The following is a 144,179-nucleotide window of genomic DNA, read 5'->3' on the forward strand; positions in this document are numbered from 1 at the left end:
AATCACATCTTTTACAGATGGGACCAAATCATGGATTTTATGTACTGTGTTGAATAGGACATGGATCTTGTGTTCATTCAGGATTTTGGAGATCTCTTTTGTGATCCCCGCAATGTAGGGTAAGATGATGGTTTTGAATGGCTCAAGAGGATCCTTCTTCATGGTTGGAGTGATGGCTTTGCGGATTGTGTAGTCGGAGTAACCATTAGCCTTGAGAGCTTGGTGTACGTGCTTGAGTTCACTGGCAATGTGTTACTGGTCGGAGATGCATTGGGCTCTATGGTGCAGAGTCTTGATGAGGGAATTCTTCTGGGATGGATGGTGGTGGGAATCCGGTTTTAAGTAAGCATCCGTATGGGTAGCTTTCCTGTAGACAGAGTGGCTCATTGAACCATCAGGTCTCTTTTTATTAGGACATCCAAAAAGGGTAGCTTGCCATCTTTTTCGACTTCCATGGTGAATCTGATGGCTGGGTGTATGGAATTGATGTGGTCAAGGAATTGGTCTAGAGCAGGCCGGCCATGTGGCCAGATGACAAAAGTGTCATCCACGTACCTCTTCCATAAGGTTGGGCGCAGAGTGGAAGTCTGGATGGCGTCAGTCTCAAATTTCTCCATGAAAATGTTGGCTATAACCGGAGATAGGGGGGAGCCTATTGGGGTGCCCTCAGTTTGTTTTTAGAAAGTTCCATTCCAAGTGAAGTATGTATTGGTTAAGCAGTGTCTAATAAAAAAGAGATCTGATGGTTCAATGAGTCACTGTCTACAGGAAAGCTACCCATACAGATGCTTATCTGAAACCGGATTCCCACCCCATCCATCACAGAAGAATTCTCTCATCAAGACTCTGCACCATAGAGCCCAATGCATATCCGACCAGGAACACATAGATAGTGAACTCAAGCACGTACACCAAGCTCTTAAGGCTAATGGATACCCCGACTATACAATCCGCAAAGCTATCACTCAAACCATGAAGAAGGACCCTCTTGAGGAGCCTTTTAAAACCATCACTTTACCCTACATTGCGGGGATCACAAAAAATATCTCCAAAATCTTGAATAAACACAAGATCCAGGTCCGTTTCAACACATTACATAAAATCCGTGATCTGGGAAATAGGAATAGGTTTTACCCTTTTAACTGGCACAAAAACTGACACCTTTATTCAAGGCATCATGTTTACAATAACCACAACACAAGCAGTCAAAATGCAAACAAAAAAGACAACTCTGATAATAATATGCACTGTCCTTAAATTTGATTGGTCCCCACCCGAGACAGCTTTTCTTAGAGCCTAGTCTCCATTGGTGTTGGACCAGAAGACGCCAAAAGGCGTACAACTCAAAAACAGCGCACTATCAGAGTATTGAGGGCTCGGGGTGAGCATTCACACCATGAGACCTCCTTTGCCAGAAACAAGATATAGGAATAGGTTTTACCCTTTTAACTGGCACAAAAACTGACACCTTTATTCAAGGCATCATGTTTGCAATAACCACAACACAAGCAGTCAAAATGCGAACAAAAAAGACAACTCTGATAATAATATGCACTGTCCTTGAATTTGATTGGTCCCCACCCGAGACAGCTTTTCTTAGAGCCTAGTCTCCATTGGTGTTGGACCAGAAGACGCCAAAAGGCGTACAACTCAAAAACAGCGCACTATCAGAGTATTGAGGGCTCGGGGTGAGCATTCACACCATGAGACCTCCTTTGCCAGAAACAAGATATAGGAATAGGTTTTACCCTTTTAACTGGCACAAAAAACTGACACCTTTATTCAAGGCATCATGTTTGCAATAACCACAACACAAGCAGTCAAAATGCAAACAAAAAAGACAACTCTGATAATAATATGCACTGTCCTTGAATTTGATTGGTCCACACCCGAGACAGCTTTTCTTAGAGCCTAGTCTCCATTGGTGTTGGACCAGAAGACGCCAAAAGGCGTACAACTCAAAAACAGCGCACTATCAGAGTATTGAGGGCTCGGGGTGAGCATTCACACCATGAGACCTCCTTTGCCAGAAACAAGATATAGGAATAGGTTTTACCCTTTTAACTTGGCGTCTTCTGGTCCAACACCAATGGAGACTAGGCTCTAAGAAAAGCTGTCTCGGGTGTAGACCAATCAAATTCAAGGACAGTGCATATTATTATCAGTGTTGTCTTTTTTGTTTGCATTTTGACTGCTTGTGTTGTGGTTATTGCAAACATGATGCCTTGAATAAAGGTGTCAGTTTTTGTGCCAGTTAAAAGGGTAAAACCTATTCCTATATCTTGTTTCTGGCAAAGGAGGTCTCATGGTGTGAATGCTCACCCCGAGCCCTCAATACTCTGATAGTGCGCTGTTTTTGAGTTGTACGCCTTTTGGCGTCTTCTGGTCCAACACCAATGGAGACTAGGCTCTAAGAAAAGCTGTCTCGGGTGTGGACCAATCAAATTCAAGGACAGTGCATATTATTATCAGAGTTGTCTTTTTTGTTTGCATTTTGACTGCTTGTGTTGTGGTTATTGCAAACATGATGCCTTGAATAAAGGTGTCAGTTTTTGTCCCAGTTAAAAGGGTAAAACCTATTCCTATATCTTGTTTCTGGCAAAGGAGGTCTCATGGTGTGAATCCGTGATCTGGTTCCGTCTGTAAAAGATGTGATTCCGGACATACAGTATCCTGGTGTCTACAAACTAAGTTGCCTCTGTGGTAGTAGTTGCATTGGATTAACCAAACGAGATGTCTCGGACCGCATTCGTGAACACAAAGCAGACCTTAAACACGGTAGGACCAACACCTCGGCCGTGGCAGATCACTGTTATAATTCAGTAGGCTCACGTGACATTGACTTCTCCAAGACAGAGGTTCTTTGCAAGCCATCTGGCTACCATGATTCGTTCATGAGGCTATCCACATATACAAACACAAAGACAATTTCAACCGAGAAGATGGATTCTGGCTTAGCAATCATTGTAAGGATTTGATAAACCATTTCGGGTCTGAATTGATTGTTCACGCTTACGGTGGCTTTCAGACAGCCTACATTAATTTTTCGTCTCCCCCCTCCTCTTTTCCGAACACAGATGGACTCGTCCATCTAAACAAACTGTCAAATCGCTATCCGTGTTACTAACGTTTAAAAATAAGTAAATAAATACAAACCGCCACTTCTTTCAAATGTTCTTGCCGTTGGTTTTCACACCTGATGATGACTGCTTGTGTTGCAGTCGAAACGTCGTGAGAATTGTATTGTTATATATTTATTATTTTATTGTTTCCCTTCAAAGTCACTTTACCGAAAGAACCAAGAATAAGAATTATTCTTAATAACAATTTTTGGAAAAAAGGCCTATATATACAACAGTGAACAATCATGTTGTATGAATCTGTCAATATAAAATAACTGTAATAAAACGTAAATACATATCGTAACCTAGAACGATATAAAAGACCTTTCTATACTCACCGATCGTAAGCAGTGGTTACGAAGAGTAGCCGGCGAGCACGAACAAATGCGTGACGCGTGTAGAACATCCGTTGATTTTTGTATTCGCTTGCAGTTACTTCACAATAAGTAATATGAAAAAAATAAACACGCTTTAATGAAACGTACCGTACGAGTAATGGCACAACTCCACGACTCCAGGAAGTGGCCGCGAGGCTTGCTATAACGTAAGGGACCGTGGTGATTTACAGCCAACGTTAGTTGAGCGTGGACAATTAAACCCAAGCCGAAACATAACATATATAAAAAAATGTTTAAAAATATTTTTTTATATATTTAATGATAGAATATAGTATTGTCATCAGTATGACATAAGTATTCCAAGTTTGCAGTCGATATCACATTGGGAAGTGGGTTAAAATTGAGTTACAAGATTTGAGGATCCAACAGAGTGAGTTAATAGAAAGCGTGTAAAAAGGGCAACCGTTTAAAGTATTGATGTTTATTATTCGTACATTTATTTCTCAGAACCATGTTGGGTTGGGCAAGGGGGTAACACGGTTGAAACTAAATTCAACAAGGTGGGGGGATACAGCTGTAACCAAACAAGGTTTAGAAGCACTGCTTTCCAGGACTGTTTTATAAAAAAGTATTTGCTGGCATGCTCATGATGCTCCGCCTCCCTCTCCCCCCATACGTTATATCTAAATTAAACTACGGTATTTGATTATGCTGTTGCATTGGCAGTAGCGCACTAACAACACAGAATTAAACACATTCACCACATGCATCAACAATGCTTCATATCACATGTGCTAGCTTCATAGCACAAGCGTGAAGAAGGGCCATTGCCCGAAACGTCACCTATTGTGGTACACGTTTCCTTGTAAGGCCCCTCGGATGCTGCTGGTCAGTCACCGTGGGTGGAGCTGGACGCATCACTGCCACTTTCACTTGGCTATTTTCATTTTAATGTGCAATTTTATTGCGGGACAATGTGTTGTCTTGCTGTGGTCTGGGACTTGTTGTTTTGCTCCCTTACCCAAGCTTGCATTGTTGAAAAATTGGCAGGAATGTATATACTTTTACAATTTGTACTTATATCCTGTATTTAATTTATAGTGAATTATATCCTGTATTTATGAACACGTTTTTATTAATGTATAGTGAATTTCTTACCTTTCCTATACTCTGCACTCCTATCTGTCAATTTTTGCATGGTTGTAAATTTCTGACCTGGACATGTGAAAAAGAGGTTCATTGCTCATCGGATTCCTCCTGCAGTCAAAACAGAGATACTGATATTGTCCGTAGATATGCTCTTTATTTTACCTGTTGTTATTACCATAGGACAATCCTAAAAATCTGCGACGCACGTTTGATTGTCTCTTTATAGTTCCCAGAATTCGCACACAAATTGCATCAAATGCATTCAACCACCCGTGTCTCTTCACATCTCCGCTCTGCCATCTTTGTCCACATAAAAAAAAATGACTTATTAAAATCACTAAAGTATGATTTGTGATTTTAAAACATAATTTATATTTCTTAATTTGTAATTGTGTAATGCTTTGATGTTGTCTACGGGCGCATTAAGTTCCTGCAATTGAGCTCAATTGGCCCAACTGGGGAATTATAGTTATACTAGCTTTTTGCCCCTCCAAGGACGGGTGTATTGCTGTAAATCTGAGGCTTACAAGCGAAAAGCAGACCGCGACGTGATATTCATTGCATCCATGATTATTAATGAGGGGCGAGTCCATGTGGAGGATATAACCTATTCTTTGGGTCTTTCGGTAAAGCCACATAGATAAATTAATAAAATAACAATATCACGACGTTTCGATCGCAACATAATATCTATTCTCAGCAGCGCTCCCGCGATATTTCTCACCTGATGACGATTGCTTGTGTTGCGATTGAAACGTCGTGATATATTTTTTTATTATTATTTTTTGTTATTTGATCTATCTACGTGGCTTTACCGAAAGACCTAAAGAATATACATTCCTGCAGTCACGAAAGCTTTAAGTCAACATAACCTATTCTTGGGTCTTTCGGTAAAGTCACGTAGATAGATTGAAACTAGGTTGAACCTATCTAGTGACTTTACCGAAAGACCGAATAAATGAATTCCTGCAGTCACGAAAGCTTTAGGTCAGGACATATAACCTGTTCATGATTATTGATGGGAGCTGGCCGACGTGGAGTGACGTCACGCGCGGTACACACTGACATTATTGGGTAAATATAGTCTATCTGTTTTAGTGATTTGCTTACTTTTAATAATAATGCCATGTATACAGTATAGTGCTTTTCATCTAATAAGCGCTGTACAGGACACAGCAACAGCAGACACTCACCATACAAATATACCATTTTAAAAATAATTGACGAAATTAACTAAGTGTAGTAAACGGAAACGTACAGATTTTAAGGCGAATTTTCAAAATGTCCACAGACTGAGATCCCTGATATATCGTGGAAGAGCGTTCCGTAGTCTGGGGGCTACACGGGAAAAATCTCGGTCACCCAAAGTCTGCATCCACACATCTTAGGGACCTTGAGGGGTCATATGGGTGCGGCATGTTTTGTATCGTTTGTTGTTGTAAACGTTGTGACACATCCCTTACTGGAAGTCTGTGCACAAGAGCTTTACAGCTTATCGGATACCCTCCCCAGCTCCAGTCATCCCAACAGCCTCATTCAGGGCCTCGGAATGTCGCGATGGACCAAGAGGCGAGGCACGCGACGTCAATCAGCCCCGCACGGGCCAATCAGCGTTCGTGAGCGTCACGCCTTTGCTGGCGCGAGCTCCGATTGGACGAGAGGCGTCAAACGGGGCTCCGTGGCCATTTTGCGGCAAGGCGGAGATCGCCATCTTCTCGGTCCTTGGTAGTGTCGCAGCAATCCGCGTCCATCCTCGCTCCAGTACCGCTCCCTCGCCTCGAACGCAGTTCAGTCATCATCTTGAGCACCACAGCTATCGTCATGTACCCCAACAGGTTCAGGGGCGGCGGTACCCCTTATAATAACAACAATAACAACAGGCGCGGCGGCGCTAATCTCAACGTGCGCCAGAGTTTCTACGGAAATCGCGACAATAGGCCGCCATTCCAGCAGCATCAACAACAGCAGATACATCAACAACTACTCCAGCAGCAGCAGCAAGTGCAACAGCAAGTGCAACAGCAAGTGCAGCAGCAGCAGCAGAAGCCGCCTCAGGTAACGCAGCAGAAGCCGCTTCAGGTCCCGCCGCAGAAACCGCCGACTCCCGTCATGTCGGCTCCTCTGGGCATCAAGACGGCGCCGAGGGTGGAGAAGCCTGGGCCCAACATCGTCATCAACAACAGCAACAACAAGCCGCCCCAGCAGCAGAAGCCTCCAGTAGCTGTACAGCAGCAGAAGCCACCGGTAACTGTACCGCAACAGCAGAAGCCGCCGGTGGTTTTACCGCAGCAGCAGCAGAAGCCGCCGGTGGCTTTACCGCAGCAGCAGCAGAAGCCGCCGGTGGCTGCACCTCAGCAGCAGAAGCCGCCGGTCGCTTCACCGCAGCAGCAGCAGCAGAAGCCGCCGGTCGCTTCACCGCAGCAGCAGCAGAAGCCGCCGGTCGCTTCACCGCAGCAGCAGCAGAAGCCGCCGGTCGCTTCACCGCAGCAGCAGCAGAAGCCGCCGGTCGCTTCACCGCAGCAGCAGCAGAAGCCGCCGGCCCAGCAGCAACAGCAGAAGCCGCAGCCTCAGTTGCCCCAACAGCAACAGAAGCCGCCTTTGACCCCGCAGATACAGCAGCAGCAGAAGCCGCAGATACAACAGCAGCAGCAGAAGCCGCAGATACAACAGCAGCAGCCGAAGCCGCAGATACAACAGCAGCAGAAGCCGCAGGTACAACAGCAGCAGCAGAAGCCGCAGATACAACAGCAGCAGAAGCCGCAGATACAACAGCAGCAGCAGAAGCCGCAGATACAACAGCAGCAGCAGCAGAAGCCGCAGATACAACAGCAGCAGCAAGGACAACAGAGTTTGCAGCAGCAGCTTCAGCAGAAGCAACAGGCGAAGGCCGCAGAGGAGGCGGCGACCAAGGAGGAGCAGCAGAGGCAGCTGGCGCTCGACCTTAAGACGTTCAGGAAGCCGGGCGAGAAAACCTACACACAGCGATGCCGCCTCTTCGTGGGCAACGTCCCCAGCGACCTGAGCGAGGAGGGGTTCCGCAAGATGTTCGCCAAGTACGGCGAGCCGTCCGAAATATTCCTCAACTCCGACAAAGGCTTCGGCTTCATCCGCCTGGTGAGCGCCTCGCTCTGCTGTAGCTCGCCTTGTTTCTGTCTCTTTTGCATCTCCCTGGCTCTGCCATCTATGGCACCCGGCTATCTCCTGGGTGGCCGCTTTCTGCCCCCTATTGAGGAGGAGGGGGAGTTCCCCTCGCTCCCCTTTGTGTGCTGTGGGCGCTGCGGAGGCGCCATGACAGACGACGACGGGAAGAATCGCCGACCTGATAGGGTTAGAAGAAAGGTAGATGACATCGATGGGAGGTGCGATTGAGATGGGAAAATCGATTGAGAAGATGGGATTGAGATGGGAAATTCGATTAAGAGGGGGATGCGATTTAGATGGGACAATCGATGAGGGAGATGCGATTGAGGAGACGGGATTAAGATGGGAATCTCGATGGAGAAGGAGATTCATTTGAGGGAGATGCGATTAGGAAGGAGATACGATTGAGATGGGAAAATCGATTGAGAAGGAGATGGGATGAAGACATGCGATTGAGATGGAAACATCGATTGAAAGGCAGATGCCATTGAGAGGGAGATGCCATTGGGAACGAGATTCGATTGAGTGGGGAGATTCGATTTGAGTGGGGAGATTCGATTTGAGTGGGGAGATTCGATTTGAGTGGGGAGATTTGATTGAAAGGGGGATGCGATTGAGATTGGAGATTCGATTGAGATTTGAGATGCGATTGAGATATGCTATTGAGAGAGCTGTGATGGATGTGAGATTGAGAGTGTGAGCTGGGTTTTGATTTTTTTTGTCTTTTTAAGTTCAGTATCTTCCCCGTATATGCTCCAACCCTAAGTGACTAGCGTGGTTTGATATAAGGGAAATAACCCCCCATAACCAGCAGGGGCGTGTGGGGATACCCTCCAAAGAGTTTCGTTTTGTGCCGTTTAACATACAAGCAACACTACGCGCTTGTCTCAACAACACGCATCAGATACATCTCGTCAAGCACCCACGCTCCCCTTACGAGACGCGCATCGTTTGCCCTAAAGCACACTGATGACAAACGGGCATGGGGAGTATACAAGCAGCCCTCAACAATCCCCGATTTTTTTGGTTCTATTGCTGTGCGTTGGCAGTGGTGCAAACGTACAAAAAATACTGGACACATTCGTCAATAACACGGCCCCAAATGGAAAAGTGTATAATAGACGACGTTTTGGTCAATGACCGTTAATAGCACAGATGCCAGTGAGTTTGAGTGGATAAGAGTTTTGAAGGCTTTACACCGATGGTTCCTTATGCTATTACATTAAAAAAAAACGTCTGCTGGTAAACTATTTAAAGTGGCTTTTGTACAGTTACATATTAGTAACTATTTGAGTAACATAAACCCATCGGTCGTAAAAATACATCTTCTGATTGAAGTAAAATTGTCGAATGTTGCTTGTGGAACATTCCAGTAATGGGGCAGAAGGTTTAGTGAGGTCAAGGAATGATGCTCTGCTGCATCCACACAGACCAGTGAACGGGTCGAGCGTGTGGCGAGGAAATTCGAATTCGGCCAATCAAGGGGGGAGAGGTTGCCGCCAGAAACCACTGGAGGCGCATTGTCATTGTGTGCATTGATGGGCAGTATACTCTTTGGTTCTATTGGGTAAAGTCACGTAGGTGAAAATAAAATAACAAAAAATCACGACGTTTCGGCCACAACACAAGCGGCCTTCATCAGGTGAAGGGACGAGCCTGTCTGGAGGACAGCGCTTTTGAGGAAGGTCAGCGTCTCGATGAGTTGCGACTTCTTGTCCCGTTGTCTGTTAAAAGCTCTAACAGATAGGTGAAAGCCCTCCCCATAGAGGTTATCAATTCTAGATTTAAAGTCACGTAGGTGAAAATAACCTACGTGACTTTACCCAATAGAACCAAAGAGTATGGATCCTAGCAGTCACGAAAGCTTTAAATCTAACATTGATGGGCAGGCCACATACATTTATTAAATTGTGTTTGAAAAACTCTCCCCCACTAAAGAGGGCATCGCAATACTTTATAGTATAAATGAAACGAAGGTAGTCTTACATATACAATCAAGACACGTATCAAAATGAGGGGACATACTCAAGGAAAAAAATACACTACCTCTGTGTTGAGCGGAATTGTTGCGGTTAGCGCGTTGCGCTACGACCCTCGCAACCCGGGTTCGATTTCCCCTCAGCCAACAGCAGTGACGATTATCTGAACCAGTCCCGGGCCTCCCCTAGGTCGACTCCGCCTCAAATGAGTACCTGGTGCGGTGTGTAAACATCGCCACTAGGGATACAAAGGCGGCCGGGCGTTGTGTTTGCCACCCACCCCCTCGTGTGCCGTGCCGGCCTTCATAGGTGCTTGCTAACAGCACTTGCCCCAACAGTGTTAAGGTTATAGGGGGGCGGTCTTTGTCTCTGTATGTAAAATGGCAACGCCACGGAGCAAACAAATAGACCGGGGGTGGGGTGGAGGACTCGATACCCATCCCTGTTTGCACACCCCTGCGGCAACTTGGATGCTATTGTAAATGTTTAAAGAGGTTTGAGTTGCCTTACTCTCTGCTAAATCAATAGAAATGTTGTGATTTGACGCCTGTGCCATGCGGTACAATGGTGTAATTTTGTTGCATAGATTTTCAAAGAACGGCACAACTCCTTAAAATTCGATTGTAGAAAATATGGGCACGTTTCAATATTGCTTTTTAAGCTAATTTGAAACATTCCTCCCAATGTACTACGATTGTGCTATTGGCGACATGTCATGAGACGAATCCATTCGAAAAAACCCGCTTATTCAGTGGGCCCAAAAATAGCTTTTACGATATATTGTTCCGTCATAAACCAATATTTGCTTTGGTTGTGACTCTGAAACCACAATATATTATGAGATAATTAATATAAAACAGTAACATACTTTTAAACATAGAATTTATGCGTGTGGGGAGCGGTAGTCATGTGTTTAGCACAGCGCTGTAGACCCTGCGACCCGAGTTCGGTTCCCTCTCGTAAGGAGCCGGTCATAAATGACGTCACGCACCTGGGGGGGGGGTCAGACATGTGTGACGGGGGAGAGTTTGGGAAATGTGACGTCATCAAAATGCGCAACTTTAAATAAATATAGACAACACGTTCTACTTAATAAAATAGACTTTTAATAAATGTTTTCTCAAACAGAGTGCAGCGCTACATTCAATACGCACTACAATGGCAATAGTTTAAATCGCATGTTTTATTTTTTTTGGGGGGGGGGGGGCAGAGCTTTGTGACTTCATATTTGAAGGGGGGGTCTGACTTTTTGTGACGCCGTGTGATGAGGGGGGGGGGGTCAAAAATCGTCCAAAATCGCGTGACGTCATTTATGGACGGCCCCAACCATTAACTGACGAATATTTGAATGGGTCTTTCTTTAGCCGTTAAAATATTCAGCCTCAAACGAGTACCTGGTGCGATATATCATTATTACTGGGGAGACAAAGGCGGCCGGGCATAGTGCTGGTCACCCACCCTCTCGTGTACCGTACCGGCCTTCATAGGTTCTCACTAACAACGCTTTCCTCAAGAGTCTGTTAAAACTATACGGGGTGGGGAGCATCTTAGTCTAATAGGCCATGTGCTTTCTGGGTCACGTAGTAAGTGTGGCTCCCGAGGTCCACACGCTAAAGAACCACCGTGAGGTGTTGGAGTTGCTTCGATTTATTTTATTTCTCAGCTGAAATGTAGCACAATCATTTGCAAAACCACATTTTTGTAAAAAAAAGTGTGCGCGCAGACAGACCAACTCCCTACACTTGATAAACTGTGGGTTTAACCCTGATGTATGTGGTACACGATGATATCCACTCACGTTATTTAAGCACAATTTTATGGAATCTATTACGTTTATCTTATCTCTGCTTAAAACTTAGCATTTCATAAATGCTGTTTACAATTTACGGGATGGGAAAAAATGGCTTGCCGGTTGACTTGCGTAATACTTTTTTGGAAGGAAAATTTAGCAACCATTTTTACCCCAAATTGACCTTCATCTGGAAAAAAAATCCAGTAGACAGCCATCAGCCCCCACCTCCGGCTCTCAACTCCCTCGGTCGCGCATGCGCAGTTCGGCACAATATGAAGATCGAGCAAGTTTGAAAATTGCTGCGAAATGTCATGTTGAGAAGCACAGCTGTATTCGGCATTTGGTCTACTCTTCAACGCTGCCTGGACGTCTGGGGATATGTTGGCTTACCCACACTTTACCACATCACACCTGACGGTCGACTTGAGTACGAATTTATACTGCTGAGTGTACAGAGAGGTGCAGGGGGCGAATATAAGTCACTCGCACATTTGTTACAATTGCCACACTCAGGAAGGGGATTGAAACTGGACCTCTTCATTGCAATATGATCACGGTTACACAACGGTAATGCCCTCGGTACTTTGTTATCCCACCGTATGTGTGGGTTTTCTCTGGTGGTTCGTTTGCCAATGGTATTTTGGATAACCTAAGAGTCAAGTTAGATTGCCACGGCTCGTCTATAAGGCCTTTACAGAACCGTTTCCAATTCACAATTTCTCAAGCTGTCGATCTGCACGATAACTTCACGAGCAATTGTACAATATTTTACATTCCTTTTACATATGAGTACAGTGATCACCCTGGTATGTATGTTGAACTTCCTTCGCATCGTGCGTAGCCAACCGTGCTAATCAGTTTTGAAACGTAAAATCCTAGCCAATTATCATGACAGAAATTGTGTGTACTTTATTCTTGATTTAGGTTTGGTCTGATTTCTGTTAAATGCATTGTTGTACAGGTACCTGCTTTTGTTTCTGTTTTTGTAGAGAAATGTGAATTACCTCGCCTGGTATACAGGAGGTTGTGGGTTCAATCCAGACCCTGATGCGGACTATATATTTGGAGTTTGCATGTTCTCCCTGTGGTTGCATTGATCTTTCTCTGGGTTTTTCTCTCCAAATTTATAAATGTGTTGAGAGTATTTGGTTGCAATAAATGTCCACATGATAAGCCACTTTGTTGAGCCATCATATGTAGCCAGGTCGCTTCTGTAAAAGAGCTGTCCAGCTCAATGGGCCTTAACTGGTAAAATACAATAGGAGAAATGGGTGGATGTGGGTTGTGTATTTATACTTGGCTACATGAACCCGTAATAACAATTTTCAAGAATAGTTTTAAGTAAATATTTTTAAGCAAAATAAACTTGAAACTTGTGACTCCCGTCCACAGGAGACGCGCACCATTGCCGAGTTGGCCAAAGCAGAGCTGGACGGCATCATGATGCGTAATCGGCCTCTGCGTGTGCGTTTCGCCACGCATGGGGCCGCCCTGTCAGTACGGAACCTCTCGCCCATGGTTTCCAATGAGCTGCTGGAGGAGGCCTTCAGCCTGTTCGGCATGGTGGAGCGCGCCGTCGTGGTGGCGGACGAGCGCGGCCGCTCCACAGGCCGTGGTATCGTCGAGTTCGCTACCAAGCCTGCGGCACGAAAAGCAATGGACCGCTGCACGGACGGCGCCTTCCTGCTGACTGCGTGAGTGCCTTGGGCTTCAAATTCAATGTGTGCAGCCAAATTGTAGTTGAATCCAAAAGTTTCAGGGATAAATGCATTTCATTATTTCCCATTGGATTTTGCTATTGCTGCTATGCGACTCGTTCATAGCTATACGATTGACTACATGGTCTGTTGACCACGTGTTTTTGTGTTAAGCCGCATTGGTGTGTGCAAAATTATGATTGTGCTTGGTCTGTGTAATAAAGGGTAAGGGTTTGGTCACCGAAAATTTACACTTTGGTCTGTTAGCTGGCTATGTTCCTTCTGAACCATTGCATTTGTCAAGGTATCTCAACCCATGGGCCAGTTTCTACTCTTAGCAGCATGTGGCCAGCTGTCACAAAGCTGCATGTATGCCCGTCGTTGACTTTAATTTCTCAGTTTTTGAGGTTTATGAAGAATGGCAATACTTTATCTCATAGCTTGGTGGTTTCTTAATCATCATAAGCTGTGAACTATACTTTGCTAAATGAAGGACTCTCTGAGTTCTATATGTCATGGGTGCATGATGTGACAAGCCATCATCCATCTAGCCCTTAATCGTGAGTTGGTTTTTCGCTCCTGTTTCCATGGTAGACATCCACTCAGGAGTGTTCTCTTTTGTTGCCATTTTTACGATCATCGTAAATTCACCTAACGTTCTTCTAAAGTCCACTTAAGTTTCTTAAGTCAATTTGATGTCAATGACTTGCGCATGTTTTCTAATCCTTCCTTGCTTTACTGTACGTTTTATTCCAAACATGCCCCCCCATGCTTCTTTGCGCACTTTTAGGATTTTGTTCAAAATTCTTTGTCCCCGTTTCTGATGTCACCTTTATTATGCACACTCATTTAGGTTGCTTTTCATTATTAATATTAGTTTATTCCAAAAGCACTCCAGCGTGCTCATGTCTGAATGTTCCGTTTATCATTTTGATTCTCAGTATTATATATGTACGCTGTTGTGTTTTTCATTCGTGTCCCTCTGAAGATATCTTCAGTTTAGTGAACTTGTACATGACTTGTTTTTCTATATGCAGCCATTACTGTACTCAGTTCTGTAATTTTCTGTAGTTAATTCCCATTGGCTGCTTTCAGAAAAAATCTGAGATGCTTAATATAAATTGGGAAATGCACTTCAAGACACCGACGGATACTAACTGTGCCATGTAATTTGCTTGAGGACCCGTTGTGCGATCGACGTAGTAATGGAGGTCTGTGTTCGGTTTGACAGCTCGCCCCGGCCCGTGATCGTGGAACCACTGGAGCAGTATGACGAGGAGGACGGGTTGCCAGAGAAGTCCATTCAGAAGCACCCACTCTACCAGAAGTGAGCATTGCTACTATCAGTTCTCTCACGATGCCTAACTTTTAGTGTTTCAATTTTACTTGCCGACACTTGTGGCTTTCACACTCCGCCTTTGCCGCGTGCTCTGCAATATTAGTGTGGGTTTTATTGACTTGGAACACATTTTTAAAAATTAGGGTTACATGTAAAATTATATTTGCTTTAACCACTCTTATCACGGGGAATGTGTAGACAATGGGTGATCAGGAATCCATTCGAGTGAATAATAGAATGTGTGTTTTCTCTACAATATTTGTATTTGCTTGTTACACATTAAGTGCAACATTTGGAAGCTTTTGGCTTCATAGGATTGTTCTGATGTTGTGCGGTGTTTGCAGGGAACGGGAGCAGCCACCTCGCTTTGCGCAGCCTGGCTCGTTTGAGTGCGAGTTTTCAACACGGTGGAAGTCTCTCGATGAGATGGAGCGTCAACAGAGGGACCAGGTGGAAAAGAACATGAGGGAGGCTCGTGAGAAACTGGATGCTGAGATGGAGGCAGCTTCTCACGAGCACCAGGCCATGCTCATGCGCCAAGGTGACCTTTGCACCTCACGTTCATGTCGTTTTACAGTTCTAACAGATATATATAAATTACCAGACATCCAGTTTACATTTCTTTGCTGTAAATTTTATGTCCAACGTCTATGTTTACACTGCCCTGCCATGAAATTCCTAATACTCAGCCTTATCCTATGTTGAATGTCTGCACCCACATTATCCGTGATGCTAGCTTCTGATGCTGATAGCTGGTGTGTAGGGTTCCTGAGCTTAATATGATTCACTCGTTTTCAGTTTGTACGCTACACGCATCATGCTCGTTTAAATGACAAGCTGAATGTAATAGACATTTTATCTTCCCAATGTGCAGATAAGTCACTCAATCACCACTGACTTGAACACATTTCTTGATTTGGGTAACAAAAATTTGGTCCTGTTCAACTAAAGAATAAGGACGCACAAGCTATGTGCCTATCATTTAAGTTCTTAAGGTGTTGGGTTGCCTTTATGGAAAGCTGTAGGAGGTCTTTAACAAGGGTGATGTCCTGAAATCCGTTATTTCTTTCAGAGTTGTTGCGGCGTCAGGAGGAGTTGAGGCGCTTGGAGGAACTGAGAAACCAGGAGCTCCAGAAGCGCAAGGAAATTGAGATGAGGTCAGTTTACAAACCTGTTTCAGTCAACATAATTGTTTAATTTAACACGTTACTTCTTTTCTTGGTTCTTTCGGTAAATTCACGTAGAAGGGAAACAAAATAATAAAAATATATTTATATAATCTTATTATAAATATATTTATTATTTTATTGTTCCCTTCTACGTGACTTTACCGAAAGAACCAAGAATAAGAATCCCTGCAGTCACGAAAGCTTTAAATCAAAACGTTACTTCTTACCCATGTCTCTTGCAAAAGGAACGTCGGAAGGTATTCATACATTTAATAGTTCTCCCTTGCATTGTATTTGTATTGCATTGACGCACTGATCAGCTTGTGCTTGCTGGGCTCCTGTGAAACATTACATTTTCTTTAAGATCAGGTAGGAGCCCATTGAGACAATCCATCTTTTCCAAGCAAGCCCTTAAAAAAGTTTTTTGCGCAACATAAACACCGATTTAAACAAAACAGCAATAGCTTATGGGTTCTAGTGCAAAACAATTACGTAAAATGCCTTTTACAGCAAAACGTAGGTTTTGCCGTGATATTACAAAACTACGATATACAAAATAAAATCCACGATGATTGTATCATCTGTTTTGTAAATATAGTCCATATTTTACAAATGAAGGCCTTAACATTTTATACCTAAATACTTGGAGGGAACCACCATTGTCCAGTGTATTTCTTATGGGCCAGGTTTCTTGGGTTCACTGGATATAAATGTATTTATATACAGTTGAGTCACTTTTTCACTGAAGCAGAGCATAAAGGGTGAGGTTCACTAAATGTGGAAGTCTGAATGAATTTTCTCATGAGCCTTAAGTCTTAGTTTTGTTTGTAAAATAAATGTAAAAAAAGAACATTAATGGAGCATGTGACGTCTAAGGTAACAGATTCTTAAGACAGATTATTGTATCAAGTTTTTATTATTTTAAAATTGCAAGTCTGCATTTTAGTTATTATCATGCAAACAGTTTTCCAATTGGCTCCTTTATTTTACTTTTTCCGAATCCCTCCGGATTACCCCCAATTTCAGCTTTTTCAAATCTGCCTTCGAGATGTTTTACTGTGCTTGACTTAAAATACAATTCAAATTTTGTTGATGGAAAAATAGAATGAAGTTGCATATTAGGATGAAATTAAATGTCTTAAATGTTTATATCTTACCTATAAACGTCCTTTTTTGTCTGTCCGTCTGTCTGCGTACGCGTTCTTGCGAGGGGTTAGGCTCTCAGACAGTGGGTTTTACGTCGAAAAAATTTTGCCAGGCAGCAACGCCCTAAGCCCCGCGGTGGGAATAGGCTATTCTGTTCTGCTGTAGTGAAAGCAAGTACCACAGCAGTATGCATAGCTGTAAACATAGGGCCCACCACAGTGAGTATGCACTGCTGTAGTGATAGTAGAAACTGCTATCGGGTTGGTAGATAGTGCTATATAGAGTTAGTAGATACTTAGACAGTATATACCACTACGGTCAGTAAATACTGCTAGTCAGTAAATACTATACAGTCAGTAGCTACTACTGGCTCCGTTGATGCTACTGTACAGTCAGTAGATACAACTACAGAGTCAATAGATACTACTTACAGTGAAAACTTGGATTGCGAGTAACTTGGTCTGCGAGTGTTTTGCAAGATGAGCAAAATTTATAAATAAATAATAATTTGATAAACGAGCAACGTCTTGCAATACGAGCAGTACGTACAGTATACGCTTTGTCTGCCGAGCGTCACATGATCACAAATGAGCCAATAGTTCTCTCTCGCTGCGGGATTGTGGGTAATCATCTCCGATGCTCCATCTCAGTCGGCGTGCCTCACTCGTATAGTCAACATCCGTGCGAGCATATACTGTTTACTCCAGTATAATGTTGTGACCACGTGTGTGTGTGCGTAAAGCATTTTTTTAATTTTGTGTCCAAGTGTAGTGACTTCTTTAGTAACTGTACTGCAAGTGAAAGTCGTCCTACACAATAACCTTACTCCTCTCTCTCGTCTCCCTCAAACCAGCCACGATTAAATGTAATTAATAAATTTGATTACTTTATTTTAAATAATAAAAATATAAAAAGGTATTTTGTATTAATCATTTTTATATGAATGCAGTATTTTTTTTTTAGGGTGGGGGGGTCGACAATTTTCAGAAACCTTTTAGATTAACTATTTACCCCCCTACTTTCTATACCTTTTTGGACTTGTGGAAGCCTCTTATAATTTTGTTGGTTGAGAAATGGACAAACGGCCCACCGGTGCTTTCACAATACCTTAGTGTCTGTGTATGTATATGTAAGGTTTTTAAGAGAAGTTTTGAAATATATTTTTTACCCGGGCAACGCGGGGTACTTCCCGTTAGTCTTACCTATATAAGTATTTTTGTCTGTCTGTGTGGACGCACCTTGCGACGCTTTTAACTCACAAACTGTGGGGTTTACGTTTCAAAAAAGTACCCAGATACCACGCGATAAGCCCGGGGGTGAGCCAGCGCTATTCGTATTTCACATCCGTCAGCTTTGAAGTAGTTAAATTAACAATGTATTACTATTATTAAATTATATTACTACGCTGGGCGTGCGCCAAAGCACGCATCTGCGCATGCGCGGGAACGCTGACCCGTGGTTGCCCTAGCAACGCACACACGCGATCGGTGGGGGCGTGGAAAAATCATTCGTGTTAAAAATGCAAAAAAAATACACAACGCTGAGGTAAATTCTTCATTGTGATGTTCCCCCCACCCCAGTCTGTGCAGTTACTACGATAGAATTGGTAGATGCTACTACTATAGTCCGTAGATACTACTGTAGAGCGGGCGGGGGGATGGTGGGGGGGTTGCAGCCCAGACCCAGCCTGCCAAGGTTCCATTTCGGTCGGCTGGGCAATCTAGGCGAGGCCAGGGGCTCTGCACGGGACTCTGCCTCACCACGGTACTCTGTTAAGTTAGTAGTTAACTGCTATAGAGTCGATAGATACTATTATAGAGTCGGTAGATGCTCCTGTAGAGTAGGTAGATACTCCTGTAGAGTCGGTAGATACTCCTGTAGAGTCGGTAGATACTCCTGTAGAGTCGGTAGATACTCCTGTAGAGTCAGTAGATACTCCTGTAGAGTCGGTAGATACGACTAGAGTCGGGAGATACTACTGTAGAGTCGGGAGATACTACTATAGAGTAAATAGATACTACTATAGATTCAGTAGATACTACTGCAGTCAGTAGATGCCACTATGGTCAGTAAATACTGCTACAGTCAGATACTACTGTAGCGTTAGTAGTTACTACTATAGAGTCGGTAGATACTACTGTAGAGCCATATACTACTGTAGTCAGATATTACTATAGTCACGATATACTACTCTATTGTATGTAGGGTGTGTAGGTGTTTGATCCATGCAATCTGGTTTGTCTCAATGTTATTCCCCCTTGGATCTCTCAATTTTTTTGTCTGGACACTTAAACTTTTTAACTTTTAATGCCTATTTGTAATTGTCAAAATGAAAGAAAATGTTCCACTGGGCACATTGGTATGTTGTTAATGTAGATGTTTGAGAGGGTGGAATATAAGCTGTAAATATGCCATGTGCATTCGCAGACACGAGGAGGAACGTAGGCGGCGCGAGGAGGAGATGATCCGGCGCCAGCGCGAACAGGAGGAAATGCTCCGTCGCCAGCAGGATAGCTACCGCATGAACTACATGGAGGGCGCCGTGAGTACCCAGGTCGCGTGCCGACCCGTGCAGAGCCAAAGCTGGGCTCTCGGTGACTTCGTCTTGGCATTCTTTTAATTTTGCCAGTGCCAATAACAATTGATGTTGCAATGCATGTTCTGTTTATAATCACATAAATACTTCTTCTCACCAGGAATAGGGTCTTAAGGGACCAGCATTCTTGATTTTGGTACAGATTTGCTTTGCACACGTGCATCAAATGGTTGTTTTTCCCTTTAATCACGTCTAATGAAAATTATTTGCTTTCATAATATAACAATGTTCATGAACTAAATTTAAGAATTACTGATTTGCTACAAGGGTTTTTACAATTTAATATTCTGCGTGTGGAGTTTGTAAACTTTTCATAATTTTCTGATTTCTGTTTGAATGTGTCAGCCTGTGAATGCCAGCGCTGGAATTTATCCCATTCCAGTGCTGATCATGTAGAGACCAGAAGGTGCTCCTTGCGTAATTGGCAATGTCTACTGTTGCATTCAGCCTGTTCACTTCAGAAAGAGTGCACTCAATGAAAAGTTGTTTTTTATTATCTATAATGTTCGAGCTAATGTGTTTGCTTCATTGAAATTTAGTAGAATTACTTTATTGTTGCGAATATTTGGAACAAACGTTGCAAGGTGGCTTTCTTTTAATAGTCACGTTTGAAACAACTCCAAACTTTGATACCCTGTGAATGAATGAACGCAATCATGCAGTAATGTTGCATAATATATAATTATTTAAATTGGAATTCGAAGCCTTGAAAAAGTATAATTTTTATATGACAGATTGCCTTTACAATTTTAAACGAGTGTAAATATCAATATTAATCCACGTTATATAGAATAATCCGTAGATGGAATTTATGCATATAATGGTATCTATACCTAATTTACAATATGGAAATTAAGTGTCGATTGGCAGCATATTATTGACATCGGCTTGAGTTGTGTATTTACCAAAGCCTGTACATGAGTAACCAAAATATCCTCGGTTAAGAATGTGTACAGCTTCTCTGGCATATATTTCTTATGCAAGTATCTCGTCACGAGCATACACATGTGCATATCTTGAAATTAATTAACGCAAATCTGTACTCTCAGTAAATACCACATGCATTCCTAGCAAATCTTTTTGCACATCAAAATGTAGAGCTGAGAATAATTCCTTTTTCAGACCCATTCTGGTGAGAACACTTGTAGAAAATGTGTCGCTGTTTACAGCATGTGGAACATTGTTGAGACATGCCTAAAATCTAACTTGGATGATTGTTTTCTCACAGGATGATAAGTCCATTTTCACTGAAGGTTATGGAATGCTCCAGCACCAGCTACATAGTTCCCAGGCACGTAATGTTGGGCTCCACATCATCAGGCTGTGGCTTTTAAGAACCTAAGATTGCTGTGTTGGACGCCACCACTGCATTATCATGGGATACTAAACATCACCTCATATATGCAAACACTCTTTGGGACTTCAATGCTGTATTACTTTTGTTCCCAACTTTGCTTTGTGGGACATTTAATTTAAACATGTCTATTTTTAATGCATTTTGTGGGTGCACGAGGTTGTGCGCATCCTTAATGTTTGAGTTGCATATCTCTTACACATCTCAGCGATGGCATGTTACCTAAAATATTCCTCAGGTCATGGCCCTCATGGTAAATAAATATTACCATATCTCAGGGGCATTGATGAAGAGTGATGCAAGTATGTAACAGTACCATAATGCTTCGGGTATCTGTGAGGAAGTTATTACATTGTGAATAACTTTACCCAAGGTTAGCCACAATTTTTGTGGTTTACTGTGACAGAAAATGGCCAGTGACCCATGATTATTGCAAGTAAATTAGGAATGTCACCTAGCCAGGTGACAGTTGATTACATTTCTACCAGTAACAGCTTCAGGTGCACTAACATGGTAAACTTATGAAGGTCATTAAGAAGCTTATTAAGAAGAGAAAAATAACTAGAAATGATACTTAATATAGTATCAATTACATTATCTGTAATGGTTATCATCAATCTCGTCCAGCCATGCTATTTGCTGCAAAGGTCAGCCTGAATCATCGTGGTATCTGTGAGTAATGAAAAAAATAAGGTCCTTGTGCACATTTTGTGCATCATGAAGTTGAATGCGCACACATGCATTTATGGGTGTACACACATACAACTTGCATGCGTGTACATGCACGCTGCAGCTTTTACAAGTACCTAACTGCTGCAAAAAATTAGGTGGTACACCTCACCACTGTGTTGATGATGTTTTGCAAGTTCTACTTTTTGTTGACATTGGGTATTGAAACATCTTTACTGTGGTCCGTGACATCGCAGACCATTAGAAGTTTTAAGCACTTGTTTTGCTTGCTCTTGTGGGAGGGGTTAAGGAGGTGAAAGAATTCCCCTCCCAGCAGAGTGATTGAAATGAGTCCAGTGCTGCACAGTAACTGGCAGGAGCTATTGTGGTGATTGTTTCAGGAGTAGGCTGTAAAGCTGACAAATTGTAACTAATATTGACGGAAGCTGATGAGTATTTTGAAGATCGGTGATTTGTAAGGTCCATTGTGTTAGGATTAATAATGCTCATTGTTAATGCTCAATTGCTTAACTTGTCGTGACTGATTAGCATGGTTGACTACGTACGGTGCGAAAGAAGTTCAACATAAATACAAAATGGGTATTCAGTTTGTAGCGATCGGGGTGATAACCTACTTCGCATCACATGCATGAAGTAGAAGATGAGCATACCATTTGATTTGAGTAATTCAATATTGACACCAAGGTTGAAAGTGTCAATGCAATTGCTCTCTTGCATTCTGTAATGATTACTTATTATGATGATCCAATGAAGGCAGCGTTTTAGGAAAAAGTTGTACCCCGACCAGAAACCGGGCAAATTTAACAAAGGGTTGCTCAACTTGGCGATATTATCGATGTCAATGAAACCTCGTAAGGCGAATTACGTCATTGTGTGACATTGTTCAACTTGACATCATTTAATGATGTCAAACGCCACGTGCCTCGTCCCTGCGTGGCATGCTTCATGTTTTTTGTGCTGCAGTTAGACACCCAAAGCTGGACCATTGCACAGCAGGTAGATACTCAAAGTTTATCCCAGAGCTATGTGTACACATGGGAGATGTCTAGGTGAGTGACCAGATTTCAGATGTTTGGCTTTGAAAGTCCTGCACAGCTTGTTCCTATATAAATTATTTAAGAACAATTTGGTTTATGTCATAGGTGTTTTACGTGAAGCCATTGCTAATTGTGCTTCTCACTTAGCAAAGTGACTGCATGTGCAACAAATACCAATTCGAACTCTTATTCCAGCCAAGTGGCTGAGCACTAGAGTCATTGGTTTGCAGTCGGGGAAGGTTGGTTGCGAGCTTAAATCTGGGTTGTGGTTTAACTTTGCCCATCATCTTTCCGGGGTGAATAGTGAGTATCACTTTATGATGAAGTCTCCAGTGGTTTTATGGATATACTTGCCCCCGTCATAAAAATGTAGAATTTATATCACTGGCCGAGGACTGTAAATGGGAATTGAGCCACCACCTCAATGCTCATTTGAATATTGAATCACTTTGACTTTAGATGTTGTGTAAAGTCAATGTTGGTTATTCATTGCCAAAACTCGTTCACACTGATGAGTTGGGAATTGCCACTGTTTGGTGTCACCAAAGTTGTGGATTTTACAGAGATTGGCAAGGATACAATTTGGACTTGGTGCACTGATGTTTGGTGAGCACTGCTAATTGGATTGCTGAATAGAGTTATGGTTTTGAAGATATGTATTTTGAACTTTCTTCGCACCGTACATAGGCATCCGTGCTAATCGGAGGTGTAGGGGAAGGACAACAAACTAAACAGTCCATTGAAGAATTACCCAAAAGAGTGATGACATTGTTTTGTGTTAATTCATATTTTAGCATTATAATTTTCTTTCTATAACACTAACCCAATTTTTGTTCCTGGGTAGTAACTGTTATTTCGTAATTGCTTATGCCTAAAAAGTAGAGAAAATGGCTATTATTCCCCACAAACCTTTTTTTTTGTGACCAGGACAATGATATTTTGAAATTGACCTATTTTCAATGAGAAAACCGGCGAATGTGTCTTTTCGTTCACATAAAGTCAGAAAAAAATATATTAATCAAAATTAACATGTATTTATACTAAAGTAATACAAAATGACGACAAAAGATTTAGAAGTGAGTAGTTTTTCGAGATTTACGATTATACTGCAAATCACTTTCACGAATCAGCCCCCAAATGTAGTCTCCCATCATGTTCTCATACTGTCCTTGGTAGCGGCATTCAAAGTCCAGTATATCCTGGTGGAAGCGCTCGCTTTGCTTCTCCTAGTGTGCTCCCATGTACTCCTTGCATTTATCAAGATGAGCATTAAGGATATGGACTTTGAGAGACATCCTGCAGCCCATTGTGCTGTAGTTCTTCACCAGTCTCAAGCAGCTCCACATAGTTTTCGACCTTGTGATTGCCCAGGAAGCGACGAACCACTGCGACAAAGCTCTTCCAAGCCGCTTTCTCCTTACGAGTGAGCTATGGGAATTCATTGCACTCCATGATCGTCTTTATCTATGGTCTGATGAAGACACCGGCTTTGACCTTTGCCTTAGCTTAGGGAAGAAGTCTTGAAGGTACTTGAAGGCTGCCGGCTCCTTATCTACAGCACTGACTGTTTTATAAGGCCCAATTTGATGTGCAGTGGTGGCATCAGCACCTTCTGGGGGTCCACCAGTGGCTCCCACTTGCCGTTGTTCCTATCCACAGAGAACTCGGTCCGCTGTGGCCAGTCCTGCCTGTGGTAGTGTGCCTTGGTGTCCCTGCTGTCCCAAAGGCAAAGATAGCAGGGAAACTTGGTAAAACCGCCTTGGAGACCCATCAAGAATGTGCCACCATTTTGAAGTCTTCGATGACCTCCCAGCCATACTCATCATACTTCAAGGCATCCAGCAAGGTCTTGATGCTGGTGTAATCCTCTTTGAGGTGCACCGAGTGAGCCAGGGGAAGAGACGGGTACTTGTTACCATTATGGAGCAGCACTGCTTTGAGGCTCCTGGATGAGCTGTCAATGAAGAGGCGCCACTCATTCTGGTTACAGGCAATTCCGATTGCCTCGAACAGACTGGTCACATTGTGGCAGAAGCAGAGCACATCTTGATGGGTAAAGAAGCTACAAAAAGGTTACTGACGCTTCCTCTGATCTGCAACTTGCACACTTATCCAACAAGTTCCACTGCTTGATCCTAGACGTCAAAAGCTCGGCATTGGACTTGGTGAGACCAAGATCTCTGATCAAGTCGTTGAGGTCTTTTTTTTGTTGGGGTAGTATGGGTTTCTCTCTTCAGCTCCACCTCTGAAGTTGTCATCTGGATCTACAACTTCTTCCTCGATCTCTGCTCTCTTCTAAAGACGGCTGCTGTCTATCCGGAGGAGTGGGTACGGTGACCTCATGGCAGTGTGGCACCGGGGCGATGGATGAAGGAAGGTCCAGATACGTGATAGGTGCATTCTTGCCAGTCAGACGTTTGGAAGGGTCCACCATGCAGAAGTAGCACTTGTTTGAGTGGTCAGTGGGTTCCCACCAAATTCTTGGGATAGCGAACTTCATGGCTCTCTTTTCCCCTCTGTAACCATCCTACAAAAATACATTTATTTCACCCATGACTAATGTGTAAGAGATTCTCGCTACATTCTTCATATATGATATGTTTTATTGAAAACTTTTCATAAAAAAAACTTTTACTTTTGCAGATTTATGATTACTGCTGTCTCATGTTCAGTCTTTTGTCAATCCACTGCTAGATTAAGACCTCCCCATGCCATGTCAGTCTTAGGTGTTGTTTGCTCATACTTATTGGAAAGGGGTGGGTGGGTGACGGAAAATGACCAGTTCTGATATTGTTTACTGTGGTCAAGAATCCAACTTCATTAGTCGAGCTATCCATAGTGTGCTTTGCTAAATACTGCGCACCCCTTCATTCTCACGCACTGTAAACACAGGCCCTTAATTTCCTTTAATGCGTATACACCATATTGAATAAGATAGACAGCTCTATTTGTGAATGCAGATGGACAAATGTAATATATATTTAGTTGTATTAAACATGAAACGGTTTCCCATCAGATGTTGAGCAGCAAATCTACAAGTCTGAGTTAATATTTTTCAGATTTTTCCTGTCATGGAAAAGCTTTGTTTATAATCGTCTTCTCTCAAGCTGTCTTTGTAACTAGGGGCAGGTTTTTGCACTTGAAAAATATGTCGGTGTTGCATATTTTGTTTGGCATCTCAAAGATGTTTTGTCATCGGTGAATGTTCTGTATTTTTTATCGTATATTTGAGCTGTCTACAAAATGGCAGTGATGGAAAACATGAACTATGAACAGTGTGTGGAGGTGCCCACTTCTATGGGAAATATGGGGTTTGGGTATCCAGTTCTCAGTTTTAAGAATACAACTGTAGTCACGGTGACTTCTATTAGATCAATGAGTCACATAACAAATATGCTCTGCATGCAGTGAAAATACACATGCGCACATCACTGGAAAAACACTAGACTGGGCACAGGCTAGTGTGCTGTGCAGTGAGTGGAGAGTTCGGCTAGCAGAAGTAGGTTTTCTTGTTTGAGTGGAAGGTTGCTGCAAAAAAATGGGGGTTGAATACAAGCATCTATAGCCAAACAGACAGAAGCGCAAGGGGTGTTAGGCTGTTTTTAGTGGTTTAGATGAAAGTCATTTCAGACTTTCAATTAGAGTTTTTGTCAATTTGTAGACGTGCATTTCATATCCAAGGGTATTGTCCATTTTGGTTCATTTTCTAGTGTTATTTTATTATGGCAGTGCATTTATTATTTTTACCTATGTTTTCTCCCATTGACTTCCACAATTGGACATTTTGCATCATCTGAGATGGATTTTCACATTTCTATCCTAGAAAACAATACTCTACCAAAAACTGAATAATGCTTCATGTAAAGTGTAAGATGCCTTTAACAGTTGTTTTTAGATGCGATTTTTACAAAAGGAAGACTCCATTTCAACCCTTTGGAGGTGGTGAATGAGCCTATGAATTGATTTTCATTTACAGAGAGAAGGCGAGATGCGTATGACTGATTTGGGGGCCCGCAGCAACATGTCCATGACAGGTGAGTGAGAGTCCAGACACGGGACGTTGTGCTCTTAAATACACGCTTGTACTACACTGGACACGCATATCCATGTCCTAACTTGTTGGAAAATGCAGGTTATTAAATAAATTAGATGCTTTTAATGAGGCATTCTAGTGGATAACCTTGTAAGAATTTGTTTAAAGTCTTTTAAGGCCAGCATATAACAGATAACCTATTTTGTGATTGGAAAAAGCCGAGCACAATTATTATAGTCAGCCAAATGAAATAAAGTTTTGTCAGACATCGCCAACCAAGCTTTGTGGAAAAATGTGAACAGAACACATTGCAGGAGTTGAAATTCAATTAACCTTGCATAGGAATTTAGCAGGTTGTGAGATTCCTGGATTAATGAGTGTGTATGCATAAACTTGGATGTAGGCTATTGTCATCTGCACTTGATGATTGTGCTTTGTATTACAATTGCTGAATTGTAGGTATTTGTTTAAAAAAAAACTTAACGTGTTATTAAATCTGCTGGGTTAATACCAGGGAGAATATTGGATAATTGGACAAAATTGTGTTTGAAATATAGTTTTGCTCATGAACTTATGTTCCAAAAACAGATTCTATAATTTGAATGATGTAATTACCTGTCAAATTGAGAATAGCACAATGGGGAATGGCCATGGTATAGCATTCCAAAAGTAGACATTCTTCTTATTGCTCTGGCTGTACCATGGTTTAAGTGTTCCACACGTGCCAAGAAGCTCATAACGTTAAACGAGTAATTCTTACACGTGTTCCCAAATAGCTATTCAAGCGAGCATAAATGTAATTTCAGTTACAAATATTTGAAATGACTTAACTCCATACTCGGAAATTCACAGTAGTTTTATGTTTTAATTGGCATGCTGAAGTGTGTTTTTGAAGAGGCATATTGTCTATGACAGGGTCATTTAATGAAAATATATTGCATTTGTATGCTGCACACAAATGCCTCAGCAACTCAAAGCGCCTTGCATCACATCTCTTATCCAACGTTTGAAGGGGACCTCAGCGGCAGCTGCTGCTGTGCAGCACAATGTAACCGGCCTGCAAGTGGGCATTCCTGCCAGTAGGGGGCGATGATTGCTGTGTAATCCTATTAGAGTAATTTGCAGAATTTGTCATGTAAACTATATATTTTAATTATACCAGGTAAAGCCCACTGAAGGCACCTGGCCACAAATGATAGCTCAACGAAGTGGCTTATGTGGAAATTCATAGCATCCAGATACTCTTAAACGCATGTTGATTCTAAATGTGGAGGGAGAAACCGGAGTACCCGGAGAAAAATCCACGCGATCATGGCGAGAACATGCAAGCCACAAATATAGAGGTGTCAGGATCGGGATCGAACCCACAACCTGCTGCATACAAGGAGAGGTAGTTAATATCTTGCCACGGGCACCCCTAATTTGGACCATGATGCGGTGCATTACGACAGTAGCTATATGGCGGCTCCAGAAGGAATGTGGGAAAGCTTAGAGGAGTCTATTGTTGGTAAGCCCTGCCTGTGGGCTGCCTCCTTCATCGGTCTCCAACATTTGTGGTGTCCCACCAAATGAGACTTGATTGTTTTTCAATGATTAAGCAACTCTTAGCAATAGGCAAAATAAAAAGTTATCCCATATGCACGGTTCGGGTTTTTTTTCCATATTCCTCCAATTGTGTGACTTAATATACAATGAGGTGTTTTGAGGGGGTGTGCATTTGTTACACTGCTCTGAAAAAAAAATGCTTTTGTGAAGGAACAGTTGTGAGCAACCGGTATGCAGCTGTACACATTTTAGTACATTGATAATGTTGAAATGATGTGACATAAAAGTAACTACCTGGCTTTAAGGGTGCCAGTTTTTATAAGATTTATACCGAAATATAGAATTCCTGGTGAACTTGGTCGTATTTTGTGAGATTTCACAGGGATATCCTTATTTCTAGAATGGTCTATCTTCTCACAAGCACAAGTCCTCCACGTGTTTTGTGTCTAACACAGGGTAGCTTGAAATGCACATGATGCTTGTTGCTGACATGGGGTGATGCAAGCAACAGCTCAGATTTCAGTTTGACTGGATCGTGCAGATATTGCTTGTAAGCCGCATTTTCAAAACAGGTGCATTATGGTGCACACTAAAGGTTGAGAAGGTCAGTGTATTTGCTGTATGTATTAAGGGCTGCTATACAAAGTGTGAACTACAGTAGATCTACACTTTATCCATGCTGAAACTTCAAAATAAGTTACATTCTAACATAAATGGGAAAAGTAATAACTGCTCGCAAATAGAAAATCGGGAAAGTGTCTTGGTCATTTGTGTGCAAACAAAAAACTCCAGGTTGGTTTTCAGAACTTGACGTGGTTGATATTTTGTGATGGTTTGTCATTGTATGGGGCATTGGTCTCGCACAACCTAATTGTGCACAATGATGAGCTGCATCGTGGAAGTAGTCATTGATAATGTATGCAATTACCAGATTCATTGTCTGCTCAGACACAAAGCATTCGGTGTGCATTTTGGCCTGTTCAGTGGCGTGCCATGCATGCTGCGGTCGGTGGTTGTTACTTTGGGGTGTGGCTATATGCTTTTAATGTTGGCCCCACTGCCGAAATTAATTGGCTCATTCTTGGTACTGCATTAAAACACATTAAAGTTATCGCAAGCGCACATCTATGCCTCAACCCAAGAAAGATCCACTGAGTGAAGTCTTAGAAAGGTTCTGAATTGGGATGTTTGGCTTATGCCATTAATGCGTGCTTGGCTTTTGGGAGGAAAGTGGAGTAACCAGAGGAACCCCCCCTATACACATAGGAACAATAGTCAAACATGTTCATAGATGGGTTCAATCAAGTGCTGTATTGCCATTTCCTGGCCATCTAGTAGCTCGGACCGGACATAAAACAGCTAAGTGGTCCATTTAAGTACTAAACAGGCTCAAACCTGGAATCTGAAATCTAATGATCAGACACAATATCTGGCATCAACCCCAAGTGGTTTCGTATATAATACACGACCTCTGTAAAAAAAACCCCAATGATTTGGCATGGATTACATGTCTCTAAAATAACCCTCGGCTAACAATGAATAAAACCTTACATTTTTTGGGAGCATGGATTATGTGAGTACCAACATTAATCTTTCAACTATTGAGAATTGTCTTCATTGCCGGAAGGTCCAATTGCTTTATCTTTACAGTTCAATTGTGGATATAGCCACTGAGCTATTGTGGGTGCTAGATTTATTCACTGGTGCATGATGTGTACTTGAGAAAGTTTGCTTGCTTTTGTAACCCATTGCTTGTTCTATCATGAAAGTTGGTGTGCTGGTCAAAAATGTATCTTTGCATGAACCCTTATTTGCAACTTAACGCGTATGCCATCAAAGTTTACTCAATTTCACTGGTTGCTAGTCTTTTACTATCAATGACCACATACTGATTACGAGACTTAGGTTGCTTATTGGATCCAAGTATATGTGTTTCTATTCAAATTTCACGCATTTTGGTGCTTGGGGAGAGTATTTTATTATTTGGAACAGTTACTCGTTTGATTCCTGTTTGGATGTCAACTAAGCTTGTGTATTACATCGTTTGTGGATTAACTGCAACCACATCAGAAATTATGACAAAAATATGGTTCTCGGTTTGCCGCACATTTAAATGTTTGGTAATAAAAAGTTTCACATTTTGAACTGAGAAATGAAGGGAAATACTGTTAGCACACTGGACTTGCAATCCAGAGGTCTCCAGTTTGATTTGGCCTGCCGGCATCGGAGTTTTGAAAACAATGGGACAAGGTTCTTCAATCTCCTCCAATCTTTTTATCCAGAAGGCTAAAATGGATATACCATGGTGGGTTGGTTGTTCACGCATAGTGGGATTATGTGTGAGCAAATCCAGCTCTTCCAAGAAGTCCTGTCAGCGTGGAAGAATAGACCAAATGTCCCCCAGAGCTCGAGCACAGGGTTTTCCAAACTCCAGTCCTTATGACCCACCATGTCGGAGCTAAGTGTTTCCGTGTTTACCAATTTACCTTAATTCAAATGCAAATTCACTCGTTCCACACTGCACGCGCATGATAATTGTTAAGCAGCTTGCGCTGTCTGCGGTTAATAGAGCCATTGAGATCTCACTGTGTCTGTACACATTAATTGCATTTTAACAATCATTAGGCATATGCAGCGTGGAATTGGTTAATTTGTAATTGAATGAGTAAATTGGTGAACGTGGAAAGCAGTATCTTGGTGGGTTTCATGGACTGGAGTTTGGGAAACCCTGCTCTGGTGGTTGGCCAGCCAGCAGTGGCATTAACAAGCGATTGTACCTTTACGTTTTAAATGAGAATTGATAGAATGTAACACGTGGTGCCTTTTCAACATTCTCACATTCCAATTCACATTTGACGTGCCTCGTCCACTCAACCCATCATCCCTCTTGGGTTGATTAAACAAGGACCACTGGTGTGTCAACATTGAGTTCTTTTGAAATATATGCCCCCATGATAGATATCTGGGATTTGCCCCACCACTTGCTCATGATTGCCAATAGAGAAGAGCCCCTGCAAAGAATGTGTAATAGTTATGTTCGTTTAAAAGGTAAAATGATTCGAATCAGTCATTCTTAAAACTGTGGTGGCTTTGACTTTACCACTTCATGCAGCCATCAGCTCTCATGTCAACTAAATGCCCACAAAAAGGTTTTCAGTTGGCACCCACATCTAAGAAATGGCACAAATGCAAAGTCAAACATTTATTTGGTGTGGAATTTACACTATTGGCACAAATCTGCTTATGGATATGAGCAGTTGCTTGTATTCATGTTATCCTGGACATCTGTTAAAAAAAACAGCTTCATAGCTCATCGGATTCTTCCAGTCTAAAAATACTGATTCTTAGTTGTGCTTTCTGAAAGGGTTGCATTTAGATGCACTGGGCCCTCTCACTAATTTGCTCACCCGCCTCTACTGGACATAGCTTCATAGCTTATCGGATTCCTCCACTATTAAATAAAGATTCTGATTCACTGGCAAATGTGCTCAATAACTATCCCGAGCACCGCGGTTCAGAAAATCTAAAGAGTGACTCGTGCTGATGGGACTGTGTGATGGGATCGGTATCACCAAGGGGCCAAAATAAGGCGGAGAGGTTTATAGAACCAAGCAGTCAAGGGTCATGAGACCCAATATGAGACTGGGTAGAGCAGAGCAGCAGCAACACTAGGTCTATACTCTATGGTTCTATTGGGTAAAGTCACGTAGGTAAAAAAATAAAATAACAAATCACGACGTTTCGGCCACAACACAAGCGGCCATCAGGTGAAGGGACGAGACTGTCTGGAGGACAGCGCTGGAGTTGTCCTCCAGACAGTCTCGTCCCTTCACCTGATGAAGGCCGCTTGTGTTGTGGCCAAAACGTCGTGATTTTTGTTTTATTTTTTTACCTACGTGACTTTACCCAATAGAACCAAAGAGTATGGATCCTTGCAGTCACGAAAGCTTTAAATCTAGAACACTAGGTCTGCCACATGAAGCTCAAAGTGAAGTTAAATCTATGCAAATAAACAATAGTTGCAGTTTGGCGACAGATGAATCGTACGAAATGGTCATTGTTTTAGATTAGCTTCATGTCATTGTGTGATTGTACATTTCGCACTTGGGGATTCACCTTGCGCCATGACGACCATAATTCTGAGTCAAACCAAGACTGGCAAGATGGGGACAATTTTTGAATCGATGAGCTTTGAGAAACGCTCAAGTGCCCATATGCAGACATTCTCTTTATGCTCTACTTGCGTTGTGAAGGGTTTTTTTGTTCAAATCCTTGAGGGGTCTAATTGGCCAATCGGTACATGGTGGATGAAATCGCTATCACTCGGGTAAATCAACAGTGGGTCATCTCATGGTTCGATTAGCCACTGTCATGTTAATGTGACATTTTCACTGCTGGATCAGATCCACAAGTGGCGATAAGCACCGCACAGCATTTCGTCCAGCATAGAGAATACACGTCTATAGTTCCGCGGTTTGTGAGTACGTCCGAACGTTCACAAGTCCAGTGGTTACAAATAATAATGTCTTATGGCGGTTCGATCCTAAGTGAGGATGTCCGTAAATCGGACGTTCGTTTCTCGGGGACTGCCTGTACTTCAATACATTTACACTAGTCCATTTCAGTTATATAAAGCCCGTGAACTCTACGTTTTAAAGAGTATTTAAGTGTTTTATTTATTTTGAAAAAATTTGGTTAATTGTGGCGCGTGCAATACGTGGACAGGAATATTGATTAATATTGGAAAATAGTGACAATGGACTAGATTAATGCAATGTAAAAGTAACCACCATTTAATGTACATTTAAAACCTGTGGTGTTTTTCTCAGTTCATTTTGTTTTCCAGGAAATGCATAGGTCTCCCTGCTTGGCCAATAACACAGGAATCACTCGTGCCTAGGCATCACTCCCACCGAGATTAATTGATTTGTTAATATTCAGGGTCAATTCAAGAATTACATTTATAGCCTTATTTTTACCATCTCATTTGTATTGTTGACCGATTGTTGTGTTTTGTTTTTGCAATTATTTCATTGGCTTAAATGTAACATTTGCATACTATTCGCTTATAATTTGCATCACGTCTGAATCTATTCTTGCACGCACAATTTCGATGCCCATATCGTGAGCGTGAGCATCCACGTGAACCGATCCGTCCTCCTTAACGCTGCGCAGCGTCGGGGGAAGGGTGTGCGGGGTGTTTTGGAGTGTGCATCGTGTGGTGTTCGGTGTGTCGTCTAGATGGGTATGGGCAGGCTGTGACGGGCAACCAGGGCCAAAACGCCATGCTCGGCATGAATTACCAGCAGCAGGCTGGGGCAAGTATGGGCCAGGCGGGGGCAGGAGCGACCGGAGGGATGGGCAGCCCCATGATGGGCTCGGCCAACAACGGCATGGCAACGGTAATGTATTCATTGCATGCACACCAGCACTTTGCACACACTGCATAAACTACGGAAGATGCACTGCAATGTGTATTCACTATTACCTGTTGAGGTGCCATTGCATATCCTACAATAATACATGCTGAAGATTGACACTTAAAAGAATACTGCAGTGTTCCAGATATACATTCACCGTGGATATTTAAACACCAGCACGTAATCTAAAAATCATTTTTTTTAAGTTCACTTGAATTCACCACAGCTGAAATATGCTGCAAAATGACGTGTGTGACGACGTCCTTCAATGTACACGTCGGAATCGTACTCGGCATCCTACTCGGCGTGTGTTTTATCACATTTGAGAATGAAGCAGTGGTGAAAGAAACGGGGAGCAGTTGGAATTCAGCCATCACAGTACAAACCTATTGTTGGGTGGAGAATGGAGGATCCTCCGGGCATGTATCTGGTCCATGTGACTGTATACTCGTTAACGTAACCAGATGAGTGTGGGTTCAGCTAGATTGGATGAGCAGGAGTCAAGCATCTGGCTGAATATGATGCCGATGGGTTGACGGTAGTTTCGAAATGTGCAGTCTTTGGGCTTTTTTGCAACACGATCAAATTTGACTTGTAAAAACATTCTGTAAAGCCACCATCTCAATGTAAGCTCTTGATTATTGCAGACTTCTTATTTTTTGGATAATATTAAGGCTGTTTCTTTTTTTATCAAGTGTTTAGGTATGTTAAGCTTCTTTGCCCATTTTTGACTTCACGTATTTTTTTACATGTATACTGCTGAAGAAGAGTACACACAGCTGTCAACAACCATGAAATTGGATCATAGGTCTTTGCCCCCCAGTGTGTCTCATTAATTTGTCCTGCAAAAAAACACTTTATGCTTTATAGGCAATTCCTCTGCTTTGCTGTGACAGCATATTTCTTTGGGAACAACACCACCATCTACCAATGTGGTCAACATTCACCGTGCCTTTGTGAAAATGTCTTATGTGCGGTCACAAACCTCAAAACGGTGTGCCCAATTTGCTGCCTCAATCTGAAACCATAAATGTTATGCAACTCAATTGTGACTGACTAAATCCTTAATGCGTTTTTAATCATCACTAGTTAAAATAATACAGAGTAAACAATGCATTTCCTGTGCACCTTTTTCATTTTGACTTGGTACTATGTAACTAAAGCTGGCATGTTATTAACAGGCAGATTGGTTCCTTGCAATTAATCGATTGCATTACAGGAAATGTAAGGTTTCTCCAGTCTAAAGTGTAGATGGTGGTCGACAGTAGATAACTCAATATTATTTAAACTGTACAGTACCGTTTAACTTTGTACAAAACATGGTTAACTTCATTTCTTTGTGGAATATTCAATTTTGTTTCTGGAGAAAATGAGGCTTAATTTGACATTGATTTGCTTTGGAACAGCCATACATACTTGATTAGGGAAATGTGCATTATTTTGGCAAAACAGCCTTTTTAGGATTGAGGGATCCCATTTGTATCTGAGAGCCAATTACATTTATCTTTATTAGCGTGTGATGATATTTGCATGTCCAAATCATCGGTGCAATATACATTTAAGTATATGGAGGTCCCACAGCCAACCTGAAGGTGATATTTTTCCTCAAATTGATGCAATGGATTCTCAACTTCGGAACTTTAACATGGATAACTTGACATTTAATTTATCTTTTAAGAATTCTGGGGACCCAAGAGGGAGACTCGTCACCACGTGCAGCTTGCTATCTGTGTGTAAAACTGGGGTTGACACGAGATGGTGACATCCATGACACAGCCAATATTCAGTTAATAAAGTTAAATGTTTTAAATGTCCGAATATAATTACGGCATGCATATATTTTCTCAGATTGTGCTACGGGTCTCGTCATGATCGTGTCCATTGAGCGCTCTTGGAGCAATGTAACCAAGTGTGGTAGAGAGCTGCCCCTGAGGGTGGTCGATATTTTACCGCTTCTAAAATCCCTTGACCTTTTGAGCTACAGTAGGGGGCGCACCACCCTAAGTGCCCTGGTGCGGGGACGCACCAATGTTTTTTTTCTAAAATTCTGAGATCTGAACTTCAATCATTGGTCATTAAGCCACATGGCCTTCTGTCCGTAAAATATTGTAATTTTAAGCCTTAAATAATTTTGAATGAATTTTTCCTTGCACCAATGTAACAAAGCGGCTGAATTATTAAATATATTCCTTCCCACGAATTAAATATGAATCTGTGGTCTGTGCCTGTTATTCACATGGCACCATCTCATGTCATTGGTTTTACTGCAATTCAATTCGTGCTCCTACATTCGGGGATTTAGAGCTCTCTCACGCGGTTGCCTAAATTCTTAGCTGGAAAATGATCAATTTTAATGACTAGGAATGGTGATTAGCACAGGGTTCTGGAGCGTTGGGTCACTATAGTTGATCCGAATCATGACCTCCCTCCCCCTGCTAAATTACAGCACCAGCCTGTGGTCACCTCACCTACAGATTGTGAAACTCTGGATTGGAATGTTAGTAATTAATACGTTGTGTTATGTAGTATTAACCTTTGCATTTAATGTGATGCACGTACAGGATAGGCATCACTGAAGTTTTTGAGACTCAATAGTGAAACTGGAATTTTTATGATTCCAAATGATAATGGCTCAAAGTCACAACAATGCTTTATAAACGAGTTTTTTTCGGTTAAATACAAACTCCCAAGAGTTAAATAACATTTAGGATCCTTACATTTCAGTAAAAGCATTAATTGCTCAGTGCTTATTGTGAAATGTCACAACTGGGAGAAAAGTCCGAGGCTGACTTGATTAATTTTCTGCCTTGTTTTAATGCAGTTTCTTTATGTAAAAAAGGTGGATTATTTCATTGTATATTGGTAATCACCACTGTCCATGTGCAGGGAAATGGTATGTGAGCTGTACAATGAGCAAGTGCATATACAATGACAAGTCTAAAGGAGTTGCATATTCCATGGATTGTACTGTGATGGCTGTTTAGTGAGGGTTGGCTGTGCTCAATTAGATTATCCCATGCTGTTTGCAGTGGTGTGTACATCATGCTTTGTGCTCAAAGTACCATGATATTCTGGGTTTTGTTACTGAAGACCTTTCAACTTGATATTAAAAATGACACAGCGTTTTACCATTTGAACAAACTGACAGTATATTTACTTTGAATTTACATTTAACGTCTTTGGGTATCTGGTTGAAATTGGAATCCATTTCATATGAGAGTCCCAGTCGTACGATGAACAGATTTTTGGACTTTTTCCTTGTGAAGTTTTAAGTATGTAAAACATTTTTGCATTTGGTTGCTGTTAATTATTTAGCTGCTGCCTTACATTGCTTATTCCTGTACGAGCGCTGGAAACGGCTCTGGCACGAACGTTTCGTGTATACAACATGCCGAGAAAATACATTTCAAACGTACATACTGCATGCTTACATGGAGTAGTAATAAAACACGGTATCATACGTATTTATTTCTCTAGTAGCAGACGTGTCATGGTGTATGTAAATTTGGAAGAGCGGACAGCTCAGGTCTTCATTATAAACAGTTGGGCACGTCTTGGGTTTTCTTGGGTTACTTTGGCTGTTGAGTGGTATTGATACGCCCCCAAACCGTACGGTTCATACAACTATAAACAATTACGGCTACTGATGTTCCACTTCACTTGAGCCTTATTCAAAATAAATTTGCGTTTTATATATTTTTTTTACTTTAGTGCTGCCCAAAAGTCCTAATTTTGGACAGTACATTGCTTTAACCCCCTCCTGTTAACATGTGAAGCGTTGTTTTATTTTTGTTCACTAGTGGCAGGTGGTTCTGGGTGCTGCAGTCTAACGGTGTGTATTGTGTACGCCTGTTTCTCTCCCCTCTCCTGCCCGGTACCACTGGACTGGCGGTGTAACGGCTGAATGTGTGTGCTTTATCACGCACACACTCGTACGGACATCCGACCCTCACTGAACATTTCATTTGAACTAAATTGCTCCGTTGCAATTTATGAACGATATTGTGTATTTCACGATGAAATACGAACATTTATACATCAACTATGAAACTTGTCGGGACTACCTTAACTATCATTTTTGTTTAATATTTTCAACATTTAACTATTGTTGTAAACCTACCTACAAACGTATCGACTACGATGATAAATTGATTTTTTTTTAATTTATATTGTGGATATATCTGACATTCAAAATTTGGGGGTGGGTTATCCTGGGGTCCTGGAAACTATTTAATGTCACCACTACATTGCTTAATTGCTTGCAACTATAATTTCCTACCAAACGCAACATCTCGAATTTGATCATAAAATTTTTCCCCTTTCGCTGTCCCCTAAACGCGACAACCATGCAAACCTGTTGCCATGCCGGCCAGCAGTATGCTGATCGTTATGGGCAGCAGCAGCAACAGCAGCAACAGCAGCAACAGCAGCAGCAGGGGGCTGGCATTGGGAACCGTGGCACAGCCGGCAACAGGGCCTTCATGGCCACGGGTGAGGCCAACGCCTACTCCTCGTACGGAGGAGGCGACTATGAAGGTCCTAACAAGCGGCGCCGCTACTAGACAGCTGGGCCCTGGTGCCCCACAGCTGCCTTTCAAACAACTCTCAAAAGCCCCACTCCTGGTCCTTTTAGTGTCTAACTCGACCGAAACACGTGACCTCTTGCAGAAGCTGAGCTGGTGTTTGAAAATGTCGAAGTAATTAAAAACAAAGCCTGTTTCATCTTCTGGTAAATAGGCCATGCCTTTTCTCTCCTTAAATGGGACTTTAAAAAAAGTTGGGTTTGTTTTAACGGTAGACCATGACTTTTATAAGTCAAGCAAACACGAGGGGTTAAATTTTTTTATCAATGTACATTGGCGTTTACTTTGAAAAACTAAATATGTTACAAGATCGTACGTAGATAACAGTTATCTTTGTGGCAGTCTGAACTAGAGCCTAGAGGGATGGTGCACACCACTGAAGTCCAGATAGAAGCATAAAAACCACACTCCACAGAAACCAATGTGAAAAAATCAAGCCCCAACGTAGGAACGTGATGAAAAAAATATATGCATTTTGATCGTATCAAGTTAAAAATCCACTTTGTGAGTTCCGCTGTATAACTGCATTATTTGGACTTTGGTGTTGGTGTTCCATTGCTCAACCCCTCATCCTATATCTCCTTTCCATCTAATTTGCAAGCTCCATTCTATGCCAAACAATCGGAAAATAACGTAGTCTTCGCGCATATATGGAAATCTGCGTTTTATTGCTTTTGAAAATGAGCGGTGTTTTAGTGTTGGAAGACCTGCTTAATATTGATCATCAGTGGTTTGAATTTCGTCCGTCTTTTCCCTTCAATTTTTTTGGTAGTTTGATAAAATAAATACTCTAGATGGTGTTTTTTTGGCAAATGTGTGTAGAATGTACGTTAAGTAATTTTTCAGGTTATCATTAAACATTCTTTTTTCTATCTTAACTAAGTTGTGTTTGATTAAATCGCGTGTATCTTGATGTCAAGAAAGGCTTTGAGAAAGTGTGCCTAACTTATGGGGGTTCACATTTTCTTAAACTGTTTAAATGCTTTAGAGGTGTTCCTGCCTAACCATAGCATGCATGGGTTCAGGACATGGAGCCAGTGTGGGCTTATCACTAGATGGGTAGATGGAAGACTTCAGTCAGGGGTCCACAACTCTTGGAATGTAGGACCAGTGGAGAAGCTCCCTAAATGTTATGTCCTTCGATTCAATTCGGTATTTATATTGGGAAAGCATCTACTAAAATCGGCAGATACTGAAGAAGGAAAAGGGGATAAAAGATGGAAATGAGTGAATAATGGGTATGAGATGGTGTACTTGGGACAGCATGGGCATTTGAGAATCTTCATTCAAAGTTAAAACATTTGTGTGTTATGTAAAATTTAATAGCTCGCATTTCATTTCTTATTTGTTGAAATTACTCTGAGCGCTGCAGATTTGTACATTAAAACATTTAACTGGAAAATTCAGTATCAAAATAAGCATAATTTTATTTAGAGAAAACCCTCAAGAGTATCTGATGCTTAAAAAAAGCACCGATCAGCAATTGAAATTAAGTTGTTACTTGCAAATTGTTTGGAACTGATAAGTTCAGCTGAGCCGCGCATACAATTTCTTGGTGAGCAAATGCTTTGATTTTATCAAGGGCCAACTCAAATTTTTCTCCTGCTCCGGTGTTACGGGACACATTTTAACGTGAGTGAAAGTGAGTGCTTATGGGCATTCCCCAAACAGTTACCAAGAGCAGCCTTATAACCTGTTTAATGCACAGTAGAAGAATAATATACATTGGAAACTTATCCGATTAGGCACAGATCCTACTATGTTTACCCATGCATTTTACTCATCCGAGCTGCTAAGTTCAAGTAAGGTTTTATACATTGGTAAAAATAGTTTTTTTCCTACTGTCCACTGTTGGATAGTTAGGACTAACCAGCAACCATAATAGCTCTTAACTAGCATTCAGTGGAAAGTGGCATAGACGATGGACAAAAACATGTTTTTACCAGCAGTGAACTTCTCAGTGATTCAAGTATGCCGAAGCACTGGCAATGGGCGACTGGATTTGCCACCTCTTGCTACCAAAGACGATGGTCTGCGGGGTCGCTCCTATCCTCGTGGTGGCGAGCTGTTATCTTCCCCTGGTATTAGCACGGCTGGCTACATACGGTGCAAAATAAGTTCTCCTTTACACACAGGAGGTCATGGGTTTGATTCCGACCCTGACGCCTCTAAATTTTGAGTTGCATATTCTCCCTGTGGTCGTGTGGTTTTTTCCCCCGAATAACTCCGGTTTGCCCTCCATGTTTAGAAATGTGTATTTAGATTATTTGGCTACTAGAAATTCCTACATGGTGATATAAGCCACCTCGATGGGCTATCATGTGTGGCCAGGTTGCCTCTGAAAAAGAGCTAATATTTCAGTGGGCTTTACTCAGTTTATCCACATCACCAAACCACCATCTTCATCAACACTAATTTTGTCATGAACATGATGATTGCTACAATCATCTCAGCACAGTCGGACAGTGACAGTCTCGGCACAACGTGAATTCATGCAACACCCTGGGACACAGTGGGATGAGCATTAGATGTTCCAAAACAACGACCAGCCCAGAAAGTATATATTTTTTTATAATTTTACCATTGTTCCATCAGAGTTATCACCATCACTCTCACCAGCAGGTGGAAAACGTAATCATATGTGCATCATGTTTTGTTTATTCCATCTGTGTGTAGCTTTGCCATCAAGGAGGTATTTTGTAGTCACGGTTGTATCTGTATACAACCCTTTGTCACCATACTCTTTGGTTCTATTCGGTAAAGTCACGTAGGTAAAAAATAAAACAAAAATAACGACGCTTCGGCCACAACACAAGTGGCCTTCATCAGATGAAGGGACCGTGCTGTCACGAAGACAGCGTTGGAATAAAGAAAGTCAAGCCAGGTCACGTCCTTTAAGCTGTGTGGGAGGAAACCAAACGCTTTGACAAAGGAATTAGCATAAAGTGCTGATAGAACACTTAACAGGGGGGGGAGGGGAATTTGACAATGCAAACGTTGTCTTGAAGGGAAATAAGCTGCTGTTAAAGTTTGGTATATCACTACTTGGATAAATATACTGTACCATTGAAATTAGTTTAATGTTAGGTATGATTTAGAACATCTTTCCAATGATTGCTTTATTTGAAACCATCTCGGTTGAAATTGTGTCTGTAAATCTGAATTGCCTCGTGTACAAATCTCTGATGATAACCTGTGGGTTTGCAAAGGACCTGGGTATGGGAGAACACTATATCGTCATCACCCACAGCGTTGTAACAGTGGTCAGCCACGGCAGAAGAATTCGTTCTGCCGTGTTTCAAATCTGATTTGTACTCGCGAATTCGGTCAGACATGTCGCTTCGTCTCCCCGATATCTCAATCACCACAAGTGCAGCTCAATTTGTAAACCCCGGGGTACTGTAAGTCCGGAATGACATCCTTCACGGATGGGATCAGGTCACGGATTTTGTGTACTGTGTTGAACCGGACCAGGATCTTGTGTTTGTTTAGAATTTTGGAGATCTTTCTAGTAACGCCTGCTATATATCGTAGTGTGATGGTCTTGAACGGAGTATCAAGTGGTTGTTTCTGTATGGAGGGAGAAACAGCTTGGCGGATGGTACGGTCAGAGTATCCGTTTCTCTTGAGGGCCAGGTGTACATGTTTTAATTTACTGGTCAGGTGGTGTTGGTCTGCCGTGGCTGACCACTGTTACAACGCTGTGGGTGATCACGATATAGTGTTCTCCGATACCCAAGTCTTTTGCAAACCCACAGGTTATCATCAGAGATTTGTACACGAGGCAATTCAGATTTATAAACACAGACAATTTCAACCGAGAAGATGGTTTCAAATTAAGCAATCATTGGAAAGATGTTATAAATCATACCAAACATTATACTAATTTCAATGGTACAGTATATTTATCCAAGTAGTGATATACCAAACTTTCACAGCAGCTTATTTCCCTTCAAGACAACGTTTGCATTGTCAGATTCCCCTCCCCCCCCCCGTGTTAAGTGTTCTATCAGCACTTTAAGTGTTCTATCAGCACCTAATGCTAATTCCTTTGTCAAAGCGTTTGGTTTCCTCCCACACAGTTTAAAGGACGCGACATGGCTTGACTTTATTTATTCCAACGCTGTCTTCGTGACAGCACGGTCCCTTCACCTGATGAAGGCCACTTGTGTTGTGGCCGAAACGTCGTGATTTTTGTTTTATTTTTTACCTACGTGACTTTACCGAATAGAACCAAAGAGTATGCATCCTTGCAGTCACGAAAGTTTCAAATCTAGCTTTGTCACCATGTTGGTCAATGCGAGTTTTGAAAATCGAGGAGCATGCAAGTACAGTGCAGCAGTGGATTTTGCTGCACTGACTTCTGATGCCCATGTTGCTCCCAACGTATCTTGGCAGCAACCCATGTCGCCCATTATGCAGGGTGCCCACTAATCCAATTACCATGCTCGCGTGATCAAATACATTGTGTAAATTGATCAACGGCAGCCTTACCCGAAGCAAAGCTAATAGAAAAATTTTGTCGACTTATGAGCGACTCCGACTTATCCACTACGTTTATGGTAATAGTCTACTATTGGGATGTTCAGAAAACCTCATTCACGCGTGTTTGTACGAATGTGATAGGAAGATGGTGTTGATTGTGTAGGCTGCGTGGATACTGGGCCATCGGACGACTTTCCCAATGAAATGTTTTCACGAAAAAAGGAAATTATCACTTCCCAGTCTCATGGCCTCCAAAGAAAATGTGAAAATTAATTTGTACAGTGTTTTATCATTTTGCTTTTACAGTAACCACGAGTGGAGCTGTAAAAGTCTATTGATAATCGCTGGGTGGATCCATTGAGTATTTGAGTGTAAGGATGTGCATGGTACTAGTGAATTTGGCTTTAACTCTTTGGGAGTAGAAGGAGGTATAGATATCTAATGCTTCCATCTACAAATCCAAGACTTGAGACACCACAATTAGCCATGGACCCCTAAAAGTGGTTATAGGAACCAAAATGTTCAAAGCATTGATGGAGTTGCTGGCTGAATTATGTTTCTAGAAGCATTTAACATGTTTTCATGATATATTTGCATGCAGTTACAAGGGCATGTTTGAAAGGTAGGAATATAATTTTAGTTTGCACAAAATAATAATTTGTGTCAATATAAGAAACAAACAGCCTACAATACACATCTTTCTCGGATCCATATCTAACAGGTCACACTCATTATGCTAAGTGCTTGCCACAAACGATCCACAACACCTTGCTGGTCTCGTTAAGGAGCATAAACCGTAACACGAACTCGGTCATCCTTGCAGCGGCTTTTGGTGAGCCACTGAACAAAGACGGTCACTGCGTGCTTTCAGATGCGCTTCTGCGGCCGTCTGGAACGCTCTTTCCGATATTAGGAAACCACTGGAGCTATACACTATTAAATCTAGATCAAGAACATTTCTTTTGAACTGCATTGTGTTTAGTTTATTGTCCTTCTGCTGCACCTCCGATTAGTACGCTTGGCTGTGTATGGTGTGAAAGAAGTTCAACACTAAGAGGGTACTTGACTGAACATTTTGCAATTCAAAAGGGAGCAAGCCTGACTTCTTTTGAGTCGCTGTCAAACCAGTCCAGAATTTCTGATATCGGTGTCTGCCTACTGGACTTTCCACATGCAATAAGAGTTGCACCTGCCGACTACCCAGTGCCGCCATTTACATCCCACAGCATTGTACTCTTCATGTGGCGAGGAATTTTAGGTTTTACCTGCAGAGGATGGCCGACTTGCGTAAGTCCCAACAGCTTTTCGTTTGAGCAGCGTGGTGGGCAAGATGTGGATCTCAGAATGGCCATAAGACCGAATATAACCTGCTGCTATGAGGTGGCTGATGAGGCTCCCCACAGACGGCCGGAGAACCCATTCCACCAGGCCGATTTCTACTTCCTGAGCTAGGGCTGCCAACATCCCTTCGGATATCACGTGTAAGGCTGTGATCTGGGGAGTCCTCTCGCACGTTTGTGAGACATTACAGGTTGGATACCATCTCTTCTCAGGATGCCCTCCTTAGGGAGAGCGATCCTGCCAGTAGGCCGTGTAGGGATCGGCCTGCCCCTTCCTCTGGATTACCAGCTCTGGTAAGGTTTCTCAAGTTAACACCGGAAGAGTCCAATAGGTGGTGACAGTGATATCAAAACAGGTTGTGTACCTGGTATAAATTGGTTTTTGATGATCGGTGTTACAGCCCACTGGACTCCCACCCATCCCTGCTGCGACAGGCTTCTCTCTGCATTGTTGAGGTGAATAGAATTCATTCACCAATGACTTCGGCCATGGTCAACTGTCCATAATAGAGGTTATTGGGTTAGATCGCGTAAATATCAATGTGGTGTTAAACCCGCCACCACCCGAAAAAGCCAATTGATAAGGTTTGTGTCATACACAAAACGTGCCAATTCGTTACTAGAACAGCACAATGGTGGAGAGTAAACCTACAACTTTTACAGTTTGTAAATGTGATTTCATAATTACTCCAACACATCGGTGTGCAGTACTAGTAACGAATTGGCACGTTTTGTTTACATAAACCTTATTAATTGGCTGTTTCGGGTGGTGGCGGGTTATTTATTTCGCGATCTAACCCCAACAACCTCTGGATAATATTGTTCGCGAAAGCCTGCTACGTGTTAAATGGCCAACCGTTTTGTACAATCATTGGTGTAACAATAACAATAAGCAGTGTGTCTCAGATCTTTGTAGGACCCATATCTATCGGAGGGTCCTTGCCGATACACATTTTGTAGTTAAATAAAGATCAAGCAAGTCTGAGTGCTGATTAGACACTGAATGTTGAAACTGGTCTGGAATTTGCTTCTGTTGAACCAGCGCTGGTGAAATTATGGAAAAAACATTTTAATGTTGAAGTACCGATAAGTGTAAAGGCATTGTTTGCTTATTTATTGTTTTTTATATTACACTTGCTTGTAGAAACAGTGTTGGCATCACAAAACCTGGGCTTCAATGGAAAAATTCACGTAAGAATACTACTTGAGAACAGAAGCAATAAAGAATTAGTGGAGGTTGTTGTTGATGGATTGTGGACATGACGTTTTCCGTAAGCGCATTCTCCCCTGAGTATGGTCCGCTCCCATGCAGAGAATCCCGAGCCCTTAATGATTGAGTAGGCACCTTGCATATCTCTGAACACCCCTATAGTAGGTGCACACAGCAGGACCCTGCCCAAGAATTACGTTCCGTCCCTTTGTGAAATAACATTTCACATAGCTCTCCCACGCAGATTGTCATCCCATTCAAATTCTTGGGATCCACTGAATAAACATTTGTTAGCTGTGTGTGAAATTTCAGTGTCAGCTTTAGCTGGAATATCTACCAATTGCCAAAATAGCGCCATTTTGCCTCTTGCATTTCACCATCCACATAAAAAGTATTCTATTGGTGACACGGCCTTCTGGGACTGCATATCAGCAGCATTGGTTCAACGCAAGCAAATTCCTGACCAGTATTGACATCCAGCGTCTTATCACCAGTCGGACTTACATGAATCAATGTTATTGAACTGTCAGATGTTTACAGTTTATAGGCATGAACCCTCTTAAATATGAGTCCTAGTTCGATGATGCAAAACTCCAATGTGTAATACAAAGCAATCATTGTGGAGAATAAAAGTAACTAAAGCAAGAGAAATTAACCTTAACATATCTGTCCTTAAATCTTGACTTTAAGCTTTTGGTAAAGGCACGTAGATAGGTTCAAACCTATCTAAGTGACTTTACCGAAAGACCCAAAGATATATCTATACTTTCATGAGTTAAATTACCGGACTAATCGGTTAATTCAAGTAATTAAGTAAAATGTCTCCCTGTTGTTGCCACGTGTGCCATGGCACAGGTAGTAATGAGCGGGGTTTGGGGAATGTTTTTCGACATCGGCCGTGGCTTGCTGGCCGAGCAAGAATTTGGCAGCAAGCCATTATTCATACAAGCCCCAAAAATCACTGGAAAGTTTTGATTCAGGTGGCTAAATCGTCCCGACTCCAGGCAAAGCAGCACTGTCAGTGCCTTGAGACCTGCTGTGGAGGCGAAGGCGCTCTATACACATCGTACAGAATGAAGTTAATAATTTTGTTCTCGGCCTTACATTACATTTATTGTCTTAGTTATTGCAGTTTGGCACGGTGGTGAGGTGGGATCACCTGTGCCTCACAGCAACAAGCCCCTGGGTTCAATTCCCGACTTGATGCCTTTATTGTCTGGAGTTTGTCTTCTATTCTGCATGGGTTTCCTTCCACAAATAAAAAAACCCCACACAATGTATGCTGAAAAATCGCCTGCAAATCACTCAATTGGGATGACTCGTAGCAACATTGCCCCCCCCCCCTCCTGCAAATATATAACTTTGCAGGACCCACTCGAAAAGGTTCTTGATCCTCAGTGAGTTTACTGTGGTCTACAACCGTCTCGTTAGGGTTTTTATTATATTGATACACAGCATATTGTGGTAACGGTGTAGTTATAACACAATATACACCCACTGTACACGCTGCGTGTGGCGTTTCCTTGGTGCTGCGCTTTTAAAAACGAGGTTTTTCACCAAAATTATTTTACAGAAATCGATTTCCATGTTTCCATAATAGATTCTGGTTGGTCTTTCCCATGCCACTTTTTCAAATTACGAGTTCTTTACCAGTTTAAACAAAATTTACTTGAGCTGTGTACTCAATTTTCCACACTAGTTTCCTCTTGGGTTAGAGGGTTATTAAAACCACGAGATTCGGTTGTGGTTGACAGTGGCGCGTGATGGTGATTCTCAGTGGATCGACTTGAAGTTCGCACTCGTCACATGAATTGGCAGAGACAATGGTTGCAGCTGATTTAGAGTTTACCCAATTCAACTGTCATTGGAGTGCAAGACACAAATTTGTGTTATGTTTTTATTTAACTTAAGTAGCCCTCTTTATCTACACTCGAGTAATTATTTTGAATAAGAATGTTGCTTTCCTCTTTTATTTCAATTGTGTTCTTACCATCATGAGGAATTGCATTAGCAGCTCATGACCATCACATCCAGTCGAATGGCCCCCCTGAAGCAATTTCAGAGCTCGAGTTATTTCAACCGACCTCGAACTGCACTGTAGGCTCATGTCTCTTGTATGACCTGCAACAAGCATATGACATTTCTAATAGAGATTTTTTTAATTCTCACACCTAGAATAAACCCAAGTGATGTGAAAAACAAATGGAATCATCTTACGCCTTTTGGCGTCATCTGGTCGAGCACCAATTGGGTCGAGGCTCAAAAGAAAGCTGTCCCTTGGTGTGGACCAATCAGTTTCAAGGACAATGCATATATTATAGTATTTTTTTTGTTTGCATTTTGACTGCAGGTATTGTGGTTAATGCAGACATGAATCCTTGTAAAGGTTTCAGTTTTGTTGCCAGAAAAAAGGGGAAAACCCTTATAACAAATGGAATGTGTTTTTTTGGGGGGGGGTTGACAGATTTGTGACCAAACTGACACCATCAACTTGGCTTACTTGAGACTTCTTGTTTCATTACGACTAGGTGAAACCAACAAAATATTGACCCAGTGTCTCAGGGGTGCCAACTCTGCTCTTGGCTCCCGAGCACCCCAGCAGCATTCACACATTTTGCAGTGTAATGGCTGGAGTGCCCAATCACAAAGATCGAGTCTAAGTCTGCCAGGATCAATGCAATGTGGTGCTTTTTGTGTAAAGTGGACTGGTTGTATGAAGGAGATGCTGGCCCCAGCTGTAGTAGGATTTGCAGCACTTTGTCAGGGTTTCCACTAAAGATGAACACAAACCCATGCTCCAATGAATGTGTATTTTTATGTAGGTTTCTGCCTCAAGTAAAAACATGCTGAATCGCAAGACGTTATCAAGAAGTGTCTTGTATAGCGATGATTGGCCAACTTCACTAAGATTTTTTTTGCATGTTGAAGGAAATCAGAATAGCAGGAGGAAACCCGTGTGTATGTGAGCATGCGAAGGGATAACTCAAAGAACCTTAAACATGGGCTCAATACAATTTTTGTCTTGCCGTCTCTGGCCACACAGCTTGGGTGTGTTTTGTGAGTTTTTGCAAATCTGTTATCTACCGACCCTTTTGCTCCATAGTGCTGGATCGTGGACCCAAGCCGCCATACCCAGCGAACAGCATGGGAGGATAGTTTGAAATGTCATTGATCAAAGTGGGGATCATGAGAGAGAATGTAATTTCTGGTGCTCAGTTTGTCCCTTTTTGTTTTACATCGGTTGGAGGGTGGCCTTTGTGCATGTGCATTCCTGCCAGAGGTCTTCCGGTTAAATGTGCAGACACGGCACCGCTTCTGTGGAGCATGCATGCATCACTGTGGTGTACCCAGAGCGAGTTATTCAGCTGCTGGCAGGCTGGATTCTGCACCACGCACGGGGCAAGCCCACGTGTCCAGTGCTTTGGACAAACTAAACACCTGGTGTATGAAAGTGTCCAAGAGTAAATAAGGTTCTGTTGTAATGTGTGACTACATGGAATGGCCTTTTGTATCAAAACCATAGAAGATTAGAACTTCAAGAACCAATTTATCAAGAAAGGTGTTGTCCTTGTAGCCTGTTAACACTACACCCCGCACAACTCATGGTTATATCACATTTGAGGTATACAAATCATCTTGCCACATGTAAAATGTGTTTAATTTAGCAATGAAAGAAAAGTTTAAAGTACGTTACAAACTTAATAAGTCTACTTTTCAAAACGCCTACATTCGATTATTTCTAATTAGTTGAATGATCATTACATAACCAATTGCCAAAGTATAAGAGCAGCATTTTCTCAAGTCAAGTTTAACCAAGGTTTTGCAGGTAAGCATTGAAATCCATACCATATATTAAATATTCTATGGGTCTTTCGGTAAAGCTGCGTCGATTTAAAAATAAAAATATCACGACGTTTCGATCGCAACACAAGCAATCGTCTTCAGGTGAGAGGGGGTTATTTTTCTATATTTAGTTATTTTTCTGTCAGCGTTGCTTTACCGAAAGACCTATAGAATGTATTCCTGCATTTACGAAAGCTTTAAGTCAATTTAATAACTAGCTTATTTGCCAATCCTAGGATGGAAGCTGTAATATTTACGAAAAAATTAAGCAGAGTTTAATTGCGTCTTGTGTAAATTTAATGGCAGTAAATCTTGCACAGAAGTATATCATCAAACACTTAACTGCATTTCACTGTAGCACTATTATTGTCAGTGAATCTGGCACAAAACGAAGTCAAAACACTTCACTGCAGTTCACTAGCACTATAAATGGCAATGATTCTTGCACAAAACTCATAAAACACCTCACTTCATATCACTACATAACTGACCTATTTGTTAAAATTCACTGCTCTGATACTTTATTCTCTTCTGCTTTCGGTCGCTGGGGTTGAAATAAATTGGAATGTTTTTACTATAATGTAGAAGCATAAATTAGACTTGCCTTTTGTCTCAAGTGCTGAAGAAATAAAGACACCAAATCCACTTTGTTGTGTAGAATTATTTATTAGATTAATTTTCAATAAAGAAACGTCAAACTTAAAGTGAATTTGCGAAAACAATTACACTCGACCTGCGCGAATGTAAAAATCCAGCCGCTCTTGAATATTAATGATGGCGGGTGCGGCATGTGGAGTGACGTCACGCGCATTACACAGATTATTGGCGTATAGTTGTAATCTCACTTCCACCTTCGCTGCCATCTTCAATCGTGTGGTGAGAAAGGTGTGTGCTGACGTATCTTGCGATGAGTAAAAACAACTTATACTTAGGTATCTTGAAGCCAATATATCTAGCAGTTGGCCAATTGTGCATTCAATTAACCTTTTGTTTTCCATTGCATAACCTTATGGACAAACAGACCATGGCCAAGATGCATTACCCCGGAGAAATCTGGTTTACTGATGGGTCGAATTAAATTGCCCACAAAAATAAAGGCCTGCATCAACAATGATGCACACATAAAATCACATTTGTCATTACCACTGCCTTATGTTTACAATGGTCCCCTGAGCAACTTGAGCAAAAATAAATTAAGTTTTCAACAGGCACGTGAAGTTTAAAATTTAGTAAAGAGCAAACGCCCTTAAAAATTGAAACCAATTAATGTATAGTAGCTTGATAAAGATAGAAATATGTTATATTTGTTTAGGATTTGCTGTTCATTAAGCAAACGAAACGGGGATCGTATGTCGATTAAAAAACTTTGTCAACTTAAACATTGCTCTGTTTTCTTGGTACCAAAGTAGGGTGTGATCTACCACGCCCGGCCCGTCTCCCTGTCCCCACCCTGTGGAAGGCGTCTTCTACGGCTCTGCTATAAGGCGGTGCTCATGACGAATGTGGATTACTTGTGCCCGCCCACTCGAGTGTCTTTTTTAATGTGTGTTGTATATGAAGTTATACAAAACATATGAGAATTCATAGGAATAATGCTAGTGTAAGGGAAGCTTGTATTTCCACCTGGTAACATAGTTCATGTCTTAGAATTGGCAGGTGCATTTACTGTCCTGTGAGAATGTAAGAATCTCGTACCGATAGTCTTTCTAAGTCCGAACCATACTGACAGTGCAGTGATACCTCTCAAAACCCGGCTAGATCATTGTTTGCTCGCTTAACCTCCGCGTGGTCACAGCGGCATAAAGTCCGATGCTAATTTGTAATAACTTGGAGGTGCGCTTGTCAACATTGCAACATGTAACTAGCTATCATGCCGTTTTAATGAATACAGCGGCACGTGAATTTACGCACTACCAATTCTAAAGCCACACATCAGATCGATGTCTGTGGATCCATTCCCTTGGATGCCTCGGTCATCCTCACGTTAGATGTCTCTTGGATATTTATTTTACAAAAGATGCATCAAGCTTCACATTGTGAATTTCAGCCATCCACCTCTGCAACGCAGTGGTGGTGACTACAGTTGTGATGAACTTTACAGTTATGATTTTAAGCATTCATTACATTTTCATATGCTTTTTTGTGTTTAGTTGTCCCCCCGCACCTCCGATTAGCATGGTCAGCTACGTACATTGAGAATTTCAGCGTACATTTAAAATATTATTTGGGTCTTTCGATAAAGTCACGTAAATAAGTTCAAAGAAAATAAAAAACTACGACGTTTTGATCGCAACACAAGCATTTTTTTAAGACGACCGCTTGCGTTGCGATCAAAACGTAGTTTTCGTTTTTTATTTTCTTTGAACCTATGTACGTGACTTTACCGAAAGACCCAAAGAATATGAATTCCTCTAGGCACGAAAGCTTTAAGTCAAGATTTACATTTTAAATGTTTAATATTTTTGCTTAGTTAAGTGTGAATTTAATGCTAGGTGGTAGCTGTGTGAAAAATATAATTAAGAGGTACATTTGGAGTCCTTTCATGTTTGCAATATTGCAGACATCCAATATAAGTTGAGGGGCTCTCCTTAATGAGTCCAGCTTTGAGAGGTCTCACGAGCCACTTACCAGATAAATAATTTGGTATGCTCCGTCATTAGCTCCACATTTCAGCACGTTTGAACCTCTTATGCTACCATGACCCAACTTGACAGTTCCACTAATATAACTTTTGTTTTATAATGGTATATTAGTCTAGGTCTATCAAAACGAGTATCCAGTCATAACGGTCAGCACAGTACCACTAGGTCTCACATAGATGCCAATGTATTCGGGTGGCAGTCATGTCTGGGTCAAACCCTATCTGGGTCAAACCCGGACACCTGACACCACCACGGGAGATTTGTGTTCTACAGCATTGACATCTGCATATTGCAACTTGCCGATGTCTGAACATCGTGGGTAATTGTCATGCACACACCTTGTGCCTAGCCAATACAGAGTACTTAACTGGACAGGCTGGTGGGGACCTGCATTGTAATTGGCAATTCTTGTTTTGGCATTGCTTGTGGTTTCGAATCACTTGACCCACTTTGTCATTGATTTCACGAATGTAGAAGTTCCCATGCATTCCCATGCATAGCCCCTGCAATCTGTTGCGAATTCCAGCAGCCTGAACATTTTTCATTTGACATTGACACACTTACGCTTGAGCGGCATGTCTGCTTCGGCTGTCTTGTTGATTATGGGGCGGTGACGCGGCTCTACGTTGCGCAGTGGTTCTCAACCTTTACTGCAGCCTTGCACCCCTTTGGTTCTCAATCGTAAGAAAATGTATAATGTTAATAAATAGCACGTAAGCTTTCGCGACCAATATCCTTAATATAGGTTTTTTGGTTTATATATCGCATAAATAAAGATGCGTCGTTAAACCCGCCACCACCCGACACAGGCAATTAGTAAGGTTTGTCACGTAAACAGAACGTGCCAATTCGTTACTAGTACAGCACACTGGTGTGTTGGAGAGCAAATCTGGCTGTCGCCTGATGAAGCTAGCTGTAATTACTGGTGAAACATCGTACTCCGATTGTAAATGTAGATTTGCTCTCCAACACACCGGTGTGCTGTACTAGTAACGAATTGGCACGTTCTGTTTACGTGACAAAGTTTACTCATTGGCTCTGTCGGGTGGTGGTGGGTTTAATGACATTTATATTTACGCGATCTAACCCAAAATAAAATTTATTATGGTTAAATACATAGTTTAGATGAAACAAAGTAGTTGTACTTAGCTGCCCGTGCTCAATTTGTATTTCGATTTACCTTCTAAAACAATCTGGCCATGTCTCGCACCCCCAGAAAGGGCATCTCGCACCCCAGGTTAAGAACTGCTGGCATAGCGTGTACCGCTTGTTGCAGAGTTTCGCGGTTTGAATCCACCAAGACAGCCCTGGTGTGTCAACCATAAATTACTTGACATCTGCTTCACAGCGGATGATAAAAGATCCCGTGACATCCTTAGAAAATAGAATACCATTTTGTGGCGGCGACACGGCCCGATTTTACAAATTAAGATAATTTCCTGGAAATTACTCGATTGGGATTACACAGAGTGACATCGCTCTACTGTGAAGCTGCTACAGACTGAAACCTAATGCCTTCTTCATAGCGCAGCCCTGCAAGATGGGTGCGAGCGCCAAATGTACTAAATCATTTGCTAAGTATTTGAGTACGTACCTCAACCCCCGTGGCATGTGCATCTACTCTTAGAGAATGATACTTATCCAAATGGATAAGATGACTCAATCATGAGCCCCCCATCGGCTAGCAGACTATAAGGAAGATTGCGGTCAAAAATAATTTCCATTTTACACAGTCGTTGACCGTTTTGGAGACTCGTGTAAAACTAAGCTCCGGGGCAATTTCCTCAATAGTTTGGATATATGGCTCGATGTTAAATGACATTGGAATTGGTATAGCTGCTAATTGGATTTTTTTTTTACAAAAATACTAGTGGCCACCATTTTTTTATGCGCCTTGTCTTTGCGTGATTTCGCCTTTTTTTTAATTCGTAGGTTTTAGTTGTAGCATTCGGATACATTTATCTTGTGCATTCACTGTCCCATTGTGGAAGTGTATAGGAGAGGGTCACGTGCTGACGTTTAAATGTATTCACTGAAAGGTTCGCTGGTTGTGCACCACCACACCCTGGGGAGGAAGGGTGACGGATATACCGCAGTATCCCACCATGTGGCATGCCTCGCCAATCAACTTGATTCACGCACTCACTCGCGTCGTGACTTATCCATGTGTGTTCATGTTTCTGGATTAAATGTGTGTTCACTTATGTCACGTGTGCATGTGTTTGCCGATCGTTTGCATGCATTTGTTCTTGTGCAACGGCACGCGCGCGTTTGGGGGTGTTTTAATTTGCACAAATGCTTCACTTTGTATGCGTTGTCGAAAAAGAGGGTGCATTTGGTATGGATTGTGTGCGTTTGAAGTACGTTGTACTGTGATGGTTATGAGCAGTGCCCTCGTGTTTTTTTTGGTCTTGTGAGAAGAATAAAGTGAAGTGTATACAAACTTATTCACTGCATGTGAAACTGCGGTAGATCTGAATATCTCCACTTGTAAGTTTTTTAATGAACCGTTTTGTAACTTCAATTTTGCTTCCATATTACACTTTCAGTTCCCCGTTTAATTACGTAATGCATCTGAGGGTTTTTCGAGACGCTGTCCAGAGACGCTGTATAGAGCATTTAACATGGCAATGAAAACTCACGTGGGCCAGCGTTAACCGCAAATCTGGCGTGAGGGCCCCGCAGCCAGATTATATCTCCTAAGCGTATAGACTGGCCGCTGCCTCTCCAGTTGGCACCAGGCCCTCACTTAGTCTCAACACTTAATGAGAAGTGTCCATCACTGCGATTTTTTTTGCCTTTTTAAAAAAGGATATGAAAGGGCATTGAATGTCAATCTGATAGCCAATTTGCCCAACAGTTTTACACGAATTAACTCGGGGCAGCCACTGGCAAAATTATTGTCTCAAGTATACTCCAACAGTTTGCCTGGGGCATCTATCACAAGTGCTACTTAGGTAGCCATAAGTCTGCTTGCATTTGTACACCCATTTTAATGACATGATCTAGTTGTGTAGGCCCTGTTCAGTGTCCTGGGCACCTACGTTTAGAGTATTTTCATTGCCTATTCACGTGTAAAGTACTGTGATCAGGCAACAAACGTTAGATGTTTTGAGCCGACGATCAGAATTAAGATTTGCATCTAATATTTAACATTGAAATGTGCTCCAAATGAATTGCTGCTCGATGCAACTAACACCTTAACCTGGATTCTGCTTAGGTGCAACATGCTACATTTCAGCATGTCTACAGGATTGTGAACTTGATACCAAAGTCCTGGAGTGACTGAAATGTGGACTTTTGTTTATAAAATGCAGTGACGGGTGCCAATCTAAATGGAAAGTATTAACATTTTTCCTAGAATATGCACGGTGGTGGAAGTACCTGACAGTTTGAGAATTAATGGGACATCAACCAAACTTTTTTTGAAGAAGTGCTTTCTATTACTCCAGCAACCAACAACAACAACATTAACTGCATGTCTTCCTATGCCCCAGTAATGCCATATCAAGTGTTAACCAACAACTGACATTTTGTTAGGTTCAGCCGACAACGATAGAGTTTGGCGTAGAATATATTTTACTATAAAATAAAAAATCCTAGTTGCTCACAGGTTCTCTGAGATTTACCTATAGCGTTGTCCAAGTGCACAAAAGCATTAATCTTTTTTTAAATATTTCAAATAGGCACTGAGAACTGAATAAACCAGCACCATTGAACGTTGGTAATGAAAAATTGTAACCTTCCTGGCTGCACTGGGATTGTGTGCTTGGCAAAGACAATTTCACGTTTATTTTTTACCAGCGGAGAACTAAAGAGACCAGGATAGTAAGGTAATTAGTGAATAATACCTAGTTCCAATGGGAGAACTCACGATGTCTCATGGATATCACCCAATTCTAAGACTGACGCTGTTGGATATATGTTAGCTGTCACGAGAGTCACCGAACCATGCAATCTGATGCCAACTCACGTGAAGTTGCAGTGGAGCAGATGTGGCTGTTTTATTTCTATTCGCGTGCATTCTTTATGCAGGAGAGCTCTTATCTGAGGTGATATGGGGGACCAAAATAGTGGATCTGGGTCATTTGGTATGTTACCTTTTATCGGCAGGGTAAAAATAACCGGCGGATATTAAGACGAATTTTCCCGCACGATGGCTGTTATCCGTGAAAAAAATGTGGATAAGTCTTCAAAGGATAGCTGCAGTTTTTGAAGCGGAAGTGCTTCAAACGCATTTGTCTTTTTTTTTACCAGGTAAGGTCCACTGTGCTATGGAGCTCTTTTTCAGAAGCAACCTAGTCACAAAAGATAACTCAACAAAGTAGCTTATCACGTGGAAATTTATAGCAGCCAAATACTGCAATCGCATGTTGATTCTAAATGTGGATGGAAAACCCAGAGCCATGCAAACTCCATATATACAGGAATCTGGGTTTGAATCAAACCCACGACCGGCATACCAAGCGAGGTAGTTAACATATCGGCATAATGGCGTGTGCGAGAAACAAGAGACACAAAGCGACGAAGAGACGGGGATGTGGAAATGCCCTTTTGTTCTGTGCATGGGCCTAGGCAGGACATTGTCGCTAGACGGAAAGATTGACAAAGCTCAAGCATAAGGGGAGTGTCAGCCACGGAATTGAACACGTCCGAGAGGACAATCCACCAGGGAGATTGAGGGGTGAGGTCAGATCTAACTACGGGTGTTCGTGCACTGCTCATGGCCAGCGTCGGCGGTGATTTTTTTAAACGCTCGCGAGCCTCCCTAGGTCGACTGCCTTAAATGAGCACCTTGTACGCTGTGTAAACACCAGCGCTAAAGGCGGCCAGGCATAGTTCTGGTCATGAAACCCTCTTGTTAAACTTGTCTGCCTTAATAGGTGCTCGCTAATAATTACCTGTGTAGGCTACACAAGGGGTGTTTGCTATGAGAATAACGGAATTCTTTTTTGCTGATAATAGGATGTATTTGCCGTGCAACTCTGAAAAAATTGTGAACAAAAGGATGCCATTCTGCAAATATTTATGGGAAAAGTGGCATGTAGGAAGAATAGGACCCACAGATAGAGGGTTTCTGTAGACCCTACAGCTGCTATGGATAAGTCACGCATATTAGAGTTGCAGATAAAATGAGTTATATAGAAGAGTATATAGACATGAGCAGCCGGCACTCAATACAGGCACATCAATTGATGCAAACAATCATTACCAGGTTAATGCACCATAAGTATATTTACGGCCAAATAAATGTAGGGCATTCGTCACTGGCAAGGTTGCTGCAGCATTTCCTGTTGAGATATAGCTTCCCAAAGTCCAAACAAATCTGATCACAGCTCTCCGAGTGGGTGACTGGGACACCAACTTACAATTTGATCGTTAAATTGCACGAGTGGGGATCTCGACAGTTCAGGTAAAATGCCACGTTGCTTTTCCATTAAGAAAAGCTTCTCTCGTCATGGATTCACTCACCTACTGCCTGCCAAGTTGCCATAATCATGATTAATGCATTGCAATTATTGCTCAAGTGGATCGTGGCCTTTAGACTTCATTGTTATTGCCCAAGGCTCGAGAATAATGGGTTCTTGATTATTCTTGGGGTTTAGTTGCCATGCCAAGGATTCATAAAGCTGATATAAACGGCATGGCTGTGGAAAATAAAGTTGTAGGAGTAAAATTGAATCTGTGATGTAAAAGCAGACCAGAGGGTTCAGGTGGACATTTTGACATGGAGAAGTTAAAGACTCGCAGCAGGTAAGAAATGGGAGCAAAGTTGCAGTTCTTGCAGACCTCAGAAATAGATTGGATTTTAATTGGATTTGTAAACATTGTAATGAAACTATTGACTGGTCCATTTATATACGAAGCTCACTGTATCCTGCTCATTGCAATGAGATATGTTGCCCAGTCCACAAGCCAATGCAATAATAATTATCTGAATTTATATGGCATCTTAACTACTGCAAGCATCGCAAGACACTGAGAGGAGCCTCCAAATTACTCTGCCTGCTGCATTTCAAACTTCCACACCAGGTTTGGTCACAAACTTATCATTTATTAATCTTGTAGAAACGAGATTGTCTTTTGCCTTCCAAAAGAAGTGTTTTGTTATCGATGTTTCTGTCATTTATTCAGGTGACTTATTGGGAATGGTAGTTTGTTCAATTCTCTCTCACACTTCAAATTTAGCAATCTTTAGAAGAACGTAATCCTCCAGGTAAAGTGTTAACTAGTGTGTTAGCCGACTTTCTGTGTTGCATTGCATTACATTTCTAAGCTTACTCGGTTTGTTTTCTCATTCATTCATAGCTGATGACGGTTGCTTGTGTTGCAATCGAAACGTTATTCTATTCTTTATTTTATTTCTACGTGACTTTACCGAAAGAACCAAAGAGTAATTACTCCAGTCACGAAAGCTTAAAATCAAGTTTGTATCGTGTCTGTTTCTGTTTTTGTCTCCATCTCTGCCTAACTGCATTATCACCCTGTGAGCTGCACTCTTAACACATTCATACAAAGGTGATAGGTTCCTCTGATAAATACCTTTGTTGCTAACATAAGTTCAGAAAGTGTAAGAGATTACTTTGTTCATTGGCAAGGCTTTTGTACTTGTGCCTCCTCTGACTTGGAAGTCACCAGCCACCACTGTTTGTCACTCACTGGGCACGGGTCCCAGAAAATATTTTGGTTACTCACGTGGGTGCTTCAGCAAAGACTTGTCGTAACTCAAATTCCATGAGGGAGTTAAGACGAAGCATCCTAAAGTGAGCAGAGAACTTAGAGGTGGTCAGAACCTCTCGTATGCCTATAGTCAAAGTAAATGTCAATCGATACTTAATAAAATAACATTGACAAAATTGATAGCAAATCATTGGTTTTTGACAGTGCCCTTCACAGTACTTTACCCATGATAACATTAAGAGTGGGTTAAAATAGTTTAACATACGATAAATAAATTAAACTTAAACTACTACAATAAAGGGGGTGAGGGAGGAGTCGAGAAAGGGAAGGGATCGGACGTGTGGGGGATAGGAAAGAAGGGTTTTTCCAACAAGGAGGCATATCAGTAGCATTAGTAACGAATGTAATGCACATTAAAAATATACATATACTTATCTCAGCAACAGACTGGCTGAATCGCATGGAGTGCTGACATCAAGCCTGCTCTTGCACAGGTGACTTCATGGCGGCCGTGGTGTAAGGGGGCTGCCTTTCTAGCAGCCAATTGGTTGGTGCAGTCGGAGTGACGATGACTACTGCGGGCTCACGAGAGCACCGCCGTTTGTCCTTAGATTAATATCCCGCTTAGGGCGGCGTTTCTCAAGAGTGTGGTCTCCGGTACCACCGATGTTGGGCCGCAACAGTCCTCCAGGCGGTCCGTGAGGCTGTGATGCAAATGCAGGCAAATCTGGACAATGATAACGTTTATTATATACCCTTGGTTTTGAACATTAATTAATATTTTACTGATGATATTTCATGTTACCCTGACTAAACTATCCGAACCCTATGATCTAAATGTGCCCCCCCCCTAGAAAAACCTGTGTTAAAAGACAAAAGAAACTGTTAAAAAAGTTTTTAAGTGGAACTTAGGTAAGTGAATCCATTTGGTTACCAGGGGGTGTGGGTGCTGAGTGGTCCGCAGGCCAAACAAGTTTCAGAAATTGTCTTTTAGGGGATTTCGGATCTTACTAAAATCGCTTGCTGGGTTTTATTAACAATTTTCTGTCTTCAGGACCCAGGTCTGCTTGAAAGAGCCCCCTGTGTTAATGAGCCCCCTGTGTTAATGAGCTCTCACCTGGTTAGATGAAGGACAATTCCTACAACTCTTAGTGCTTAGAGCTTCTGATTTTCGTTGTTTAATAATGGGCTCTTTTTTTGTAGATGTTCAGAAATGTGTTTTGGTTACGTTAGCTTTTATAAACTGCAATGAGTTAGACGTTTAAGCTTTTGTTGATTTGTATTTGCCATGAAAAAACCCAGCAAATTATAAATAAAATAGGTATAGAAAGTTGGCTTTTACAGTTTTATGTAGATATTATTTCTTCCATAATTTTAGCTATGATCTATCTGCTTCTGGATGAAAGCCTGTCCACGTGTGCCTCAATGGCCTGATGTGCCGAAATTAATCTCTGCACATGAACGGATCTCATCTCCACTGTGGCCTCTCTTAGGCACATTCTGTCCTCTGGCCGCCAATCGTTTGTCTCAACCTTCAGCTGTGTTCCTTCTCACAGTGTGTCCTGCCTAAGCCTACTTATTAGCAGTCATGACGATGTCTCTACCTTGCCTATGTCTTGTAATCGATGTGTTCCTCCTCGTCTCGGTGTAATTTCAAGTAGATGTCTATCCATGATTTGCGTACCTTTTGGTTTTCCATGTATTTTCTTGGTCCAGTTTTCCAATTCATATGTCACAGCAGCTGGTAATTACTTGCTTCTTTATTCCAATTGCTAAGTTGCTTTTCAGTTTTCCTCGAGTATTTACTGCTGCTTTCCAATGTCTGTTGGTTGGATCAACAATAGTTTAATATTTTTAATGGGGTTAATTGAACCACATGGCAGGACCCTGGGGTCCCGATTAAACGGAAGTAAAAATCTTTATTTATTTTTGGCGACTGTCCCACCGCGCACATAAACGCCGCGACCCACATGGTGCGATTCATTCTGTTATGTCGTCCAAGCGCAGCGAGGACGAATGCGCAGAAGAAACAAAACTTGGATTAGCGCATCGTGTAGAGCTCGTCGAGAGGAATAGATTTCCGTATCGTTCACCTTAAACAGACATAAAATTGTGTCGCAACGCAGTTTATGCGAGAGCCGGAGGCTTATGGGACCCCGGGACCCCATAAGGTTAAATTCAAATTGAAAAACAAAAGCCCTAACTCTTAACGCTTGAAGCAGTCCATTCTTTCACATTACCCCACATGGTGATGGTGTTAATCGATGCTATCCAGCTTGTTTCACTTGCCCATCAATAATGTCATAACTTGCAAGCTATTTGGCATTATGCCCTTGCCTCCTTGATAATAAAAGGGTTTATACATTGCAGTTGCTTCATCTTGTTTAGACGATTGTTCTGGGAATTTCGTTTTCATTGTATTTTATTTTGCTTCAGTTCATTAAATAGCCACCATCCCCTTCAAGACAGGATATTACTAACCATATTTTTACAGCCGCCGTGGTATCCGAGTGGACTGCACAGACCTCGTTAATCTGGGCTAAGTCCGTCTCGCGGAGACGGGTTTCCTTGTAGCTTGTGTCAGGATGGAGAGGCCAGCGCCTTGAGATGACACTGGCCAGCCTTGATAACATTGGCCAATTAAAATAAAACTAATAAACTAATGTTTATTTTACCAGGTAAGACCCACTGAGCTATATATATGTATCTCTTTGTAAGAAGCGAGCTGGCCATCAAATGATAGCTCAACGAAGTGGCTTATCTTCTGGAAATTTATAGCAGCCAAATACTCTTGAGCGCATGTTGATTGTAAATGTGGAGTGAAAAACCGGAGGACTTGGAGAAAAATCCAGGCGACCATGTGGAGAGACACGCAGACTTCAAATATACTGCAGGTGTCAGGGTTAGGATTTAACCCACTATCATCTGCGTACCAGGTGAAGTAGTTAACATCTCGGTAGCTCCTCCCGTGGTAGGGATCTGAGCTGTCACCCTTGCATTAAAAACATCAAACCACATTCTTGATTTGAAGCTTTCGTGACTGCTTGAATCCATACTCTGGTTCTTTCGGTAAAGTCACGTAGGTAGAAAAAGAATAGATCACGACGTTTCGATCGCAACACAAGCAATCATCAGGTGGGACAACCACAGCAATAAAAACTGCTTATCTTGTCGAAATGTATAGCTCGAGCATTTCTTGCTGTGGTCCCACCTGATGACAATTGCTTGTGTTGCGATCGAAACGTTGTGATCTATTATTTTTCTACCTACGTGACTTTACTGAAAGAACTAAAGAGTATCAAACCACATGATTACTGCTACACATGCTTGGGCATTTTTCTTCATTTTACATTTTGACACATACTGTATGTACAAAATCGGGATAACATTTGTTTACAGAAATAATGTTTCTGCTTATCTACTTGCTAATTCATGTTTTTTCTGCTACCATTGCTATTATTTATTCTGGTTGACGTGATTTATGCAACTAATCAAACTGCGGCCCTAAATATTCAGTTTTTTTCTCAACGGGAACCGTTTTTTTCATTGAGCCCTTTTCATGCACACCGTGTGTTATCCTAAATGGTGGTGATGTCGTTTATTCGACGCAACTTGATTGACGTTGCGTCCACAAACTTTTTACATGGAAATTAAATGAACGTAACTTGTCGGCACACTCGACATGACTTCTGCTTATCTGAAAATGTCCTCTTTAATGTCTGCTAAGACTGGCTGCCACCTGCTATCGCTTTGGGGATATGTTATTTGGTCTCCATTTGTAATTAAAGTCCATACCAAGTAATTTCCAGCAAGTTAATTCCACGTCGATTTATTTAATTACTATTGTTTATATTCTTGGTTCTTTCGGTAAAGTCACGTAGAAGGGAAACAATAAAATAAAAACAATATAAAATAATAAAACTTAGTTTGTAGACGCCAGGGTACTGTAGTAGTTACATTGTTAGTTACATTGTTATTTTATTTTCACCTACGTGACTTTACCCAATAGAACCAAAGAGTATGGATCCTAGCAGTCAAGAAAGCTTTACATCTAGAATACATTGGAGAAACCAAACGACATGTCTCAGACCGCATTCGTGAACACAAAGCATACCTAATACACGGTAGGACCAACACCTCGGCCGTGGCAGATCACTGTTATAATTCAGTAGGCTCACATGACATTGACTTCTCGAAGACAGAGGTTCTCTGCAAGCCATGTGGCTACCATGAGTGATTCGTTCATGAGGCTATCCACATATACAAACACAGAGACAATTTCAACCGAGAAGATGGATTCTGGCTTAGCAATCATTGGAAGGATTTGATAAACCATTTCGGGTCTTAATTGATTGTTCACGCTTACGGTGGCTTTCAGACCGCATCCATTATTTTCGTCTCCCTCCTCTTTTCCGAACATAGATGGACTCGTCCATCTGAACAAACTGTCAAATCGCTCTCCGTGGTGCTAACGTTAAAAATAATCGCCACTTTTTTCAAATTTTCTTGGTGTGGTTTTTATACCTGATGATGATTGCTTGTGTTGCAGTCGAAACGTGATAATTTTATTGTTTTATATTTTTATTATTTTGTTTCCCTTCTAAGTGACTTTACCGAAAGAACCAATAATATGAATCCCTGCAGTCACGAAAGCTTTAAATAAAAATGTATTATTGTTTACTTTCAGATGCTCCACAAAATTGTTGTGCTGTGTGCCGAAAGGATTTGGAAAACTTTGTTTTGCCACGATGGTGCGTAGCTCACAAGGTGATACCGCTCCGTCGTCTGTTTAACAGAACAGATCTAAAATTGATTTGAACATTTATAACTTATACTTGCTGCATTTTGTTGAGTTGAAGGTGTTGTGTGTGTGTGTGGTACCGCATTTTTTTTGCTGCTCTCGCTTTCTTGGCAAAGGTGTTTCTCTTAAAAATATAGACTTGTGGTCTCCGTGGGCTCTCCCGGGTGGTAAGTAAATATTGGTTACCGGTGGTTTATACTGCGCTAGGGTTTCCGCAACCCAAGAACCTTGGAATCAATGATATTCATCTCTTGTGACAATGATGGCAGAGTGTAAATTGGAGAATTTATGGGCTGGGAACACAAATCAAGATAGAAGTCGTTTTTTTGGGGTGGTGCACGTGCTTTCAACATCATCGTGGTGATATGAAGGTACGGGTGGAATGCTGTTGGAAAAAAAAATCTTAACTTTATAACTATATGCTCTATTTCCTTTTATAAATGACAGGCTGCAGTGTAAAGTTGTGCACGCGCGGACTTCCGCAGATCACCAGTTCGATTTCCCAATGGGCAACTCCCCGCCTTTGCTCCCCCCAGCAGTATAAATGGGCACCCTGCAGTCAATTTGTCTATTGGCAGGTAATGTGTGGTGTGGTGGTGTTATGGGGAGTGATAGTGTAGCGATTAGTGTTCTGCTACAAACCCAGCGACCCGAATTCGATTCCCGTTCAAGGTCAACAACAGTTATGATTACCTCAACCAGTCCTGGGCCTCCCCTAGGTCGATTCAGGCTCTAATGAGTACTGTACCTAGTTCGATGTGTAAACATTGAGCCTTGGGAGACGAAGGTCCGCTGGGTATTTTGCTGGCCACCCACCCCCTCGTGTGCCGTGCCGGTCTGCATAGGTTGATACTTGCTAACAGCACTTGCCCCAACAGTCTGATCAGGTTATACGGGGGTACCCTTATCTTTATGCTCCTACCTCTTACAAGATTACTGCCCAGCATGAGAGAGTAGCCCAGAATCCCCTCTTGCAGGCCCCACAAGGAGTGGCTTGAGCAAGTCGTGGCAAGGCTGCACCTTCACTATACATTTTGGAACTGGGCTGAAACCATCAACTCTATCCGCACGCGAGACCCAGCCTGGATTCGAACTACCATGAAATTGATAATTGAATCGATTGCAATTTTTTTGGCATCGGACGCTCCAATTGGCGTGCACGTGAACCTTCGAACCACACCATTGCTCCATTGGGAGCCATGTACGTTCCAAGTGTCGTGCACGCACAGGGCTGGCCTTTTTTCATTGTTGGACACTTCGCCAGCTATGATCAATCCACTGCTGGATGAAAGCCTCCTTAAGCCATCGGCATCAATCAATTCCTTTTGCGATTGACCTATCATGGCTAGCCATAGAATAAAGACAGCATCGCGTTTTTTCGGATGTGCTTCAGCGGCTGTCTGGAACGCCCTTCCAATATTTGGAAGACAATAGAGCTATGCACTTGAAAATCATCTAGATTGACGAACTAATTTCTTTAGAACTCTGATTAGCACTGTTGCCTATGTAACGGTGCAAAATAAGTTAACATACAGCATCCATAATAAGTGCGCATGATAGAAGGGGAATATGTTACATGCAATAAAACCTCGGCAGATGTAATTGGGGTAGGAGACTTTCTGATTATGGGGTTATGTCAGCATTCTGCAAATAATAGCGCAAGTTCAACACATTTCTTGAATATGCATTACACATAACATTGAACATTGCATTAACACTGTACTCTGTAATTAATGAAATGTTTACAATTAAAAAAATCTGTTTTTTAAATTGCTACAGTGCAGTTTAATTAGAGTCGCTGAGATTCACTGGCTGTGGTAGGCTCATTTTATGATGTGGTCGCTAATAATGAAAATGACGCACTTACGACAATTTATTGATGGAAGTAGAGATTAAGAATGTTGAACACTGCAGGCGGAGAGTCACGGCAACCAAATCCCCACGGCTTCACTGCCGGCCGTGGCCTGGCTGCCGCGTCCTCCGGTCGTGAACCTTTGCCCTCGTTCAACATGAGTTTCAAATTAAGGTAACTGCCTCCTTCAATTAGATACAATGAAGTTAATTGATTTTATTCCGAAGAACATTGTCTATAGTATGGCGTCACCGCCAAGTGACTGTGTGGATGAACTGATGCGTGTGGATTGATATGCGCATCGGTGTCCTGCATTGCCGATTGATTGGCAGGGGAATTGTACACTGGTCAATGTGTTTTGGTCTGTTTTAAATATTTTGTATTCATTACTTTTATATAAACCTATCTGGCTTGCCCACGGTGGCGAGATGTCAACTATCTCGCCTGGTATACACGAGGACATGGGTTCGATCCCAATGCTGACGCCTGCTGTATATTTGGAGTTTGCATGTTCTCCCCGTGGTCGCTTGTATTTTTCTCCGGGTCCTCCGTTTTTTCCCTCCACATTTAGAAACATGCATTTAGAGTATATGGCTGCTTTAAAATTACACGTGATTAGCCACTTTGTTAAGCTGTCGTTTGTGGCCAGGTAACTTTTGAAAAAAAGCTATATAGCTCTGGGCCTTGCCCGGTAAAATAAATACGTTTTAGCTTTTACTCGAGTCCAGCTTGGAGAGGTTTTTTTCTATGAACGAAGCAGACGTGTAAGGCAGGGACACGGCCCAACGGTAGCGCATTCACCACTTTTTACAGAGATTCGTGGTTTTAAATCCAGAAGCCCGCCCTGGCTGATACTCTGCTGGGTGTGTTAATTAAATAATGCGCGCCATCTGCACAGATCCCTTGACATCGAAAAAGAGTAGGCCATGGTGTGCTGGCATCACGGTCCAAATTTTAAGAATTACACCACAATTTACCCAATTGGAAAACGCACAGCGATCATTGGCATCTCCTGAGAAACCTAACAGGACCCTCTTGAAAAAAGTCTTTGGACTCTGGGAGGCTTTTTCCTGGATAAACAGATATGATAATAATTTGGATTGTTATAGTCTTGGTTCTTTCGGTAAAGTCACGTAGAAGGGAAACAATAAAATAATAAAAATTTTAAACAATAGAATCCTCACGACGTTTTGACTGAAACAAGCAATCGTCATCAGGTGTGAAAACCACAGCAAGAAAATTTGAAAAAAGTGGCGTTTTTTTTTTCATGTTAGCACCGCGGAGAGCGATTTGGCAGTTATTCAGATGGACGAGTCCATCTATGTTAGGAAAAGAGGAGGGGGAGACGAAAATAATGGATGTGGTCTGAAAGCCACTGTAAGCGTGAACAACCAATTAAGACCTGAAATGGTTTTTCAAATCCTTCCAATGATTGCTAAATCTAAATATTGATTGTGACAAAAAAAATATATACATTCCTATTATCAGAGTTAGCTGTGGTTAGCTACACCGCGGGCAGTGTAAAATTCGTGGTGCTTAACACACTGGCAGTGTGACGGTTCGTTACCACAGTATGTTACCACGTCGGCCAGTAGTTAGAGGTGGTGGGCAGCACTGGCAAACACAGGAGCCATTGTTAATTTTATACGTGGGCTTGCACAACCAAATGACACATTGTCTAGGTATACTTTGCATTATAAACTAATTGTGAATCAACGACCATCGTCTTCATCATCTTCATAACAATCTCAGCAGCATTGTCATACAAATTTATCTCTATCTCCATCACATTCATTGTCACCGTCAGGATCATCATCAGCTTGTTCCCACAGCTCTCGTATGGTTACCACTGCACTGTGCCAGGAAGGTATCCTGTAAACCACGCGCCGCAATGTCTGCCTGGCTGGTAGGGATTGACAACGATCGATCCTCGTCATCATCATGCATTTTATTGATGGCGGCAGTAACAATCAGGGTCGTTTTTGGGTTAGAGACTCGTACAAAAATTCAGACTTGTTTTTACTTAATATGCTTCATTTCCTGTAGTGCACGAACAGAAACAATGGACCTTTCCTTGGCCATCATTAATACCAGTTTGGGAAATGGCCCTTCTTGAGTGGAGTGAGGGCAGGGAGGCTGGTTTGTGACTGGACGTATGCTCTCCAGCTACGAGCCAAAATCTTAACATTTCTCTGCTCTGAACTGAGAGTCATTGGCCAAAGCATTAACTTGCTGCAGATTTTTCTTCTGCTACAGAACAGTGGTTATGATTTAATTTGTATTTTCCCAACATGATATTGCAGGTCCCATTTAAATGTGCCGAGTGCTCGCCTCTGCTCATCTCGGCGATACCATGTCTTCCAATTTCTTCTAATGCTGTCTCCAATTTAGCAAGGTTTATATCACTTGACAGAATCCTCCGTATTGTACGTAGTAACCATGTGATTGATCGAGAGTGCATCCTGTCCCTGTCCGTACCCGGCGATGCTTGGCACCCCCCTGCTCCTCCACACTACCCAGCCGATGCCATAGCCGGTGAATATAAAGCCTCGGGGGACTTTGAGGGTCGTGGTTTAATACTTGTTTTTTTAGGGGGGTGGGGAAGAGACATCTGGCCATACTTCGCTATGGTGGTCAGTGCTGGTTGGTAAAGATGCCTGTCAACTCCAAAGGGTTCAAATTCGGGAAGACCCTGACTAAAAACCTTGGGAGAATTAAATAAAAAAATATATCTCTACATGTGCACAAATCAAAATAACTGACGTCAAACTTTACATTTGTAGTGTCAACGATTCAGAAACAGAGTTTCTAGGAGGCACTTTCTTTATAAACAGCGTTCACAGTCTCGTCCACACACTCTCCACAGTAGCTCAGCCAAGCCTGTACACAACACTAGCCGTCTAACACTGACGGCGCTGACTGAGATAGCCAACTACTATCCTTCGTAGCGCAATAGCTAGCGGAGATGTTTTGCGACGACGGCGACGAGACGACAGCAATGACGAGTCCATTCCTAGAACCGGCAGCCCTGAGCCCCCGCTCTCGGCTCCTTTTATGCTACCAGCATGGCCTGGCTCCGCCCTGACCGCGCCTTCTTTCTCGAACCCGCTAGTAGCTTCCAGGGGCCTCCAGATGGGATCCTCCGTGACCCTTACCCTAGTTCCCCCCTCTGCCTACACCCCGTGCACGCCTTCAATGGCGTGTGTACTATCTGTCCACCACAGTTGCTGCTGCTGTCCACCAGCCGGCGCTATTACACTACACATTTATGGAAACACAAAAGGCAAACTCCCAAAACTGAATAACTTGTCCCTCAGCGTGGTCAATGTGTCGTCATGTTTCTATTCTGAAGTTCTGCATGGTCAGCTCTTTCCACCCCTGATTCCACCTCTGTCACATCCCATCTACACACAGTTGCGGAAAGCAGCAGCTTGTTCTCCCAGTGTCTATGCCACTCGATCAAACGGAGCTGTGTCCGGTGCGGTATAAATTGAGAAGATTCGATCTTCTGTCGCTTAGGTGGCTCCTCCGTCTCTCTCGCGAGCCCAAACACCTCTGTGCGATTTGTGCCCAGGACCGTTTTAACTCGTGCAGCAGGCAACTGGGGGAGGGGGCTACTAAATGAGTTTGTGTAGCATCAGTCGGGTTGAGCACCACTTAGTGAACCCCCCACCCCTCATCTTACCAATAAAAGTATTTTTTGTCTGTCTGTGTGTCTGTCTGTCTGCGCAGTTACATTGTGACGCTTTTAACTGACAAACTATGGGGTTTACGTATCAATAAAGTACACATACCATGCAATAAGCCCCGGGACGAAAAAGCACTATTTGTTTTTACCATCTGTCAAGTTTAAAGTAGATAAATTAACAATTTATTCTTGTTCTCCACAGAGGGCAATGCAAAGCATGCATCTGCACCTGCGCGAGAACGCTGACATGTGGTCGTTGCCCCTAGCGACGCACACCCGATCGGTGGGGACAGGGAAAAATTCTCATTCACATCAAAAATGCAAAAAAACACAACACTGAGTTAAATTCTTCACAGTGTGTCCTCTTCTTTCCCCCCCCACCCCAATGGTTGCAGTTACTTCTATAGAGTCAGTATATACTACTATAGTCCGTAGATACTACTGTAGAGCGGGCGGGGGTAGCAGCCCAGTCCCAATCGGCCAAGGTGCCACTTCGGCCGGCTGGGCAATCTAGCCGAGGCCGGCGACACCCCGCGGGACTAGGCCTCACCACGACATTCTGTTAAGTTAGTAAATACTGCTATAGAGTCGATAGATACTATTATACATTCAGTAGATACGACTATAGAGTAGGTAGATACGACTATAGAGTAGGTAAATACTACTGTAGAGTCACTAGATACTTCTACTGTAGTGCGGGTGGGGGGGGGGCGTATCAGCCCAGCCCCAGCTGGCCAAAGTGTCACCTCGGCCGGCTGGGAAATCTAGCCAAGGCCGGCGACACTCTAAGGGACTAGGCCTCACCACTGTACTCTTTATACTTAGTAGTTACTGCTATAGAGTCGATCAATACTATTACAGAGTCGGTATAGAGTACAGCAGTCAGTAGTTACTACTGTAGAGTCAGTATATACTACTGTAGCGTTAGTAGATACTGCTATAGAGTTGGTAGATACTACTATAGAGTTAGTAGATACTACTACACTCAGTAGATACTATAAAGTAACCAGATATGACTATAGAGTCGGAAGATACTACTATAGAGTTAGTAGATACGACTATAGTGTTTGTAGATAAGACTATAGAGTCGGTAGATACTACTATATAGTTAGTAGATACTACTATATAGTTAGTAGATACTACTATAGTCAGTATATACTACTGTAGAGATAGTAGATTCTGCTATAGAGTCGATTGATACTATTATAGAGTTGGTAGATACTATTACAGTCAGTAGTTACTACGGTAGGGTCACTAGATACTGCTATAGAGTCAGTAGTTATGACTATCGAGTTGGAAGATACTTCTATAGAGTTAGTATATACTACTATAGTCAATATATACTACTGTAAAGTTAGTAGATACTTCTATAGAGTCGATAGATACTATTATAGAGTCGGTAGATACTACTATAGAGTCAGTAGTTACGACTATCGAGTCGGTACATACTTCTGTAGATAGTGCTGTAAAGTCAGGAGATGCTACTGCAGAGTCGGTAGATGCTACTGTAGAGTCAGTATGTACTGCTATAGAATCAGCAGATCCTGCTATAGAGTTAGCAGATACTACTATAGAGTTAGTAGATACTGCTATCGTCATTACCTACTGTAGAGTAAATAGATACTACTATAGATTCAATAGATACTACTATAGAGTCAGTAGATACTGCTATATAGACAGCAGATAATGCTATAGAGACAGCAGATACTGCTATAGTCAGCAGATACTACTATAGAGTTTGTAGTTATTACTATAGTCAGTGGACACTACTATAGAGTCAGCAGATACTACTACAGTCAGTAGATACCACTGCAGTCAGTCAATACTGCTACAGTCAGTAGATACTACTATACAGTCAGTAGATACTTCTACGGTCAGTAGATACTACTACTACAGTTATTAGATACTGCTAAAGAGTCATACCACTGTCAAGTCAGATACTATTACTGTCAATAGATGCTACTAAAGAGTCAGATACTACTGTTGAGTAGATTCTACTACAGTCAGATACTACTATACAGTGAGTAGGTACTACTATACAGTCAGTAGATACAACTCCAGTCAGCAGATACTACTATAGAATCAGTAGCTACTACTATAGAGTGAGTAGATACTACTATAGTCAAAAGATACTACAATAGTAGATACTATTACACTCAGTTGATACTACTGTAGTCAGTATATGCTACTATAGAGCTAGTAGAAACTACTGTAATGTCAGTAAATACTACTGTAGAGTCAGGAGCTACTACTGCAGTCAGTAGATACTCTAGAGTCAATAGTTACTTATTTGGAGTCAGTACATACTACATTCAGTAGATACTACTATAGTCAGTATATATTGCGGCAGAGTCTATTTACTGCTGCAGAGTCAGTAGATACTATAGAGTCAGCACGTACTATAGAGTTAGTACTACTATAGTCAGTGGATACTATAGAGTCAATATATACTACTATAGATTCAGTAGATACTACTACAGTCATTATATACTACTGTAGAGTTGGCAGATACTACTATATAGTCACTAGATACTACTACAATCAGTTGATACCACTGTAGAGGCACGAGATACTACTATAGAGACAGGAGTTAAGACTATAGAGTCGCTTCATACTATAAAGTTAGCATATACTACTATGGTCAGTATATACAACTGTAGCATTAGTAGATACTGCTATAGAGTCGGTAGATACTATAGTTACTCTTTGGGACTTTCGGTAAAGTCACGTAGATAGAAAAATAATAAAATCATGACGTTTCAATCGCAACACAAGCAATCCTCTTCAGGTGAAGAAATACAGCAGGCGGACTGCTGAGGCAGGAAGAAATATAGCGAGAGAGCTATTGCAGCCATAGGTTATAAAAGTTTGAGATGGGTACAACCCAAGAGTAAGTGGGCGGGGCTAGAGATGGAATTTGCAAGTAAATGTAAGATCACAGAGCTAGGTATACCCCGGCCATTGTATTGCTAGAGATTAAGATCGTACTGCTAGGTATACCTCAGCCATTGTATTGCTAGAGATTAGCATGTCAAATATGCCATTGTATTGCTCGAGATTAGCGATTAGCATGTCAATGTGAGATGGTTCCCGCAGCAGCGGCTGTGTTAATGAGAGACATTCAGCCTATTAAACAACGAGTGCCACCGCCGCATCGAGGAAAAGGGAGCAGCAGCTTTGTTAGTGAGACATTTAGCCTGTTAATGTAAAGACATTTGACAAGGTAATGTAATTCAGAGAGTCGGAATTACCTGCTAACATAGGCAGGTAGGATGGAAGCATCACAGCCAGTTATGACTTTACCTGGTTAATAACGTCCTTCCAATGATTGCTCAGTTTGTACCCATCTCGGTTGAAATTGTGTCATTGTTTATATTTGGATGGCTCCCTGCCTCAGCAGTTTGCCTGCTGTATTTTTTCACCTCAAGACGATTACTTGTATTGCGATCGAAACGTCATGATTTTTTTATAATTTTATTATTTTTCTACCTACGTGACTTTACCGAAAGAACCAAAGAGTAGTATGTACCGACTCTATAGCAGTATCTACTAATTCTACAGTAATATCTACCTACTCTACAGTTCATCTTCTTTGGTTCTTTCGGTAAAGTCACGTAGAATGAGAATAAAATAATAAATTGATAAAATAAAATAACACAATAATATTTTATTTTATCAATTTATTATTTTATTCTCATTCTACGTGACTTTACCGAAAGAACCAAAGAAGATGAATCCTTGCAGTCACGAAAGCTTTAAATCGAAATTTTACTCTACAGTTGTATCTCACGACTCTGTATTCATATCTTCTAACATTATAGTAGTATCTACTAACTATAGTAGTATCTACCGACTCTATAGTCGTATCTAGTGACTCGACACTAGTATCTACTGACTGTAGTAGTATCTACTAACTCTATAGTATCTTGACTTAAAGCTTTCGTAACTGCAGGAATTCATACTCGCGGTACTACTGTAGAGTTGGTAGATACTACTATCGCCAGTAGATACCACGACAGGCAGTATATACTGCTGCAGAGTCAGTAGATATGACTATAGAGTCAGTAGATACTGCTATAGTCAGCAGATACTACTATAGAGTTATTAGTCATTACTATAGTCAGTTGATACTACTATAGAATCAGTAGATACTACTAGTCAGTAGATACCACTACAGTCAGTAAATACTGCTACAGTCAGTAGATACTACTATACAGTCAGTAAGTACTACTAGGGTCAGTAGGTATTACTGCTGTCAGTAGATACTACTACAGTTAAATACTACTACAGTCAGTAGACACTGCTACAATAGAGTCCGTAGATACTACTTTAATAATAATGCAATTCATAACTCGCGCAAATTTGCAGACGTAACGGCCGCAACTCAGAGGCGCGGAGCCAAGGTCAGTCACTCAAAAGCGTGGTTGTAGAAGTGAGTTTTTAAGTTTCTCTTGAAGGAGACGATTGAGGTGATGCTGCGAATGTGCAGAGGGATGACGTTCCAGACTGTTGGGGCAGCCACCGAGAAGCGGCGCATAGACGTGACCGTCCTCGATCTTGGTATCAAGAGGAGGTCGTAAGTCGCACTGCGAAGGCATTTGCCGTGTGCTGTGCTACAAGTCAATAATTAAGAGAGGTGCAGGGGGCAGGCAGATGTGAAGGCATGGTGGCAGAGGCAGGCGATCTTGTATTTGACCCTGCTGGCAATGGGTCACCAGTGGAGGGTACAAAGAGAGGCAAGTGAGTCGAGCCGAGGATGAGTGCGGCCAATGATGCGTGCCAGGTTGTTTTGTAGTCTTTGAAGTTTCTTGAGTTTGCCAGAGGAGGACCGGACTAGGACGGAGTTGAAATAGTCGAGAAGAGACCCAACTATGCAATATCCAAATGTGTTGGCAGTTTCAGTGGAGATGAGAGGACGTAGGTGTCTGAGAGCCTTCAGGTGAAAGTTACATGAACTGATGATATGATTGGTTTGGCGGTCGAAGGATAAAGTTGAATTTTGGATGACACCAAGGTAGCTGTAGTGATGGTGAACCTGATGCTGTGACTAAAGTTGTATATGTGTGTTGGGAGCGCGGATGAGTTGAGATGTTGCCTGGTACCTAACATGATGGCCACCAACTTTGACGGATTAAGGGCAAGGTTGTGTGCGGAGAATAATTGTTGCAGGATAGTGGTGCATTCCAAGAGCCTGTCACATCCAGAAGCATTGGGGGAATTGATGGCGGTGAACATAATAGTGTCGTCTCCATACGAGTGGTGCTTGACACCGAAGCTTGCGATGAGGCGGCCGATTGGGGAAGTGTAGTCTGTGAACAGCAAGGGACTGAGGACGGAGCCCTGGGGGACGCCACATAACGCTTTTGTTTCAGCAGATGTGGATGAGCCCACCCTGACTGAGGATTTCTGATCAGAAAGGTACGACAGTATCCACTTGAGTGCTGAGCCACATATACCTAAGTCGGATTTCAGGAGGGAAGTAAGGAGCGAGTGGTTCACGGTGTCAAAGGCCAATGAAATGTCCAGACTTACAAGAGCAACGATGGAGCCGGAGTCAATAATCATTCAAATGTCATCGAGGACTCTGGTGAGTGCTGTTTCTGTGGAGTAATTTTGATGGTAAGCTGACTGGAAGGATCAGTAGTTTGGGGAGGAGGTGATGTGCGGTTTTAGCTGGGCGAGGGCGAGTCTTTCGAGGAGTTTAGAGAGATTCGAGAGATTAGTGATGGGACGGATAGCTAGACGGGTCATCAGGGTCGAGACTTGGTTTCTTTAACAGGGGGGGAAACCGGGCCAGATTTGAGGTTGGACGGAAAACACCCCGTAGAGAATGAGGCGTTTGCGATGTTCTTGATCATGATGGCAAGTTCCGGAGCACATTGAACAAGGAACCTGGGAGGACATCGAGTGGAGATGACTTCATGTGAAGTGATTGAATCAAAGAGAAAATGTCTTTTGAAGACACCGGCTTGAACGTGGTTAGAAAGGTGCCTTGGTGAGTGCGGGAGAGGGGTACGATGGTGCGATTTTAGGGAAGACGTGCAAGCATTTGCAATGGTGATCAGCTTGTTGGTGAAGTAAGTTTCGAAAGAGGTGGCACGTTTCAGTGAGGCCAGGGGATCGCTAAGGTGAGGGACCATGTTGCTACCATGATGTAGAAGATCCTTGAGGGTTTTCCAAAGGATGCGTTGTTTTCCGGTAGCTGTTTTGATGTGTTCTTCAATGTAGGAGGAACGTGAGGCAAGGATAAGTTCGTTGGTTTTCCTGCAGGGAGCTCTGTAGGAAACTCGATCAGCAGGAAGACCACTGCGGGACGCGATCCTTTCAAGGCGCCTCCTGATTCGCTTAGCAAGGATGGCGTCTCTTGAGAGCTAGCGAGTGTCGTGGGAAGGCTGCCGAGTGGTTTGTGGTTTGAATGGTGCCAGCTTGTCCAGCGCCACCCTCAGGTCAACTTTTATCTGAAGAGTGCAGATGGGGGATAACATTGAAGGCGAATATGCGAGGAGGTGCTGTAGAGTGCATAACTTGATACCCTTGAAATATCAAGAGTGGCAGGTGGTTTTGATTGTGATTGGCTTTGGAATTTGGAGAGAAAATAGCATGATGTGGTGGTCAGAGTAACTAGTTTGGAAAACTCCCAGTGGAGAGATGTGACGATCCAGGTCAGTTTCCAGAACCAGGTCGAGCATCACCTGATGAAGGCCGCTTGTGTTGTGGCCGAAACGTCGTGAGAATATTATTGTGTTATTTTATTTTATCAATTTATTATTTTATTCTCCCTTCACCTGATGAAGGCTGCTTGTGTTGTGGCCGAAACGTCATGAGAATATTATTGTGTTATTATATTTTATCAATTTATTATTTTATTCTCCCTTCACCTGATGAAGGCCGCTTGTGTTGTGGCCAAAACGTCGTGAGAATATTATTGTGTTATTTTATTTTATCAATTTATTATTTTATTCTCATTCTACGTGACTTTACTGAAAGACCCAAAGAAGATTTGTTAAAAAGCTTTGGTGGGGCCTGAGTTGGCGATGACCAGGTTATGGCAGGCAAAGTTTTGACTCAAGGTAGCTATCAACGGAGGTTGGAGTATTGCTGGGGCAGTCAAAGTCTCCAGTAAGCACGAGCCTGTGAGTGATGGGTTAGGAATGAGGTGAAGAAATTCAGAAAGCTCGTTTAAGAAGGTAGTGATGCTGCCACCTGGAGGGCGATAGATGGAAATGAGGGAAAAGCACTCGGTGTTAGTAGTGAGGGACACGGACTGGACCTCGAAGGTGGCGGGAGCCATCGATAGATAGAGCTCTTTAATTCTCAAATCAGCATTTTAGACGACTGCTAAGCCACCACCCCGCTGGTTAGTTGCGCGAGGTTTGTGAAGAACCTTGTATCCCGGGGGCGCGACTTCCAAAGAGATGGCTGGCGGGGAGTCTGGCCTGCACCAGGTCTCAGTAATAAGCAAAAGATCTACGTGGTCTGAGATGGTATCGTGAATGAGGGCTGATTTGTTGGTAATCGAGTGTGAGTTGAGTAGGCCGAGGCGGATGGGTTAAGGTGGATGTGAAGATTCGAAGAGGCGCGACGTCGAAAAAGCTGGTTTGAAGGTTAACCTGTGAACAGCGGCCCCTACCACCTCTGCAACCACGGTGCTGATGCAGTTTCTGACGTTGAATGCGAAGAAGCCCGTGGCCAGAGAGCGTCCTCAGGAGGACGGATTCCCGGTGCAGGTGATAAAGAGATGGTGCTAGTCGAAAACCTATTATATCAGCCCATGTTATATGGGTGGTGGGGCCAGGATTCGGGTGTACTCCGATCAGCGGCTGTGTTGCCCGGAGCATCAAGTCCAGGTAGTGGTGGCCAAAGATACACGCTGTCAGCACGCGCTCCCACGCACATGGCAGGTGTGTAGATGCCTACGTAAACACTTGTTGAGCACGTACGTGTGCAGATACGACCACGCACGCGGCGCATACAATGGAGCGGTCAGAAGAACACGAGTTCTAGTGGAGTAGCTGACCACGCACTGTGCTCCAGCTCGTAGGTAATGCAGCAGGGTGGACAAACCTCACCGAGCTCCCATTCGCTGGTGGTGCTGGGCAGCAGGCAAACCCACTCTCTTATGTTGAGTGGTGGACAATCTGCGTCACGTTCCCACTCGCTGATCGTGTTGAGCAGTGAATGGAACACGTCGAGTTCTCACTTGCTGGCGATGCTGAGGCACACCAAACTCCCACTCATAGAGTCGGAAGAGGTGTCTTGTGAGGACATCGCTGGCAGAAAATGGAAGAGCCCTATGAGCCGAAATTCCACACAATGCTCCGTGCTTGTTTGTTTAGAAGTCCAGTGTCCAGCTCGTCCGTCCGCTGTGTAGGAATTCCACACAACTCCGCCTCTGCCCCTCCCCCCCCGCCTCTCTATTTAAGGCCTCGACACAGAGACGTCTTTCTGTGTGTCTCTGTCTCTGTGCGAGTCTCTCTCTGCTTGTGTGTCTGTCTGTGTGTCTCCGTGTCTATGTTTTGTCTCTCTCACATTTAGCAATCTTTGGAAGAACGTAATCAAGCAGGTGGGTTGTTGACTGTTCTAGATTTGAAGCTTTCGTGACTGCAAGGATCCATACTCTTTGGTTCTATTCGATTCTCTGTGTTGTATTGTATTATATTTCCAAGTTTACTATATTTGTTTTCTCATTCATTTGTACCTGATGATGGTAGCTTGTGGTGTTGCAATCAAAATGTCGTATTCTATTATTTCATTTCATTTCTTTCTACGTGACTTTACCGAAAGAACCAAAGAGTTATTCCTGCTGTCACCAAAGCTTTGAATCTAGTTTGATACTACAATAGTCAGTAGATACTATTACACTCAGTTGATACTACTATAGTCAGTAGGTACTATAGACACGGTAGATACTACTGTACTCATTATATACTATTGTACAGTCAGTGGATACAACTATAGAGTTAGTAGAAACTACTGTAGTGGCAGTAGATACTGCTGTCAGGAGCTACTGCAGTCAGTAGTTACTATGATAGAGTAAGTAGTTTCTACTATAGAGTCAGTACATACTACTACAGTCAGTAGATACCACTATAGTCAGTATATATTTGCTGCAGAGTCAATATATACTGCTGCAGAGTCAGATACGACTAGAGTCAGATACTACTATTGAGTCAGCAGATACTGCTATAGAATCGGCAGATACTTTAGAGTTAGTAGTTACTACTATTGTCAGTGGATTCTACTAAAGAGTCAATATACTACTATAGATTCAGTAGATACTACTACAGTCATCGCGAAAAATATTCTATGCCCACCAGTAAATATTGCCGCGAGGGGTGGTAGGAAATGGACCCAAGGATATCAAGAGCGACCAGCTCATTTGTGCTGGAAACTTTTATTTAATTGCAATCGGTGGACAACAGGGTTAAGATGGGGGTTTCTGCCGCGTGCACTGCACACACCCCTTCAATACATTAACCACAGCTTCTGCCATGCCGTGCCAGAAGAAGTTGAGCTTAAGTGTGGCTAGCGTCTTATGCACACCCAGGTGCAACAGTCGCTCATGCACAGCCCAGATGACTTTACCCTGTATGGCAGTGGGCACGACAATGTTGTAACGGCGCAACCCTCCGTCCCAATGCATGAGCAATCCGCCTCTGAGGATGACAGAGGCTACACCCCGTCGATCCCCACCCCCGTCCGCCTCCTTGACACGGCGTCGTAACTTAAACAGGGAAGCGTCCTCAACCTGGAGGCGCCCCCACTCTGCATGGTCCAAGCCAATAACGGCGTCACGCGCCACAAGACCATCGGCTTCCTCAGAGGTTTCAACCTCACCCGATGCCGCAAGGGGAGGGGGGCGAGTCCTCGGCAGGCGTCCTACAGTGCCCCTAGCTCGAGAAACATGCGCTCCCGTCGCTCGTTGGTAATCGCGACAGGGCATCTGCGTTCGTTTGTCGGGTACCTTTGCAGTAAAGGAGTAGTCCAGGAGGACTTCCAACCAATGTGAAAGTTGGCCAGACAGCTGCTCAATACGCAGCGCATACTGTAGCGCTGCATGGTCAGAGCGCACCTCAGAGCATCTGCCATAAAGAGAGGGGCGATACTGTTGCACAAAAAAATAGCCAAAAGTTCCCGGCGTGTGACAGTACCGTTGTTCGGCCGGAGACAGCACTCTGCTGCCATATGCTACAACACTCTCGACGTCATTAACGACTTGAGACAGAACAGCGCCAATTCCGGTGTTGCTAGCGTCCGTATCAAGGACGAACAGCAAGGAAAAGTCAGGGTAGCGGAGGTGAGGGGGCATTTACCAAGCCATCCCGGAGCGCAACAAATGCGGCCTCCTCCCCCCAATGGAACTTCTGACCTTTTGCCGTCAGGACATGAAGAGGTTTGGCGATAGTGGCGAACCCGACAACAAAACGGCGGTAATAGGACGCAAATCCAATGAAACTCTGCATCCCCCCCACCGACGTGGGGGTCTGCCAAGTACGAACACACACAGTTTTGTCCAGGTCTGTCGCTATCTCTGATTTACTGACTATATGGCCAAGATACTGAACTGATTTTTGGAGCAGGTGACACTTCTGCGGTTTAAATTTGAGAATTGCCGCATGCATCTTAAGAAAAATAGCATGTAACCATTCCAGATGTTCTTTAAACGTACGGCTAAAAACGATAACATCGTCCGGATATATCAGGCACGAGTCCCACTGGAGGCCCGCTGGAACATAGCCGGAGCGGAGTGAAGACCCATCGGAAGCCGATTAAATTCAAATAAGCCTTGTGGTGTACGAAAGGCTGTCTTGGCCTTAAAACTAGTTTCTAGTGAAAAACAGCTGTTGCTCCCTATTAAAATATAATTCTTGCACTTTTGTGTCCACGTAAGTTATACATTTTAAGTATGTAGATCCCTAACTGCCCTCTTATTCCCGTCACTTATCCATAAATATCGATTGAAAGCTTTCGTGACTGCAGGGATTCATATTATTGGTTCTTTCGGTAAAGTCATGTAGAAGGGAAATCATAAAATATAAAACAAAACAATACAATTATCACGACGTTTCGGCCACGATGCAAGCAGCCATCCTCAGGTGAACACAAGATCCAGGTCCGATTCAACACAGTACATAAAATCCGTGATCTGGTCCCGTCTGTAAAAGATATGATTCCAGACATACAGTACCCTGGCGTCTACAAACTAAGTTGCCTCTTTGGTAGCAGTTACATTGGGGAAACCAAACGACATGTCTCGGACCGCATCCGTGAACACAAAGCAGACCTGAAACACGGTAGGACCAACACCTCAGCCGTGGCAGACCATTGTTATAATTCAGTGGGCTCACATGACATTGACTTCTCCAAGACGGAGGTTCTCTGCCAGGCATCCCGCTACCATGAGAGATTCGTTTATGAGGCCATCCACATATACAAACACAGAGACAATTTCAACCAAGAAGATGGATTCTGGCTCAGCAATCATTGTAAGTACGTGATCAACCATTTCGGGTCTTGGTTGATTGTGTTCACGTTTACGGTTACTTTCAGACTGCATTCCATTCGCTGGCATTGACTATATAGCTTTTGTATTCTCTTCACGGATCGGAGTCTTTGCTCCGCTGCAAGTTTCCTGCTACCACTCTCCCATTGACATTTCTTTGCTTCCTCTTAGTACCTTTCACGCAACGGTCAATGGTATCTTGTATAGTAGATTGTATAATAATAAATAGTATAATAGTGTAATGTTTTACATAATGTATAAGGTAATATATAATATAATTGTATAGTGGATATACAGCAGTGTGGTATACAGTAGGGTTTGTATAGTCTAAGGTATAGGGTAGTGTATAGTAACAGTGTATATTTCAATGTTGGGGTTTTTCTATGGCAGTGTATTGTACGGTGTATAGTCGTGTGATGTAGAAAAAAGTTTATTTAGAGGCATATCAATATAATGCATAATGTTAGAGCTTATATTGGGCTGTGTATACGATATTGGAAGGTATAATATTGCAATGTATAGTAGTCTAGTTTATAGCATAGTTGTAACGCAGCACAGGACAGAGTAGCGCACCGTGGTTGTTTCTCTCTCCCCCCTCCTCCGTTCTGAGCATAGATGGACTCGTCCGTGTAATGTATAATGACTTATTATTAGTAACTCAGCTTATTAGAGAGTATATTGAGTGTATTGATCATATTGATATAGTTTATATTTTATTTTTTTATCAGTTTTCTATTTGGTAGTCATTATATAGTGTAGTATATACCCAGTTACTTAATGTTAATAGCTCAGCTTATTGGAGAGTATATTGAGTACAATGATTATATTGATGTATTTTTTTTTTTTCACATCGGTTTATTGTATGGTAGTAGGGTATTTGCAGTTCTTTAAAAACTCCTTTTTTGTTCTCTTGATATGCAGTTTTTATTATTAAAATTGCCCTCCCTTTATTATTGCTAATCCTACATAATGCACTGGCATAATATGACTTTGAGACCCCCCACCGCCTACACATTCCACAAGGAGTGACTAACCCCATATCTGCATTTGTCATCAATATGCTAAATTCCTCTGTTGATATGTAAACTCCTTTGTCAAGGCACTCTCCTCCTCCCATCCAGCTTAAAATACGCTGCCAAGCTTAGCAGTGTTCATTAGGACGCTGTCTTTCTGACAGCTCTGTTCTTCACCTGAGGATGGCTGCTTGCGTTGTGGCCAAAACGTCGTGAGAATTTTATTTTATTATGTTTAATTTGTTATTATTTTATTATTTCCCTTCTACGTGACTTTACTGAAAGAACCAAGAATATGCATCCCTAAATACTTGTAGCACGCGCCCCTGCCATCTAAATAATTCTATCCTGTCACCATTTAGTAAGCTACTTCAGGCGCCTTGAGTGAAGGCGCTCTATATAAATAAGTAGATTAGATTAGAAATGAAATGCCGAGCTAGACACAATTCTTGAACGTGTAACATGTTTGCTTATAAAGGAATCTGAAATATACAATGAGATGCCGAGACTGAAATGACGCACCTCTGGCTAGCACAGTTGGCTCCGTACGGTGTGAATGAAGTTCACCATCATAAGTACAGACCGTGAAGCACTCAAAACTTGGAGTGCCGAGCTTCATGGCCACTTGCCTGCTGTGCCGCCCTACGTACCCGCGGTGCCCCCCACATACCCGCCACGTACCCGCGGTGCCCCCCACGTACCCATGGTGCCGCCACCACGCTTGTCTCCTCAACGTGCAGCAGCCGTTAAAAGGTAAAACTAAAAAATTATCGCATGACATTCACCAATGCAGAGGAAACACCCTGAGTGAAAATTATTCTTTGAAAATACGTTTAATTTTAATTAATTTGTTATTTGTGCTTTGGTTTATGAGAGCTGAATGACTGAATGAGTTTCCACTCAAATGCCTTTCTATATACTACAACAAAACGTATGATATATTTGTGGCGAGATGTTAACTATCTCACCTAGTATGGAGGAGGGCGTGGTTTCGACCCCGACCCTGATGCCTCTATGTTTGGAGTTTGTATGTTCTCCCCGTGGTTGTGTGAATTTCTCCGGGTCCTCCGGTTTTTCCCTCCACATTTATAAACATGTGTTTTGAGTATTTGGCTGCAATTCATTTCCATACGAGAAGCCACTTTGTTAAGCTTTCATTTGTGGCCAGGTCGCTTCTGAAAATGAACTATACTTTATCGAAAGACCCAAAGAATAAGAACTATACAGCTCAGCTGGCCTTATCTGGTAAAATAAAAAAAAATATTGTTTCGTTTAGATTTTCTGTAATTTCACAGTGTTCAGTGGTGAGCCCTCCCTCAGACTCACCCGCAACACTTGCAGTTTCACGGGATGGGGTTTGACCTCGGGTAATTGACTCCCTGCTTGGCACATGATGACACTTTAACTTGCCCAGAATATTTTGTTGCACTGTGTATGGAGATTTACTCCAAAAAACACTCCACAAAACACTCCACGACTTAATCTGCCCCACTCTCAAATCTCTTGTCGGATGTGACGCGAATGGGGAAAAAATCTTGAAGTGTGCTGCCCTATTTAATGGTACCTAACTCATGACATATCTTTTTTCCATTTTAAGTTCAAACATTTATTTTACGGTGGTAAATTGACTGATGCACCCGGTGTCATACCTGTTTATTGAATACTGTGAAGAGACATTCAATTCTTTGGAAACACGTGGTCATCCGAGCGCTCAAGAAATCGGGCCTCGATGAAAACATTTTACAGAAATGCTCAAACCACTAGAAAAGATGAAATGTTACACCAACGTTGCATGACGAGAGTAACACAATAAAGCAGCAGCAGAGGAGCCGTGTTAGGAGATGTGCTCACACCAAGGCTCCAGTCAGTGGTGCTTTATAATATTTTTTCTTAAATGACAGTGGAGAAATAAAGGTGTGCAAATCTTACGGGAGAAGATATTAACCATCTCATTGTCGACAGTAACAAACAGAAATGATTGTTGTCGATATAGTAACCAATCGAAGTGAATTGCAGGAAATGCATGAATACGCTTAACAGCAAAAGCTGCAAAGTTGAACAGAAGAGGAATATGAACAACGTTCAACGTACATGTTTGCGGAAATATAGAAAATTATTGTTGGAGGGACAACTGGAAAGCTAACACAGTATGTGTACGAAAAGTCATCTTGCGTATAGCTAATGCAGAGCAACAACTTAAATTTCACATTCAGGTGGCCAAGCCAGACAACCGCATCAGAAGCAGCGGAGTGTATTGCTGGATGTCTCCTTCGTATTTGTGGATCGGGCATTGCATCATTATACGTTGTTACGGTCTGTTCTGGATGAACACAATCGCACACTAGAGTTTTTAATATTCCATTTGTGCATCAGATATCCGCATCTGCGATGGTTTGTGCGGATGCGGTTTAAGGTAGCCCATGAGCTTCGCGGAAGATCAAAACCAGCGATCTTCTGCATTGAGTCTTTCACAACGAGGTGTTTGTGAGTTATTTTGAACTCCAGCTTTCCAGAAAGAGTAAAAGGGGACCGGTATCAAAAGGTTGGTGAATGGAACACAATTGATCTCACTGAGTACCTGACTACTTTGGTTGACCCAATACAATATAGCTGCTTGTGTATTCAAGGCACTCAAGTCTCTTCACCCTGACAGGGCCATGCTCTTCTGAAGTGTAGGTTTTTAGGGCTATTATATTTGGTGTATAGGGACTCCTTGCGAATGAGTTAGGTTCCAGAGGTCTGTTCGTAAGTCAATTTGTTCGTAGGTCCAACTTTATTTCTGTCGATTCCAAACATGTACAGCATGTACACGAAACATGGGGAATGGCTATAAAAGTTGTACAATCTCCTGTAGATGTAGATGCCACTGATTCTTCATGTTCTGCAGATGTAGATGCTAATTCCCTTTGGTGCTCGTGTTTCCTATCTACTTTTGAAAAACGTACCAAGAGATGTCTACACAGTTGCTCTCTTCTTCTCTTCATAAATCAACTTGTAATAGGCAATAGCATCGTGAACAGCTGCCGACACCTTAGTAAACCTTTCAATGTTTGGGTCCTGAGACTCAAACAAGCCGGTGCTTGATAATGAGCATATTGCGCGGTTTGAACAGGCAACTGGACATATGGAAGTTTGTTTGTATATCTGAAATTTCATAAATAGAGGAGTCCCTGTATATGGAAGACTCCCGGGTATAGTGCGAGTCCTTTCGAGTTTTTTTGTTTGTGATGGTCTCCACACCCCATTGCCGTTTGTAATACTTCTATTATGCCCACAGTCCATCTGCTTGCATGTGAACCGATCTCATCACTCCATCTCTGGAGTGTTCATCCTCTCGGGCGCTTTCCATGACGATTCCTGTCCATCGACCATCATCCCTTCTAGTTGTGTCCTGCCAAAGACCACTTACTAATCTGGAGCTGCAAATGATTTCTTAGGTCTGTGTTTGATTCCTGTTCCATGTGTTCTCCTTTCTCGCTCTGCAATCCCAAGAATGCATATCTCCACTCTTTGTGCACCTTTCAGCATTTGCTCCGCATTTCTGATTCGTATGTCATCGTAATAGCCACTGATTGAATACAGTGGTACCTCGGTATACGTCGTTAATTCGTTCAAGAAGGTAGAACTTATACCGAAAATGATGTATACCAAACGAATTTTTCCCATAAAAAATAATGGGAAAATAAATAATCCGTTCCATAGTATAAGAAATAATATTTTATATGGCACATTATACATTAATGGGGTTGTATAGAATTATTTACACACTACTTATTACTAAAATGCATACATAAAGTAAAATAAATGCATAAACAAATTAAAATAAATTGAAATACAGTGAGGGAAAAAAGTATTTGATCCCCTGCTGATTTTGTATGTTTGCCCACTGACAAAGAAATGAGCAGTCTATAATTTTAATGGTAGGTTTATTTGAACAGTGAGAGACTGAATAACAACAAGAAAATCCAGAAAAGCGCATGTCAAAAATGTTATGAATTGATTTGCATTTTAATGAGGGAAATAAGTATTTGACCCCCTCTCAATCAGAAAGATTTCTGGCTCACAGGTGTCTTTTATACAAGTATCGAGCTGAGATTAGGAGCACACTCTTAAAGGGAGTGCTCCTAATCTCAGATTGTTACCTGTATAAAAGACACCTGTCCACAGAAGCAATCAATCAGATTCCAAACTCTCCACCATGGCCAAGACCAAAGAGCTCTCTAAGGATGTCAGGGACAAGATTGTAGACGTACACAATACTGGAATGGGCTACAAGACCATTGCCAAGCAGCTTGGTGAGAAGGTGACAACAGTTGGTGCGATTATTCCCAAATGGAAGAAACACAAAAGAACTGTCAATCTCCCTCGGTCTGAGGCTCCATGCAAGATCTCACCTCGTGGAGTTGCAATGATCATGAGAACAGTGAGGAATCAGCCCAGAACTACACGGGAGGATCTTGTCAATGATCTCAAGGCAGCTGGGACCATAGTCACCAATAAAACAATTGGTAACACACTACGCTGTGAAGGACTGAAATCCTGCAGCGCCCACAAGGTCCCCCTGCTCAAGAAAGCACATATACATGCCCGTCTGAAGTTTGCCAATGAACATCTGAATGATTCAGAGGACAACTGGGTGAAAGTGTTGTGGTCAGATGACCACGATGGACGGGGCCATGTACCGTCAAATCTTGGGTGAGAACCTCCTTCCCTCAGCCAGGGCATTGAAAATGGGTCATGGATGGGTATTCCAGCATGACAATGACCCAAAACACACGGCCAAGGCAACAAAGGAGTGACTCAAGAATAAGCAAATTAAGGTCCTGGAGTGGCCTAGCCAGTCTCCAGACCTTAATCCCATAGAAAATCTGTGGAGGGAGCTGAGGGTTCGAGTTGCCAAACGTCAGCCTCGAAACCTTAATGACTTGGAGAAGATCTGTATAGAGGAGTGGGACAAAATCCCTCCTGAGATGTGTGCAAACCTGGTGGCCCACTACAAGAAATGTCTGACCTCTGTGATTGCCAACAAGGGTTCTGCCACCAAGTACTAAGTCATGTTTTGCAGAGGGGTTAAAGACTTATTTCCCTCATTAAAATGCAAATCAATTTATAAAATTTTTGACATGCGTTTTTCTGGATTTTTATGTTATTCTGTCTCACTGTTCAAATAATCCTACCATTAAAATTATCGACTGATAATTTCTTTGTCAGTGGGCAAATGTACAAAATCGGCAGGGGATCAAATACTTTTTTCCCTCACTGTAAAAATGAATTTTAACATCACTTTACCTTGCTGAGAGGAGTTGATAGCCTTTGAGGATGGCGGTGAGGAAGGGGAGGAGGAGGAGATGTCATTTTTTTCGAAGGAGTGTCCCCTTCCATTAAAACTTCAGGAAGCTGAAATTCTGGGGGTTTTTTTCATTCACTTTTTTGTCTTTTTTCTTGACTTGGACCTGGTTGAGGCTCACCAGGTTTGAGTTTTACTAAAAACCTGTCCATTGAAGTTTGTTTTTGCCTCTAAGAATGTTCCTGAAGTGTGACATAGTCTGGTCATTCCACACAATACTGTTACGGCTTGTTAGAGCCGTAACAGTATTGTGTACGCGGGAACTGTACGCAGTGACTCATACCGACCCATACAAGTTCTATAAAGCGCGTCGTATCCTAAGACATTTTTTTCTCATCATAAAACGACGTATACCAAATTCAACGTATTCCAAAGCGGTCGTATACCAAGGTATGACTATACTTCCTTCTTCAAGCACATAGGTGTTCGCTGCTTTCATGAAAATTCCATTTCCAAAATCATTTTTATCCTGCGCCTGTGTGCCTCTTTATAATAATAAACACAATTTATAGCACGCGTACATTTCACGAATCTGAAGCATCGTACAATCGAGAAGTCAGAGGCATGGAGCCAGAGCTCAAACTCTCGTATGCCAGCTTGAACCAGGTGAGAGGCTGAACCGGGTGAGGACCTGAATGGGTGAAGACCTGAACAGGTGAGGGCCAAAAGAGGTGAGAGCCTGTGGATGGGGTGATCCTGAGCAGGTGGGAGCCTGATCAGGTGAAAGCCTGACTGTGCAGTGGGTGATGAGTAGAGTATTCGATGTGCCCCATAGTACGCTGTGCTTTGTTGTGGTCTGGAGTGAAAAGGGGTAGAGAGAGCTGTGGCGGAAGACCTTGATGTGGAGTTCGGCGGCACAGCATAGCAATGTTGTACTGTACCCTCGAGTTGATGGGGAGCCAGTGCAATATGCATTTTTAAAAACCAAGGAAGCTGCTTGGGTACCACCCAATCCAAAGGACAGCCCGTGATGGGTTGTTTCGAAGACGCTAAAGTTTGTCGAGATTTTTTGTCAATCTGATGTCCGAGTGAGGGTGGCGTTGCAATCGTCAAGATGAGTGCCGACTTCTACAAGGCAGTGTTTGGTGGTGTGGCTGTAGACGATATGAGGCGGATATGCCCGGAAGCCCCTGAGATGGTGATTGCATAACTCTACTGTGTTGAGGACGCTGTTGTTCAGTGAGTGTGTGGAGTCCAAGGTGATACCCAGCATGTTTGAGAGACTTTTGGTTTCGCCGGTGATATGTCGACATTGGGGGAGCGACACAATGATGAACCGCTGCCTGGTTCCTCGATTAAGGGCTATGGCTTTTGGGGGGGGGGGGATTTAATATGTGAATTGAGTGGGCCCCTGTGTGGAGTATAATTTAGTTTCATTAGCGTAGACGTGATAGTGTATATACCGTGAACGTTGCTGAGGTAACTGATTGGGGAGATGTAGACTAAACACAGTAAGGGGCCCAGGACAGATCCCTGAGAGACCCCTACAGTGGATGCAACGACTGGGGTTGAGGTCTTGCCCACTGTGACGTAGCATCTTCTCTCGAAGAGACATGGCAGAGCCACTGAGGGGTTGTGCCGCTGATGTCGAAATTGGATTCTAGTCAATCGATCAAAATCTTGTTTCAAGTGTTGAAGGTGGCAGATGTATGTCGAGACTGAAGAGAGCAACAGTAGAACTAGAGTTGACAGCTAGAATGTTAATACTCTCAGTTTGCCTAGCGCCCAGAGTGGACTGGGCGCTACTGAAAGGGGGAGGGGGGGTAGACGGAGGGTGAATTTACGTGATCTTTGATTCGGACGAAGGTAATTCGCTCAGGAAGTTTGAAGATGGTTGGTACGTTGGTGAGTAGGGCGGTAGTTGGCAGGGTTTTCGGGGGTCAGAGCCGGATTTCTTTATGAGATGAGTCACTCAGCCCAATTTATATGATGGAGGGAACAGACCGAATTGGAAAAAGGCGTTTTCAAGATGAGAAACCATTGTAACTTTATCGGTGTAACGCTTGAAGGTGCTGGATGGGAAGAAATCCAGGGGAAATTTAGGATGAGGTTGAGAACCTCTCGGGGTTAGAAAGGTGAAATGTGTTGAGTGAGAGGCAAAAGAAAGAATGGCTGGGGGTTGATCTAACAGCGAAAATGATATCTGGATGGTGGAGGCAATGTTGGTAAGTGTGTCTCTTTAAAAATCTATCGAATTTAACAGCGAAGAGTTGACCTGGTGATCGCACGTTGGCCACCACTGATGGAGAATGGCATTAAGTATGGACCAGAGTTGACACAGGTGGTTGGCTTCAGAGTTTGTATGAAGCACCTGAGGCTATGATGAGCTTGTTGGTGGCTTTACAGATAAGACTTTGTAATGTGGTCAGTTTTGAGTCTGTAGCACAAGTAGATTGTTTCCAGTCGGCATCTGCTGCACTTTTACGCAACAGCTGCTGCCGAGAGCTGCTGGTTATGAGAAGAGAATGACCGGTAAAGAATGATACGGGTCCTAAAGTGTCCATGGCATGTCTGGGGTTAAGGTCCAGTTGATTGGTGCAGATTGTGGTGTCGGATGATGGTGACGCCAAGGAGGAGGTGGAGTTTAGAAGCTTGTTAGAGCGTGGTGAAATTTAAACGGCCAAATTTGCAAGTGTAGTCTGTGATTGTCCTCGATGGCTGGTAGACAGATGGTGCTCAGGTGACTGTGAAATGGCGTTCCGATAGATTGAGTTGATATTTAGATTTGGACTCAACTGTTAGGTCTGATGTGCTGGCAATGTCCGTACTTGACACACGTGTTGGTCATTCATTGACAGTAGATTCGTAGGAGAGGACACAGCTTAGGTGGTAATCCAATTTCTCTTCCCGAAGAGCCGGGGTAATTAAACTCTCCGGCTATTATAAAGCGGCGATCACTTACAGAAGAAGAGGTTGAGAAGGTCGGAGAGTTCCGTGAGGAAAAGGTTTATCTTACTGTCTGGATGGAGGGCGGTACAGAATGACTAGTAAGAGACCAATGAAGCTCACCGTAGGCTTCAGACTTCACAACTGAATTTAACATCAACGTACAGCATTTAGCTCAAACTGCTTTGAGCTTCATTGGGTAATCAGTTTGGAGGTTGAGATTTTAAATTCAGTTGTGAAAAGTCTTAAGCCACCTGTGAGCTTTGCCGGTTGACATTTGTATCATCATTGGCATGTGTAAGTAGTACATGTATCTCTTGATTTATGAAAGGGATGCGTTCCAAAAACAAGTGTAAAACTAAATTTTTTTAATTTGAATGACTTTTCCTATTTATAAAAAAATAGGGATGTGTTTTGGATAGGCATTTCAACTTCTAACAATATTAAAACAATTCAATAATAATTAAAAACAAAAACAAACCTTTTCAGGGAACTTGTCAAAAGATTTGCTGCATGTTAGAATGACTGTTGAGGCGATGTGGAGGCGTCACTGTTGCACTGCAGGGACACCGTGACGCTGCCGCGGGTGGATGAAGTGGGTGGCTCCTTGTTTGATGGTCTCATGGCGTGTGCCACTTGAAATTTTGTTAACGTGGAAATTCGATTTTGTTAATCGAAATTGCGTCCGCCAGAAATTTCGTAAACGGAAGGTAAATCGACGGATACCCGTATCTCTAAATGTGACGATCTTTGGCAGGCCTTGGTGGGTTAATGAAAAGAATATGGCATAAAATTAACACCAAATGCAAAAAACTAATATTTATTGAATTGGCTTAGAAAATCTTCGTCTTAGTGAAGTGTCACCAGTTGTAGGGGTCAAGACAAAAATTATAAACCATGCTCAGCCTCCGGCATTGCACTGGGAGACTTGTGTCACATGCCATTTTAAATGTGTTGAACCTTAAAATGAGATTGCTTATTTAAAGACAAGTTTTTTATGAGGTATCTCTTTAATAAACAATCATAAATCATAATCCCCCACGCACACGCGTGTGTGTGCACTGGGTGAGGCCCATAACATAGCCCAGGCATTTCTGTTCCTCTCCCAGGGCCTTCTGGTCAGGACAGCAACACTTCAGGTGATTCGACTGAATTGACACTGGGGTTTTTTTACAGTAGAGCCCCTCTTAATGACCACCCCTGTTAACGACTAATCGATTAACGATAGGCCTCCATAGAGCCCAAGGTGTACGCTTATTGATCATTCCCCTGTTAACGACGGGTTTAAGACGAGCACGCGACCACCAATTTCGGCCAATCGATGAGCTTCAAAGTGGTCTGACCAGGTCTCAGCCAATCGGTGACGTCCATTCATGAGCATTGGGGGGCATTGTTTACATTCAGTGTCTGCTGTGCTTTGAAGTGGAAACATCTATTTTGATTTCTTGGTGTATTGCATTTCCTATACTGGCTAAACGACCAAATCACTTAACGACCGGTTTCATGGAACCAATTATCGTTAAGAGGGGTTCTACTGTAAATAAAGTTTCGTGCTCAACTAACTGGGTGGTCTATCAGAATCAGAATATGTGTATTTACTGGAGGAATTCGATGAGGTGTTAAGCTCTTTTTCACATATGTCCAATCGGGGTGGGTAAAAATGTTGTCGAGGCACGCTTAAATGTTGAACTTGTATTCGGGGATGCTAGCGCCCAAAAAATGACCCTCTGACGTAATTTGACTAACACCAGATATAATTTTAAGTTTGTTCGTGTAATTTGTTTTTGAAAAATAATTGTTTCGGTAATGCTTATGGTGTTGTTCAACGATGCAGTATGGTAGAGAGTCTCTATGTTGCGATTACGGTTTCCCTGGTGTGTCTGCGCAGCCGGGGTGACATGACCTCTTGTGGAGTGACCTTTGGTGAAACACAACGCGGAGGAGGAGGGGGGGGCACTGCAGAGTTTGAAATGCATCGGCAAAGAGTACCGCAAATGTGGTAAGCTTCCTTTAAAATGTAAAATATTGTCGATGTGTTGATGTTTTGCAGATTGTTTACCTGTTTACATATCCACTCTCCCAAATATTATTTAGAATAGTCCGATGCTGAAAAGCAGCGATATGATGAAAAGACCCCACGATGCTCACTGACCACAGTATTGATCACAGCCATGCTTGGTGTAGCCAATTATTGTAATCGAACTTAAATATTTTTGATTCTGGCCAATCAAATGTTACTTCCATATTTAAGAAACAAAAATGGTGACGACGTTTAGTTAAAAGTCTGGCATGCTTACCATAAGGCTCATTGCACTAGGGGGCTGTACTTAAATGTGTTACTCATTGTTTTTTTATGATTAAGAAAATGTATTCCATACAGTGCAATGTAGATTACTAGAGTGTATAAATGTGACCGTATCTGAAGCCGTTATGCAGAAATTGAGTGTTATGAGTATAGAAAGAAATAATAAAATTAAGATCTGGAGCCTGTACTTATTAAAATCTTTACTTTTTGCTGAATATTCTTACATGATGGTGATGCTCATAATATTTTTTACAAATATTTTACATCAATATATTATTTCTTATTAGAGAAAGTTAATGTGCTATAACAGTTCCTTTTGAATTTATTTAATGCTTTCCAACTAAGGTTGAAAGCATTTGTGCATTATATCTGTCACTCTAGTGGCAGGGACACCATCATTCATAAAAGATAAACCAATATCAATCAAACTTCGGCGTAAAGTTGTGTTACCGTTAAGGAATTAACCTACAGGAAAGCAGCCAAATCGGTCAGAGGGTTATTACCCAAAACAGCTTGAAGGACCCATCTCGGTGTCTCAGCCCTCCTGGTTGAGGTGTGCCATTCGGCAGAGCCACGAGCTCCGTGGTCTCATTACAGCCTACGGATATAACTGCTCCTTAAGCACCTGGCATGAGCGCTACCATTTTTGCAAATTAACCCTTTCCCGTTCCAAGACGTTTGCAAGTTGTAGGGTGGGTATTCCCGTTTACCGCTGAATCTCAGAACATGCAAGCAGCTCAGCATTAATTTTATTTAGAGAGGCGTTGTAGCACCGTTGTTTTTAAGGTTGTACTCATCACAGATAACCATAGCGACACGACCAGACTCTACGATAGCTGGTGCCAAATTGTGCCACACACCCTCCCGCATGGCCTTGTGGGAGGCTCGATATCAATAAAGTTATTTTGTTGGGTTTTCTTCTGGTTCTATTCCGACGACATATACGTACGTCATCGAAACGGAATTGGAAGAAAAAAGAACGGATGACGTACATATGTAGTGGAATAAATATGCGCATGGGGGTAAATGGTGAGATCGCGCGGGGGCAGGACAGTTAGGGTCATACTGGGACAGCCAGGTGCGATGGTTGGGACGATGAGGTAATGATTAGGCCAATTAAGCTAGGGAGCCAGAGACGGCTGTGATTGGCTGGTGTTGTCAGGGCTGAAGTGGCGTCTTAATGTCTGGGCAAGGAACAGGTGCACGGGGACGCGGAGCGTCGGTGGGACGCGGAGCGTCGGTGGGACGCGGGCTAATTAATTGGGGAATAATGAGAGCGGGGATAAATTGGGGAGATGCGAGGAGAGAGGGGAGTTGGATTCGGGGACTGGACGAAGCAAGACGTGGAGCGGAGCTGAAGTGAAGGCAGCCAGCAGTGGAGAGAGGAAAGCGGAGCTGAAGTGAAGCAGCCAGCAGTGGAGAGAGCACAGTGATAGCGGAGAGCGGAGAGCAGAGACGAAGCAGCCAGCAGTGGAGAGAGCACAGTGATAGCGGAGAGCAGAGACGAAGCAGCCTGCAGTGGAGAGAGCACAGTGATAGCAGAGAGCGGAGAGCATAGACGAAGCAGCCAGCAGTGGAGAGAGCACAGTGATAGCGGAGACCAGAGATGAAGCAGCCAGCATTGGAGAAAGCAGAGTGATAGTGGAGATAACGGAGAAGCAGTGATCGTGGAGATAACGGGGAAGCAGTGACAGCGGAGCTGACGGAGAAGCAGAGGTTGGAGAGACAAAGGCGGCGAGTGAGTCGAGTAAGGCGAGGCGAGCGAGCCGTGGCAAGCAGGGGAACTGTGAAGCATTGACACTGTGAAGCACATGAGGACATGTGGAGAACTGTAAAGTGGTGTTGGAAGAAAGACAAAAGTTGTCCGAGTGAAATATACCACTACACATATACTACATCAGAAATGGAAAGGGTTAAATACTTCTTAAGACAAATGCATGTCGGGATGCATCACAGAGTATGTGTGTACGCATGAGTTTTTCTCCTGTTTTAGTAACATTTCCATCTCATAAAGAGAGGCCAATCCTCATGCCATAATGACAGGTGGACATCTCTCTAAACGTGTCTCATTCGCCGTCTGCTATGCACTTGCTGCACGGCAGGCTTCCATCGGGAGAATGAGGCACCGCGTCGGGAGAAAACCGACGCTGCGTCTGCAGGATGGGATGCTGGGTCTGCAGGACGGGACGCCGGATCTGTAGGACGGGACGCCGCATCTGCAGGACGGGGCGCCAATTCTGCAGGACGGGACGCCGCGTCTGGAGGACGGGTTGCTGCACCACAAGCCGCGGTTTCAGCAATAAGAGGAGATCTCCCTGCAAGCTCAGAATCGCAGGCAACGTCAGCCAGCCCCGAACCAGTGGCACCTCAAATGAAGAAGCGTACCGCAAGCCACCACCAACGCCGTCATTATGATCTGGGCACCATTGGTCTCAGCCAGAAGCGGCGCCATGTTTTGGGTGGTATATGCGCTTCAACCGATCATGCCAGCTTTCTATAGGGTAAATCCTGAACAGCAACAACAACTTTACAGGTTCATTCGTATTAGATCATCGTTACGAGAATAATCGTCCCCACCCCCAATTACGAACGGGCAGCCGTGGCAGCATATTGAGCTGCGTCAGGAACATGGGGAGGCAGCTACTCCTGCGCAGCAGCTGCTGGAAAGTGGGGTCGTGGTGGCACTCCAGGCCTGTGCGTGCCTCAATCTTTCTAAGGAACTGCTCCACATCGGTCCGTAGTCTTCTCTCGTCCGCATGCTGCATCTACTCGCAGCATGGGGGGCAGCACAATGAGGCACGGTGGGCGTAGGGTTAGACACGGCGGGCGTAGAGCCCGGGGGAACAGCAAGTGGCAGGGAGATGGCTTTGTTTCCCCAGTGCTGATGGTTACACACTGCACTTGTTACTCATTTAAGGCCGAGTCAATCGGGGGGAGGGCCCTCTCGTGGGAATCGAACTCGGATCACCGGGGTTAGAGCGCATTGCACTAACCACTGTGCCACCGTTAAACACGCATACGTAATGAGTGTGGAGGTGTACGCACGCATACGTCCCGAATAGATGAAAGGGTTGAGGGTGAAGAGATGGTGCCATAACGAGGGGAGGCCACGGCTCAAACCCAGGTGTGAAAGTGACAGGTAACAAGTGTCATATGACCGGTGGTCATGGCTGCTTAGGACAACCTTGGAGGCCTGAAAATGAGTGCATGGCCCGGCCGTGCTGGCTCAGCGACCTCGAACACTCTGGGACATTCCCACTGGTCACCCTGACCCAGTGGTAGAAATTCCACATTCCCTTTAGTCCATGGGCCTGAGCAGAATCTGGTAGCACCTGACCTGGCACAACTTACACAAATATTTTTTTTCTCATTAATATTTTTGTAGCGTCAACAATTCAAAGACAGTTTATAGGAGGCACCTTCTTTATTAACAACTTCCACTGTCTCGTCCACACACTCGCATCAATAGCTTTGCCTAGCTGGTACATAACACTAGCCGTCTAACACTGACGGCGCTGACTGAGATAGCCAACTACTATCCTTCGTAGCGCAGTATCTAGCGGAGACGTTGAGCGACGACAGCAACGACGAGACGAGTCCATTCCCAGAACTGGCAGCCTCGAGCCCCCGCTGTCGTCTCCTTTTATGGAGGTTGAAGGTGGGAAACATTGGTCTTAAACCAGAGACTTACTGCACAACATGGGCTTTTTCTGCACTGCCCTCTGCTGCCCGAAACATTTCCCTGCGGCCTCTTCACATGAAGTATGGTATTAAAAAAAACCCAACCTGGCGTGGCGAGGCCTTCATTCATTGCTTAGAAATAGCTGTAAATTATTTTATTGTGCGAATACTCTGTACAATATACCTCCATACAATACTACGATATAATCTACATCAGGAATTAATTGACTTCTGTAAAAATATGAAATTATGAAATCTACAATGGTATGAATCTTGGAGAATCTACAGTGGTGTGGATACAGAATCCACACCAGTGGGAATATATACTCTACAGCTGTAGAAAAGTAGAGAAGGAAGTGTTACAAACGCAAATTATTAAGAATAAAACATTGAATATTGTTGGCCATGATAATTGACTTGAATCAATTAATTGTGGTGTCCTTATTAAAGGAAGTGGACAGAAGCATGTGCACTTGGATTATACGAGGTCTTGGGAAACACTTCACAAAGGATTTTGAGTTGACCAATCTGGCAGCTTTGCAACCCACGCACAGTCTGGTACAGCCTCATAGACATCCACTGTTGGGCTTATTGCTCTCAGCGGGCACCTATTAAGTCCCACGTAATAATATTTTACCTGGCCAGGTGGCTCGGTGGTAGAGTCAGCGGCTTGCAATCCGGAAGGTTGCAGGTTCAAATCCTGGTTCGGGTTTGACTTAGCCACTCATTCATTGAGGGTCAATATATAATGTACTGTACTCTTTGGTTCTTTTTGTAAAGTCACGTAGGTATAAAATAAAATATAGTAAATCACGACGTTTCGGGCGCAACACAAGCGTCCATCATCAGGTGGGAAAGCATTGTCTGCTGCTGAGGTAGACTGTTTTAAAAAGGTTTGAAATGGGTGTAGCTCAAGGGTCAAAAAGAAGTGGCCGGGGCTAGTGATGTTAATGTGATAAATTAGAATGTAACTGTAAGATAGCAGAGCAGCCTCCTCGACAAGGGCACGGAAGTGGCGATCACTAAATCGACTTCTGTAATCGATCAGACCAAGCAGAGCTCCCTAAAACCTTCGGCCGCTACACCACCCAGATTTTATGGCCTTCCTAAAATCCACAAAGTAGGTACCCCGCTCCGTCCTATTGTCTCCACGATTAACTCGATCCACCTACAAACTGGCCCGATTTCTGTCTGAGACTCTGCTTCTTTTCACTGGCAAGTCCACCTAAGCTGTACTTAACTCAGCTCACTTGGTTTCTCTAATCAAGGACATCTCACTATCTCTGGATGATTTGCTTGTCAGTTTCGATGTAGTCTCTCTGTTCACCAATGTACTTGACGCCATTGCAATAATTGAAGACTTGGTCCAACAAGGACTGAATCCAGATGTACCAACTTTGGTAAGGCACTGTCTTACCAACACATAATTCAACTGGAATGGTACATTCTACAGACAAAATTATGGTACCCTAATGGGTTCTCCCTTATCGCCAGTGGTAGCGAATGTTTTCATGGAAAATTTTGAGACAGATGCCATCCAGACATCCACCCTATGTCCTTTGTGGAAGAGATACGTAGATGACAGGTTTGTCATCTGGCGACATGGCCTGCCAGCACTGAACCAATTTCTCAACCACATCAATTCCATACACCTGTCTATCAAATTCACCATGGAAGTGGAAAAGGATGGCAAGCTACCATTACTGGATGTTTTGATCGAGAAGAGACCTGATGGCTCGTTGGGACACTCTTGTCTACAGGAAAGCCACCCACACGGATTCCTATCTAAAGCCTGATTCCTACCACCATCCAGCCCAGAAGAATTCCCTCATCAAAACACTACACCATAGGGCCCGTTGCATCTCAGACCAGCACCACCTCGCCAGTGTGTTGGAGCACGTATACCAAGCCCTCGGGATGAACGGTTACTCGGACTGTACAATCCGCAAAGCTGTCTCCCCAGCCATCCGGAGACAACCTGAGGATCCAACCAAAACCATCACTTTACCGTACATAGCAGGGGTTACCAAAATATTTCCAAAATCTTAAACACAAGACCCAGGTTCGATTTGATACAGTACACAAAATCCGTGATTTAATCCCATTTGTAAAATATGTGACATGCAATACCGTGGTGTCTACAAACTGAGCTGTGGTTGCGGCATCAGTTAGATTGTGGAAACGAAACGTCATGTCTCGGACCGCGTCTGTGAACACAAGGCAGATCTGAAAGACGGTAGGACCATTGCCGTTGCCGATTATTGTTTTAACGCTGTGGGCTCACACGAAATTGATTTTTCCAAGACGGAGGTACTCTGCAAACCTACCCGGCTACCTTCAGAGATTTGTTCATGAAGCCATCCAGATATATAAACACAGACACAACTTCAACCGAGAGGATGGGGTACAAACTGAGCAATCATTGGAAGGACGTTATTAACCATGTAAATTATTAACTGACTGATGTTTCCATCCAACCTGCCTATGTCAGCTGTTATTTCGACTCTCTGTCTCTCTCTATGCCTCTCTCATAGATCTCTCATGCTCACATGTCCGTTGCATTGCACTCTCATGCCTTTGGATTGCACTCTCATGCTCACATGTCTTTTGGATTGCACTCTCATACTCAGGCCCTTTGGATTGTGCTTCCTCATCAAGGAGGCCGCTATTCTCCTTTTCTACAGTTACATGCAAATTTCTCACATTAACATCACTAGCCCTGGCCACTTCTTTATGACACTTGAACTACACCCATTTCAAACCTTTTTAAAAGTCTACCTCATCAGCAGACCATGCTTTCCTACCTGATGATGGATGCTTGTGTTGTGCCAGAAACGTCGTGAATTACTTTATTTATTTTTATACCTATGTGACTTTACCGAAAGTACCAAATAGTATGGATTCCTGCAGTCATGAAAGCTTCAAATCAAGATATAATGTACTGCTTTGTGGGAAGTTGATCGTGATTGTCCTGTGGATTAATTCACCACCATAGGAATGTGGAATTTTCCCCACTGGTTCAGAGCTGGGATCAGGAGATACGCATGATGTAAATTACTGTCTGGAATACTGTAGCCCAAAATGAATATGCATCCTTGTGTTTGCTATGTAAACTGCATTCGGAGTTAACATGCCAATTGTGTTTGAGTAAAGAAACATCGTTCATGACACCAGAACTTTCCGATAATAGCAAACTTTTCGTCAACTCAACTATACTGTACAGTGAGGGAAAAAAGTATTTGATCCCCTGCCGATTTTGTACATTTGCCCACTGACAAAGAAATTATCAGTCGATAATTTTAATGGTAGGATTATTTGAACAGTGAGACAGAATAACATAAAAATCCAGAAAAACGCATGTCAAAAATTTTATAAATTGATTTGCATTTTAATGAGGGAAATAAGTATTTGACCCCTCTGCAAAACATGACTTAGTACTTGGTGGCAAAACCCTTGTTGGCAATCAGAGGTCAGACGTTTCTTGCAGTTGGCCACCAGGTTTGCACACATCTCAGGAGGGATGTTGTCCCACCTCTTTGCAGATCTTCTCCAAGTCATTAAGTCATTAAAGTTTCGAGGCTGCAGGCACTGCAGGATTTCAGTCCTTCATGGCGTAGTGTTACCAATTGTTTTCTTGGTGACTATGGTCCCAGCTGCCTTGAGATCATTGACAAGATCCTTCCGTGTAGTTCTGGGCCGATTCCTCACCGTTCCTCATGATCATTGCAACTCCACGAGGTGAGATCTTGCATGGAGCCCCAGGCTGAGGGAGATTGACAGTTCTTTTGTGTTTCTTCCATTTGCGAATAATCGCACCAGCTGTCGTCACCTTCTCACCAAGCTGCTTGGCAATGGTCGTGTAGTCCATTCCAGCCTTGTGTAGGTCTACAATATTGTCCTTGACATCTTTGGAGAGCTCTTTGGTCTTGGTCATGGTGGAGAGTTTGGAATCTGATTGCTTCTGTGGACAGGTGTCTTTTATACAGGTGTAGTGGTTGATTTCACTAGGACAACTTTTGTCTTTCTTCCAACACCACTTTATTTACAGTTCTGCACGTCCTCAATGCTCCACAGTTCCTTTGTTGCCGCAGCTCGCTCGCTATGCTTCACTCGACTCGCTCGCCACCTTTGTCTCTCCAATCTCCACTCCGTCAGCTCCGATGTCTCTGTGCTTCCCCCACTACTGGTTGCTTCGTCTCTGCTCCCCGCCATCACTGTGCTCTCTCTACTGCTGGCTGCTTCGCTTCTGCTCTTCGCTCTCCATTATCACTGCTTTCTCCACTGCTAACTGCTTCGTCTCTGCTATCACTGTGCTCTCTCCACTGCTAACTGCTTCGTCTCTGCTCTCCGCTCTTTGCCATCACTTTGCTGTCTCCACTGCTAACTGCTTCGTCGCTGTTCTCCGCTCTTTGCTATCACTATGCTCTCTCCACTGCTAACTGCTTCGTCTCTGTTCTCCGCGCTTCGCTATCACTATACTCTCTCCACTGCTGGCTGCTTCTCTCGTCAGCTGCTCCATGTCTTGCCTCGTCCAGCCCCTACTCCAACTCCCGTTTTTCCTCACGTCTCCCCAATTTATCCCCGCTCTCATTACACCCCAATTAATTAACCCGCGGCCCAACGACGCTCCGCGTGCCCGTGCACCTGTTACCTCGCTAGATTTCAAGACGCCACTTCAGCCCTGACAACAACACCAGCCAATCACAGCCGTCCTTGGCTCCCCCAGCTTAATTGGCCCAATCGTTGCCTCATCGGCCCAATATGACCCCTACTCTCCTGCTCCCGCGCAAACTCACCAATTACCCCCATGCGCCTATTTATTCCACTACACAGGTAACAAGCTGAGATTAGGAGCACTCCCTTTAAGAGTGTGCTCCTAATCTCAGCTCGATACTTGTATAAAAGACACCTGTGAGCCAGAAATCTTTCTGATTGAGAGGGGGTCAAATACTTATTTCCCTCATTAAATTGCAAATCAATTTATAAAATTTTTGACATGCGTTTTTTCTGGATTTTTTTGTTATTATTCTGTCTCTCATTGTTCAAATAAACCTACCATTAAAATTAATGACTAATCATTTCTTTGTCAGTGGGAAAACGTACAAAATCAGCAGGGGATCAAATACTTTTTTCCCTCACTGTATAAGGATATCCACGTGTCTCTCTTTCAGTCCATCGCAGCATTGTAGTGAATGTCATACGGTGGTGACCAGTGAGGGCACATCTGGTGGTAAAAATCCAGGGAGCTGGATTCACGCCAGAGCGGATCATTTGACGTGGAAATGGAGCCATGAACATGTGGAAATAACTATTTATCTCGTCGGATTTTTTTTCCCAATAAATATTCTTATTCTAGAGGGATTGCTGCATCACAGCCTCCATCATTGGATGATGACAAGTCATCGTGCCCAGGAATGCAATGAACGGTGGATTGCGCCTTGCTCTCACAAGAACATCTTCGCACAATGCAATGGGTCAGCAACGGGTCAGCAACAGTTTAATATAAATAAGTTTAGTAGTGCAGTTCAACTTTCCTTCCCCTCCCCTAAACAAATTATTTGGTGATTCTGGGTTAGCAGTGGCACACAAGCACATTTAACAAAACACTCCCAACACATCAATAACACTTTCCTCATCGGAAACATCTATAATCGCTGACGTTTCAGGCAACGACCCTTCCCAGCACATTGAGAGCCCATAAAGATAGTGGGATAAAAATTTAAGACTACACTTTTCACATTTTCTAATTTTAGTTTGATTTGAATGCAAATGAGTTTGTTTTTTAAGACAAATTTGATTACATAAGAGTTTGTTAATATCTGCTTAGAGATAATTATACATATACAGTGCCGAGAAAAAGTTTGTGTACCAATGATAAAATTGAAACTCCATAGTTTTACCATATTAGCCTTGAATAAAAACTGCTATTTTCTTAAATACCCAATCGGGTTTATATTAACTAATTCCATATATTTTGAAACAAATCTATTAATTAAATAAACTGAGTAATTAAGGTTCTGGGTATGTGAAAAAGTAAGTGAACCCCTGGTTTCATTAGCTCAATTAAGGGAATTAGAATCAGGTGTTTAAATAATTAGGTAGATCTTCAGGGGTGTTTGGGAGGCCCCACCCGATATAAAGATCAAAAACGTTGTGAGTTTGGTCTTCAACATACAGGTGTAGAGAAACAAGTTACTATCAAAATAAATCTCACGACCTCGAAAAAGAGTTATTGACACTCATCAGTCCAAAAAAGGTTATAAGACAATTTCTAAGGATTTAGGGCTCCACCGATCCACTGTCAGCCAGATAGTCTACAAATGGAGAAAGTTGAAACCCACAGTCACGAACCAGGAGCGGCCGTCTTACCAAAATCTCTCCAAGAACAAACCGGCAAATCGTCAAGGAAGTCACCAAGAACCCCAGAGAAACATCAAAGGATCTGCAGGCCACTCTCGCCTTGGCTAATGTTCATAACTCATCAAAAAAAGACTGAACAAGAATGGTGTTCATGGAACAGCAAGGAGAAAACCACTGCTCTCCAAAAAGAGCATCTGAAGTTGGATGAAGAGCACAGATGATCCACAAAACTTCTGGAACAATGTTTTCTGGACAGATCAACCAAAGGTAGAGCTTTTTGGCCTCAATGAGAAACGTTATGTTTGGTGAAAACCAAACACTGCTTTTGAACAGAAAAACCTCATCCCAGCCGTCAAGCGTGGTGGTGGGAATGTGATGGTTTGGGGCTGCTTTGCTGCCTCAGGACCTGGACACTCAAGGGTCAGCCGCTGGTGCCGTCTGGACGGATTTGCCACAGCCATGCTCCCGCCGCTTGTGGCGGGCGCATGCACCTGGTGAACTGCGGTGCTTGGTGGAGTCGGCTGGCACCTGGCGCACTTCCTCCATGCTGGTGGTGCGCTGCAACCAGTTTTCGGGGCGGCCAGGATCGCCACGGGGCCAGCGGGCCGAAGGCTTTGCGCCTCCGGCTGGCCCCCAGCAGGATGGCGTTCGTCTGCCCCGCGACCGAGGGAGAGATACTGCCACTGTGCCCACTCCGCTCTGCGGTGGGGTACATGGAAACGCTCCCCGCTCCTGAGCGCTGGGTCCGGGTGCCTCGCTCGCGAGCGCCGGGTCCGGGGTGCCCCGTTCTCCAGCGCTGGATCCGGGGTGCCCCGCTCTCCAGCGCCGGGTCCGGGGTGCTCCGCTCCTCAGCGCCGGGTCCGTCGACCGGTGCGGACTGTTCCCAGTGCGTCACCGACCACGGCTTGGTGCTCGGTTGCGGGTGCGCCACCGACCACGGGCACCCGGGGTCCATAGCGTGGGTTGGCCACCCACCCGACCTGTCTTGAAACACGGACCAAGGAGTCTAACATGTGCTCGAGTCCAGGGGAGCGTCAAAACCCTGCGTTACAATGAAGGTGAAGGCTAGATTTGTTGCCGGCCGAGGTGGAATCTGCCCGCGCCTTGGAGCAGGCGGCGCACTGCTGGCCCGCCTCGCCCGCTGCGTCAGGGAGGTGGAGTTGAGAGCGTTTGTGTTGGGACCCGAAAGATGGTGAACTATACCTGGGCAGGGCGAGGCCAGAGGAAACTGGAGAAGGCCCGTAGCGGTTCTGACGTGCAAATCGATCGTCTGACCTGGGTATAGGGGCAAAAAACGAATCGAACCATCTAGTAGCCGATTCCCTTCTAAGTTTTCCTAAGGCTAGCTGGCACTCGGCAGGAGCAGTTTTATCTGGTAAAGCAAATGATTAGAGGTCTTGGGGCCTAAACGATCTCAACCTATTCTCAAACTTTAAATGGGTAAGACGCCTGACGACTTGCTGGCTTGGAGCCGGGCATGGAATGCGAGTGCCCAGTGGGCCACTTTTGGTAAGCAGAACTGGTGCTGCGGGATGAACCGAGCGCCGGGTTAAGGCGCCCCACGATGACACTCCAGAAAAGGTATTGGTCGATGTCGACAGCAGGGCAGTGGCCACGGAAGACGGAGTCCGGTAAGGAGTGTGTAACAATTCACCTGCTGAATGAACTCGCCCTGAAAGTGGATGGCGCTGGAGCACCGGCCGTGAGAGCGTGGGGAGTGCTACGCCACTACGGTGAGCGCGGAAGCCTAGCATGAGGGCTCAGGTGGAGCCGGTGCAGATCTTGGTGGTAGTAGCAAATATTCAAACGAGAACTTTGAAGGCCGAAGTGGAGAAGGGTTCCATGTGAACAGCACTTGGACATGGGTCAGTCGGTCCTAAGGGATGGGCGAACGCCATTCTGAAGGGATGGCCGATGGCCTCCGTTGCCCTTAACCGATTGAATGGGGATCAGATTCAGCACCGAACCCTCAGAGTGGAGATGGATGCAACCCCTCGCAGGGGGCGCCCGGTGCGGTAACACAAATATGCCCGAAGATGGTGAAGGGCAGGACGCCCAGGAATGGGTTCACCCCGAGTTAGGGGCCTGCACCATGCAGAGCGCCATGACTCCTGCGGTGAGCCCTTGTCGGCCCTTAAAAATCCGGGGGAGAGAGCTCTGAATCTCGCTTTGGGCTGTACCCATATCCGCAGCAGGTCTCCAAGGTCAACAGCCTCTGGGATGTTGGAGCAATGTAGGGAAGGGAAATCGGCAAACCTGATCCGTAACTCACAACATGACCATCAAACACTAACCCACAACCAACACCATCAGAAACCCCAGGAGTACCGCAAAGCAGAACAGAACATTTAGATAACAGCATCTCCACATTTCAGGCACTACAACTTCTCAACGCACACATTTTACATTTTCTAGTAACTTGAACAACGCCACCACCCCCTTCACTTCCATGACATCAGCTGACAGACCGGCGACAAAAACAAAGGAGGCAAAAACAAGTTCAATACACCAGATACAAACATTTATTCTGAACAAACAAGCTACTAGTGGATGAAATAATTTGCAACATACCGATAACCAACACCTACACAACCATTGTCAGCATACAACTTACATACGTGAACCTGTTTCAAATGCAATCCCCAACGGACGATTATCTTAGCTTACCAAAAATTAATCAGGCACCGATTAGCATGGTAGATACAATTATGCTCAAGGAATTGAAACAGGCATTAAGGAGCACCAAAGTAACCTACCTCGGTTCAGATAATATTACCATCATTGATCTACAGAATCTCCCTATTTTTATCTCACTAGCATGAATTTATTAAGGTTGTAAGATTTACCTCATACCAAAAACTAGAAGATTTAACAATCCCATCAAGTTGGAAACTGATCACCATAGGTTCAACCATGGATGGATTCACAAAATAGTAGTAGCTAGACTTAATCGACAATTGGAAATAAATTGTAGACTGGAGGCTTTTATTCCTGTTGATGGTTTTGATAAGTGCAATATTACACTACATCATTCACAATGCCCGACAAACACATTCAAATACAAACATAGCTTACATAGCTAAAGCTTTCAATTCAGTCAGTCATCAATCAATAGAGCACTACGACAATTCAATATGACACCAGTTGCACTATTCAATTCCGCTCGTCCAGGCGAATAGAATTCAATTACATTTATTTGATGTGACGTTTCTTATGGGATATAAGCGACAACATTTGGACCCCAAACCGAGAGGATTCTGGGATGTTTGTGGTTTTTTGGCAATAACTCTGGAAGGAAACGTCACATAACCATCCTGCTCGCCTCCTCGAGAGCCATCCAAATATATGAGTGGTTAAGCTGTGGGAAGTGAAATGGACGAGCGACCAATAAAAAAAACATGTATTATGGGGATAAATGTTTTTTGCTATTCACAAAATAGAGCAAAAGCAGTCATGCATATATATGATTTAACACAGCACAGCAAACCCAGTTGCACCATTCAATTCCGCTCATCCAAGCGGGGAGAATTCAATCACATTCATTCGATGCAACGTTTTTCATGAGATATAATAAGCGACAACATTTGTACCCCAAACCGAGAGGATTCTGGGATGTTTGTGGTCTTTTGGCAATAACTCTGGAAGGAAACGTCAGAGAACCATCCAGGACGCCTCCTCGACAGGCATCCAAATATATGAGTGCTTAAGCTGTGGGAAGTGAAATGGACGTGCGACCAATAAAACAACAGATATGGGGATGAATGTTTTTTGCTATTCACAAAATAAAACAAAGGCAGTCATGCATATATCTGATTTAACAGCTCAGCAAAGCCAGTTGCACCATTCAATTCAGCTCGTCCAGGCGGGGAGAATTTAATCACATTTATTCGATGCGACGTTTCTTATGGGATATAATAAGCGACAACATTTGGACCCCAAACCAAGAGGATTCTGGGATGTTTATGTTTTTTTGCAATAACTCTGGAAGGAAACATTGCAGACTCATACAGGTGGTACTCCTACTGCTTGCCTCTGATTGCTATCCAAATATTTGAGTGGTTAAGCTCTTGGAAGTAAAATGGACGAGCAACCAATAAAACAACATGTATTATGGCGATGAATGTTTTTTTGTTATTCACAAAATAAAACAAAAGCAGTCATGCAAATATCTGATTGACACAGCACAGCAAAACCAGTTGCACCATTCAATTCCGCTCGTCCAGGCGGGGAGAATTCAATCACATTTATTCGATGCGACGTTTCTTATGGGATATAATAAGCGACAACATTTGGACGCCAAACCAAGAGGATTCTGGGATGTTTGTGGTCTTTTGGCAATTAACTCTGGAAGGAAACGTCAGAGAACCATCCAGGACGCCTCCTCGACAGGCATCCAAATATATGAGTGCTTAAGCTGTGGGAAGTGAAATGGACGTGCGACCAATAAAACAACAGATATGGGGATGAATGTTTTTTGCTATTCACAAAATAAAACAAAAGCAGGCATGCAAATATCTGATTTGACAGCACAGCAAAACCAGTTGCACCATTCAATTCCGCTCATCCAGGCGTGGTGAGAATTCAATCACATTCATTCGATGCGACGTTTCTTATAGGATATAATAAGCGACAACATTTGGACCCCAAACCAAGAGGATTCTGGGATGTTTATGTTTTTTTGGCAAGAGCTCTTAAAGGAATCGTTGTAGACCCATACAGCTGGTACTCCTACTTCTCGGCTCGTTGATTGGCATCCAAATATATGTGGTTAAGGTGTGGGAAGTAAAATGGACGAGCGACCCATAAAACAATATTTATTATGGGGATGAATGTTTTTTGCTTTTCACAAAATAAAACAAAAGCAGTCCTGCAAATATCTAATTTAGCACAGCAAAACCAGTTGCACCATTCAATTCCGCTCGTCCAGGCGGGGAGAATTAAATCACATTTATTCGATGCGACATTTCTCATGGGATGTAATAAGCGACAACATTTGGACTCCAAACCGAGAGGATTCTGGGATGTGTGTTTTTTTTGGCAATAACTCTGGAAGGAAACGTCACAGAACCATCGTGCTCGCCTCCTCGAGAGGCATCCAAATATATGAGCGGTTAGCTGTGGGAAGTGAAATGGACGAGCGACCAATAAAAAAAGCATGTATTATGGGGATGAATGTTTGTTGCTATTCACAAAATAAAACAAAAGCAGTCACGCATATATCTGATTTAACACAGCACAACAAACCCAGTTGCACCATTCAATTCCGCTCATCCAGGCGGGGAGAATTCAATCACATTCATTCGATGCGACGTTTCTCATGGGATATAATAAGCAACAACATTTGCACCCCAAACCGAGAGGATTCTGGGATGTTTGTGGTTTTTTGGCAATAACTCTGGAAGGAAACGTCACAGAACCATCCTGGTCGCCTCCTCGAGAGGCATCCAAATATATGAGTGGCTAAGCTGTGAGAAGTGAAATGGACGAGCGACCAATAAAAAAAATCATGTATTATGGGGATGAATGTTTGTTGCTATTCACGAAATAAAACAAAAGCAGTCATGCATATATCTGATTTAACACAGCACAACAAACCCAGTTGCACCATTCAATTCTGCTCATCCAGGCGGGGAGAATTCAATCACATTCATTCGATGCGACGTTTCTCATGGGATATAAGCGATAACATTTGCACCCCAAACCGAGAGGATTCTGGGATGTTTGTGGCATTTTGGCAATAACTCTGGAAGGAAACGTCAGAGAACCATCCAGGACGCCTCCTCGACAGGCATCCAAATATATGAGTGCTTAAGCTGTGGGAAGTGAAATGGACGAGCAACCAATAAAACAGATATTATGGGGATGAATGATTTTTGCTATTCACGAAATAAAACAAAAGCAGTCATGCATATATCTGATTTAACACAGCTCAGCAAAGCCAGTTGCACGATTCAATTCCGCTCGTCCAGGTGAGGAGAATTCAATCACATTCATTCAATGCGACGTTTCTTATGGGATATAATAAGCGACAACATTTGGACCCCAAACCAAGAGGATTCTAGGATGTTATGTTTTTTTAGCAATAACTCTGGAAGAAAACGTTGCAAACCCATACGGGTGGTACTCCTACTGCTTGCCTCATTGAATGATATCCAAATATTTGAGTGGTTAAGCTGTGGGAAGTGAAATGGACGAGCGACCAATAAAACAACATGTATTATGGTGATGAATGTTTTTGCTATTCACGAAATAAAACAAAAGTAGTTATGCATATATTCTTAGTTTTTTCGGTAAAGTCACGTTAAAGAGAAACAACAAAAAAACAAAACATATATAAAACAATAAAAAATTATCACGACGTTTCGACCATAACTCAAACGGTCATCATCAGGTGATGACCATCATCAGGTGATGACCATCATCAGGTGATGACCGTTTGAGTTATGGTCGAAACGTCGTGAGAATTTTTTATTGTTTTATATATGTTTTGTTATTTTGTTGTTTCTCTTCAACGTGACTTTACCGAAAAAAACTAAGAATATGAATTACTGCAGTCACGAAAGCTTTAAATCAAAATTTAGTTATACATATGTCTGATTTAACACAGCACAACAAACCCAGTTGCACCATTCAATTCTGCTCTTCTAGGCGGGGAGAATTCAATCACATTCATTTGATGCGACGTTTCTCATGGGATATAAGCGACAACATTTGCACTCCAAACCGAGAGGATTCTGGGATGTTTGTGCTTTTTTTGGCAATAACTCTGGAAGGAAACGTCACAGAACCATCCTGCTCGCCTCCTCGAGAGGCATCCAAATATATGAGTGGTTAAGCTGTGGGAAGTGAAATGGACGAGCGACCAATAAAAAAACGTATTATGGGGATGAATGTTTATTGCTATTCACAAAATAAAACAAAAGCAGTCATGCATATATCTGATTTAACACAGCACAGCAAACCCAGTTGCACCGTTCAATTCCGCTCGTCCAAGCAGGGAGCATTCAATCACATGCATTCGATGCAACGTTTTTTCATGCGATGTAATAAGCGACAACATTTGTACCCAAAACCGAGAGTATTCTGGGATGTTTATGGTTTTTTGCTAATAACTCTGGAAGGAAATGTTGCAATCCCATACAGGTGATACTCCTACTGCTCGCCTCGTTGATTGGCATCCACATATATGAGTAGTTAAGCTGTGGGAAGTGAATTGGATGAGCGACCAATAAAACAAAAGGTATTATGGGGATGAATGTTTTTTGCTATTCACAACAATACAACAAAAGCAGTCATGCATATATCTGATTTAACTCAGCTCAGCAAACCAAGTTGCACCATTCAATTCTGCTCGTCCAGGCGGGGAGAAATCAATCACATTTTTTCGATGCGACCTTTCTTATGGGATTTAAGTGACAACATTTGGACCCCAAACCGAGAGGATTCTGGGATTTTTATGATTTTTTGGCAATACTCTGGAAGGAAACGTCACAGAACCATCCTGCTCGTCTCCTCGAGAGGCATTCAACAATTTGAGTAGTTAAGCTTTGGGAAGTGAAATGGACGAGCGACCAATAAAACAACATGTATTTTGAGGATGAATGTTTTTTGCTATTCATAAAATAAAATAAAAGCAGTCATGCATTTATCTGATTTAACACAGCACAACAAACCCAGTTGCACGATTCAATTCCTCTCATCCAGGCGATGAGATTTCATTCACATTCATTTGATGCGACATTTCTCATGGGATATAATAAGCGACAACATTTGGACCCCAAACCGAGAGGATTCGGGGATTTTTATGGTTTTTTGGCAATATCTCTCGAAGGAAACGTCACAAACCCATCCTGCCCACCTCCTCGAGAGGCTTCCAAATATACGAGTGCTTAAGCTCTGGGAAGTGAAATGGACGAGCGACCAATAAAACAACATGTATTATGGGGATCAATGTTTTTTGCTATTCCCGAAATTTTAACAAAAGCAGTCATGCAAATATCTGATTTAACACAGCACAGCAAAACCAGTTGCACCATTCAATTCCGCTCGTCCAGGCGGGGGGAATTCAACCACATTCATTCGATGTGACGTTTCTCATGAGATATAATAAGCGCCAAAATTTGGACCCCAAACCGAAAGGATTCTGGGATGTTTATGGGTTGTTGGCAATAACTCTGGAAGGAAACGTCACAAACCCATTCTGCTCACCTCCTCGAGAGGCGTCCAAATATATGAGTGCTTAAGCTCTGGGAAGTGAAATGGACGAGCGACCAATAAAAACAACATGTATTATGGGGATGAATGTTTCCTTCTATTCGCAAAATAAAACAAAAGCAGTCATGCAAATATCTGATTTAACACAGCACAGCAAAACCAGTTGCACCATTCAATTCCGCTCGTCCAGGCGGTGAGAATTCAATCACATTAATTCGATGCGACGTTTCTCATGAGATATAATAAGCGACAAAATTTGGACCCCAAACCGAGAGGATTCTGGGATGTTTATGGTTTTTTGGCAATAACTCTGGAAGGAAACGTCACAGACCCATCCTGCTCACCTCCTCAAGAGGAGTCCAAATATACAAGTGCTTAAGCTCTGGGAAGTGAAATGGACGAGCGACCAATAAAAAAATAGGTATTATGGGGATGAATGCTTTTTGCTATTCACAAAATAAAACAAAGCAGTCATGCATATATATGATTTAACACAGAACAGCAAAACCAGTTGAACCATTCAATTCCGCTCATCCAGGCGGGGAGAATTCAATCACATTTATTCGATGCGACATTTGTTATGGAATTTAATAAGAGGATTCTGGCATGTTTATGGTTCTTTGCTAATAACTCTGGAAGGAAACGTTGCAAACCCATACAGGTGGTACTCCTACTGCTCGCCTCGTTGATTGGCATCCAAATATAGGAGTGGTTAAGCTGTGGGAAGTGAAATGGACGAGCGACCAATAAAACAAAAGGTATTATGGAGATGAATGTTTTCTGCTATTCACAAAATGAAACAAATGCAGTCATGCAAATATCCGATTTAACACAGCACAGCAAAACCAGTTGCACCATTCAATTCCGCTCGTCCAGGTGGGGAGAATTCATTCACATTTATTCGATGCGACGTTTCTCATGAGATATAATAAGCGACAAAATTTGGACCCCAAACCGAGAGGATTCATGGATGTTTATGGTTTTTTGGCAATAACTTTGGAAGGAAAAGTCACAGACCCATCCTGCTCACCTCCTCGAGAGGCGTCCAAATATACGAGTGCTTAAGCTCTGGGAAGTGAAATGGACGAGCGACCAATAAAACAATAGGTATTATGGGGATGAATGTTTTTTGCTATTCACAAAATAAAATAAAAGCAGTCATGCATATATCTGATTTCAGACAGCACAACAAACCCAGTTCCACCATTCAATTCCGCTCATCCAGGCCGGGAGATTTCAATCACATTCATTCGATGCGACGTTTCTCATGGGATATAATAAGCGATAACTTTTGGACACCAAACCGAGAGGATTCTGGGATGTTTATGGTTTTTTGGCAATAACTCTGGAAGGAAACGTCTCAGACCCATCCTGCTCAACTCCTCGAGAGGCGTCCAAAGATACGAGTGCTTAAGCTCTGGGAAGTGAAATGGACGAGCGACCAATAAAACATGGTATTATGGGGATGAATGCTTTTTGCTATTCACTAAATAAAACAAAAGCAGTCCTGCATATATATGATTTAACACAGCTCATTATACCCAGTTGCACCATTCAATTCCGCTCGTCCAGGCCGGGAGATTTCAATCACATTCATTCGATGCCACGTTTCTCATGGGATATAATAAGCGATAACTTTTGGACACCAAACCGAGAGGATTCTGGGATGTTTATGGTTTTTTGGCAATAACTCTGGAAGGAAACGTCTCACACCCATCCTGCTCAACTCCTCGAGAGGCGTCCAAAGATACGAGTGCTTAAGCTCTGGGAAGTGAAATGGACGAGCGACCAATAAAACAACATGTATTATGGGGATGAATGTTTTTTGCTATTCACAAAATAAAATAAAAGCAGTCATGCATATATCTGATTTAACACAGCACAACAAACCCAGTTGCACCATTCAATTCCGCTCATCCAGGCCGGGAGATTTCAATCACATTCATTCGTTGCGACGTTTCTCATGGGATATAATAAGCGATAACATTTGGACACCAAACTGAGAGGATTCTAGGATGTTTATGGTTTGTTGGCAATAACTCTGGAAGGAAACATCACAGACCCATCCTGCTCACCTCCTCAAGAGGCGTACAAATATACGAGTGCTTAAGCTCTGGGAAGTGAAATGGACGAGCGACCAATAAAACATGGTATTATGGGGATGAATGCTTTTTGCTGTTCACTAAATAAAACAAAAGCAGTCCTGCATAAATATGATTTAACACAGCTCATTAAACCCAGTTGCACCATTCAATTCCGCTCGTCCAGGCGGGGAGAATTCAATCACATTTATTCGATGCGACGTTTCTAATGGGATATAAGTGACAACATTTGGACCCCAAACCGAGAGGATTCTGGGATGTTTATGATTTTTTAGAAATACTCTGGAAGGAAACATCACAGAACCATCCTGCTCGCCTCCTCGAGAGGGATTCAAATATATGAGTAGTTAAGCTTTGGGAAGTGAAATGGACGAGCAAACAATAAAACAACATGAATTATGGGGATGAATGTTTTTTGCTATTCACAAAATAAAACAAAAGCAGTCATGCACATATCTGATTTAACACAGCACAGCAAACACAGTTGCACCATTCAATTCCGCATATCCAGGCTGGGAGAATTCAACCACATTCATTCGATGCGACGTTTCTCATGAGATATAATAAGCGACAAAAGCCGTCCAAATATATGAGTAGGTAAGCTTTGGGAAGTGAGATGGACGAGCGACCAATAAAACAACATGTATTATGGGGATGAATGTTTTCTGCTATTCACAAAATGAAACAAATGCAGTCATGCAAATATCCGATTTAACACAGCACAGCAAAACCAGTTGCACCATTCAATAACGCTCGTCCAGGCGGGGAGAATTCAATCACATTTATTCGATGCGACGTTTCTCATGAGATATAATAAGCGACAAAATATGGACCCCAAACCGAGAGGATTCTGGGATGTTTATGGGTTGTTGGCAATAACTCTGGAAGGAAACGTCACAAACCCATTCTGCTCACCTCCTCGAGAGGCGTCCAAATATATGAGTGCTTAAGCTCTGGGAAGTGAAATGGACGAGCGACCAATAAAAACAACATGTATTATGGGGATGAATGTTTCCTTCTATTCGCAAAATAAAACAAAAGCAGTCATGCAAATATCTGATTTAACACAGCACAGCAAAACCAGTTGCACCATTCAATTCCGCTCGTCCAGGCGGTGAGAATTCAATCACATTAATTCGATGCGACGTTTCTCATGAGATATAATAAGCGACAAAATTTGGACCCCAAACCGAGAGGATTCTGGGATGTTTATGGTTTTTTGGCAATAACTCTGGAAGGAAACATCACAGACCCATCCTGCTCACCTCCTCAAGAGGCGTACAAATATACGAGTGCTTAAGCTCTGGGAAGTGAAATGGACGAGCGACCAATAAAACATGGTATTATGGGGATGAATGCTTTTTGCTGTTCACTAAATAAAACAAAAGCAGTCCTGCATAAATATGATTTAACACAGCTCATTAAACCCAGTTGCACCATTCAATTCCGCTCGTCCAGGCGGGGAGAATTCAATCACATTTATTCGATGCGACGTTTCTAATGGGATATAAGTGACAACATTTGGACCCCAAACCGAGAGGATTCTGGGATGTTTATGATTTTTTAGAAATACTCTGGAAGGAAACATCACAGAACCATCCTGCTCGCCTCCTCGAGAGGGATTCAAATATATGAGTAGTTAAGCTTTGGGAAGTGAAATGGACGAGCAAACAATAAAACAACATGAATTATGGGGATGAATGTTTTTTGCTATTCACAAAATAAAACAAAAGCAGTCATGCACATATCTGATTTAACACAGCACAGCAAACACAGTTGCACCATTCAATTCCGCATATCCAGGCTGGGAGAATTCAACCACATTCATTCGATGCGACGTTTCTCATGAGATATAATAAGCGACAAAAGCCGTCCAAATATATGAGTAGGTAAGCTTTGGGAAGTGAGATGGACGAGCGACCAATAAAACAACATGTATTATGGGGATGAATGTTTTCTGCTATTCACAAAATGAAACAAATGCAGTCATGCAAATATCCGATTTAACACAGCACAGCAAAACCAGTTGCACCATTCAATAACGCTCGTCCAGGCGGGGAGAATTCAATCACATTTATTCGATGCGACGTTTCTCATGAGATATAATAAGCGACAAAATATGGACCCCAAACCGAGAGGATTCTGGGATGTTTATGGGTTGTTGGCAATAACTCTGGTAGGAAACGTCACAAACCCATTCTGCTCACCTCCTCGAGAGGCGTCCAAATATATGAGTGCTTAAGCTCTGGGAAGTGAAATGGACGAGCGACCAATAAAAACAACATGTATTATGGGGATGAATGTTTCCTTCTATTCGCAAAATAAAACAAAAGCAGTCATGCAAATATCTGATTTAACACAGCACAGCAAAACCAGTTGCACCATTCAATTCCGCTCGTCCAGGCGGTGAGAATTCAATCACATTAATTCGATGCGACGTTTCTCATGAGATATAATAAGCGACAAAATTTGGACCCCAAACCGAGAGGATTCTGGGATGTTTATGGTTTTTTGGCAATAACTCTGGAAGGAAACGTCACAGACCCATCCTGCTCACCTCCTCAAGAGGAGTCCAAATATACAAGTGCTTAAGCTCTGGGAAGTGAAATGGACGAGCGACCAATAAAAAAATAGGTATTATGGGGATGAATGCTTTTTGCTATTCACAAAATAAAACAAAGCAGTCATGCATATATATGATTTAACACAGAACAGCAAAACCAGTTGAACCATTCAATTCCGCTCATCCAGGCGGGAAGAATTCAATCACATTTATTCGATGCGACATTTGTTATGGGATTTAATAAGAGGATTCTGGCATGTTTATGGTTCTTTGCTAATAACTCTGGAAGGAAACGTTGCAAACCCATACAGGTGGTACTCCTACTGCTCGCCTCGTTGATTGGCATCCAAATATAGGAGTGGTTAAGCTGTGGGAAGTGAAATGGACGAGCGACCAATAAAACAAAAGGTATTATGGGGATGAATGTTTTCTGCTATTCACAAAATGAAACAAATGCAGTCATGCAAATATCCGATTTAACACAGCACAGCAAAACCAGTTGCACCATTCAATTCCGCTCGTCCAGGTGGGGAGAATTCATTCACATTTATTCGATGCGACGTTTCTCATGAGATATAATAAGCGACAAAATTTGGACCCCAAACCGAGAGGATTCTGGGATGTTTATGGTTTTTTGGCAATAACTTTGGAAGGAAAAGTCACAGACCCATCCTGCTCACCTCCTCGAGAGGCGTCCAAATATACGAGTGCTTAAGCTCTGGGAAGTGAAATGGACGAGCGACCAATAAAACAATAGGTATTATGGGGATGAATGTTTTTTGCTATTCACAAAATAAAATAAAAGCAGTCATGCATATATCTGATTTCAGACAGCACAACAAACCCAGTTCCACCATTCAATTCCGCTCATCCAGGCCGGGAGATTTCAATCACATTCATTCGATGCGACGTTTCTCATGGGATATAATAAGCGATAACTTTTGGACACCAAACCGAGAGGATTCTGGGATGTTTATGGTTTTTTGGCAATAACTCTGGAAGGAAACGTCTCAGACCCATCCTGCTCAACTCCTCGAGAGGCGTCCAAAGATAAGAGTGCTTAAGCTCTGGGAAGTGAAATGGACGAGCGACCAATAAAACAACATGTATTATGGGGATGAATGTTTTTTGCTATTCACAAAATAAAATAAAAGCAGTCATGCATATATCGTATTTAACACAGCACAACAAACCCAGTTGCACCATTCAATTCCGCTCATCCAGGCCGGGAGATTTCAATCACATTCATTCGTTGCGACGTTTCTCATGGGATATAATAAGTGATAACATTTGGACACCAAACTGAGAGGATTCTAGGATGTTTATGGTTTGTTGGCAATAACTCTGGAAGGAAACATCACAGACCCATCCTGCTCACCTCCTCAAGAGGCGTTCAAATATACGAGTGCTTAAGCTCTGGGAAGTGAAATGGACGAGCGACCAATAAAACATGGTATTATGGGGATGAATGCTTTTTGCTATTCACTAAATAAAACAAAAGCAGTCCTGCATATATATGATTTAACACAGCTCATTATACCCAGTTGCACCATTCAATTCCGCTCGTCCAGGCCGGGAGATTTCAATCACATTCATTCGATGCCACGTTTCTCATGGGATATAATAAGCGATAACTTTTGGACACCAAACCGAGAGGATTCTGGGATGTTTATGGTTTTTTGGCAATAACTCTGGAAGGAAACGTCTCACACCCATCCTGCTCAACTCCTCGAGAGGCGTCCAAAGATACGAGTGCTTAAGCTCTGGGAAGTGAAATGGACGAGCGACCAATAAAACAACATGTATTATGGGGATGAATGTTTTTTGCTATTCACAAAATAAAATAAAAGCAGTCATGCATATATCTGATTTAACACAGCACAACAAACCCAGTTGCACCATTCAATTCCGCTCATCCAGGCCGGGAGATTTCAATCACATTCATTCGTTGCGACGTTTCTCATGGGATATAATAAGCGATAACATTTGGACACCAAACTGAGAGGATTCTAGGATGTTTATGGTTTGTTGGCAATAACTCTGGAAGGAAACATCACAGACCCATCCTGCTCACCTCCTCAAGAGGCGTACAAATATACGAGTGCTTAAGCTCTGGGAAGTGAAATGGACGAGCGACCAATAAAACATGGTATTATGGGGATGAATGCTTTTTGCTGTTCACTAAATAAAACAAAAGCAGTCCTGCATAAATATGATTTAACACAGCTCATTAAACCCAGTTGCACCATTCAATTCCGCTCGTCCAGGCGGGGAGAATTCAATCACATTTATTCGATGCGACGTTTCTAATGGGATATAAGTGACAACATTTGGACCCCAAACCGAGAGGATTCTGGGATGTTTATGATTTTTTAGAAATACTCTGGAAGGAAACATCACAGAACCATCCTGCTCGCCTCCTCGAGAGGGATTCAAATATATGAGTAGTTAAGCTTTGGGAAGTGAAATGGACGAGCAAACAATAAAACAACATGAATTATGGGGATGAATGTTTTTTGCTATTCACAAAATAAAACAAAAGCAGTCATGCACATATCTGATTTAACACAGCACAGCAAACACAGTTGCACCATTCAATTCCGCATATCCAGGCTGGGAGAATTCAACCACATTCATTCGATGCGACGTTTCTCATGAGATATAATAAGCGACAAAAGCCGTCCAAATATATGAGTAGGTAAGCTTTGGGAAGTGAGATGGACGAGCGACCAATAAAACAACATGTATTATGGGGATGAATGTTTTCTGCTATTCACAAAATGAAACAAATGCAGTCATGCAAATATCCGATTTAACACAGCACAGCAAAACCAGTTGCACCATTCAATAACGCTCGTCCAGGCGGGGAGAATTCAATCACATTTATTCGATGCGACGTTTCTCATGAGATATAATAAGCGACAAAATATGGACCCCAAACCGAGAGGATTCTGGGATGTTTATGGGTTGTTGGCAATAACTCTGGAAGGAAACGTCACAAACCCATTCTGCTCACCTCCTCGAGAGGCGTCCAAATATATGAGTGCTTAAGCTCTGGGAAGTGAAATGGACGAGCGACCAATACAAACAACATGTATTATGGGGATGAATGTTTCCTTCTATTCGCAAAATAAAACAAAAGCAGTCATGCAAATATCTGATTTAACACAGCACAGCAAAACCAGTTGCACCATTCAATTCCGCTCGTCCAGGCGGTGAGAATTCAATCACATTAATTCGATGCGACGTTTCTCATGAGATATAATAAGCGACAAAATTTGGACCCCAAACCGAGAGGATTCTGGGATGTTTATGGTTTTTTGGCAATAACTCTGGAAGGAAACGTCACAGACCCATCCTGCTCACCTCCTCAAGAAGAGTCCAAATATACAAGTGCTTAAGCTCTGGGAAGTGAAATGGACGAGCGACCAATAAAAAAATAGGTATTATGGGGATGAATGCTTTTTGCTATTCACAAAATAAAACAAAGCAGTCATGCATATATATGATTTAACACAGAACAGCAAAACCAGTTGAACCATTCAATTCCGCTCATCCAGGCGGGGAGAATTCAATCACATTTATTCGATGCGACATTTGTTATGGGATTTAATAAGAGAATTCTGGCATGTTTATGGTTCTTTGCTAATAACTCTGGAAGGAAACGTTGCAAACCCATACAGGTGGTACTCCTACTGCTCGCCTCGTTGATTGGCATCCAAATATAGGAGTGGTTAAGCTGTGGGAAGTGAAATGGACGAGCGACCAATAAAACAAAAGGTATTATGGGGATGAATGTTTTCTGCTATTCACAAAATGAAACAAATGCAGTCATGCAAATATCCGATTTAACACAGCACAGCAAAACCAGTTGCACCATTCAATTCCGCTCGTCCAGGTGGGGAGAATTCATTCACATTTATTCGATGCGACGTTTCTCATGAGATATAATAAGCGACAAAATTTGGACCCCAAACCGAGAGGATTCTGGGATGTTTATGGTTTTTTGGCAATAACTCTGGAAGGAAACGTCTCAGACCCATCCTGCTCAACTCCTCGAGAGGCGTCCAAAGATACGAGTGCTTAAGCTCTGGGAAGTGAAATGGACGAGCGACCAATAAAACAACATGTATTATGGGGATGAATGTTTTTTGCTATTCACAAAATAAAATAAAAGCAGTCATGCATATATCGGATTTAACACAGCACAACAAACCCAGTTGCACCATTCAATTCCGCTCATCCAGGCCGGGAGATTTCAATCACATTCATTCGTTGCGACGTTTCTCATGGGATATAATAAGTGATAACATTTGGACACCAAACTGAGAGGATTCTAGGATGTTTATGGTTTGTTGGCAATAACTCTGGAAGGAAACATCACAGACCCATCCTGCTCACCTCCTCAAGAGGCGTTCAAATATACGAGTGCTTAAGCTCTGGGAAGTGAAATGGACGAGCGACCAATAAAACATGGTATTATGGGGATGAATGCTTTTTGCTATTCACTAAATAAAACAAAAGCAGTCCTGCATATATATGATTTAACACAGCTCATTATACCCAGTTGCACCATTCAATTCCGATCGTCCAGGCCGGGAGATTTCAATCACATTCATTCGATGCCACGTTTCTCATGGGATATAATAAGCGATAACTTTTGGACACCAAACCGAGAGGATTCTGGGATGTTTATGGTTTTTTGGCAATAACTCTGGAAGGAAACGTCTCACACCCATCCTGCTCAACTCCTCGAGAGGCGTCCAAAGATACGAGTGCTTAAGCTCTGGGAAGTGAAATGGACGAGCGACCAATAAAACAACATGTATTATGGGGATGAATGTTTTTTGCTATTCACAAAATAAAATAAAAGCAGTCATGCATATATCTGATTTAACACAGCACAACAAACCCAGTTGCACCATTCAATTCCGCTCATCCAGGCCGGGAGATTTCAATCACATTCATTCGTTGCGACGTTTCTCATGGGATATAATAAGCGATAACATTTGGACACCAAACTGAGAGGATTCTAGGATGTTTATGGTTTGTTGGCAATAACTCTGGAAGGAAACATCACAGACCCATCCTGCTCACCTCCTCAAGAGGCGTACAAATATACGAGTGCTTAAGCTCTGGGAAGTGAAATGGACGAGCGACCAATAAAACATGGTATTATGGGGATGAATGCTTTTTGCTGTTCACTAAATAAAACAAAAGCAGTCCTGCATAAATATGATTTAACACAGCTCATTAAACCCAGTTGCACCATTCAATTCCGCTCGTCCAGGCGGGGAGAATTCAATCACATTTATTCGATGCGACGTTTCTAATGGGATATAAGTGACAACATTTGGACCCCAAACCGAGAGGATTCTGGGATGTTTATGATTTTTTAGAAATACTCTGGAAGGAAACATCACAGAACCATCCTGCTCGCCTCCTCGAGAGGGATTCAAATATATGAGTAGTTAAGCTTTGGGAAGTGAAATGGACGAGCAAACAATAAAACAACATGAATTATGGGGATGAATGTTTTTTGCTATTCACAAAATAAAACAAAAGCAGTCATGCACATATCTGATTTAACACAGCACAGCAAACACAGTTGCACCATTCAATTCCGCATATCCAGGCTGGGAGAATTCAACCACATTCATTCGATGCGACGTTTCTCATGAGATATAATAAGCGACAAAAGCCGTCCAAATATATGAGTAGGTAAGCTTTGGGAAGTGAGATGGACGAGCGACCAATAAAACAACATGTATTATGGGGATGAATGTTTTCTGCTATTCACAAAATGAAACAAATGCAGTCATGCAAATATCCGATTTAACACAGCACAGCAAAACCAGTTGCACCATTCAATAACGCTCGTCCAGGCGGGGAGAATTCAATCACATTTATTCGATGCGACGTTTCTCATGAGATATAATAAGCGACAAAATATGGACCCCAAACCGAGAGGATTCTGGGATGTTTATGGGTTGTTGGCAATAACTCTGGAAGGAAACGTCACAAACCCATTCTGCTCACCTCCTCGAGAGGCGTCCAAATATATGAGTGCTTAAGCTCTGGGAAGTGAAATGGACGAGCGACCAATAAAAACAACATGTATTATGGGGATGAATGTTTCCTTCTATTCGCAAAATAAAACAAAAGCAGTCATGCAAATATCTGATTTAACACAGCACAGCAAAACCAGTTGCACCATTCAATTCCGCTCGTCCAGGCGGTGAGAATTCAATCACATTAATTCGATGCGACGTTTCTCATGAGATATAATAAGCGACAAAATTTGGACCCCAAACCGAGAGGATTCTGGGATGTTTATGGTTTTTTGGCAATAACTCTGGAAGGAAACGTCACAGACCCATCCTGCTCACCTCCTCAAGAGGAGTCCAAATATACAAGTGCTTAAGCTCTGGGAAGTGAAATGGACGAGCGACCAATAAAAAAATAGGTATTATGGGGATGAATGCTTTTTGCTATTCACAAAATAAAACAAAGCAGTCATGCATATATATGATTTAACACAGAACAGCAAAACCAGTTGAACCATTCAATTCCGCTCATCCAGGCGGGGAGAATTCAATCACATTTATTCGATGCGACATTTGTTATGGGATTTAATAAGAGGATTCTGGCATGTTTATGGTTCTTTGCTAATAACTCTGGAAGGAAACGTTGCAAACCCATACAGGTGGTACTCCTACTGCTCGCCTCGTTGATTGGCATCCAAATATAGGAGTGGTTAAGCTGTGGGAAGTGAAATGGACGAGCGACCAATAAAACAAAAGGTATTATGGGGATGAATGTTTTCTGCTATTCACAAAATGAAACAAATGCAGTCATGCAAATATCCGATTTAACACAGCACAGCAAAACCAGTTGCACCATTCAATTCCGCTCGTCCAGGTGGGGAGAATTCATTCACATTTATTCGATGCGACGTTTCTCATGAGATATAATAAGCGACAAAATTTGGACCCCAAACCGAGAGGATTCTGGGATGTTTATGGTTTTTTGGCAATAACTTTGGAAGGAAAAGTCACAGACCCATCCTGCTCACCTCCTCGAGAGGCGTCCAAATATACGAGTGCTTAAGCTCTGGGAAGTGAAATGGACGAGCGACCAATAAAACAATAGGTAATATGGGGATGAATGTTTTTTGCTATTCACAAAATAAAATAAAAGCAGTCATGCATATATCTGATTTCAGACAGCACAACAAACCCAGTTCCACCATTCAATTCCGCTCATCCAGGCCGGGAGATTTCAATCACATTCATTCGATGCGACGTTTCTCATGGGATATAATAAGCGATAACTTTTGGACACCAAACCGAGAGGATTCTGGGATGTTTATGGTTTTTTGGCAATAACTCTGGAAGGAAACGTCTCAGACCCATCCTGCTCAACTCCTCGAGAGGCGTCCAAAGATACGAGTGCTTAAGCTCTGGGAAGTGAAATGGACGAGCGACCAATAAAACAACATGTATTATGGGGATGAATGTTTTTTGCTATTCACAAAATAAAATTAAAGCAGTCATGCATATATCGTATTTAACACAGCACAACAAACCCAGTTGCACCATTCAATTCCGCTCATCCAGGCCGGGAGATTTCAATCACATTCATTCGTTGCGACGGTTCTCATGGGATATAATAAGTGATAACATTTGGACACCAAACTGAGAAGATTCTAGGATGTTTATGGTTTGTTGGCAATAACTCTGGAAGGAAACATCACAGACCCATCCTGCTCACCTCCTCAAGAGGCGTTCAAATATACGAGTGCTTAAGCTCTGGGAAGTGAAATGGACGAGCGACCAATAAAACATGGTATTATGGGGATGAATGCTTTTTGCTATTCACTAAATAAAACAAAAGCAGTCCTGCATATATATGATTTAACACAGCTCATTATACCCAGTTGCACCATTCAATTCCGCTCGTCCAGGCCGGGAGATTTCAATCACATTCATTCGATGCCACGTTTCTCATGGGATATAATAAGCGATAACTTTTGGACACCAAACCGAGAGGATTCTGGGATGTTTATGGTTTTTTGGCAATAACTCTGGAAGGAAACGTCTCACACCCATCCTGCTCAACTCCTCGAGAGGCGTCCAAAGATACGAGTGCTTAAGCTCTGGGAAGTGAAATGGACGAGCGACCAATAAAACAACATGTATTATGGGGATGAATGTTTTTTGCTATTCACAAAATAAAATAAAAGCAGTCATGCATATATCTGATTTAACACAGCACAACAAACCCAGTTGCACCATTCAATTCCGCTCATCCAGGCCGGGAGATTTCAATCACATTCATTCGTTGCGACGTTTCTCATGGGATATAATAAGCGATAACATTTGGACACCAAACTGAGAGGATTCTAGGATGTTTATGGTTTGTTGGCAATAACTCTGGAAGGAAACATCACAGACCCATCCTGCTCACCTCCTCAAGAGGCGTACAAATATACGAGTGCTTAAGCTCTGGGAAGTGAAATGGACGAGCGACCAATAAAACATGGTATTATGGGGATGAATGCTTTTTGCTGTTCACTAAATAAAACAAAAGCAGTCCTGCATAAATATGATTTAACACAGCTCATTAAACCCAGTTGCACCATTCAATTCCGCTCGTCCAGGCGGGGAGAATTCAATCACATTTATTCGATGCGACGTTTCTAATGGGATATAAGTGACAACATTTGGACCCCAAACCGAGAGGATTCTGGGATGTTTATGATTTTTTAGATATACTCTGGAAGGAAACATCACAGAACCATCCTGCTCGCCTCCTCGAGAGGGATTCAAATATATGAGTAGTTAAGCTTTGGGAAGTGAAATGGACGAGCAAACAATAAAACAACATGAATTATGGGGATGAATGTTTTTTGCTATTCACAAAATAAAACAAAAGCAGTCATGCACATATCTGATTTAACACAGCACAGCAAACACAGTTGCACCATTCAATTCCGCATATCCAGGCTGGGAGAATTCAACCACATTCATTCGATGCGACGTTTCTCATGAGATATAATAAGCGACAAAAGCCGTCCAAATATATGAGTAGGTAAGCTTTGGGAAGTGAGATGGACGAGCGACCAATAAAACAACATGTATTATGGGGATGAATGTTTTCTGCTATTCACAAAATGAAACAAATGCAGTCATGCAAATATCCGATTTAACACAGCACAGCAAAACCAGTTGCACCATTCAATAACGCTCGTCCAGGCGGGGAGAATTCAATCACATTTATTCGATGCGACGTTTCTCATGAGATATAATAAGCGACAAAATTTGGACCCCAAACCGAGAGGATTCTGGGATGTTTATGGTTTTTTGGCAATAACTCTGGAAGGAAAAGTCACAGACCCATCCTGCTCACCTCCTCGAGAGGCGTCCAAATATACGAGTGCTTAAGCTCTGGGAAGTGAAATGGACGAGCGACCAACAAAAAAAAATAGGTATTATGGGGATGAATGCTTTTTGCTATTCATAAAATAAAACAAAAGCAGTCATGCATATATATGATTTAACATAGCACAGCAAAACCAGTTGAACCATTCAATTCCGTTCGTCCAGGCGGGGAGAATTCAATCACATTTATTCGATGCGACATTCGTTATGGGATTTAATAAGAGGATTCTGGGATGTTTATGGTTCTTTGCTAATAACTCTGGAAGGAAAGGTTGCAAACCCATACAGGTGGTACTCCTACTGCGCGCCTCGTTGATTGGCATCCAAATATAGGAGTGGTTAAGCTGTGGGAAGTGAAATGGACGACCGACCAATAAAACAAAAGGTATTATGGGGATGAATGTTTTCTGCTATTCACAAAATGAAACAAATGCAGTCATGCAAATATCCGATTTAACACAGCACAGCAAAACCAGTTGCACCATTCAATTCCGCTCGTCCAGGCGGGGAGAATTCAATCACATTTATTCGATGCGACGTTTCTCATGAGATATAATAAGCGACAAAATTTGGACCCCGAACCGAGAGGATTCTGGGATGTTTATGGTTTTTTGGCAATAACTCTGGAAGGAAAAGTCACAGACCCATCCTGCTCACCTCCTCGATAGGCGTCCAAATATACGAGTGCTTAAGCTCTGGGAAGTGAAATGGACGAGCGACCAATAAAACAATAGGTATTATGGGGATGAATGTTTTTTGCTATTCACAAAATAAAATAAAAGCAGTCATGCATATATCTGATTTAACACAGCACAACAAACCCAGTTGCACCATTCAATTCCGCTCATCCAGGCCGGTAGATTTCAATCACATTCATTCGATGCGACGTTTCTAATGGGATATAATAAGCGATAACTTTTGGACACCAAACCGAGAGGATTCCGGGATGTTTATGGTTTTTTGGAAATAACTCTGGAAGGAAACGTCACAGACCCATTCTGCTCACCTCCTCGAGAGACGTTCAAATATACGAGTGCTTAAGATCTGGGAAGTGAAATGGACGAGCGACCAATAAAACAACATGTATTATGCGGATTAATGTTTTTTGCTATTCACAAAATAAAATAAAATCAGTCATGCATATATCTGATTTAACACAGCACAACACACACAGTTGCACCATTAAATTCCACTCATCCAGGCCGGGAGATTTCAATCACATTCATTCAATGTGACGTTTCTCATGGGATATAATAAGCAATAACATTTGGACACCAAACCGAGAGGATTCTGGGATGTTTATGGTTTGTTGGAAATAACTCTGGAAGGAAACATCATAGACCCATCCTGCTCACCTCCTCAAGAGGCGTCCAAATATACGAGTGCTTAAGCTCTGGGAAGTGAAATGGACGAGCGACCAATAAAAAAAGGTATTATGGAGATGAATGCTTCTTGCTATTCACAAAATAAAACAAAATAAGTCATGCTTATATCTGATTTAACACAGCTCAGCAAACCCAGTTGCACCATTCAATTCTGCTCGTCCAGGCGGGGAGAAATCAATCACATTTTTTCGATGCTACCTTTCTTATGGGATTTAAGTGACAACATTTGGACGCCAAACCGAGAGGATTCTGGGATGTTTGTGGTTTTTTTGCAAAAACTCTGGAAGGAAACGTCACAGACCCATCCTGCTCACGTCCTCAAGAGACGTCCAAATATTCGAGTGCTTAAGCTCTGGGAAGTGAAATGGACGAGTGACCAATAAAAAAAGGTATTATGGGGATGAATGTTTCTGCTATTCACAAAATGGAAAAAAAGAAGTCATGCTTATATTTGATTTAACTCAGCTCAGCAAACCAAGTTGCACCATTCAATTATGATCGTCCAGGCAGGTAGAATTCAATCACATTTATTCGATGTGACGTTTCTAATAGGATATAAGTGACAACATTTGGACCCCAAACCGAGAGGATTCTGGGATGTTTATGGTTTTTTGGCAATAACTCTGGAAGGAAAAGTCACAGACCCATCCTGCTCACCTCCTCGAGAGGCGTCCAAATATACGAGTGCTTAAGCTCTGGGAAGTGAAATGGACGAGCGACCAATAAAACAATAGGTATTATGGGGATGAATGTTTTTTGCTATTCACAAAATAAAATAAAAGCAGTCATGCATATATCTGATTTAACACAGCACAACAAACCCAGTTGCACCATTCAATTCCGCTCATCCAGGCCGGTAGATTTCAATCACATTCATTCGATGCGACGTTTCTAATGGGATATAATAAGCGATAACTTTTGGACACCAAACCGAGAGGATTCCGGGATGTTTATGGTTTTTTGGAAATAACTCTGGAAGGAAACGTCACAGACCCATTCTGCTCACCTCCTCGAGAGGCGTTCAAATATACGAGTGCTTAAGCTCTGGGAAGTGAAATGGACGAGCGACCAATAAAACAACATGTATTATGCGGATTAATGTTTTTTGCTATTCACAAAATAAAATAAAATCAGTCATGCATATATCTGATTTAACACAGCACAACACACACAGTTGCACCATTAAATTCCACTCATCCAGGCCGGGAGATTTCAATCACATTCATTCAATGTGACGTTTCTCATGGGATATAATAAGCAATAACATTTGGACACCAAACCGAGAGGATTCTGGGATGTTTATGGTTTGTTGGAAATAACTCTGGAAGGAAACATCATAGACCCATCCTGCTCACCTCCTCAAGAGGCGTCCAAATATACGAGTGCTTAAGCTCTGGGAAGTGAAATGGACGAGCGACCAATAAAAAAAGGTATTATGGAGATGAATGCTTCTTGCTATTCACAAAATAAAACAAAATAAGTCATGCTTATATCTGATTTAACACAGCTCAGCAAACCCAGTTGCACCATTCAATTCTGCTCGTCCAGGCGGGGAGAAATCAATCACATTTTTTCGATGCGACCTTTCTTATGGGATTTAAGTGACAACATTTGGACGCCAAACCGAGAGGATTCTGGGATGTTTGTGGTTTTTTTGCAAAAACTCTGGAAGGAAACGTCACAGACCCATCCTGCTCACGTCCTCAAGAGACGTCCAAATATTCGAGTGCTTAAGCTCTGGGAAGTGAAATGGACGAGTGACCAATAAAAAAAGGTATTATGGGGATGAATGTTTCTGCTATTCACAAAATGAAAAAAAAGAAGTCATGCTTATATTTGATTTAACTCAGCTCAGCAAACCAAGTTGCACCATTCAATTATGATCGTCCAGGCAGGTAGAATTCAATCACATTTATTCGATGTGACGTTTCTAATGGGATATAAGTGACAACATTTGGACCCCAAACCGAGAGGATTCTGGGATGTTTATGGTTTTTTGGCAATAACTCTGGAAGGAAAAGTCACAGACCCATCCTGCTCACCTCCTCGAGAGGCGTCCAAATATACGAGTGCTTAAGCTCTGGGAAGTGAAATGGACGAGCGACCAATAAAACAATAGGTATTATGGGGATGAATGTTTTTTGCTATTCACAAAATAAAATAAAAGCAGTCATGCATATATCAGATTTAACACAGCACAACAAACCCAGTTGCACCATTCAATTCCGCTCATCCAGGCCGGTAGATTTCAATCACATTCATTCGATGCGACGTTTCTAATGGGATATAATAAGCGATAACTTTTGGACACCAAACCGAGAGGATTCCGGGATGTTTATGGTTTTTTGGAAATAACTCTGGAAGGAAACGTCACAGACCCATTCTGCTCACCTCCTCAAGAGGCGTCCAAATATACGAGTGCTTAAGCTCTGGGAAGTGAAATGGACGAGCGACCAATAAAAAAAAGGTATTATGGGGATGAATGCTTCTTGCTATTCACAAAATAAAACAAAATAAGTCATGCTTATATCTGATTTAACACAGCTCAGCAAACCCAGTTGCACCATTCAATTCTGCTCGTCCAGGCGGGGAGAAATCAATCACATTTTTTCGATGCGACCTTTCTTATGGGATTTAAGTGACAACATTTGGACACCAAACCGAGAGGATTCTGGGATGTTTATGGTTTTTTTGCAAAAACTCTGTAAGGAAACGTCACAGACCCATCCTGCTCACGTCCTCAAGAGACGTCCAAATATTCGAGTGCTTAAGCTCTGGGAAGTGAAATGGACGAGTGACCAATAAAAAAAAGGTATTATGGGGATGAATGTTTCTGCTATTCACAAAATGAAAAAAAAGAAGTCATGCTTATATTTGATTTAACTCAGCTCAGCAAACCAAGTTGCACCATTCAATTATGATCGTCCAGGCGGGGAGAATTCAATCACATTTATTCGATGTGACGTTTCTAATGGGATATAAGTGACAACATTTGGACCCCAAACCGAGAGGATTCTGGGATGTTTATGGTTTTTTGGCAATAACTCTGGAAGGAAAAGTCACAGACCCATCCTGCTCACCTCCTCGAGAGGCGTCCAAATATACGAGTGCTTAAGCTCTGGGAAGTGAAATGGACGAGCGACCAATAAAACAATAGGTATTATGGGGATGAATGTTTTTTGCTATTCACAAAATAAAATAAAAGCAGTCATGCATATATCAGATTTAACACAGCACAACAAACCCAGTTGCACCATTCAATTCCGCTCATCCAGGCCGGTAGATTTCAATCACATTCATTCGATGCGACGTTTCTAATGGGATATAATAAGCGATAACTTTTGGACACCAAACCGAGAGGATTCCGGGATGTTTATGGTTTTTTGGAAATAACTCTGGAAGGAAACGTCACAGACCCATTCTGCTCACCTCCTCAAGAGGCGTCCAAATATACGAGTGCTTAAGCTCTGGGAAGTGAAATGGACGAGCGACCAATAAAACAACATGTATTATGCGGATTAATGTTTTTTGCTATTCACAAAATAAAATAAAATCAGTCATGCATATATCTGATTTTTACACAGCACAACACACACAGTTGCACCATTAAATTCCACTCATCCAGGCCGGGAGATTTCAATCACATTCATTCAATGTGACGTTTCTCATGGGATATAATAAGCGATAACATTTGGACACCAAACCGAGAGGATTCTGGGATGTTTATGGTTTGTTGGCAATAACTCTGGAAGGAAACATCATAGACCCATCCTGCTCACCTCCTCAAGAGGCGTCCAAATATACGAGTGCTTAAGCTCTGGGAAGTGAAATGGACGAGCGACCAATAAAAAAAAGGTATTATGGGGATGAATGCTTCTTGCTATTCACAAAATAAAACAAAATAAGTCATGCTTATATCTGATTTAACACAGCTCAGCAAACCCAGTTGCACCATTCAATTCTGCTCGTCCATGCGGGGAGAAATCAATCACATTTTTTCGATGCGACCTTTCTTATGGGATTTAAGTGACAACATTTGGACACCAAACCGAGAGGATTCTGGGATGTTTATGGTTTTTTTGCAAAAACTCTGGAAGGAAACGTCACAGACCCATCCTGCTCACGTCCTCAAGAGACGTCCAAATATTCGAGTGCTTAAGCTCTGGGAAGTGAAATGGACGAGTGACCAATAAAAAAAAGGTATTATGGGGATGAATGTTTCTGCTATTCACAAAATGAAAAAAAAGAAGTCATGCTTATATTTGATTTAACTCAGCTCAGCAAACCAAGTTGCACCATTCAATTATGATCGTCCAGGCGGGGAGAATTCAATCACATTTATTCGATGTGACGTTTCTAATGGGATATAAGTGACAACATTTGGACCCCAAACCGAGAGGATTCTGGGATGTTTATGGTTTTTTGGCAATAACTCTGGAAGGAAAAGTCACAGACCCATCCTGCTCACCTCCTCGAGAGGCGTCCAAATATACGAGTGCTTAAGCTCTGGGAAGTGAAATGGACGAGCGACCAATAAAACAATAGGTATTATGGGGATGAATGTTTTTTGCTATTCACAAAATAAAATAAAAGCAGTCATGCATATATCTGATTTAACACAGCACAACAAACCCAGTTGCACCATTCAATTCCGCTCATCCAGGCCGGTAGATTTCAATCACATTCATTCGATGCGACGTTTCTAATGGGATATAATAAGCGATAACTTTTGGACACCAAACCGAGAGGATTCCGGGATGTTTATGGTTTTTTGGAAATAACTCTGGAAGGAAACGTCACAGACCCATTCTGCTCACCTCCTCGAGAGGCGTCCAAATATACGAGTGCTTAAGCTCTGGGAAGTGAAATGGACGAGCGACCAATAAAACAACATGTATTATGCGGATTAATGTTTTTTGCTATTCACAAAATAAAATAAAATCAGTCATGCATATATCTGATTTTAACACAGCACAACACACACAGTTGCACCATTAAATTCCACTCATCCAGGCCGGGAGATTTCAATCACATTCATTCAATGTGACGTTTCTCATGGGATATAATAAGCTATAACATTTGGACACCAAACCGAGAGGATTCTGGGATGTTTATGGTTTGTTGGCAATAACTCTGGAAGGAAACATCATAGACCCATCCTGCTCACCTCCTCAAGAGGCGTCCAAATATACGAGTGCTTAAGCTCTGGGAAGTGAAATGGACGAGCGACCAATAAAAAAAGGTATTATGGGGATGAATGCTTCTTGCTATTCACAAAATAAAACAAAATAAGTCATGCTTATATCTGATTTAACACAGCTCAGCAAACCCAGTTGCACCATTCAATTCTGCTCGTCCAGGCGGGGAGAAATCAATCACATTTTTTCGATGCGACCTTTCTTATGGGATTTAAGTGACAACATTTGGACGCCAAACCGAGAGTATTCTGGGATGTTTGTGGTTTTTTTGCAAAAACTCTGGAAGGAAACGTCACAGACCCATCCTGCTCACGTCCTCAAGAGACGTCCAAATATTCGAGTGCTTAAGCTCTGGGAAGTGAAATGACCGAGTGACCATTAAAAAAAAGGTATTATGGGGATGAATGTTTCTGCTATTCACAAAATGAAAAAAAGAAGTCATGCTTATATTTGATTTAACTCAGCTCAGCAAACCAAGTTGCACCATTCAATTATGATCGTCCAGGCGGGGAGAATTCAATCACATTTATTCGATGTGACGTTTCTAATGGGATATAAGTAACAACATTTGGACCCCAAACCGAGAGGATTCTGGGATGTTTATGGTTTTTTGGCAATAACTCTGGAAGGAAAAGTCACAGACCCATCCTGCTCACCTCCTCGAGAGGCGTCCAAATATACGAGTGCTTAAGCTCTGGGAAGTGAAATGGACGAGCGACCAATAAAACAATAGGTATTATGGGGATGAATGTTTTTTGCTATTCACAAAATAAAATAAAAGCAGTCATGCATATATCTGATTTAACACAGCACAACAAACCCAGTTGCACCATTCAATTCCGCTCATCCAGGCCGGTAGATTTCAATCACATTCATTCGATGCGACGTTTCTAATGGGATATAATAAGCGATAACTTTTGGACATCAAACCGAGAGGATTCCGGGATGTTTATGGTTTTTTGGAAATAACTCTGGAAGGAAACGTCACAGACCCATTCTGCTCACCTCCTCGAGAGGCGTCCAAATATACGAGTGCTTAAGCTCTGGGAAGTGAAATGGATGAGCGACCAATAAAACAACATGTATTATGGGGATGAATGTTTTTTGCTATTCACAAAATAAAATAAAAGCAGTCATGCAGATATCTGATTTAACATAGCACAACAAACCCAGTTGCACCATTAAATTCCACTCATCCAGGCCGGGAGATTTCAATCACATTCATTCAATGCGACGTTTCTCATGGGATATAATAAGCGATAACATTTGGACACCAAACCGAGAGGATTCTGGGATGTTTATGGTTTGTTGGCAATAACTCTGGAAGGAAACATCACAGACCCATCCTGCTCACCTCCTCAAGAGGCGTCCAAATATACGAGTGCTTAAGCTCTCGGAAGTGAAATGGACGAGCGACCAATAAAAAAAGGTATTATGGGGATGAATGTTTTTTGCTATTCACAAAATAAAACAAAATAAGTCATGCTTATATCTGATTTAACACAGCTCAGCAAACCCAGTTGCACCATTCAATTCTGCTCGTCCAGGCGGGGAGAAATCAATCACATTTTGTCGATGCGACCTTTCTTATGGGATTTAAGTGACAACATTTGGACCCCAATCCGAGAGGATTCTGGGATGTTTGTGGTTTTTTGGCAAAAACTCTGGAAGGAAACGTCACAGACCCATCCTGCTCACGTCCTCAAGAGGCGTCCAAATATACGAGTACTTAAGCTCTGGGAAGTGAAATGGACGAGTGACCAAGAAAAAAAGGTATTATGGGGATGAATGTTTTCTGCTATTCACAAAATGAAACAAAAGAAGTCATGCTTATATCTGATTTAACACAGCTCAGCAAACCAAGTTGCACCATTCAATTATGATCGTCCAGGCGGGGAGAATTCAATCACATTTATTCGATGCGACGTTTCTAATGGGATATAAGTGACAACATTTGGACCCCAAACAGAGAGGATTCTGGGATGTTTATGATTTTTTGGCAATACTCTGGAAGGAAACGTCACAGAACCATCCTGCTCGCCTCCTCGAGAGGCATTCAAATATATGAGTAGTTATGCTTTGGGAAGTGAAATGGACGAGCAACCAATAGAACAACATGTATTATGGGGATGAATGTTTTTTGTTATTCACAAAATAAAATAAAAGCAGTCATGCATTTATCTGATTTAACACAGCACAACAAACCCAGTTGCATTATTCAATTCCTCACATCCAGGCGGGGAAACTTCATTCACATTCATTCGATGCGACGTTTCTCATGGGATATAATAAGCGACAACATTTGGACCCCAAACCGAGAGGATTCTGGGATGTTTATGGTTTTTTGGCAATATCTCTCGAAGGAAACGTCACAAAACCCATCCTGCTCACCTCCTCGAGAGGCGTCCAAATATACGAGTACTTAACCTCTCGGAAGTGAAATGGACGAGCGACCAATAAAACAACATGTATTATGGGGAGGAATGTTTTTTGCTATTCACAAAATAAATAAAAAAGCAGTCATGCAAATATCTGATTTAACACAGCACAGCAAAACCAGTTGCACCATTCAATTACGCTCATCCAGGCGGGGAGATTTCAATCACATGAAATCGATGCGACGTTTCTCATGGGATATAATAAGCGACAACATTTGGACACCAAACGGAGAGGATTCTGTGATGTTTATGGTTTTTTGGAAATAACTCTGGAAGGAAACGTCACAGACCCATCCTGCTCACCTCCTCAAGAGGCGTCCAAATAAACGAGTGCTTAAGCTCTGGGAAGTGAAATGGACGAGCGACCAATAAAAAAAATAGGTATTATGGGGATGAATGCTTTTTGCTATTCACGAAATAAAACAAACCTATCATGCATATATATGATTTAACATAGCACAGCAAAACCAGTTGAACCATTCAATTCGGCTCGTCCAGGCGGGGAGAATTCAATCACATTTATTCGATGCGACATTTGTTATGGGATTTAATAAGAGGATTCTGGGATGTTTATGGTTCTTTGCTAAGAACTCTGGAAGGAAAGGTTGCAAACCCATACAGGTGGTACTCCTACTGCTCGCCTAGTTGATTGGCATCCAAATATAGGAGTGGTTAAGCTGTGGGAAGTGAAATGGACGAGCGACCAATAACACAAAAGGTATTATGGGGATGAATGTTTTCTGCTATTCACAAAATGAAACAAATGCAGTCATGCAAATATCCGATTTAACACAGCACAGAAAAAACAGTTGCACCATTCAATTCCGCTCGTCCAGGCGGGGAGAATTCAATCACATTTATTCGATGCGACGTTTCTCATGAGATACAATAAGCGACAAAATTTGGACCCCAAACCGAGAAGATTCTAGGATGTTTATGGTTTTTGGGCAATAACTCTGGAAAGAAAAGTCACAGACCCATCCTGCTCACCTCCTCGAGAGGCGTCCAAATATACGGGTGCATAAGCTCTGGGAAGTGAAATGGACAAGCGACCAATAAAACAATAGGTGTTATGGGGATGAATGTTTTTTGCTATTCACAAAATAAAATAAAAGCTGTCATGCATATATATGATTTAACACAGCACAACAAACCCAATTGCACCATTCAATTCTGCTCGTCCAGGCGGGGAGAATTCAATCACATTTATTCGATGCGACATTTGTTATGGGATTTAATAAGAGGATTCTGGGATGTTTATGGTTCTTTGCTAATAACTCTGGAAGGAAAGGTTGCAAACCCATACAGGTGGTACTCCTACTGCTTGCCTCGTTGATTGGCATCCAAATATAGAAGTGGTTAAGCTGTGGGAAGTGAAATGGACGACCAACCAATAAAACAAAAGGTATTATGGGGATGAATTTTTCTGCTATTCACAAAATGAAACAAATGCAGTCATGCAAATATCCGATTTAACACAGCACAGCAAAACCAGTTGCACCATTCAATTCCGCTCGTCCAGGCGTGGAGAATTCAATCACATTTATTCGATGCGACGTTTCTCATGAGATATGATAAGCGACAAAATTTTGACCCCAATCCGAGAGGATTCTGGGATGTTTATGGTTTTTTGGCAATAACTCTGGTAGGAAAAGTCACAGACCCATCCTGCTCACCTCCTCGAGAGGCATCCAAATATACGAGTGCTTAAGCTCTGGGAAGTGAAATGGACGAGCGACCAATAAAACAATAGGTATTATGGGGATGAATGTTTTTTGCTATATACAAAATAAAATAAAAGCAGTCATGCATATATCTGATTTAACACAGCACAACAAACCCAGTTGCACCATTCAATTCCGCTCATTCAGGCCCGGAGATTTCAATCACATTCATTCGATGCGACGTTTCTAATGGGATATAATAAGCGATAACTTTTGGACACCAAACCGAGAGGATTCTGGGATGTTTATGGTTTTTTGGAAATAACTCTAGAAGGAAACGTCACAGACCCATCCTGCTCACTTCCTCGAGAGGCGTCCAAATATACGAGTGCTTAAGCTCTGGAAAGTGAAATGGACGAGCGACCAATAAAACAACATGTATTATGAGGATGAATGTTTTTTGCTATTCACAAAATAAAATAAAAGCAGTCATGCATATATCTGATTTAACACAGCACAACAAACCCAGTTGCACCATTCAATTCCACTCATCCAGGCCGGGAGATTTCAATCACATTCATTCGATGCGACGTTTCACATGGGATATAATAAGCGATAACTTTTGGACACCAAACCGAGAGGATTCCGGGATGTTTATGGTTTTTTGGAAATAACTCTGGAAGGAAACGTCACAGACCCATTCTGCTCACCTCCTCAAGAGGCGTCCAAATATACGAGTGCTTAAGCTCTGGGAAGTGAAATGGACGAGCGACCAATAAAACAACATGTATTATGCGGATTAATGTTTTTTGCTATTCACAAAATAAAATAAAATCAGTCATGCATATATCTGATTTTTACACAGCACAACACACACAGTTGCACCATTAAATTCCACTCATCCAGGCCGGGAGATTTCAATCACATTCATTCAATGTGACGTTTCTCATGGGATATAATAAGCGATAACATTTGGACACCAAACCGAGAGGATTCTGGGATGTTTATGGTTTGTTGGCAATAACTCTGGAAGGAAACATCATAGACCCATCCTGCTCACCTCCTCAAGAGGCGTCCAAATATACGAGTGCTTAAGCTCTGGGAAGTGAAATGGACGAGCGACCAATAAAAAAAAGGTATTATGGGGATGAATGCTTCTTGCTATTCACAAAATAAAACAAAATAAGTCATGCTTATATCTGATTTAACACAGCTCAGCAAACCCAGTTGCACCATTCAATTCTGCTCGTCCATGCGGGGAGAAATCAATCACATTTTTTCGATGCGACCTTTCTTATGGGATTTAAGTGACAACATTTGGACACCAAACCGAGAGGATTCTGGGATGTTTATGGTTTTTTTGCAAAAACTCTGGAAGGAAACGTCACAGACCCATCCTGCTCACGTCCTCAAGAGACGTCCAAATATTCGAGTGCTTAAGCTCTGGGAAGTGAAATGGACGAGTGACCAATAAAAAAAAGGTATTATGGGGATGAATGTTTCTGCTATTCACAAAATGAAAAAAAAGAAGTCATGCTTATATTTGATTTAACTCAGCTCAGCAAACCAAGTTGCACCATTCAATTATGATCGTCCAGGCGGGGAGAATTCAATCACATTTATTCGATGTGACGTTTCTAATGGGATATAAGTGACAACATTTGGACCCCAAACCGAGAGGATTCTGGGATGTTTATGGTTTTTTGGCAATAACTCTGGAAGGAAAAGTCACAGACCCATCCTGCTCACCTCCTCGAGAGGCGTCCAAATATACGAGTGCTTAAGCTCTGGGAAGTGAAATGGACGAGCGACCAATAAAACAATAGGTATTATGGGGATGAATGTTTTTTGCTATTCACAAAATAAAATAAAAGCAGTCATGCATATATCTGATTTAACACAGCACAACAAACCCAGTTGCACCATTCAATTCCGCTCATCCAGGCCGGTAGATTTCAATCACATTCATTCGATGCGACGTTTCTAATGGGATATAATAAGCGATAACTTTTGGACACCAAACCGAGAGGATTCCGGGATGTTTATGGTTTTTTGGAAATAACTCTGGAAGGAAACGTCACAGACCCATTCTGCTCACCTCCTCGAGAGGCGTCCAAATATACGAGTGCTTAAGCTCTGGGAAGTGAAATGGACGAGCGACCAATAAAACAACATGTATTATGCGGATTAATGTTTTTTGCTATTCACAAAATAAAATAAAATCAGTCATGCATATATCTGATTTTAACACAGCACAACACACACAGTTGCACCATTAAATTCCACTCATCCAGGCCGGGAGATTTCAATCACATTCATTCAATGTGACGTTTCTCATGGGATATAATAAGCTATAACATTTGGACACCAAACCGAGAGGATTCTGGGATGTTTATGGTTTGTTGGCAATAACTCTGGAAGGAAACATCATAGACCCATCCTGCTCACCTCCTCAAGAGGCGTCCAAATATACGAGTGCTTAAGCTCTGGGAAGTGAAATGGACGAGCGACCAATAAAAAAAGGTATTATGGGGATGAATGCTTCTTGCTATTCACAAAATAAAACAAAATAAGTCATGCTTATATCTGATTTAACACAGCTCAGCAAACCCAGTTGCACCATTCAATTCTGCTCGTCCAGGCGGGGAGAAATCAATCACATTTTTTCGATGCGACCTTTCTTATGGGATTTAAGTGACAACATTTGGACGCCAAACCGAGAGTATTCTGGGATGTTTGTGGTTTTTTTGCAAAAACTCTGGAAGGAAACGTCACAGACCCATCCTGCTCACGTCCTCAAGAGACGTCCAAATATTCGAGTGCTTAAGCTCTGGGAAGTGAAATGACCGAGTGACCATTAAAAAAAAGGTATTATGGGGATGAATGTTTCTGCTATTCACAAAATGAAAAAAAGAAGTCATGCTTATATTTGATTTAACTCAGCTCAGCAAACCAAGTTGCACCATTCAATTATGATCGTCCAGGCGGGGAGAATTCAATCACATTTATTCGATGTGACGTTTCTAATGGGATATAAGTAACAACATTTGGACCCCAAACCGAGAGGATTCTGGGATGTTTATGGTTTTTTGGCAATAACTCTGGAAGGAAAAGTCACAGACCCATCCTGCTCACCTCCTCGAGAGGCGTCCAAATATACGAGTGCTTAAGCTCTGGGAAGTGAAATGGACGAGCGACCAATAAAACAATAGGTATTATGGGGATGAATGTTTTTTGCTATTCACAAAATAAAATAAAAGCAGTCATGCATATATCTGATTTAACACAGCACAACAAACCCAGTTGCACCATTCAATTCCGCTCATCCAGGCCGGTAGATTTCAATCACATTCATTCGATGCGACGTTTCTAATGGGATATAATAAGCGATAACTTTTGGACATCAAACCGAGAGGATTCCGGGATGTTTATGGTTTTTTGGAAATAACTCTGGAAGGAAACGTCACAGACCCATTCTGCTCACCTCCTCGAGAGGCGTCCAAATATACGAGTGCTTAAGCTCTGGGAAGTGAAATGGATGAGCGACCAATAAAACAACATGTATTATGGGGATGAATGTTTTTTGCTATTCACAAAATAAAATAAAAGCAGTCATGCAGATATCTGATTTAACATAGCACAACAAACCCAGTTGCACCATTAAATTCCACTCATCCAGGCCGGGAGATTTCAATCACATTCATTCAATGCGACGTTTCTCATGGGATATAATAAGCGATAACATTTGGACACCAAACCGAGAGGATTCTGGGATGTTTATGGTTTGTTGGCAATAACTCTGGAAGGAAACATCACAGACCCATCCTGCTCACCTCCTCAAGAGGCGTCCAAATATACGAGTGCTTAAGCTCTCGGAAGTGAAATGGACGAGCGACCAATAAAAAAAGGTATTATGGGGATGAATGTTTTTTGCTATTCACAAAATAAAACAAAATAAGTCATGCTTATATCTGATTTAACACAGCTCAGCAAACCCAGTTGCACCATTCAATTCTGCTCGTCCAGGCGGGGAGAAATCAATCACATTTTGTCGATGCGACCTTTCTTATGGGATTTAAGTGACAACATTTGGACCCCAATCCGAGAGGATTCTGGGATGTTTGTGGTTTTTTGGCAAAAACTCTGGAAGGAAACGTCACAGACCCATCCTGCTCACGTCCTCAAGAGGCGTCCAAATATACGAGTACTTAAGCTCTGGGAAGTGAAATGGACGAGTGACCAAGAAAAAAAGGTATTATGGGGATGAATGTTTTCTGCTATTCACAAAATGAAACAAAAGAAGTCATGCTTATATCTGATTTAACACAGCTCAGCAAACCAAGTTGCACCATTCAATTATGATCGTCCAGGCGGGGAGAATTCAATCACATTTATTCGATGCGACGTTTCTAATGGGATATAAGTGACAACATTTGGACCCCAAACAGAGAGGATTCTGGGATGTTTATGATTTTTTGGCAATACTCTGGAAGGAAACGTCACAGAACCATCCTGCTCGCCTCCTCGAGAGGCATTCAAATATATGAGTAGTTATGCTTTGGGAAGTGAAATGGACGAGCAACCAATAGAACAACATGTATTATGGGGATGAATGTTTTTTGTTATTCACAAAATAAAATAAAAGCAGTCATGCATTTATCTGATTTAACACAGCACAACAAACCCAGTTGCATTATTCAATTCCTCACATCCAGGCGGGGAAACTTCATTCACATTCATTCGATGCGACGTTTCTCATGGGATATAATAAGCGACAACATTTGGACCCCAAACCGAGAGGATTCTGGGATGTTTATGGTTTTTTGGCAATATCTCTCGAAGGAAACGTCACAAAACCCATCCTGCTCACCTCCTCGAGAGGCGTCCAAATATACGAGTACTTAACCTCTCGGAAGTGAAATGGACGAGCGACCAATAAAACAACATGTATTATGGGGAGGAATGTTTTTTGCTATTCACAAAATAAATAAAAAAGCAGTCATGCAAATATCTGATTTAACACAGCACAGCAAAACCAGTTGCACCATTCAATTACGCTCATCCAGGCGGGGAGATTTCAATCACATGAAATCGATGCGACGTTTCTCATGGGATATAATAAGCGACAACATTTGGACACCAAACGGAGAGGATTCTGTGATGTTTATGGTTTTTTGGAAATAACTCTGGAAGGAAACGTCACAGACCCATCCTGCTCACCTCCTCAAGAGGCGTCCAAATAAACGAGTGCTTAAGCTCTGGGAAGTGAAATGGACGAGCGACCAATAAAAAAAATAGGTATTATGGGGATGAATGCTTTTTGCTATTCACGAAATAAAACAAACCTATCATGCATATATATGATTTAACATAGCACAGCAAAACCAGTTGAACCATTCAATTCGGCTCGTCCAGGCGGGGAGAATTCAATCACATTTATTCGATGCGACATTTGTTATGGGATTTAATAAGAGGATTCTGGGATGTTTATGGTTCTTTGCTAAGAACTCTGGAAGGAAAGGTTGCAAACCCATACAGGTGGTACTCCTACTGCTCGCCTAGTTGATTGGCATCCAAATATAGGAGTGGTTAAGCTGTGGGAAGTGAAATGGACGACCGACCAATAACACAAAAGGTATTATGGGGATGAATGTTTTCTGCTATTCACAAAATGAAACAAATGCAGTCATGCAAATATCCGATTTAACACAGCACAGAAAAAACAGTTGCACCATTCAATTCCGCTCGTCCAGGCGGGGAGAATTCAATCACATTTATTCGATGCGACGTTTCTCATGAGATACAATAAGCGACAAAATTTGGACCCCAAACCGAGAAGATTCTAGGATGTTTATGGTTTTTGGGCAATAACTCTGGAAAGAAAAGTCACAGACCCATCCTGCTCACCTCCTCGAGAGGCGTCCAAATATACGGGTGCATAAGCTCTGGGAAGTGAAATGGACGAGCGACCAATAAAACAATAGGTGTTATGGGGATGAATGTTTTTTGCTATTCACAAAATAAAATAAAAGCTGTCATGCATATATATGATTTAACACAGCACAACAAACCCAATTGCACCATTCAATTCTGCTCGTCCAGGCGGGGAGAATTCAATCACATTTATTCGATGCGACATTTGTTATGGGATTTAATAAGAGGATTCTGGGATGTTTATGGTTCTTTGCTAATAACTCTGGAAGGAAAGGTTGCAAACCCATACAGGTGGTACTCCTACTGCTTGCCTCGTTGATTGGCATCCAAATATAGAAGTGGTTAAGCTGTGGGAAGTGAAATGGACGACCAACCAATAAAACAAAAGGTATTATGGGGATGAATTTTTCTGCTATTCACAAAATGAAACAAATGCAGTCATGCAAATATCCGATTTAACACAGCACAGCAAAACCAGTTGCACCATTCAATTCCGCTCGTCCAGGCGTGGAGAATTCAATCACATTTATTCGATGCGACGTTTCTCATGAGATATGATAAGCGACAAAATTTTGACCCCAATCCGAGAGGATTCTGGGATGTTTATGGTTTTTTGGCAATAACTCTGGAAGGAAACATCATAGACCCATCCTGCTCACCTCCTCAAGAGGCGTCCAAATATACGAGTGCTTAAGCTCTGGGAAGTGAAATGGACGAGCGACCAATAAAACAATAGGTATTATGGGGATGAATGTTTTTTGCTATTCACAAAATAAAATAAAAGCAGTCATGCATATATCTGATTTAACACAGCACAACAAACCCAGTTGCACCATTCAATTCCGCTCATCCAGGCCGGTAGATTTCAATCACATTCATTCGATGCGACGTTTCTAATGGGATATAATAAGCGATAACTTTTGGACATCAAACCGAGAGGATTCCGGGATGTTTATGGTTTTTTGGAAATAACTCTGGAAGGAAACGTCACAGACCCATTCTGCTCACCTCCTCGAGAGGCGTCCAAATATACGAGTGCTTAAGCTCTGGGAAGTGAAATGGATGAGCGACCAATAAAACAACATGTATTATGGGGATGAATGTTTTTTGCTATTCACAAAATAAAATAAAAGCAGTCATGCAGATATCTGATTTAACATAGCACAACAAACCCAGTTGCACCATTAAATTCCACTCATCCAGGCCGGGAGATTTCAATCACATTCATTCAATGCGACGTTTCTCATGGGATATAATAAGCGATAACATTTGGACACCAAACCGAGAGGATTCTGGGATGTTTATGGTTTGTTGGCAATAACTCTGGAAGGAAACATCACAGACCCATCCTGCTCACCTCCTCAAGAGGCGTCCAAATATACGAGTGCTTAAGCTCTCGGAAGTGAAATGGACGAGCGACCAATAAAAAAAGGTATTATGGGGATGAATGTTTTTTGCTATTCACAAAATAAAACAAAATAAGTCATGCTTATATCTGATTTAACACAGCTCAGCAAACCCAGTTGCACCATTCAATTCTGCTCGTCCAGGCGGGGAGAAATCAATCACATTTTGTCGATGCGACCTTTCTTATGGGATTTAAGTGACAACATTTGGACCCCAATCCGAGAGGATTCTGGGATGTTTGTGGTTTTTTGGCAAAAACTCTGGAAGGAAACGTCACAGACCCATCCTGCTCACGTCCTCAAGAGGCGTCCAAATATACGAGTACTTAAGCTCTGGGAAGTGAAATGGACGAGTGACCAAGAAAAAAAGGTATTATGGGGATGAATGTTTTCTGCTATTCACAAAATGAAACAAAAGAAGTCATGCTTATATCTGATTTAACACAGCTCAGCAAACCAAGTTGCACCATTCAATTATGATCGTCCAGGCGGGGAGAATTCAATCACATTTATTCGATGCGACGTTTCTAATGGGATATAAGTGACAACATTTGGACCCCAAACAGAGAGGATTCTGGGATGTTTATGATTTTTTGGCAATACTCTGGAAGGAAACGTCACAGAACCATCCTGCTCGCCTCCTCGAGAGGCATTCAAATATATGAGTAGTTATGCTTTGGGAAGTGAAATGGACGAGCAACCAATAGAACAACATGTATTATGGGGATGAATGTTTTTTGTTATTCACAAAATAAAATAAAAGCAGTCATGCATTTATCTGATTTAACACAGCACAACAAACCCAGTTGCATTATTCAATTCCTCACATCCAGGCGGGGAAACTTCATTCACATTCATTCGATGCGACGTTTCTCATGGGATATAATAAGCGACAACATTTGGACCCCAAACCGAGAGGATTCTGGGATGTTTATGGTTTTTTGGCAATATCTCTCGAAGGAAACGTCACAAAACCCATCCTGCTCACCTCCTCGAGAGGCGTCCAAATATACGAGTACTTAACCTCTCGGAAGTGAAATGGACGAGCGACCAATAAAACAACATGTATTATGGGGAGGAATGTTTTTTGCTATTCACAAAATAAATAAAAAAGCAGTCATGCAAATATCTGATTTAACACAGCACAGCAAAACCAGTTGCACCATTCAATTACGCTCATCCAGGCGGGGAGATTTCAATCACATGAAATCGATGCGACGTTTCTCATGGGATATAATAAGCGACAACATTTGGACACCAAACGGAGAGGATTCTGTGATGTTTATGGTTTTTTGGAAATAACTCTGGAAGGAAACGTCACAGACCCATCCTGCTCACCTCCTCAAGAGGCGTCCAAATAAACGAGTGCTTAAGCTCTGGGAAGTGAAATGGACGAGCGACCAATAAAAAAAATAGGTATTATGGGGATGAATGCTTTTTGCTATTCACGAAATAAAACAAACCTATCATGCATATATATGATTTAACATAGCACAGCAAAACCAGTTGAACCATTCAATTCGGCTCGTCCAGGCGGGGAGAATTCAATCACATTTATTCGATGCGACATTTGTTATGGGATTTAATAAGAGGATTCTGGGATGTTTATGGTTCTTTGCTAAGAACTCTGGAAGGAAAGGTTGCAAACCCATACAGGTGGTACTCCTACTGCTCGCCTAGTTGATTGGCATCCAAATATAGGAGTGGTTAAGCTGTGGGAAGTGAAATGGACGACCGACCAATAACACAAAAGGTATTATGGGGATGAATGTTTTCTGCTATTCACAAAATGAAACAAATGCAGTCATGCAAATATCCGATTTAACACAGCACAGAAAAAACAGTTGCACCATTCAATTCCGCTCGTCCAGGCGGGGAGAATTCAATCACATTTATTCGATGCGACGTTTCTCATGAGATACAATAAGCGACAAAATTTGGACCCCAAACCGAGAAGATTCTAGGATGTTTATGGTTTTTGGGCAATAACTCTGGAAAGAAAAGTCACAGACCCATCCTGCTCACCTCCTCGAGAGGCGTCCAAATATACGGGTGCATAAGCTCT

At 42.4% G+C, this 144,179-nt stretch overlaps 1 protein-coding gene across 7 annotated transcripts; it reads left to right on the top strand.

Annotated features, from left to right (window-relative positions):
- The first annotated feature begins 6,270 nt into the window (after positions 1-6,270).
- Positions 6,271-100,475, top strand: LOC116953241 (paraspeckle component 1-like). Of its 7 annotated transcripts, XR_012947209.1 has the most exons (10): positions 6,271-7,723; positions 12,914-13,215; positions 14,450-14,545; positions 14,902-15,098; positions 15,630-15,714; positions 19,300-19,426; positions 26,526-26,583; positions 33,369-33,529; positions 91,310-91,420; positions 93,829-100,475. XR_012947209.1 is itself a non-coding variant. In XM_076074876.1 (9 exons), the coding sequence occupies exons 1-9, from the start codon at positions 6,431-6,433 to the stop codon at positions 38,107-38,109; spliced, it is 2,505 nt and encodes an 834-aa protein (XP_075930991.1). In that variant the 5' UTR covers positions 6,272-6,430; the 3' UTR covers positions 38,110-39,008. The 7 variants fall into 7 exon arrangements, 4 of the variants coding, with proteins under 4 accessions (XP_075930992.1, XP_075930991.1, XP_032829127.2 ...); XR_012947210.1 differs by lacking the exon at positions 33,369-33,529; XR_004404560.2 differs by lacking the exon at positions 33,369-33,529 and having other exon boundaries at positions 19,300-19,414.
- Positions 100,476-144,179: the final 43,704 nt, after the last annotated feature.

The sequence above is a fragment of the Petromyzon marinus genome, chromosome 50, assembly GCF_048934315.1.
Source record: "Petromyzon marinus isolate PM22_M1 ecotype Great Lakes invasive population chromosome 50, UKy_Petmar_22M1.pri1.0, whole genome shotgun sequence".
NCBI classification, from domain to species: domain Eukaryota; kingdom Metazoa; phylum Chordata; class Hyperoartia; order Petromyzontiformes; family Petromyzontidae; genus Petromyzon; species Petromyzon marinus.

Excerpts from the sequence above, each read along its gene's own strand:
- LOC116953241 (XM_076074876.1), top strand. The coding sequence starts at position 6,431 with ATGTACCCCAACAGGTTCAGGGGCGGCGGTACCCCTTATAATAACAAC. Across the intron at positions 15,715-19,299 it reads CGCAAGGAAATTGAGATGAG|ACACGAGGAGGAACGTAGGC; the intron begins GTCAGTTTACAA and ends GTGCATTCGCAG. Across the intron at positions 26,584-33,368 it reads CAGCAACATGTCCATGACAG|ATGGGTATGGGCAGGCTGTG; the intron begins GTGAGTGAGAGT and ends TGTGTCGTCTAG.